Here is a 144,179-nt window from a genome sequence, read left to right as displayed (position 1 = left end):
GCTGCCCGTACAACCATCATGCCTCGGTTATGATTTCTTCGAAGTGCCTTCATATCAAGCAAGTGACGTTTGCTTCGAGACTCCAGCACGTGCCACTCTTTGCTTGATTAACCACCCCAGCGTGCCTATCACCACCGTTTCTGCGACTGCGCCATCACTGGGAACGTCACATCACGAGGGTATCGACGCCTATATAAGAAGCTCCTCATCGCCGCCGGCATCCAGTGGGCTCGGCAGCAGCACATCGAGCACAATGCTCAGGAACCCATTTTGCTTCATTGTGCAGGTTGGTAACTATTTATCTGCCAGTTGCTATCGTAGCGATAACCGCTTTCTGTTGCTGCTGCCCTGCCCACTGTGTATAAAAAATGCTTTGTCGTACGTTTATTCTTTCCAAGACGATCTGTTAAAATGTGGTGACATAGAATCAAATCCAGGCCCAGATATGACAGAAAAGGAAATGCTGCAGCAGCTACTCTTGGGCCAAAGCACCCTGGCGTCGTCTGTGAACGACATTCTGGCAAAACAGGGTTCTTTTGAAGAAAAGATAGATGGCTTGACAGATAGGATTAAAAATCTTGAAAATGAGGTAGCAACGATCAATACTTTAAAAACGGAATTGCAGGACCTGAAGTCGACTGTAACTAAAATGGAAGGCACCATTACATACCTGTTAAATAAAACAGACGACCTGGAAAACAGGAGCCGTAGGAACAACCTACTTATTTTCGGAATAAAAGAAGAGAATGAAGAAGCAGAAGCAGAGCTTAGGGAGAAAATAACAAGGGAAATTTTTGACGAGAAGTTAGGAGTGGCAATAAACAGTATAGAAAGGTGCCACAGAATAGGTATGAAATCAACAAAGAATCGCCCTGTCATCATAAAATTGAGTGACTACCGAGAAAAGGCTTCAATAATGAAGGCATGCCCGAAGTTGAAAGGCACAGATTTTTCGGTTAGTGAAGACTTCTCAAAAAGAATTCGTGACGTCAGAAAAAAGTTATGGGAAAGCGCATCTCGGGAAAAGAGCAATGGTGCCAAGGTTAAGCTGGTGTTTGACAAGCTTAGCATCGACGGTAACATGTTCGGATGGGATAATGCAAGAAACACTCGGTATAAAATCCCGAGGAACCAAAAGTGACACCAACAAGGGAACAGTCTGGTTTTCAAAATTCTTAACATAAACTGTCGCAGCGTCGTAAACAAAGCTGCAGAACTCGAAGGCATGCTGTTCTCACATGACGCGGACGTTGCCATGCTTACCGAGACCTGGCTAAGCAATGAAATATTTGACAGTGAATTTGTACCTAAAGATTATAAGGTTTTTCGTAGTGACCGTGACAGAAGAGGTGGAGGAGTGGCAATTTTAATGAAATCATCATTGCAACTTTTCAGGATGCCTGATGCTCAAGGCATTGAAGCCATATTTTGCAAAACATACATCAACAGGGTTCGCTTTGTTCTTGGTGTTTTTTACAGGCCTCCCAACTCTTCTGTTGCGGTCTTGGAAAACTTAAGAGCATATTTACAATGCCATGTAAAAAGAGATGATAGACTAATACTGGCTGGTGATTTCAACTTGCCTAATATTGACTGGCACACCTTTTCATCATTCTCTGCCCATAATGCTCATACTGTAATGCTCGACATTGTGTTCACATTTGACCTGCTGCAAGTAGTAAATAATTTTACGAGAATGCAAGGAGCCGCGGGATCAATTCTAGATCTATTTTTTGTCAGTGGTGCCATCCGCAATTTGGTAGCCTGTGAAGTCACAAACGGAATATCCGATCACAAAGCTGTGCTGCTGAGCTTGTCAAATGTGTACCCAGATCGTCAAACTAGCGTGCAATTTTTTCCCAATTTTTCGCGTGCGGAAGACGAATCTATTCTGGACATGCTTGATTCATGTTATGAGAATTTTAGGAATAGCACTGATAGTGTGAATGACCTATGGCTTACTTTTAAAATGATCGTCTCCCATTGTATTGCCCGTTTCGTTCCCAAAATTGCAAAAAAGTCTGTGTACCGCAATCCTTGGATTTCTCGGGAGACGTTACGCTTGCAGCGAAGGCTTAAAAGGTTAAAAAAGAAATCAAGCAGGAATTCATCATTAAAACCAATTGTGGAAGCAATTTCAGAAGAACTTAAGCAGAAAATAATTTGCGACAAAGAAAAGTATTACGGAACGCTCCTGCCCTCGTTCATTAAAACGTCTCCCGAGAGATTCTGGCGCCAAATCACGCCCAAATCTTCTTCCACGAACGAATTCATAGTAGACGGCAAATGTGTGCGTGATGAGGCTGTTGTTTGTTCTGCTTTCAACAAATTTTTTCAGTCAGTATTCACAGAGGATAATGGATGCCTGCCCAACTTTTCTGCAGCACTCCCTGCCATATCTGATGTTGTAATTTCAGAGACTGGTGTTTGTAACTTGCTTTTGAACCTTGATGTCAAAAAATCAGCAGGTCCCGATAACATACCAAACACTTTTTTGAAGCGCTATGCGGAGTGGTGCGCAAAGTACTTGACAGTAATATTCAACAGATCTTTACATGACGGATCTTTACCGGATGACTGGAGGACAGCCGCGATTAAACCTCTGCACAAAACCGGAAAAAAAGCACACATCGAGAATTACCGACCCATATCTCTAACTTCCACATCATGTAAAATTTTAGAACATATAATTCATAAACATATATTAGGTTTCTTGGAACAGCACAAAGTACTTACCGATTTTCAGCATGGTTTCAGGCGTGGGTTTTCCACAACTACACAGTTAGTTGAAACTGTGCATGACTTTGCTCAGTCGATTAACCAGGGAAAACAAACAGACGCAATATTCATGGATTTTCGTAAAGCATTCGATAAGGTGTCACATAACAAACTAATTCATAAATTAAGTTATTACATTAAAAATGACAGGATACTTGCATGGATTAAAGCTTATCTCTCGAACAGATGTCAGTTCGTCACTCTGAACAATATTTCTTCTAGCAGTGTCCGGGTTATGTCTGGCGTCCCCCAGGGATCTGTTTTGGGACCACTCTTATTTCTTTTGTTTATTAATGACATTGTGGCAGATCTTTCAGTTCGCGTGAGGCTGTACGCAGATGACTGTATCCTTTATCAAGTGGTGTCTTCAGTTGACGACCAGGTGCGTCTAAATAATGACCTAGCGAAAGTGGTTGCGTGGTGCAACAAATGGCAGATGTGCATTAATTTTGAGAAAACCGTGTTCATGAAAATTACAAACAAGAAAATGCCTCTTCATTATGTGTACGGTACTAACAGCATATCATTATTAGAAGTGACAGAGTATAAATATTTGGGCCTATGGATTACTAACAACCTTTCGTGGTCAAAACACATAGACGCTGTAGTAGCAAACTCAATGCGGAAGCTATTTTTCTTGAGGCGCTCCCTAAAGTCATCCCCATCTAGTGTTCGTCTATTGGCCTACAATTCTCTCATCCGTCCATTACTAGAATATGCCGTAATCATTTGGGACCCTTTCACGTTAACAAACATTCAGAAATTAGAGCGAATACAGCATAAAGTGGTTAGATTTGTTTTTAACTCATATGGCCGTGCATCTGTAAGTGAGCTCGTGAGGCGAAGTGGGTTACCCCCCGTCACTGAGCGCAATCGTGTTTGTCGACTAAAGTTTTTTTTTCCAGCTTATAAAAGGACATTATAAAGTTGATACCTCTAATTATTTTTCTTACTCCTCAGGTTATAACACGAGGCAAAGGCATGCACTAACAATCACCCCTTTGAACGCGCGAAATAACTGCTTTAAATATTCTTTTTTTCCGAGGACAATTACTGATTGGAATAAACTTAATAGCGAGACTGTTAATCAAAATTCTTTACTTCTGTTTGAAAAGTGCCTGTAAATGTTGTGAATTTGTGTGTGTTTATATGCTTGTATTTTGTTTTGTCCCACCCTGCTATGATCTGTACAAGATCGCAGTATCTATAAATAAATAAATAAAATAAATAAAAAAATACCGAGAACATAATTGAAAATGCTAATCGCATGCTTTGCTCTTTACGTCGCAACTTCTTTAACGTTCCTTCCAATTTGAAACTATTGCTTTATCAAGCACTAATACGATAAAAATTCGAGCATGCAACACGTGTATGGCACCTTGCTCATGACAACTTCATTAATGATCTTGAGCTGGTGCAAAATAACTCTGTGCGTTTAATCCTTGTTAACTACAACCGCACAGCGAGTATAACTACTATGAAGTATAATATCTGCCTCCCATAACTGACATCGCGTAGAAAATTGTTTCGTATCACCCTGTTCCACAAGCTGTACCATCATCCCGCTCTTCGTGATCACCTCATCCCCCATACAATTTCTGTATCCCGCTGCATTGATCATGATCACAAAGTCGGAAGTATGTCATGCAACAGAAAATGCTGCTCGCAGTCATGGCTGCCGCGAACCTCATGCGACTGGAACCACCTTCCCGCAGAAGTTGCCGGCACTGAAAATTATGAGCAGTTCCGCGTAGCACTAGCTAACATTGTATATTCAGGTGCTGTTTAATATTCATGTAATCAACTGTATTTTTCTCTCAGTTTTCGTATATTTACCATTCCCCCTGAGTAATGCCACTGGCCTTGAGGGGTAACATAAATAAATAAACAGAGTAATATGCAAGCCTCTTACACAACATTCACTAATATTTCTTTCTTTCTGTAATAACGATTTGTAGACAGCCTAAAGACTCATATTTCACTGACGTTAAGGTTCATTTTTCGCAGTCACAGTTCCATACTGTAGAGCGCAGGATAGCGCTTGTGCTGCATCGTTCTTCTTCTGTGTGTGTCATTGTAGGCGCTATTGTGTATTTTCTCAAGTACCATGCACCATGTACCCCAAACTTCTTTCATATTAGCAGTTGCAAATTCAAGCCTTCTGCAGGATTTGAAGGAGGCCCAAGGAGCCGAGGACTAATTTTATGCATTTGTAAATGTAAACAGCTAATCTATCTGTACTATTGTAACTTGCATTCTCTTTTTTGCTTTATGTGCTGTTTTTATATTTCGTGCCATAGTGCTGAATGTCGTAATTTTTATATGTATTATAGTGTAAATTGATACTGTATGTCTGCTGTCAAAGTGTTTTCTTTTTCTTTACTGTAATGCGCGATTGTAATGTTTATCTCTTATATTGTTTGGTGTACTTTCCATGTTCTTTTAAAGTACGAACTTGTTTTTCCTACGTTCAAAACTCATCTAATGGTCCCATGGGCCTTATCAAGCTGTGTGCACAGCTTTTAGCCCAGGGTGACCAGCCAGATTTTTCTGGTAAATAAAGTGCATTGACTGATTTATTAATTCATTGATATGCAACTTACAAATGATTGGAAATGAGGGGAACATGTGCACAGGGCGGAAAGCGCGTGGTCTCCCAGGAAACACTGAGCTGGCCCCGAGAAGGGCCTTTAGCAAGGACGACATCCGTTTTGTGCCTCTTCACTAAGCAGCGACGACACTGCGTGCGCAGTCCTCGTTTTGCCCGAGCTGTCGGAGCAATCCTTGTTAAAAAAAACACGAGGAAACAAAGTCGTGCTGTGTATGCAGATGCGATCGCCTCGTGGTTCCATTCACGGCGAACAATCATCCGGCAAGCCCGGCTTTTTCGAAGGATTCAGGAAACGACTGAAAAGAACAAAAGTAAAGAGCGAAGAAAGGTGCACTGCTTACAGGTTAGAACACAAAAAAAAAGCAAAGCTAGGCGCTGCACTCGGTTAACCCATTCAACGAGGCGTGGCGTGAGCTTTAAATCCGATTTCGACAAGGCATGAGAAGTCGCTAAAGAGGCAAAGGCACACTGCACTGGATGAATGATATAGCTAGACTAAGCGCAGGTCATAACTTCTCTAAAGCCACACTGCACTCGTTTAACCCTGCAGCGAGGCCTAGCGCGGGTTCTGATGTCTGGCGCCGATTTCGACAAAGAGAGGGAACACGGCCGCGAGATTGGATGCCCGCAATCTTCCAGGAAGCAATGAAGCGGCCCTGAAAAGGGCCGTTTGGAGCAGCTCTTCAACGTCAACCTACAGCGGCGTGGCGGCGAGCAGTAGGCCCTAAAGAAACTGTTCATTCTAGCTTTTTCTGACTTGTAATCTGGCAACCTATGTAACCTATACTGGCTCGACAAGGAGCAGCCTTACGGCAATAAACACCAGTCGTTGCTTATAACTCGAAACAATAGTGTCGTCATTTGTGCGTGTCTCTAAGTTTACACAAATTTATGGTGCCGAAACCCGGGACTAAAGAGCTGCAACGATCCGTAAACAGCAAGGCCATCAAGTCTTGGCGGGACAACGAATTCTGGGCCATCACCGCAACGATCCTTGGAGGTGAAACCACCTCCGACTGAAGATTCCAGGAACGAGGCCAATAGGAAAGCCACGCCCGACGCTCTAAAACGAGGCCTGGAGACGCCACACCTGAAGCCAAGCTTGGCGCTAAGACGACGACCGACACTACACCGAGGCTGAAATGGAACGGCTGAAGAAACGAGGAGCTTTGAGATCCCAGGTGACAAAACTGATTTCCGAGGGGGATTCATCGCTAGAGGCGCACGCTGACGAAAAGGCTCTGAACATACTGTCAGCGAGGCTTAGCGCCCTTCAAATACAGCTCAACGAGGTGGACGCTGCTATCGAGCCACTTGTGCCTGACGAAGAAGCCGAGGAAAACTTCACGCGTACAATCGCGTACAAAGACAGAATCGTCACCTACGCTGCAAAACTCAGCCAACATGCCGAAGCTAAGCGAGCGAACGCCAGTCCAGGACCGGATGCTACACGGGCGCCTCGCGACGGTAACCGGAGCGCTGCCGGCTCAAAGGTCAGGTTGCCGAAACTCGAGCTGCAACGATTCAGCGGCGCCGCCACGGAGTGGCAGCCCTTCTGGGAGCAGTACCAGCAAGCGATTCACAGCAACGATGCCCTTTCCAACGGCGAGAAGTTCTTATATTTGCAGTCAGCGCTCACTGGGAGGGCTGCATCAGCGGTGGCCGGGATTCAAGCTACCGGAGCCAATTACAACACTGCCATCGAGCTCCTAACGGAGCGCTTCGGACGCACAGATGTGCTAATCCAGGAGCACCTCACCCAACTGCTGGACCTCCCGACGGTACGAAGCGAGCAGGAGGTAAGGGACCTACGTCGACTCTATGACCACATGCAGCGCAACATAGCCGCTCTCACGGCGCTTGGCGTCAAAACAGACAGCTACGGCGCAATACTTGCCTCCGCGTTGCTAAGAGTGCTGCAGTAAAGTTTCACAGGTTCGCTATCTTCCTTCTTTGCACCAGCGGTGCCCCGCCAGAGACGGTTTATCTAACTCGAAGACTGAAACGTTATCTTCGCACCAGGGGTGCCCCGTCAGAGACGGTCTTGTGATCAGTTCAGATGCAGGGATAAAGGGAATACTTATGTACAGTTTATGTACAACAATTTACAATAGATACAAGTTTAGGCACTCGAGACATTAAGCAGCAAAAGGACAAACAACAAAAAGGGAGGAACTGGCTAATACTAGGGGAGGCCCCTACTCGGCATGGCCGAAGATGCATAGCATCTCACATTAGCGCAGAACCCCGCTTCCCACTCCGGTGCCCGGTTTTAAAACCCTAAAGGCCCGGCCCACATTTCGTAGCACCCAATCATTCTACATTCTTCATATCCTTGGCTAATGGAGAGCATGGTCAGCCCTCCAACTACCGTAGGGTAACACCCTTTCCAGAAAAACAAACGCACGGTCGTGCCAGCATGTGCGGAGTAGAACGTTCTCTCTGTTATGTATACCCACAAACACAACTAGGCTTCCCATCTTGTGGCGCCATCTCTACGTGGCCACCTCGTCCAAACAAGGCTCCACAGCCAGCGCCACCTACGTAACAGCAACCCAAGCAAATCCTGAATAAACCTCAGTTCCTTTTCTGTTCACAACTGGGCTGGTCCGTGTCGTCAGTCTCTCCGACAATAACCAAACATAACATGGTGTCAGAATAACCTAGAACCCCGTAAATATGGCCAGTGTGTTTCTGCAACCACCTCCTCACTTCGAGCCCGGCGACAACCCGCACCAAGCATGGGAGGACTGGAAAGACGCCTACAACATCTACGAACTCGCATGTGAGTACGCCAGCAAGCCTCCCGCTACTCGCAAGGCCCTACTCCTCCATGTGCTCGGGCCCCGCGGCCGCCGCGTCGCCCCGACATTCCCCCCTCAACCTCCGAGCGCCGACGGCGCCCAGACGCCGGATCAAGTTACGTACCTCCTCGAGCAGTTCGACGCTATGTACAAGCCATACAAAAACGTAATACAGGCGTCGGCTGTCTTCAACAGCATGCAACAAAAAGAAAACCAGCCGTTCGACGACTTCGTAACTGACCTCCGGAGGCAAGCAGAAAAATGCGCGACTTTGGAGAAAAGGCAGAGAGGCTCATAGGGGACCGCATCGTTGTCGGAATTAGAGACACAGCATTGAGGGAGCGACTTTTCCGTGAACGGGACCTCACGCTTGACAAGATAATTACGACATGCAAAGCAGCAGAGATTTCTAAGAAGCACGTAAAAGACTTGCAAGAGCCCAAGCTTGAAGTGCAAGCCATAAACAATCAGAAAAGATGGAACTCGTCAAAAGAACCAGCTTTGAGGATCCCGCATTCGATCCCGAAGCAGAAGCAGCAACGCGAATGCTCGCGCTGTGGAAAAGCGCACAAGCCGCGAGCCTGCCCCGCTTACGGTCACAACTGTTACACCTGCGGCAAATTCGGGCATTTTTCGAGCATGTGTAAACAACGCCAACGAGGCAGCAACTCCTCAAGTCAGCGAATCGGGCTCCTTGAAGGTCCTCAGCAGCAGGGTCAGCAACAAGAATTCTTCCTGGAGACCCTCGACCTCCTCAACGTAAACACTGCCTCAGAATGGTTCGAAACAGTCTGCGTGAATGGTCACAGCATCGGGTTCAAGTTAGACACCGGCTCCGACGTGAACATCATGCCCATGCATCAAATCAGAAACTGGCGTATGCAACCAGACATGAAGCCGACGCATGCACGAGTGACGACGTACAGCGGGCAGGAACTTCCTATAGATGCTGAATGCCAACTGCAATGCTCAGCGGGCGAAAACTCCTGCATCTTGAATTTCCTCGTCGTCAACCAGCCGTTAAAGCCAATCTTAGGCGCCGACGCATGCAAGGCATTGCAGCTCATCAAAAGAGTACAGCCGCAGCGAACAACTGTAGCTGCATGCACAGCAACCCAGACCACAAGGAACGTGCTCGACGACTTTTCTGATGTATTTGAAGGCATTGGGAAATTGCCTGGGGTGTACTCCATACAACTGAAAGAAGGAGTGATTCCTACGGTGTCAGCTCCACGCCGAGTACCCTGCGCAATAGAGCACAAAGTGAAGGCCGAGCTGCAACGCATGGAAGAAAACGGCATCATAATGAAGGTGACAGAGCCATCCGAGTGGGTTCACCCAGTTGTCATTATTCACAAAAAAGATGGCAACGTAAGGCTGTGTTTGGACCCTCGCAACCTGAACGCAGCTGTGAAAAGACAGCACTATCAGGTGCCAGTCCCTGAAGAGTTGTTTTTTCTGTTCTCGATGCTAAAAGTGCATTCTACCAGCTGGTCCTAGACGAGCCAAGCTCGCGCTTGTGCACTTTCACGACGCCCTGGGGACGCTATCGTTTCCTTCGGGTTCCATTCGGCCTTGCAACAGCTCCTGAACTTTTCCAACAAGCCATAGACAGGGTGTTTGAGCAGCAACTAACTGTCAAGCCCTATTTTGGCGACATCCTTGTGGCATCAAGAAACCTTGAAGAACATGCGGCCGACCTGAGACAGGTGCTGACCATCGCCAGAGCCAACAATCTAAAACTTAATAAGGAAAAGCTCCAGCTGGCTTTGACGTCCATTACATACCTTGGACACCAACTATCATCCCATGGGATTGCTCCAGATCCAGCGAAAGTGACAGCCGTCGAATCTATGCCACTGCCAACAAACAAGCAAGAACTACAGAGATTTCTTGGAATGGTTACCTACTTGACGAAATTTATTGCCAACTTTTCGGAACTCACAAGCCCTCTTCGTGAACTACTGAAGACGGATGTTCACTGGCACTGGACGCAACAACATACCGACATCGTCAAGCTCGTGAAGTCAAGGTTGATTACGGCACTCGTGCTGCGCTATTTTGATCCATCAAAGCCCGTGACAATTTCTACGGACGCCAGCTCCTACGGAATGGGATCAGTCTTACTGCAAGAAGGCAGACCCGTGGCCTACGCTTCAGCAGCTCTCACAGCCACCCAGCAGCAGTATGCGCAAATCGAGAAAGAACTGCTAGCCGTCGTGTTTGCGTGTGAAAGATTTCATTACTACACGTTCGCACGAGAAGTGACCATACAGTCGGATCACAAACCTCTGATTGGCCTGCAGAATAAGGACCTGAACAAAATGTCACCCCGACTTCAAAGGTTACTACTGCGCCTCCAGCGGTACACCGTGACTCTGACTTACGTTCCGGGAAAACAACTAGCAGTTGCAGATGCCTTGTCAAGAGCTCCCGATGGGTCAACAAAATGGAAACAGCAGATCACGACCCCGGACTTGACGTTTCAAGTTTGGTTCAAGCAACTCCTGGCAGACTTCGCGAGATCGCTGAGGAGACATCACGAGATTCGACTCTTCAAACAGTAACCAAATACATCAAAGAAGGGTGGCCTCAAAAACTCGCACAGGTAGACAACAACGTCAAACCATTCTACCATGTGAGAAGCGAGCTCTACACAACGGAAGGCTTCGTGTGCTACGGCCAACGCTTGGTTATACCAGCCGCATGCCAGGCAAATGTACTTCGCACGCTCCACCAAGCACACCGCGGAATCGTTGCGTGCAAGGGTTTGGCAAGCCAGAGTGTGTATTGGCCAACTATAAACCAAGACATCGAGACTTTGGTCAAGAGCTGCTACATATGTCAATCACATCAAATTGGCAATCCACACCAGCCTCTATTGGACCGAGCCCTTCCAGATCAACCTTGGCAACAACTCGCCATGGACTTCTTCCATCTGCAGGGAAATACATACCTGCTTATTGTCGATTATTTTTCCAAGTATGCAGAGGTCCGGCAGATGAGGACAACCACAGCAAGTTCGCTGATACAGATACTGAAGGAAACATTTGCCAGGTTTGGCATTCCAACGACAATCGTATCTGATCAGGGACCTCCCTTCGACAGCGACGAGCTCAGGAAGTTCTTCCGTGATTGGGACGTGACACACCAGCCGTCTTCTCCCTTGTACCCTCGTAGCAATGGCCAAGCGGAAAGAACAATACAGACCATCAAGGCAATGATGACTAAAGCAGCCGAGGAAGGCAAAGACCTAGCAGTAGTGCTCCTCAACTACCGCTCCACACCAATACCAGGAGCAAAATCACCGGCTGAACTCCTGATGGGTAGAAAGCTTCGCACATTCCTACCAACACTACCAAGTGCCTTGAAACCAAGCTTTCCAACTGAGGCTCACCAGAATCTTCTGCAGGGAAGGCAGAAACAACAACACAAGCATGCTGACCTGCACACAAGAAACCTTCCCCCGCTTGTTCCTGGCCAACCCGTATGGCTCCGAAATACCCGCAACTGGCAAAAAGCCACCGTGGTAAACGTGGGCCCAGAGCCTAGAAGGTACACTGTGAAAACAGACACCGGAGGCATCCTTGTAAGAAATCGAATCCACCTGCGACCTCGAATGGCGGAACGTCCTACTGCCCAAACTTCGCCAGAAGACTACGAGGTAATCGATTCAAGCACTGCTCAACAAAACCCAGAATATCCGGTCCTTCCTCCCCAACCACTTCAAGTACCTCCTCGCCCACCTCATACTACTCGAGCAGGAAGAAGGATCAAGCCTCCTGCACGTTATCCAAGCACAATCAGTGACTTCAGATAACCAGGATATTCCGTGTGCAACCTTCTCAATTTTCGTTAAAAAAGGGCGTGTTATGTATACCCACAAACACAACTAGGCTTCCCATCCTATGGCGCCATCTCTACGTGGCCACCTCGTCCTAACAAGGCTCCACAGCCAGCGCCACCTACGTAACAGCAACCCAAGCAAATCCTGAATAAACCTCAGTTCCTTTTCTGTTCGAAACTGGGCTGGTCCGTGTCGTCAGTCTCTCCGACAATAACAAAACATAACACTCTCCACCACAAAATAAAAATAAAAACAAACACAAATACACATTCGTGCCAGAACGTGCGCGAATCGGTTCCGCGGGGCGGGCGGACACCCGTACTTCCCGGCGCGTTCGCGAGCGGCCGCGTTCCAAGAAAGGAGACGCTCCGCTTTGAGTGCCCCCAGCCGCGTTCCAATGACCCCCGCGAACGCTACCGATCCCTTACACGCCCTTCCCAAGATTCTACAAAGGGCTCAAATGGCACTTTTAGAATTACAAACAAAAGGGATCGGTGTCTGACATGAAACTACCCTTCGGGTGACATAACAAACAAAACGTACACATTCAAATGCGCGTTTCACACCTGTAAAACCAGCGCATTCACCGAAGTCCAAGCTGTCGCGCTGCGACCAGTTGCACCAACAAAACCAAAAACAACAAAATGCACACGGGCACCAACACAACATCACGCAAAATGCACACTTCAATACACACAGTGGCATGCCTGCCGTGCGCCGTAACACAGCGTCCAAGTTGGTGCGTTGCACCCAGTTCACCAGCATGCACACCCGCGTCCTGCTCGACACACACACCGACACTCGCAACTAGAGCGTTCAGTAGCACTCGCACGACGTCCGTAAGTGGCCACATGAGCCTCCTTAGTCGCACCGAGCGTCCTTGTGTGCGTTCGAGCCACTACGCGTCTCAACACAATTAACACCTAACTGCCACTCGGCTCATTAGGCTGGTGCCACAGCGGGGCAAGAATTCAAAAATGCTGCCCTCCAGGATCGAAAACAACGTCCTGATCCTCGATAAGTCCAAATCTTTGACCATGCGACGCCCCTAAGGGAACGCTCTCTCCGGCGCACCAGTACGAACAGCGTACTGCGTAAGGAACATTAGCCTTGTCCAGTCTAACTATAACAGTGCGGCCGGCTTTGCTACATCTAATTTGACATACCGCAGCCCGGAGCGTACTGTTCCTCGAACCGACTTTCAATTTGAAAGCCACGCCCCTGCCTCCTGTTGCTTCGCCTCGCTTGGAGCCATTTGCCCCGTTCCTGCACGGGCACGCAATGAAATTTACGCTCCCTGTATTATAGGCGCTTGCCGATTTCGTGGCATTATATAACTCTGAGGCTACCTGCGCTCTTTCGCAGCCACTTAATCCTAATTTGCCTTGTGGCAAGTCGCCACGAATTTCCCTGTCCTCAAATGAAAGGACTTTGCCATCAATACTGCTACGTGGCGCTTCATGCCACATGCCTGGCACAGTGTGCCGCTGCGGCAACGTTTGACCTCCTCCTATCTCTAGCTCGCCAGTCTGACGTCTGTCGTCGCTGGTCGTTTCACGCTGAACCGACTGCTCTTTTTCGCAGCCCGCTTGAGACCGCGTTTTTGGAATTAAAGTGATTTCCAACAATCCTGAACTCGCGTCCGCGTCCCTGGTGTCATTTGGGGTAGAGCTAACTTGCGCAGCTGGATCGTCGGAGTGCGCGTTCACCGCCTCTAACACCGCGACGCTGCGTTCCGTCAGGATACTTTCTTCACGAGAGATTCCAGTTTCGCGGAAAGCTGGCTCTCTTTTTACTTCTCTCTGGCTGTTTTCTTTTCCTGTGCTTGACAGGCATACGCCTTTGCCTTCCAGCACTGGCGACCTCTCTGCTCGGGACTCGGAGCAGTTCTCCCTGGCTAGTTGGCTAGCTCTCCTAGACTCCTTGATCTTAGAAATCTCGAGCTCTACCTGCTGGCGTCTGGCTTCGATTACCTTCAAGACATACTTAACCTCCTGAGGTTCTTCCTCACGAAGCAGCGCCTTTCCGCCATTCACTTTCGCGAGTTGAGCCTGAAGGTCCGCTAAGCGCGCCTTCGCTAACTCAACCTGGTACCTCACATCGAGTGAGGGCCGGCATGGATAGCCCTCCATACCGCCGTCTGTACTCCTCAACTGTCCTACCGGCTCGAACACATGCACAGGGACGCTAACAATGCGACGAAGGAAACTCACAGTTTCGATGCATCGATCCGCATTGCCAGCTCCTTGGCGTCGGACTCCACCGCCACTTTCACCGCATGCTGCGATGAGCTGTCGGACGCCGCTGGTCCTGTGCCCGCTGCTGTCGCCTTGCTTCGCGACGCCGGTGACTGTCGAGTTATCGACGCGCTGCTTTTCTGGACCGTATGCAGTCCCGCGTCGCTGTACTACTGCCGTGGTCCTTGCATCCTTGCCGCCGTGTCTCCGCAGGTCCGTTCTCGAACGCTGACCTGCTACCTTGTCGTCGCCTTTCTCCCTGCCTTCAAGTCTTCTTCCTGCGCCGTCTTCCGATGGCCGCAGGATCCTGTCTACTGCGCCAGTAAAGTTTCACAGGTTCCCTATCTTCCTTCTTTGCACCAGCGGTGCCCCGCCAGAGACGGTTTATCTAACTCGAAGACTGAAACGTTATCTTCGCACCAGGGGTGCCCCGTCAGAGACGGTCTTGTGATCAGTTCAGATGCAGGGATAAAGGGAATACTTATGTACAGTTTATGTACAACAATTTACAATAGATACAAGTTTAGGCACTCGAGACATTAAGCAGCAAAAGGACAAACAACAAAAAGGGTGGAACTGGCTAATACTAAGGGAGGCCCCTACTCGGCATGGCCGAAGATGCATAGCATCTCACATTAGCGCAGAACCCCGCTTCCCACTCCGGGGCCCGGTTTTAAAACCCTAAAGGCCCGGCCCACATTTCGTAGCACCCAATCATTCTACATTCTTCATATCCTTGGCTAATCGAGAGCATGGTCAGCCCTCCAACTACCGTAGGGTAACACCCTTTCCAGAAAAACAAACGCACGGTCGTGCCAGCATGTGCGGAGTAGAACGTTCTCTCCACCACAAAATAAAAATAAAAACAAACACAAATACACATTCGTGCCAGAACGTGCGCGAATCGGTTCCGCGGGGCGGGTGGACACCCGTACTTCCCGGCGCGTTCGCGAGCGGCCGCGTTCCAAGAAAGGAGACGCTCCGCGTTGATTGCCCCCAGCCGCGTTCCAATGACACCCGCGAGCGCTACCGATCCCTTACAGCTGCCAAGCGACCTTGTAATGAATTATCACAAGCGTTGTTCAGCAGAAAAGCGGAAGGATATCCTTTGCATTGCAAGTCTGCAAGAATTTCTAAAAGAGGAAGTTGAGAGCAGGGAGAAGGCGGTGCAAGTTGGTCATCGGGAAAGCAAGAACATTTTAATGCAAAACCACGATTCGATAATGAAAAGCCCAGAGCTTCAAAGATTTCGGCGGCATCGCTCTTTTCTGCCAGTGATCTGAAGCGGAATGAGCCCTGTGCATTTTGTGCCGGCAAAGATCACGTGACCAAAGAGTGCAAGACCTCGCTTTCTCTCGAAGAAAAGAGACGGGCATTGCGTCAGGCAGGCCGATGCTTTCACTGTTCTCTCAAAGGGCACACGTCGAAACAATGTCGCAACAAAGGAGTGAAGTGCAAGATATGTGGCAAAAGGCATTTAACTCAAATGTGTGATCCTGCGTGGAAACCAGTTAATAGCTCAGCAACCGAACTGCATTCATCTACAGGGAAGAAGAGCGACAAGGCTCCCACTGTGCTGCTCCAGACTGCTGTAAGCATTCGAGTCTCCCCCTATCTCCGGACGCCTAGCGCCAGCTAAGCGATATCACGAGAGCTAGAAGGTGAGAACCACGGCCACCTGGATCGGCGCGCGCGCGTGACCTGAGTGACCCGAGCGGCCGCGTGAAAACGGAGACGGGACTGGAGAGAGGGGGGCAGAGAGAAAGAGGGGAGCAGCAGGGAGAGCGACTCCGAGCGTCATGTGATGGAGATCATGTATCCGAGAATTGCCTTGAATAAACGTGTTCAGTTGGAACGGGTGTGGTCGATCAAGGCGACCAGCGACTGACATGGCGACGAGGATTATTTAGCGAACCTTCAAGCGAACCTTCAAGCGGACCTTCAAGCGGACCAACGGCAGCCGAAAACGTTATACTGAACTCCGAGCAAGTGAATGAGAAGCTGCAAGTGCACCAGCAATGGCGACCGGCGGGGAGAACGCTTCAAACCCGAGAATCTCAACGCCGATACCGAACGAAGCTGGAAACGGCACACGGGAGTTGCAGACAAAAAAACCTCGGACCCCGGGTATTTTCGGAATGCAAACGCCGCTTAGAAATCCATCGGAAATCGGACTGTCGACAACGCCAGACGCACCTCGTACAGAAACAACGATGCAATCCGGAACTATAAGTGCAACGACGGAGCTCGCTGTGCTCAACACTACGTTACAGATGATGGCTCGACTCCTGGAACGGCAAATGACATCATCTAACCTGCTGAACGACAGAACGGCGCTGCAAATAACAACAACGCCTGATTTGACAGGAACGCTACCGACTTACTCCGGTACTGAAAGAGAAAACTTTCAAGATTGGAAGACATCAGTGGAGTCGATGCGAGATCGTTGTTGGTGGACCGATGCAGCAACTTTGAATGCAGGAATATCACGACTCCGAGGGCGCGCATCATCATGGCATCAAACCACAGGCAACCAGTACAACGACTGGACAACCTGGGTATCAGCGCTAAAAGATGAGTTTGACAAACCACTAGTCTTCTGCCAGTGGGTTGCCTCAGTTGACGCAAGAGCGCAACGAGAAAACGAAAGCATGACCGACTACATGTACGCCCGGCTCCAACGCATCAAACGTGGCACATATGGCCTTTCCGACGACGATGTGGTTGACTGGCTCATTCAGGGAGTGCAACAAGACAGTGCGAAGCCCATGCTCGCTGCCTTCCACGATCTCCGCCGCGGAACAATTAGTGAGTTCTTGCACTACGTTCAACAGCTTGATCGACGAGATGCTGGACTATCGCAGGATAACACCAAACACCAAACCTCCCCCAAGACTTCAAAATTCCCTGAAAAAAATTCGGTGGAAGCCCCGAGTGCAACGTACCCGAAGACCCAACGTCTACCGCCAGACACCTGCGCAAGATGCAGAACGAAGGGACATCGAGCCAAAGATTGCCCCCAACCAGACACGAGGACCGAAGAGCAAAAGAAGTCTGCAGCGCGCCGCAGAGAGGCAAGAGCAAGCGAAGAGCACACCAACTGCATTGTCAAAGGAGAATCACCAGGAAAACTAATTCTCCTACCGGCAAAAATCAACGAGATCGAAACGTCAGCGCTCTGGGACACTGGTTCAACAGTCTCCTTAGTGTCTCACGCATTCGCCACACAGCACAACCTCGAAGTGGCACCAGAAAAAGGCATTCTCCTCAAAGGACCTTTCGGAACATCCGACATACCAGTAGGCGTCACGCAAGCACGCATCACGATCGGGAAAACCTCAGCAACAATCGAGGTCAAAGTCGTAAAGGACCTACCCTACAACGCAATTGTGGGAACCGATTGGCGCCAGTGCGTACCATATGACTACATTGAACGATGCGCAAACGGCATTCACAGCTTGGAATGGATTCCAAAGGAGATCGTGAGGGGAGCAGAAGAAAACGTCGTTCCGCAGAAGCTACCGCCCAATCGGACGAAAGGGACAAATACGACACCGACCGATGACAAAACTGTCGAACACTCCGAAGCGACTAATGACACCTGCATATGCCCGACATCAACGACATGCGGAGCACTCACGGACGTCACAACTGTAAGCAGCAGCAAAGAACTTCCATCCCGTGAAGAAATCGTTCAGCTCATCACGCAAGTGAAACCTGAAGACTTCACCACAGATGAAACAGGCAGGTTTCAATCCATTCTACTTGACAACATTGGAGTGTTCACAAACCCGGAGAATGACCTCGGACTGTGCACTCACGTGGAACACACAATCGAGCTCTCCGACGACAAACCCATTCGCATGCAGCCGTACACCGCCAGTGAAATCAACAAAAAGTTCATACGGCAACAAACGCAAGACTGGCTGAACAAAGGGATCATACGTCCATCGAAATCGCCTTATGCATCACCCGTCATCGTGGTTGAGCAACCTCATCACGAATCAACTCCTAAACGACTGTGTGTAGACTATCGCTTCCTGAATGCAAAAACTGTCAAACACGCATATCCGATGCCGAAAGTGGACGCAGCAGTCCGCAAAATTTCTGGATCGCGGTACTTCACAAAAATTGACGTGAAAAAGGCCTTTCTGAACATTCCGCTTCGTGAGGAAGACCGAAAAAAAGCCGCATTTGTGACAGAAGATGGTCACTATGAACCGACTCGTATGCTCTTTGGACTATGCACGGCACCCTCAACAATGCAGAGCGTAATGAACGAAGGTCTAAAGGCGCTGATGGACAAAAACCAAGTCATCGTCTACATGGACGACATCTGTATCTTTACGGACACGTCGGAACAGCACATCAAGACGGTGAGTCAAGTGCTGAAAACTCTACAGAACTTAGGACTCAGAGCAGACTTCAAAAAATGCCTATTCGCAGTGCAGTCCATCCCTTTCCTTGGTGCGATAATATCCCGCGAAGGAGTAACAATCGATCCGGGAAGAACCGCAGCTATATCGGGATATGGCAAACCGAACACAAAAACCGAAGTACGATCTTTCCTCGGGCTGACATCGCATCACCGAAAGTATATAAAGGACTATGCGAAGATCGCCAAACCCCTGACAGAACTAACGAAAAAGGACTCCTTGATAACGTGGACTACTCAATGTCAAGAAGCCATGGACAAACTTAAGGAATGTTTGATCAAAGCACCCATACTAGCTACCTTCGACCCATCACTTCCAACCGAAGTGCATGTCGACGCTTCATACACGGCATTTGGTGCAGTCTTGTCCCAAAAACATGGAAACGAAACACGCATAATCGAATATGCAAGCAAGAAAGTGCCGGAATCGGATAAGCACAAGCACTCAACAGAGCTTGAAGCAATTGCAGTGCATTGGGCCGTCACCGACAAGTTTCACCATTACTTACAAGGACTCGAGCACTTTGACATCTACACGGACAACTGGGCTGTCTCGCACATTATGTCAAAGAAAAATCCGAACAGACGTTTTGCACGCATTGTGCTTGACCTGATGTCTTACAACTTCAGCATCCGCCATACATCAGGAAAGACAAACGTAGTGGCCGACGCCTTATCAAGAACGCCTGAAGACGCGCACGGAGTTTTCATTCTCATAGCCGAGGATGATCGACTGAACAAAGCGCAACGAACCGATCCGAAACTTGCATCAGTCATTCAGCAAACGCAGCAGCCGCAGGCAAGCAAGTCACAGTACAAGCTTGTCAACGACAGACTCGTACACGTGACGAATAACGGAGAAAAGGAGATTCATCGCATTATAATACCCGAATCGCTGAAACAAGATGCACTCCAATCGTACCACGACAACGACGGTCATGGCGATGTTACTCGGACACTGTCTAAAATACAGCGACGCTACTTCTGGGAAAACAAGTTGAAAACTACGTGAGAGGATGCGAAACCTGCCAAAGATTCAACTCGCAGACGGGAGTGCAAGCTGGTTCACTAAACCCCCGTATGCCATCCTCCAACCCATTCGAAACCATCGCAATGGACCACGTTGGACCCATCAATTCCCAGGACTCCAACAAATATTTTATAACCGCTGTTGACGTGACAACGCGATTCATTGTAACACGCGCCGTACCCGATAAATCAACGGAACATGTACTACGTTTTGTCGAAGAAGACATCGTTCTCACGTTTGGAACACCGAAGACCGTGATAACGGACAACGACAAAAAAGTTTTCACGTCAAGAGCTGCAAAGAGATACTTCGCCGAGAAGAGCATCACGCACGGCCTCACAGTACCTTACGCTCCGGAAACAAACGGTCTTGTCGAAAGAGCAAACGGCAAAATCTTGTCCGCACTGCGAAAAAACGTGAACGGCGACATCGACCACTGGAGCGAATACATGAGAGAAACAACATTTCAGGTGAATAACCAGCCTCACTTTGGAATAAAATTCTCTCCATTCGAATTGCTTTTCAACTACGTCCCACGCAAGCAACTGGTCAACGAAATGAACATCCCGCAAGACCCAACTGACGACATCGAAGCAAAACGTGCGCAAGCCAATGCCACATTAACGGCCTATCTACGCAAAATGAAACGGACGCACGACGCTAAACACCGCCTATCCAATTTCGAAATAGGTGACGAAGTATGGTACCAAAAAGGAGCAAGAGATGCCAAGCTGGGACCTCTCTACGACGGGCCATACAGAATTCTTCATGTAAACAAAGACACGTTTACCATCGCTAAGGAAGAAAACGGCTACGAAGGTACCCGACTTGCCACAGCTAGACAACTGAAGCACTACCATGTGCAAGACAGCGCGGTGACACCATCGCCTGAACTACAGAAAGCACAAGAATCGTTCACGCAAGACTCGCCGCGCTCAAGATAACTCGAAGAGGCACCGGAAGACTGTTCAGATCGCCGAACGCGCCTAAGGAAACCGCCTAAGTGGCTCGAAGATTATATTACCGAATAATACGCAGCAGCGACAGGGTCTGCGCCATTGCGAGGACGCAATGTTTGGGAGCCCGGTCGTGTAAGCATTCGAGTCTCCCCCTATCTCCGGACGCCTAGCGCCAGCTAAGCGATATCACGAGAGCTAGAAGGTGAGAACCACGGCCACCTGGATCGGCGCGCGCGCGTGACCTGAGTGACCCGAGCGGCCGCGTGAAAACGGAGACGGGACTGGAGAGAGGGCGGCAGAGAGAAAGAGGGGAGCAGCAGGGAGAGCGACTCCGAGCGTCATGTGATGGAGATCATGTATCCGAGAATTGCCTTGAATAAACGTGTTCAGTTGGAACGGGTGTGGTCGATCAAGGCGACCAGTGACTGACACTGCTCAAGTATGGGCAGAGGGACCGCAACGAAGCACTTTAACTCGTCTCCTGTTTGACGGGTGTAGCCAGAGGAGTTTTGTGACCGAAGAGCTCTCGCACCAACTCCAGTTAGAGGTTGTGGGAGAAGAAGACATCACCATTTACCCCTTTGGAGGAGCCGGAAACGTTATTAAGCAGAACCGGAAGCGTGTCCGCGTTTGGCTTAGAAGTCAGTGAAACCGAAAGCAACACTCTATCGAAGCTTTAGAGATACCCGAGATCTGCTCTGACCAGCTGACTCTTCCCGAAAAGGTCATCGAAGGAGTTCAAGCAGAGATAAATGAGCTTGCAGATGTAACCGTACCACCAGGTCATCTGACGAGAAAAGGCATCGGCATTCTTATTGGTTCTGATTATTATTGGACTCTCGCATCTGGCCACGTGCGAAAACTGCAAGGTTCATTAATGACACTGAAGACGGAATTCGGCTGGACATTGCAAGGTCCTATTCCTTTTAGTAGTTCGACCGCTAGCTGTTCATCTGTGGCTGTGCTGCGTGCCGGCATGAGTGACGAGGCCCAGTGTCTTTCAGCTGACCATAAGTCGTTTTAGGAGCTTGAGAGCATCGGCATTGTTGAGCCTGTTGCCCAACAAAACGAAGACAACGACATCATCAAAGAATTTGCCTCATCTGTCAAGCTTGTTGACAGGCGCTACGAAGTCGCCCAAGCACAGACTTGTCTCATAAGTCAGGTGCAGCGGGAGGCCTTCGGTGAAGAGCTGCAGTGCGTACGTCGCGCATCACGCTTGCCCTGCAGCTCTCCGTTGCAGGATCTGAGACCTTACTGCGATGAGGACGGAGTGCTAAGAGTTGGGGGACGTTTGAGTAATGCTGGCCTCTCCTACAACATTACGCATCCAATAATCCTGCCTGCCGGTTATCATTTCACCGAACTTTTAATAACCGCCAACCATCGCCGCCTTCTACATGCAGGCGCACTTGAGACTCTAACAGAGCTGAGGGAGCAGTTTTGGATAGTTCGGGGAAGACAGATGGTGAAAAGGATCTTGAAGAAATGCTTGATTTGCAACCGTTTCAACAGCCGCCCTGCCACGGAGCCAGTTGCCCCTTTACCTCGTGACAGGGTAACCCAAGCTCCACCATTCGAGGTGACAGGCATTGATTTCGCCGGGCCGTTGAACACAAGGGATCAAGGCAACAAGAAATCATACATCGTCATCTTCACATGTGCAGTTACCCGCGCAGTGCACCTAGAACGCGTGACTGCAATGTCTACGCCCAATTTTCTGATGGCATTCAAGAGGTTCATTTCCAGAAGAGGAGTCTGCCGAGTGATATTTTCGGACAATGCTAAGACGTTTCAGCGCGCTTCGAGAGACCTGAAACGGCTGTGGGCAACGCTGCGTGGCACAGAGATACGAAGTTATTTCTCAGACCACCAGATAAAATGGAAGTTTATCGTTGAGAGAGCCGCCTGGTGGGGCGGATTCTGGGAGCGAGTGGTTCGTTCAGTGAAGACTTCTCTGAAGAAGGTTTTAGGCAGCAGCTTCTGCACTTTCGAGGAGCTCGCTACAGTCTTGTCCGAAATCGAGGCCGTGATCAATTCAAGACCCCTAACCTACGTATCCGCAGAAGCTCACGAGCCGGAGCCACTCACTCCATCCCATTTTCTCGTGGGAAAACGTTTAACGTCCTTGCCCCCGGGCTGTAGCACCGAGTCAACGACATCAACACCGGGTCAACTAACTCGTCGCTGGCGATATCATCAAAGTTTAGCTGATCACTTCTGGCGCAGGTGGCAGAAAGAGTACCTCACAGGACTTCGCTCCGCTCATTTTGCTGTGCCAAGCTCATCTAGTGCCTTGAATCTGCCAAGACAGCTGTGGAAAACCGGAGAAGTGGTGGATGTGCTCGTCGGACGGGATGGGTACACTAGAGCCTGCATGGTGCGCCTACCTGGTGGGACCATCCTAAGAAGACCGATCCAGTTGCTGTACCCCATGGAGACTACCCACGAATGATCTGAAGCTCATTCCGGGGGGAGTATAAAGAAACTGTTCATTCTAGCTTTTTCTGACTTGTAATCTGGCAACCTATGTAACCTATACTCGCTCGACAAGGAGCAGCCTTACGGCAATAAACACCAGTCGTTGCTTATAACTCGAAACAATGGTGTCGTCATTTGTGCGCGTCTCTAAGTTTACACAGGCCCAGCGTCCGGCGAACAATGACATCGGCTTCCGAGAAGCATATCCAGGGAACGATGCTGCAAAAAAAAAGTTTCGTTACAAGCACCGCAATTTGGTGAGTCCTCAATGCACGAGAAAACTTGCGACAATGTAGTTCAGTCCTTACCTCGGGGTTGAGAATGCGCACGCCCGACAAGCGCGTCAGCGTGGCTGTCAAACGGCGGTCCTCAAAGCGCGCTTGATGCGGATCCTTGTAGTGCCGCGGCAAAAACTTTAAATACGAGCACGACACTAGCCACGTGCTCCTGGCGAAACGGCGAAAGCCGCAAGCAAAAACTGCACAGAAATTTCAGCTGGCTGTCGCCGACGAGCGCACCACGCACGAACGCCATATCTGCACACGCCACGAAACGAGCGCGCCGAGGATCACGAAACGAATGCCCGCTCACCACGCACGCGCGGCGCGGCGGGTGCACCTAGCGATTCCCCAGGCGCTCTAGGGAGAGGTCGAGAAAGGCGCGCTGACGCCACGTCCGGTTGAGAACGAGGGCGAAGTCAAAAAACGTCACGGAGAAGCGCATCCCATCGACCAATCAGCGTTTCCAGCCTGCCTACCCGCAAACGCTTCTGCAGGGCGTCCGCTCACAAGCGTTTGCGGGTAGGCAGGCTGGAAGCGCTGATTGGTCAAAGAAATATGACGTCATACGCGTGACGTCATAGGTCACGTGATATTTAATGACGTCATGTCCGGTTGGGGACAGGCATGTTTTCCCTAGATTTTTCCCCGCCACCGCTCGTCAGCGGACGGGGCTGCTCGTGTTGGCTGCTCGCGAGGAGCCGAGAGGCGAGGAGGCAGCGTGCACTGCAGCGTTGCCTCCTCGGCGTGTCCCCGTCATGTCTTTCGACCCGCCGCGGTGGCTCAGTGGCTATGCCGCTCGGCCGCTGATCCGAAAGACGCGGGTTCGATCCCGGTCGGGGTGGTCAAATTTCGATGGAGGCTAAATTCTAGAGGCCCGTGTACTGTGCGATGTCAGTGCACGTTAAAGAACCCCAGGTGGTCGAAATTTCCGAACCCCTTTCACTACGGCGTCCCTCATAGCCTGAGTCGTTTTGCGACGTTAAAACCCCAATAAACCATAAACCCATGTTCTTCAGTGCGCGCGCGAGATTAAAAAGCGCACCTGTCGCGCTGCGCTGTCACACTGCATGCCTGCTTCCGTGCATTTCTTGCGGACTCCTTTCAGTCATACTTAGCTATACTATTGACCAAAAGGCTTCTTAAACAGTTATTTCAAGTTTTATTGCTATGTATAAAGAATATGTTTGTAGCAGGTGCGTGAGCCCGAACAAAAGAAAACTGTTTTTATTGCCCTTCAGTATTCCTGCTTATCGAGACTTGAGCATTTATATGTTGCAGTACAACTTTTTTCAGGCATCACAACTGATGTTTTGATGTGTTTGGTAAATATTCATCTTCAGACATTTCATGTCTGTTGGGTAAAAAAAAAATATACGAAATAATACTTGACTGCATCAATTTTGACTGAGGCAACTAGCATCACGTATAGCATGCTCTTGAAATTCCTCTAGCTGTTGCACAGAAGTCTGTAATTGACTTCATTGTAGCTTCATACTTGCACCATTTAAACTCTGCACGTAGCTCTTTTTTCACAAAAGGAAATGTGATTAGGTTTCTGAATAGAGCTGTGCACGGGCCGCAATTTCGAACCCGCGCCTGGCCCGGGACCCAACCTACCGACAGGAAGCCCGGCCCGACACTGAAGGACCCTGAACACGCTCGTGCTCGGCCCGACCTGCAAAGCGGCGACGACACAAAAAGAGAATTTCAGGAAAATGAGTTTATTTCAATGACATTCAAATTTTGACCTCGCATTGCAGATCACAGTTTGGGATTATACACAAGACACCACGCATAAAGGTATAGATTTATCACTCTAAATATGCAAGTTGTTCATTGATGATGGCTTGATCGAAACAAGAGCGGCGCTCTTTCATTACGAATCCTGCGGCGCTGAAATTTTTCTCGTGCTTGAATTGGTGGCCGCAACGGCTAATACTTTCATAGCAAGAAGAGAAACGCTTGAAGTACGAAGGGGAATGACAGACGTGGTGTCGTAAGCCATGGATGGCGTGCCACGACACGGATACTTTTTGACTTCTCAGAGGATAAGTGAGCAAATAGCGACAGGGCAGCGCTATCCTGCGAATGCCGATGTGGCCGCGACGTCCCTGCTTCTACTATTCACGGGAAGGCACGGTGCTGTGTTCACTTCGCTGACAAGCGATTACGGCGAAACGCAGCACTGCGCCAGAATAGTACGAGCTGAGCCGTAGTGGAGGCGCCAGTGACATTCTTCTAATGCCATTCATGTGGTGCCCCCCCCCCCCCCCCCCCTTCGCTCTCGCCCGCGACTATTGTCCGTCTCCCCGGCCGGAACCTGCCGGGTAGGCGGACAAGAGAGAAGGCTGCCGGTTCTGCGGTGCGCTGCGAGTGGCGAGTGGAAGAATTTAACCTTTTCCCGATGTGCTGGTGCAGCGCGACTCCGTGACCCCGCGACCTCGCGTGCGCCGTACGCAGCCCTGCCTCCGCTTCCCAGAACCATCCTTTCTTCTTACAAGGCGCCCAAAACTGGTTGTTTTGCCCCAACCTTGGTATTTGCTAGAACGAAAAATGCGTTTCCAGCCCCAGCTAGCTTTTTATTTTAGCGTTTGTACTATCCTCCCGTCCTTGTACATTCCCTCCTGGATGGTCTAGACACAAATCTATTCCTGCTGTGCATGCAAGACGCCCAGCGCACCACAGCCATATTCGCACTTCCACATATATGATACATGCTTTGCCTAAATTAGAGCCCTGGGCGTTTGGTTGTGAGTAACACCGTATGGCGCGTAATGCATTCCCATCAGGCAGAATTAAAATATGAGGAAATTCATCGCAAGATATATTTCCTTGTATTGTCCAAGTAAATTACTTCTATACTAACTCCTCCGTTCTGAAGTGACCAAAAGATAAAACAACTCAGCGTGTAAAAAAGGTGAATGCAAAAATACACTACTTTTGTGCAAAATTCACAGGAAGTGCACTTAAATTGCCACAAGTGCATGGCCAATTAAGGAAAAAAAAACAAGGGCAAAGGACGGAGGCGCACAACAGGAACACAGGACGACGCTGTGTTCTCTGTGTTCCCAGTTCTGTGTCCCCGTCTTTTGCGCTGGTTTTCTTTCTACAATCGTGAACCAATTAACTCGCCCAGCTCTCCACTCTACTGTACCAATAAGGCATCAAGCTTCACAGTGCATTAGTGTTATATCTTACGCTACATATTTTCGAATTGCTTTTGCTCGGCATACACGTCTTTCATTTGCTTAGGAAGAAAGCAGCGCAGTCAAGAAAGTTACTCCTTCCTGCAAGCGAAAATTTAAAAAATGCGGTTTTTTTCAGCGCCAGTATAAAATCTTTGTATGCTGACGGCATGTTGAAATTTTCGTTAATGCACCGTAATAATTATCTCATGAAGCCCCAGCTCTTGTGGCTCAGGACGAAGAGTACGATGATTTATGGCAATATTTGAAGTGCATTTATGAACCAATTTCTTATTGCTCTAACGTTCTCCTAAGCAAATAAAACTGAAAATTGTGATAATTTTGATAATGCTTTATGGAGCTAACACTACCAGGACGTGGTAAATAAACAAAAAATAAATTCTTTGATAAAGGCCTGTACGCTGCACTTGTGCTGCTCATTTATTTCATGCTGTCCATTTTCTCAGTGCAGTGTCTTCTTTGATATGCATATTTCTGGCTCATTACATACTTTACTTCGGTTCACAATTCTTCTTTTAGCTATATTTCATCCACTTTCCTGCCATGATCTCTATTCAGACGTAATTTGTGTAATATTGCTTTGTCCGGGCTCCTACAATGTTCTAGTATATATGAATGATGTGAAGACCTGTTTCAAGCTGTTGCACTATAATTCAGTCTAACCTCCTCGATCACGATCACCTAAGCCTTTCCTTATCTGTTGCCATACTTTTTTATGGAAACACTTAAAAACAAAGCACCATGATCTATTTCAGTATTGTTTTATTTGCCGATCTAATTTTTTCGAAGATAACATGGAATACCAACTCCCCTTTAATGTCCCCGTTCTCGTCTCGAAGTCGCGAATTTTTAGATGTGCGCTCAGTATTCTCGTTAGTGCATTTGTGCTCACAAGGGACTAAAACAGCCAACGCGGCTAATACGCTAGATTTAATCCTGACAAATCGATCTGACATAGTCTCACCTATTACATACCTGCCAGGCATCAGCGATCAGTTGCTAATGCACTCTGACATTAATCTAGCCACTCCGAACAATAACAAAAAGAAAAAAAATAATAATACGAGACTACAACGGAGCAAATTTTCAGGCGATAAATAATGAACTATTTTTTTTTATCGATGTTTTCCCATAGCTTTGGTGTCCGCAGCATTCAAACCAACTGGAGCATGTTCACAGCTATAGTCACCCATCTCACAGAACAATACACTCCTGAACGCACTGCCACCACCCACTCAATAGCTCCCTGGTGTATTAATCACATTAAACGTTTATCTAACAAAAAGAAAGCCTCTACCGCATCGTAAAGTTCTCGCCAACTAGTGAGTGTTCGGACTTCGTATTCAGCGGCTTCCAACATGTATGGTCAGGCGCTCAAAAGCGCTAAAAGCAGTTCCACTCACATGTAACCACCAATGGCAAAAATTCTGGCGGGTCATTAATCCTTCCACTGACGACAGTTTTGCGTTATCTGACCCGTTAGGCGACCCCATCCCTTCCGACGTTTGCGTCACGATTCTTAACCGCGCAATCACTGACACCCATATCTGATGTATACATATACCTACAACTCACCACTTCAACTATGTTTTCATGCCACCTATAACTGTTGCTCCTGCTGGTGTGAATAAGCTTATTGATGGACTCAGTGTTCATTCCGCTCCGGGTTATGACTGCGTTACTTAAAAAGCACTGCAGCTTATTGGCACATTATACTAACCAAACTTTTCCAGCATTGACCAGTCAACGCTGCTACTGAGTGGAAGATCAGAAAGGTGGTTACAGTCTACAAATCCGGCAGCAAAGCATCCCCTATTAATTATCGTCCCATATCCCTTACCATTACTTGACCCAAAATGTTCAAAAATATAATATTTACCAACCTTGTTAACTTCCTTTCATTGAACAACTTTTTTATGTCAGCGCAATATGGTTTTCGAAAATCTTACTCATGCGAAACGCATTTAATATAGTTTACACATGCATTGCACTGTATTCTAGACCTACCATCACTAACTGACTGTATATTTCTGGATTTTTCGAAGGCTTTCGACGATGTATGTCACAACCTTTTGGCTCACAAACTGAAACATCTGAATATTGACTGTAACTTATTGAAATGAATTGAACGTCTACTTAATCGCTCACAATAAGTTTTTGCTAACGGTTATAACACCTGTTTTACAGAGGTGTCTTCCGGAGTTCCACAAGGTTCAGTTCTTGGACCCTAGCTACTGTTCCTGATTTAACATTAATGATCCCCGCTCTCTTATGGATTCTCCTATTCACCTATTCGCTGATGTTTGCGTCATTTTTAGAGAAATAACCAACACTAACAACCTTACATTACTTCAGTCGGTGGCGGTCACAGAGAGTGGTTTTAGGGGGAGCGGACAGACTGCTGTATATAAAAAAAGAAATAGAAACAACAATTTTTTATTTTATTTGCACAAAAATTTGTTTGCGCTTTGTTATTAAAAAATAAATGGAGAAAGGTATAGACATTATACCATTACTCAATCTTTGAATGTTAACGTTTACGCGAGCAATATTCATTTCGATACCAGGGGAAACGAGTCGACGTCTGAGATATCCCGCCACGATATGTCCACTAAGGTCAAAGCACCTGCCCGGACATTTCACCAGTGGGGTTAGCGGCCTTCATTTCTCAATTCTGGGAAGTGGCTTAATTTGTTCCGCCCTCAGTCCTCAAGGCGGCTGGTCGGCGCTCCTTGTCAAGCCAGAAAGGGATGGTCCCCTCGCTGGCGTCGCTGTGTCCCATGGTGGGATAAAGACATGAATGGGTGGCTCCCTTCCCCCCCTCCCCCGCCGACGAGGTTGTTGGCCACCGCAACCGCAGGTGAATGGCACCGCCGTCGCCGCCGCGCCGGCGGCATGGCCAGACAACGGTGGCGGCAAGGTAGGAACACGATTCCTCGACAATCACAACGAATTGTGCTCGTATAACTATCTACGTGTAGAACGTGGAATTGTGTGAAATAAGACAGCCGCTAACAAGGTGAACGTACAAAGCAGGGGACTACTTGACGAGACCGCCACTGACTTCAGTGCGAAGAATGGTGAATGCAGCTATATATGAACAAATGCAAAGTCATGCGTGTATCTAGAAAAACTTCCGTCCCACCTCACTACTACATCGATAACATTTCGTTGGAATCAGCCTCATCATATAAGTGCATCGGCATCCACATTACTTATATCTTAACTGGTCTCTTCATACCGAGAACATAATTGAAAATGCTAATCGCATGCTTTGCTACTTACGTCGCAACTTCTTTAACATTCCTTCCAATTTGAAACTATTGCTTTATCAAACAGTAATACGATAAAAACTCGAGCATGCAACACGTGTATGGCACCTTGCTCATGACAACTTCATTAATGATCTTGAGCTGGTGCAAAATAACTCTGTGCTTTTAATCCTTGTTAACTACAACCGCACAGCGAGTATAACTACTATGAAGTCTAATATCTGCCTCCCATAACTGACATCGCGTAGAAAATTGTTTCGTATCACCCTGTTCCACAAGCTGTACCACTCTTCGTGATCACCTCATCCCCCATACAATTTCTGTATCCCGCTGCATTGATCATGATCACAAAGTCGGAAGTATGTCATGCAACAGAAAATGCTGCTCGCAGTCATTCCTGCCGCGAACCTCATGCGACTGGAACCACCTTCCCGCAGAAGTTACCGGCACTGAAAATTATGAGCAGTTCCGCGTAGCACTAGCTAACATTGTATATTCAGGCGCTGTTTAATATTCATGTAATCAACTGTATTTTTCTCTCAGTTTTCGTATATTTACCATTCCCCCTGTGTAATGCCACTGGCCTTGAGGGGTAACATAAATAAATAAACAGAGTAATATGCAAGCCTCTTACACAACATTCACTAATATTTCTTTCTTTCTGTAATAACGATTTGTAGACAGCCTAAAGACTCATATTTCACTGACGTGAAGGTTCATTTTTCGCAGTCACAGTTCCATACTGTAGAGCGCAGGATAGCGCTTGTGCTGCATCGTTCTTCTTCTGTGTGTGTCATTGTAGGCGCTATTGTTTATTTTCTCAAGTACTATGCACCATGTACCCCAAACTGAAGTTATTCTAAATCTTCTTTGATATTAGCAGTTGCAAATTCAAGCCTTCTGCAGGATTTGAAGGAGGCCCAAGGAGCCGAGGACTAATTTTATGCATTTGTAAATGTAAACAGCTAATCTATCTGTACTATTGTAACTTGCATTCTCTTTATTGCTTTATGTGCTGTTTTTATATTTCGTGCCATAGTGCTTAATGTCGTAATTTTTGTATGTATTATAGTGTAAATTGATACTGTATGTCTGCTGTCAAAGTGTTTTCTTTTCTGTAATGTGCGATTGTAATGTTTATCTCTTATATTGTTTGGTGTACTTTCCATGTTCTTTTAAAGTACCAACTTGTTTTTCCTACGTTCAAAACTCATCTAATGGTCCCCTGGGCCTTGTCAAGCTGTGTGCACAGCTTTTAGCCCAGGGTGACCAGCCAGATTTTTGTGGTAAATAAAGTGCATTGACTGATTTATTAAATCATTGATATGCAACTTACAAATGATTGGAAATGAGGGGAACATGTGCACAGGGCGGAAAGCGCGTGGTCTCCCAGGAAACACTGAGGTGGCCCCGAGAAGGGCCTTTAGTAAGGACGACATCCGTTTTGTGCCTCTTCACTAAGCAGCAACGACACTGCGTGCGCAGACCTCGTTTTGCCCGAGCTGTCGAAGCAATCCTTGTTAAAAAAAAACACGAGGAAACAAAGTCGTGCTGTGTATGCAGATGCGATCGCCTCGTGGTTCCATTCACGGCGAACAATCGTCCGGCAAGCCCGGCTTTTTCGACGGATTCAGGAAACGACTGAAAAGAACAAAAGTATAGAGCGAAGAAAGGTGCACTGCTTACAGGTTAGAACACAAAAAAAAAAAAACAAAGCTAGGCGCTGCACTCGGTTAACCCATTCAACGAGGCGTGGCGTGAGCTTTAAATCCGATTTCGACAAGGCGTTAGAAGTCGCTAAAGAGGCAAAGGCACACTGCACTGGGTGAATGATATAGCTAGACTAAGCGCAAGTCATAACTTCTCTAAAGCCACACTGCGCTCGTTTAACCCTTCAACGAGGCCTAGCGCGGGTTCTGATGTCTGGCGCCGATTTCGACAAAGAGAGGGAACACGGCCGCGATATTGGATGCCCGCAATCTTCCAGGAAGCAATGAAGCGGCCCTGAAAAGGGCCGTTTGGAGCAGCTCTTCAACGTCAACCTACAGCGGCGTGGCGGCGAGCAGTCGGCCCAGCGTCCGCGGCGAACAATGACATCGGCTCCCGAGAAGCATATCCAGGGAACGATGCTGCAAAAAAAAAATTTCGTTACAAGCACCGAAATTTGGTGAGCCCTCAATGCACGAGAAAACTTGCGACAATTTAGTTTAGTCCTTACCTCGGGGTTGAGAATGCGCACGCCCGACAAGCGCGTCAGCGTAGCTGTCAAACGGCGGTCCTCAAAGCGCGCCTGATGCGGATCCTTGTAGTGCCGCGGCAAAAACTTTAAATACGAGCACGACACTAGCCACGTGCTCCTGGCGAAACAGCGAAAGCCGCAAGCAAAAACTGCACAGAAATTTCAGCTGGCTGTCGCCGACGAGGGCACCACGCACGAACGCCATAGCTGCACACGCCTCGAAACGAGCGCGCCGAGCAGGCGCCGAGGATCACGAAACGAATGCCCGCTCACCACGCACGCGCGGCGCGGCGGGTGCACCTAGCGATTCCCCAGGCGCTCTAGGGAGAGGTCGAGAAAGGCGCGCCGACGCCACGTCCGGTTGAGAACGAGGGCGAAGTCAAAAAACGTCACGGAGAAGCGCATCCCATCGACCAATCAGCGTTTCCAGCCAGCCTACCCGCAAACGCTTCTATGACTGGAGGTTTGAGGCGTGTATTAGCCAGTTTTCCGTTTTTTGGACCAAAATTTCAGGTAATTATTGAGGCTCCTACTGCATGTTGGTTGCGTAACGAAAGTATTTTTTTTAGGTATTCAGCAAGGTTCCAGCAGCGGCAAACACGGATGGCACATGCGGCAAGTGAAAGTAAGTGGCAGTCGGTAGTCCTCGCCTGGTGTGTGAGCCGTGTAGCGTGATTTCTAGCTTTTGAAGTAATTTTAGCGGCGGTATTAAAGTTCAGTGACTGATGCTGGCTCAACATGAGCAGAAGCTTACTGGGGGCCAGTATATTAATCTGGTGACAGCATAATGGCGACGGTGCCGAGGAGTACTGCTTTCAGGCGTGCACGCCGAGAGGCACGTCGTGATATTGAGCTAATAGCATCGGCTGCTGGCGATGGTGTTGCATACGACCCTTCCTGATCCGTGTACTGCTGCAAAGTCGCAAGAGCAACTAGATCCTAGCTCGTCGCATGTTCCGTGCCTTCAACATTCGATTGAATATGCGCCTAAATTTCCTGTTCTAATTTTGATTTGGTTTATTGGTTTGTTTAGGTTGAACGTCCCAAAGCAACTCAGGCTCAGAGGGACACACCGTAGTGAAGGGCTTCGGAAATATCGACCACCTGGGGTTCTTTAATGGGCACTGACATTGCACAGTACACGAGCCACTAGAATTTCACCTCCAACGAAATTCGGCCGCCGCGTCGTGGATCGAACCCGCACCTTTCGGGACAGCAGCCGAGCGCAGTAACCACTGAGCCGGGGCGGGGCTGTTTTAATTTTGTATTCTGTTTATAACTGTTGCATGCGCACAGATTTTCTTTTATTGGTTTGTAACCTAGATATATATAGTATTGAAGAGAACTATTGCAATTTCATTTGAACTATATATGTTGTTAGGGGCATCCAAAAAATGAGGTCATGCATGTTTTTACATATGAATTTTTTGCTGGCGAGGGCCAAATCTGCCCCTGTGTCATATGGACGTCTCATAATGGAGGGCATATGCATGTTTAGTTGTACCACCTAGGGACACCCCACAACAGCATGCCAGCTGCCTTCAATATGATAAAAACTGACTATAGCAATAGAGTTCCCCACTGTTAACTTGAGAAATCCTGATTTTATTTTCTTGGTCTCATTTCAAACCTAATTCTGTTTTGATCTAGAGAAATCACATGACTGTGCAAGATGGAGACACTGCAAGAGAAAAGACATCTCGCATTCTGCGAAGTATTCGAACATCTGAACTGGCTCCTAGCTACAGCTGGTATGGTGCCAAGGGAAGAACAGGCTCTGTGAGCTGAATACATGCAAAATCATGTGCAGTAAGTATTATTTGGAGGAAGCTATTTCAAATCTTAAAGGAGCACAGATATAAAATTTTAAACTCAAATAAGTGATCCGATCTGTGTCCTGGGCACAAAGGGTTTTACTATTCCAAATTCTCTGATTTCACTGATTCCACATGCCAAAAATCATTGACAGAGGAGCTGTTAGCCAATGCTGACATCTGTCATCTATATATGGACTGGTTGGCAGAGTCGCTAGCAAAACATGGGGTAAGTCCTAACCATGCCATCACATGATGCCATAATGGACTCCAGCACTGGCATTGACCTGACAGACACCAAAAGTACGCATATAAAACATTTTAACTGTTCACACTGTGGACTAGATATTTAAGCTTATTTCCACGATTAATAGGCTTTTACGTCTCATTAAAAGCAGAAAAATGAACACCTCAAAACACTGTGTCTGTATCCCTTTAAGACTTTGAATATAAATCAGATCACAGAATCAATATCTACATTAAGTGTTTATAATTGAATTTGTAGGCCTTGCTAGGATTGCGTCAAGACCAGTGATATTTGCTTCGAGAAAAAAAGCCAAATTTTCATTGTTTATTTTCAATCCTACTGCTTCAAGTTTGAAAACGTGATAATTTTGGCTCATACTAACCAGACAAGCTAAACAAAATTAATGAAGCCTATTACACACATTGCGAAGGAAGGTCTATGTGCACACCATCCATGACCTTGCTCTAAATAATGAGAAATGCCTGAGAGGAGCTGTTAAAGCTGTGTTAGTGCTTCCTTTATGTGAGTTGTTCTGTTTCATGTGCTGTTATTAAAAAATAAAATTCAGCTGTGAATCAGCATGCCCCATATATTTGAATAAAACTATTTTAGCCAAAGCTTTGTGTTTTAAATCACTGTGCAGCATAATCCAGGCCTGTGTTCTAACTTTGTGTTGTTTTTACTATAGCATCGCTCTCGGCCGTATGCAATTGGCCGAAATGCCAGAAGCGGAGGCTGGTTCTGTTGCGGCTATGAGGCACTGCTTCTGCTTCTGGTATTTTGGTCAGTCATGCGTGACCAGTAGCGACACTTTTGAAAAGGACACGAGGTTATATTGGGTCCTGGCCAAGGAAAAAATAAAAATAGTGACGTCCTATTGCAGGCCTGCGAAGGTCATAAAAATGTACTCGTCAGACATCCGAAGGACTTCTTTCGGCGTTTCACTTCGGATGTTTTCAGGATTTTTTCGGGACATCCGCGGGATGTGCGTAAAGTCCTGCCGCGGACTTCCCAAGGACGTCCTTAGGATGTAGGTGTGTTGTCTGGGAAGTTAAGCTACAGCTAAGCCAGCAGACCCTTTGAATTGCTCACCTCTCCCAAAACGGCACTTCGGCCGTCGGCACCAAGCACGGCTCTTGGACTCACCCGCTTGTCAAGTAATTGCACCCTCTAATAGGTTTGTATGCTTTAATTCCTTGGCCTGCCAGCAAACATAAGCCGTGCACAAGGTGGGCCTCGATACCGGTGAATTCAACGCGCGGCAGCAGTCCTGTACGTCGCACACCGCGCCGGCGCCTCCACTTTCCTACGGATCAGCCTTTTCACAAACTGGAACCTTTTAAGCGTGCCCGCTCTTTTCTGCTTCGCGCAGTTCACGGAATATTCACTCAGTCACACAGTGTTTCGGGTCGGACAGAAGTTATCTCCGGTGAGACGCGAAATACACTCACATTTCACATATCACCATGCAGCTATTTAAACGCTGCGGCTGGCTGCGACAGCCGCGCGCGCGACCACCAACATGGCGAATGCCGCGCCGGCCGATAGCGCCCCTTGCGGATGACGTCATGTGAATACCTCCTATAACACATTTGACGTCATATAAAAAAAAAACAGAAGAGGGAGGAACGCGCGCGCTGACAAGAATAAAGGAAAAAAAAGAATGAAGGAAAAAAGGAAAAACAGGTAAAAACTACGCGCGCTTACAACAGCCGAAGTTGAGCAGTTCCCCCTAACATCACCGAAGGGGAGCTGACGCATTGCTCCCCCTCGGTGCGACGAAAACGTCATTTACAGCATTCCGATCAGCTGCCAACGAACTTACGTAGGGCAAACGTGAAGATGCCTTAACAAGAGGATGCGGGAACACGAAAGATCATGTGAACAACTTGCAAAATCCAGGAATCTGGCACCTCATTGCGCACACTGTAAATGCACACCCTTACCCCCTTACACACCCTTGCACACCCTTACAGGACCGCGTCTGTAAGCTTGATGCTGGATCACGATTACATTTGCCATCTATGGTGGTGCGACGTCATGGGACTTTACTTCACCGGCTACGGCTTGGCGTTGCCTACACCAAACACTATCTTCACAAGATCGGCATCGAAAGTAACCCAAATTGCACACAGTGCCACACTCCAGAGACTATTGAACACCTTCTTTGCGAGTGCCCGAACTATACTGCTGCAAGAAGAACATTGGAGGTGATCGTGAAACAACTGGACTCTCGCCCTCTCTCTGAGGAAACTCTTCTGGGCGCCAGGACGAGACGTTCTGATTGGTGGCGTGTGATAAAGGCCCTGCTCAACTTTTTGTGCGAAACAAGCCTGGATACTCGTCTGTGACTGTCTGTGCGCAACCTACATGGTTAATGACGTGTCGGTGTTTGTGTTGCAGACACCAGTTTTATGAGTTTTATGTGCGTGTACTAACAGCGATGCGAGTGCCAGCCAGTGTGGTGTGTGTGTGTGTGTATAGACATCACCCGGCCGTGAAACTCATTGTATTATGCCATCAGCCTTCATTCGCACTTTCCTTTTCCTCCTCTTCCCTCTCCCCTGTGTGGAGTAGCAGGCCAGGGCCATGTTACCACCGGGCGACCTCTCCACCTTTCCCTCATTAAAGTTCCTTTCTCTCTCGCACACCCTTGCTAAAAAACACCAAGGTATATTTAGAAGTACAGAAAGGTGGGCAAGTTGGTTATGGTAAAACAGCGCGGAAAAAACACGAGGACGGAACAAACACGACAACACGAGCGCTGACTTTCAACTGACGATTTATTACGCACATGTGTACATATTAGCATTCCCGCCAAACACTAAAGAGAACAAAAAAACACTGCATCATCACTGAAAATACTAAATCTACATATCTACAAATGCATGCTCCAAAAAGGTGATTTCGCGGTTAGCCAGTGATAATGAGGGCTTACTAATGCATGCTGTACCCCCTTTGTCAATGTGATATGCCTCTACTATTTCCCTTACTATCTGATCCTTATGTTTGAAGATGACGGATGTCTGATGTTGCAATGGGGCGCACGTGTGCTCGGGTTGCCTGCAGTGAAGCGCCAAATTCGAACCGGCTGCCTTGTCCAAATAATTATGGTGCTCCCTCAGGCGTTCGTTTAGACATCTCCCAGTCTGGCCAACATACCACCCACCGCAAGAAAGGGGAATCTTATAAACAACACCCTCTCTAAGTGTGCTGTGGTACAACCACCACCGATCCTCCTTCCTAGTAGGGCCTCTCGCTTCCGCTGCACAGCTCGGCAAATGTTGCACCATAATTCTTTGGACAAGGCAGCCGGTTCGAATTTGGCGCTTCACTGCAGGCAACCTGAGCACACGTGCGCCCATGCGTGCGCCCCATTGCTTCATCAGACATCCGTCATCTTCAAACATAAGGATGAGATAGAAATAGTAGTGGCATATCACATTGACAAAGGGGGTACAGCATGCATTAGTAAGTTTAACAGAGTACACTGTAGGGCCAGTTGGTCATACATAATCTGAACGAACAAACGTAGCGTTTGTTCCTGTCCTCATCTTTCTGTGTCCTGTTTTAAATGCTACGTTTGTTCGTTCAGATTATGCATTAGTAAGCCCTCATTATCACTGGCTAACCGCTAAATCACCTTTTTGGAGCATGCATTTGTAGATATGTAGATTTAATATTTTCAGTGATGATGCAGTGTTTTTTTGTTCTGTTTAGTGCTTGGCGGGAATGCTATATATGTACACATGTGCATAATAAATCGTCAGTTGAAAGTCAGCGCTCGTGTTGTCGTGTTTGTGCCGTCCTCGTGTTTTTTCCGCGCTGTTTTACCATGGATACCACGGTAATAGGTAGGGCTAGAAATAGACGGCAACGAGAAATTATCGAAGCTTTTGCAATGCACGTTGCTCCAGATAAGCAATGCATCAGCTCCCCGTCGGTGATGTTAGGGGGAACTGAATTAACCTACCTCATGAACAGTAATCTTCGGCTGTTGTAAGCGGGCGTAGTTTTTACCTGTTTTTCCTTCATTCTTGTCAGCGCGTGCGTTCCTCCCTCTTCTGATTTTTTTATATATGACGTCCAATGTGTATAGTCATGTTTCTATTGAGATTAAACAGTTGTTAGAAAGCGCTTCGTCCTGTGTGTTAGTCCCTTTTCCGTGTTCTTATAGCGCTCACCAATTCCTTCAAGTTTGTTCTATAAACCAGTTCGCCACGGCGCGCGCAGCCGAGCTCCACAGCCACTGAGACATTTTTGTTTTCTTTATTGCACCATTCAGCCATCGTAAGGGGTTTTATTTAGTACCTGTTGTCTGAGACGACAAACGCTTACAAAAGAAAGTGTTGCACTGCCCACTGTGGTGACTCAGTGTTTAGGTTTATTCGGCGTACCTGGGATCGAACTCGACCGCGTTTCTTTGCAGGTGAAACGCAAAAGGCACCCGTGTGGTGTGTGATGCCATATGCACATTAAAGAACTCTAGTTGACCAAAATTATTCCCGAGCCCTCCACTATGGCATAGGTGTATCTCTTTCTACTTTCATTTCCTTCCTTCCCTTACGGCGCTGTTGAGGTGTCCATCAAGAAGTGAGACTCGCCATTTCCTTTCCTCAAAAACAACCACCACAATGCTGTTAGGTCGTTTATTTCATATATTTGTGGTAAATGACACAAAGAAAGGCAAGGCATTCTTAATCGGTGCCTAAAGGACTATGCACAACTAATTTTATTGCATTTGCTCCTTTCAAATGATGCCCTAGATATTAGAATACATGGATCATCGTGTGGTATATTCAATTACGGCCGCTGAATAATTTAGAAGGGAATTTATTCTCTCATGCTGTTTCAGTTTCATCAGCCGACAGAAACGCTGATACGTTGTTTTGGCTCGATCATTACTGCATATAAACCAGCCTGCTTCAAAAGCTAGAGTTACAAGAAACGACACAAATAACAGTTATATTGATTTTTTCCTGCCTCACGTAACCTATATATGTCACAGCCATCGTTCTGTTCTGTTAATGAAACCGAACTAGTGTCAAGAAGAAAGTCGAAAGGCAGAACAGCGCAATTGCTACACATGGACAAGGCAGACGAGACACACACACAGCGCTGTGTGTGCCTCGTCTACTTTCTTGACCGTGTGTAGCTTGCACTGTTCTGCCTTGTGATGAACCAACTAGACCGCGATGTGTTATTCAAGAAATTCAAACAAATTATTTATTGGCCACAGGCGAATTATTACAACAGGGTGCTCCATGTATACCAATGTCGAAAGCATCGTTTGGAGGAAGAAAACACGCAAGCAAAAATTTGGTACCTATCGTCCTTTATCGCCATGATTTGATTAAAACCATACGCAAACATGCAAGAGGGGAGTAGTGATAACTCAAGATTTCTCATAAACCTGGCGTACAGTGTTTTAGAACTGGCGCTAGTACATTGACTTCATTCAATTTTTTTGTTGTCGCACATACTGGGTGCCATTTTCGCACTTTCCACGCAGACAGCTTCGGATGGGTAAACCTATGCGCTAGACCATCTCATTTTGTTTGAAAAAACAAAACAAAGTATGCGGGGTTGCCAAAGAAGTGGGACTGAACGAAGTCCTGAACCGGTTCAGAACGGCTCCTTTGAATAGTTCCAGTTCGGGTTCTGTTCAAAGTTGGTGAAAAAAAAAAAAACATGGGTTCGGTTCGGCTCCGGGTGAAAATCGGGTTCGGCTCCGGTTTCGAGATAAGGTTCGGTTCCGGTTCGACACTCTCTCAAGAGCAAAAAACGATGGTGTTCCAGAATTATGGGGTCTACTACAGCAGAAAATGTACAAAGTGAGGCATAATTTTGTTCCCTCAAGAATATTAACCGGTGGATAAAGCAGAAGTAATCCATGGTTTACAAAACAGTTCCATTGTCTCACTCGAAAAAGACAGATGTTATGGTATTTTTAAAAAGAAGCCGGTCACTGAAAACTTGAATAAACTGCAGGAAATAACACGGCAAGTAAAACCGGCTATACGGGCAGCTAAGGATTTGTTTTCCGAATCATTTCATACAAGGCTACAAGAAAACCTGAAAGTGTTTTGGAAGCACTTCAAAAGAAATGGAAAAGATAATCTTTCGATACCGCCTTTGTGGCTGGATGATAACTGTGTGCACGAAGACGTCGTTCAAGCTGAATCTTTCAGTCAGTACTTCAGTTCCATTTTTATGCCAGTGATGGAGCAGGATGACTCAAGTGGGCAGGTTGCCAACATAGAGATAACTGATATGGTGGTGGTGGTGAAAATCATTTATTTAGTATTTTACAGAGGTGCTCGGGGAGAGGCCCCTAGTGGGTCTCACCGCCTACAATACTAGGCGGAGTCCCTCATTCCGGGACCCCGTTGGTCATGACCGCTACACAAGTCCGCCGAACGAGGGCCTGTAGGGCCGATAGTTCCTGGCAGCTGAGCAGGGCCTCCTCCCAGTCCTCTCGGGTAGGGGAAGGGGTGATGGGGGAAGAGAAGGATTTTTTCTGCATGCCCAACCCGTGTGGAAGGTGTCGGCCACCTCCCCGCAGAATGAGCAGTGGCCATCAAAAGAAGGATTAAAGAAGGATTAAAGGTCGCCAGCTTTAGCCAGTCCTTTCATAGGAACTGCAGGGTATCGCCGGTGTTCGTCACGATAGTGCTCAGTAATGTCTTTAAAAGAAAGAAGAGGGCTGTGATCTGGTTGATATGGAAGACATTGTGGTCGGAACATATGTGGGACTGAGGCGTTCCAGCGGCAATTGAGTACTTCAAAAGGGCCGGACAGATTGACAAATAAGTTTGTACAAGCTGTGCGTGCATTCGCTTGCATGTTCTTCAAGATAATTTTCGCTGTGGGAGGCATCCCTGCCAAGTGAAGTGCGAGCGTTGTGCATAAAGCAGGTGTTCTAAACTACTGCCCTATATCGATGACACGTGTAAAATATTAGATCGCATTTTGTACACAAGTGTTGTCGCGTATCTCAATGTGGACTCATTACCTAACACTCGTCAACACGGTTTTCGGAAAGGGTTGTCCTGTGTCACACAACTCACTCAATTTGCACACGAATTAGCAGATATGCCTTGGACAAGTGGCTCTCAGTGGACTGTATGTATCTTGACTCAGAAAGCATTCGATACTGTACCCCATAATTTGCTTAATCAAAAAATGTATGCTGACAATATTAATCCTCAAGTAATATACGTTGGGTCGAGAATGCTTGTGATTAACAACCCAGTTTATTGTTGTGATCTCAAGCGGCATATTTGTGTTCCGATTGACCCTCTTGGTAACACAAGCAAAATGAACGGGTTTCATTTCATGCAGGATGACGCGATGGGTAGATGCTCGAGTGCTGCCTGCGGCAGTTGATGACACAGCACGGCAGGATAACTCGCATCACCCGTCTTGGGCCCACCACTATTCTTAATTAAAACTCTAATTTGGGCGAGTTGGTTCATAGCTTGAAAGGAATATGAACTTGCGTGAAAGATGGGACGTAAACAAGGAAACACAAACGACATGTGTTTCTCCTACATTGGGCACTGTTCTGTTCACTCGGAAGACTGGAACCAGCCATCACGTGCGTTAATTTTATTGCCAGCACGGTCTGCCCAGCAAGATTTCTTACATATTGCATCCAAAGGAAGCAAACACCACTGGAAGTTGTGCCTTGTACATGTCGTTTGTGTTTCCTTGTTTTCGTCCCGTCTTTCGCGCAAGTATGTACTCCTTTCAATACTATTCTTGCCTTACGTTAATGACTACAATGATGGAATTGAATCCCATATGAGGCTGTTTGCAGGTGCTTTACAGGATAATCATTTCCGAAATGGACAGAATTCAACAGGATCTAGACAAAATATTGTCATGGTGCGCAAAATGTTGTATGAAACTTAACCTGCGTAATACTTGTTGGGGGGCTAGTTGGTGCATGTTTCCAGAAAAGGGTTGTAGAGCCGAAAGGGTTGTAGCGCCTGTCCCGTCTAGCTTGCTGTGTGTCGTCTGTTTCGGCGCCACAACCCTTTTCTAGAAACTTAACCTGAACAAAACAGTATATATATATATATATATATATATATATGGTATATACACAAAGAAGAAACCCTCAAATTCGAACCTACACCCCAAGTAATTCTTTGTTAAGCCATGTATTTGAGTGCAAGTATCTAGGTGTGTATTTTACCCCAGAGTTAAACTGATGATGATGAATTTTTATGGCACAAGGGCATCGGCGGCCAAAGAGCAGCACCAGGGCACAAGGTGTTTTCAGTAACACCATCTGCCTGGCTAGTTGGTTGCGACCCATGTGTATACCAGCAGCGCAAACACAACACAGGAAGAAGAAGGAGAAGATAGCTCAGAGCGCTGAACTTCCAACTTTTATTTGAACAAAACTGAACCCGCACTTATATACACACACCAGGTAAAATCCCACCAGGGGGGATAATCAAGGCGCGCGATCGAATTGGGACCACCACGATGTCCAGGGCATCAAAATCAAAAAGATAACTAGAATCGCACTATACAATGAGTTCCAAGGTATTTTCGTTTACTCAAGGTAGTGTCAAAGACCCATTTCCCAAACATCTCACCCTGAATAAGCCGAGCAAAGCTTGCACCCATTGGTGGGTGGGGACTGAACCCTCCCCCATGCAAGGCGGATGCTCAAACCACCACTGCGGTGGAGTTAAATTGGCACGGTCATGTCGACTATACTGTAGCCAAGGTGGGTCGTGCATTGGGCTTTCTTCACACGAAATTTCCCATTAGCCTGTCGGGATCTGCTTTATACGACCAGTATGTAAGATCGGTCCTTGAATATGCCTGCACTGTTCGGGATCCACCAGCTCTACAAGATAAACAAAAATAAGAGCGTATACAGAACATGGCTGCACGCTTTGTCACTGGAAACTACAAACGGCAGTGCAGCAGTACAAGAATAAAACAAGAATCAGATTGGAAGATGCTGGACGTTAGACGATGAAAATTACAACTAAAGTTATTTCATAGTGTATATCATTCATTGGCAAAGATAGATAAGAGATAAATGTATTAAAGGACTCTCTTAAACATGAATGCTTTTAAAATAGCGTTTGGAAATGTAAAACCAGCAGCTAGCCAAAGACCCCTGTAGTCTACTGTAGTCTCGAGCCCTTGCTAAGTGATTCTTCACATGCCGCTGATTTGTAGTATAAAAAATTGGCGGGGGCTTAGGTTTGGTTAAGCCTGGTAGGTTGCGAAAGCAAAAGCGCAGCGCCTCCAACTGAACGAACGCAGTGCGCCGCGTCTACAGGTCATGCGTGGCTACCGGCCGCTGCTGCGCGACGCTTCAAAGCATCTTCGGTAATTGTTTTTATATTTTGTTTTTGACGTTGTTATGACTGAGAGAAAGAAAACATAATTTACAGCTGGTATGACGTCACCGCGGCAGTAGCGTCACAGGTGCGCAACACGGCGTACCTGCCGCCGGGCTATCTGAAGGAGCGAGTTGGTTGCCCATATTCACTCTGCTAAAGGTCAAACGAAACGACGGCCGGGTCACACGAAGGCTTGAAAGTGCGAGTAGTATTGCTTTCGCAATAAAATTGCAGAGAGATATTTCGGACGTGATTAATTTTTGTGGAAAACCTGTTCCCTCCTTCTTTCGACGCGGCCGACCCTCTTCATCGCCGTGTGTCAGGACAGCACCAGCTGTGCGAGCAGGAAATCTCCTTCACGGGACGGGAGCGCCACCTCCAAGGAGCTCCGCAGAGCTGGTGAGAGTCTCTTCGGGCCAGTGACGCGAGTGGTTGCAGCCGCATGCTCTCGTCACCTCCCCCAGCTCAGGGATGGCTCTGCCCCAAGAATGCGGTGTGCACGAGAAGCCGCCATTGTCGGCACATTTGCCGCCGATATCTCTAAAGTTGCGCCCCTGCCCAGCCGGTAAGACAGAAGCCGTTCTTACGTAGCCTTCTACCTCCGAGGAATGCCTCGTCGATGTTTTGTAGCTAGCTGGCTCACTCTATGTATTCATCATCATCATCAGCCTGACTACGCCCACTGCAGGGCAAAGGCCTTTCCCATGTCTTTCTAACTAACCCTGTCCTTCGCCAGTTGCAGCCACTGTATCCCCGCAAACTTCTTAATCTCATCCGCCCAGCTAACTTTCTGCCGTCCCCTGCTACGTTTGCTTTCTCTTGGAATCCACTCCGTTACCCCTAAGGACCAGCGGTTATCTTGCCTTCGCATTACATGCCCTGCCCAAGCCCACTTCTTCCTCTTGATTTCAACTAGGATGTCATTAACCCGCGTTTGTTCCCTCACCCACTCCGCCCTCTTCCGATCTCTTAACGTTACACCTATCATTTTCCTTTCCATAGCTCGCTGCGTTGTTCTTAACTTAAACTGAACCCTCTTTGTTAGCCTCCATGTTTCTGCCCCATAGGTGAGTACCGGTAGGATACAGCTGTTATATACTTTTCTCTTCATGGATATTGGTAAGCTACCATTCATGACCTGAGAGAACCTCCACCCCATTCTTATTCTTCTAGTTATTTCCCTCTCATGATCCGGATCTGCGGTCACTACCTGCCCTAAGTATACATATTTATTTATTTATTTATTTATTTATTTACCCTCAAGGCCTAGGAGGCGTTACAGCTTACTTTGGTTTTCTTACTTTGGTTTTCTGCATGTTAATTCTTAGCCCCACCGTTCTACTCTGCTTGTCTAGCTGATTGATCATGCTTTCCAGTTCTTGTCCTGAGTGGCTTAGCAAGGCAATGTCATCAGTGAATCTCAAATTACTCAGGTATTCTCCATTAACTCTTATCCCCAACTGTTCCCATTCCAGTCCCCGGAATACCTCCTGTAAGCAGGCAGTGAAGAGCATTGGAGAGATCGTGTCTCCCTGCCTGACACCTTTCCGTATTGGAATTTTATTGCTGTATTTATGGAGAACTATAGTAGCTGTGCAATCGTTATAAATATCTTCCAATATTTTCACATAACACTCTTCTACACCCTGATTCCGCAATGCCTGCATGACAGCCAAGGTTTCCACTGAGTCGAATGCTTTCTCGTAATCAATGAAGGCTATATATAGGGGCTGGTTATATTCTGCGCATTTCTCTACCACCTGATTGATAGTGTGAATGTGGTCTATTGTCGAGTATCCTTGACGAAAGCCTGCCTGATCATTTGGTTGACTAAAGTCCAAGGTTGTCCTAATTCTATTAGCGATTACCTTAGTAAATACCTTTATTCAGCAATACTTATTCAGTGAAAGCGTAATAAATAGCATATGAGTGTTCACACAGCCCCTCCGCGGTTAGTGAGCGGAAATGCTGCATCCGCGGAGTGGAAATGCACGGCTGACCCCCCTATTTCCTCATTTTACAGACCTCCCACAGAGTCAGTGCATAACCGTGGATGAAATGGTGGACGTGTAGCTCTTAGCAATCGCAAGTACGAAAGCCAAAGCCAACAGAGCGCTTGCTTTGGACACACTGATAGTTATCTCTTATCTTGTCACTTTAGTCTCTATTTCAGGCCCTCCATATGGGAAGCACAGCGCTGTTCCTGTGACACAGGATCCCTAATTATAGGTTGCCTAATGTAGTTGACTTGTTCTATTGTACCCATCAACAGCATACGTTAATTCTTGAACTTGTAAGAATTTCCAACATATTCTAGGTTTCCAAATAGTGCCACCCTGCTTTGGAGCTCCAATCAAATACTAGTGCATTATTTGCTTTGATGCACTACAATGCGCTCGTACATCCCGACCAGATAGTGAGGCACTGACTTTGCTCAAAAGAGAAAACCTCGAAGCGCTGTTCTGACTGCTGCCCTGTGGAGACCTCTGGAAACAAGCTGACCAGGTGCAGATGAACACAAAGGGCAGAGTGGAGTCATGGAGGATGGGCCCTGGGAAAACACGCCCACACTGGCAGTGGCCCTGCCTGGTGGTGCTGGTCTCAGTAGTGACGCCATGCTTCCCTCAGGCAGACAGAGGCCCACGGGTGCGGGGTAGTAGTGCCCACCACGCACGGCACCCAGAAGACACAGCTAACTGTGGCACATTCCAAACTGCCACACAATACATGGTACACATAGTGCAGCAAACACGTTGCCCCATATTTTAAATAAGTTCCAAACTGCAAAAGTTGTACTTTCACATGCATGCTGCCAAGTTATATGTATTTATTTATTTATTTCAAATACCTTACAGGCCCATTGGGCACTGTGTAAGGGGGCGAAAAAAAATAAAATACAGTGCATTAATAACCAAAGGAAACAAAAGGAAACATACGATCATGATAAAAAAGAAATAAATCTATACAGTGCATTAATAACCAAAGGAAACAAAAGGAAACATACGATCATGATAAAAAAGAAATAAATCTATACAGTGCATTAATAACCAAAGGAAACAAAAGGAAACATACGATCATGATAAAAAAGAAATAAATCTATACAGTGCATTAATAACGAAAGGAAACAAAAGGAAACATACGATCATGATAAAAAAGAAATAAATCTATACAGTGCATTAATAACCAAAGGAAACAAAAGGAAACATACGATCATGATAAAAAAGAAATAAATCTATACAGTGCATTAATAACCAAAGGAAACAAAAGGAAACATACGATCATGATAAAAAAGAAATAAATCTATACAGTGCATTAATAACCAAAGGAAACAAAAGGAAACATACGATCATGATAAAAAAGAAATAAATTTATACAGTGCATTAATAACCAAAGGAAACAAAAGGGGAACATACATCATGATAAACAATATATCAACAAATTAGTAGAGAAGAAGAAACGACGTGGAAATAACAACAGGAAAAGAGAAAAAAAAGAATATGTGGCACAAAATAAAGCACTACAATAAAGGATAATGAGCTCACCGAACATATACACGATGTATGTGCTACTTTATAGATTCATTGCTTCTTTATCTCTTTCATTTCCGTATAGTGTTGACCTCATTTGAGTAACCAAATTCCTGTTGTTCGATGACGTGTACTTTTCTGTTTCCTTTTTTGTTACCATTTTTTGTTGTACACTTCATTCCTTGTCATTTTTCTAATAATACGCAGAACCATTTTTGATAACTGTTGTTTGCATTTTGAGATGCTACTTGTGTAGAACATTCATAGGCTACCTGCTGCCCTGCAATGTAGGGGCCGAGGGGCACGTCAAGCCACAATTTCTGGCTTTTTTCCCCTCGGCCCTCACCATGTGTACGTGGGAACAAATTGAAACTGAAGGGAGCTCCCCCCCCGGGAGGAGTGGAGGTCTCGCACTGAGACTCTGCCCAGAGGTGGGCAGCGTCCTAATTCACTGGGTATGCCTGGACGAGCTCCTTGGCCCCCTTGGCCACCTCGTAGGCCCCCTGGATGAGCTGGCCCCCTTCGAGGCCCCCGGAGGCCCAGCGCTGCAGCTGCCGGGCACTCGCCACCAGCCGCGAGAGGGCCACTCCCAGGGCGGCCGATGCTGCCGGCTGGACACCGCCAAACAGCGAGCTCATGCACAGCACCGCCTGCACAGTAGTAGTCATTGGTTTCATCAACACCATCTGGAGAGACAGACCGTGCGCAAATTACGCCCTAAAAAAAAACTCTACCGAGTTCATAACGTGCAATATGTACCTAGGGCCCCTCGTTTTAGGGTTTTATTTTTGCCAGAACTCAAGGGGGGGGGGGGGGGGGGGGTTAAAAAAATCAGGCCATATTTTTCGAGCTTAAATAAAGGTAAACATCAGGTTATTCAATAAAAGAATCCGTAGTTCGGGTTTTTTCCAAATAATTTTTTGCACGACAAGACAGTTTGTTTTTTTGCTAGATATAAGATGCACTATTTTTTGCTCATTCTTCCATAAACAACATGGAAATTGCAGGCACCTATAAAAATTATTGACCAAGTGTTATTCTTTTCAAGTCTATTAGAAATATTTTTTTGCATACATTACAAATCTCTTGAGGAGCACTCCCAAGTGTCAGCAAGACTGGCCTGTCTTTATTTGTACAGAGCAGACATTCAACATCTCAGCAACCATTTTAAACGAGCCCGGTCCTTGGAACAGGGTGTCCTGAATCATGGATAGCACTTAATACAGTGATTCCGATAAGATTTGTGTTCGGTAGCTATGTTCTGGCCTCTTGCTTTACACCCTTTCTGAACTCATCCTCAAATGCAATCTCCAGTTGACCGTAGGCACATCTCTGCAACAAGCACGAGACATCCACAAATTTTTTTTGCAGTGTCTTCAGCTTCGTGACCTAGAAAACCAACATTATTAGAAGGCTGATTTTTGGCGTCTAACCTGATTTTCAAGAAACACGTTCGGGGCGCAAAAGTATTGTGTGAAATTGGGTTTTACTCGAAAACGAACGAATCTACAGCAAAGTCCACTTAAACGGCATTGAGAAAAATCGACTTTTGGGCGAGCTGGTGCATGACTCAATGATACAAGGTACAAGAGTGAGACATGGAACAAAGCCAGACAATCCAATCGTTACAACCGATCATTGTTGTACCTGGACCGGCAGAACAAACACACATACATATTCCCACAAGTAAAACTCTAGTTTGGGCGAGTTGGTTCATGATGAAATAAAAACTGGTATGGCGCAAGAAACGGGGACACAGAAGGCACACAAAACACAGGACTGACGCCAACTTTCAACTGGGGTTTATTGCACCAAGCCTGCCTTTTATACCACAACCGAGCCATATCAACGAAAGCGTAAACGTTGTACATATAAAACGGCAATTCATGCGACCACTGGCAATAAAGTAACGCTGATCATAACAATCTAATCTAAACAGAGCTTGGGAGGCCAACTTATTTTCTGGCCAGCAGAAACACATCAACCAAGGCAAAAAAAAAAAAAAACAAACAAGGCACTGGGGCATGACAAATCCACACTAACGAATTATGAAACGCGTGATGAAGGCGAAACAGAGCAAAAAATCGAACGACTATGAGATAAAACCACGTGAAAAAAGATAACCAACAATAACCCGGCAAAAAAAAAAAAAAAAAACATGACCAACAATAACGCGGAAAAACATGACCAACAATAACAATAAGGAGGGATGAAGTCTGAAGATACAGCACCTAGCGTCAAGTGATAAAAACTGAAGATCATTCCTGAAGAACAGTCGTCTTAGCGTCTAAGAATCTAGAAATTGTAAAACACCGAAAGAAAGGACGAAATAAGAGCACAAAACCAAGGGAAATCTGCGAACTACAAAAAACCTTCTATAAAAGACGTCTCGGCGCTGCTAAGCATAATGGAAGGCCTGCTAACGCATTTGTTGCCAGCTTTTTCGATGAAATATGCCTCAACAATTTCCCTCTCAGTTTTATCTTTCCCACTCTTTAAAAATCTAGCTTTCTCGAATTCGGGACGGCAATTAGAACAGCTCTTGCAGTGGTCCACCAGGAAGCTTCTTTCGTTGTTGCGCAAGTTTCGGGAATGCTCACTTGCACGCTCATTAAAACAACGACCTGTTTGCCCGATGTAAACGAGGCCACAGCTAAGCGGTATCTCATAAACCACTTGTGTCCTGCATTGCGTGAACTTTTTTTGGTGTTTTATGGTGCAAGCCGGCCGCTTTTCTCTGTTGGTCATGGCACAAAGTCTTGAAAGCTTACAAGGCGCGGAGAATACAACTTGAACATTATGTCTGCTCGCTATTTTCTTAATGTTATGCGAGACCTTGTGAATATACGGTATTACTGTTACTGACGAATGCGATACCGGCTCCCTGATGCAAGTGAGTTGCTTGAGTTTCTGCAAAAGCATTTCGCACACCGCCGAAATTAGACAAGGCGGATAACCTGCCTGTTTTAGCCTTTCAACTTGAGTGCGAAAGCTTGTGGACAACATGTGGGGGCAAGATTTGTTTAAGGCAGATTGCAGGGAGTTAGAAACAATCGCGCGTTTTACAAGCTTTGAATGAGCGCTGTCAAATGGTAGCAAGCCTTTCTTAGAACGCGGGTTGTACAGCCAGCAAAGACCTTTGTCCGGAAACATTAACTTGATATCTAAAAACTGGAGTTGGCTGTCCGTAGGGACCTCCTTGGTAAACGTGAGACCCTGGCCGTGGCTTGAAAAAACGGACACAGTCCTCGTGACGGCAGCGTCTAGATCCTGTTCCGGAATGTCCTTCAGAATGACCAAGAAATCGTCGACATACCTGTATATGGAAACTACATGAGGGTCACTGATATTTCTGCTGATGTCCGCTCCTACCACTGAAAGGAAGATGTCGCAAAGGACGGGTGCAACAGAAGAGCCGATGCAGATTCCTTTCTTCTGGACGTAGAACTTTCCCTCGTAGGAAATTGCGGTGGATTTCAAGTAGAATTCCAATAGCGTAATGAAATTATCAGTGCTTATTCCAGCGGCATTTTGGAAGCGAACTTCTCCTGTAGACAGGGTTTTATCCTTGACCGCTCTTAGGAGTCCTTGGTGAGGAACCGAATAGTACAGTTCCTCTATGTCAATGGAGAACGCGGTGTACTTGTGGGCGGGCAAAGCTTCTAAATGCTTAATAACGTCCGATGAGCTGCGCACAACGAAAGGGTCGTCAGTTACCAGGGTGCCAAGGTTTGTCTGGAGGTAGCGGCTAACGAGACGTTGCCAAGTTCCTTGTTCTGACACGATGGTGCGCAGCGGGAATCCAGGCTTGTGGGTCTTTACAGTGAAGAACACTTCAAGAAATCCTCTCTTTTCACCCTTTGCCAATTTCTTAATGCCTTCTAGATGCAAATCTTCTAGGATTTGAAGAGCTTCTCCTTTTTGTTTTCGAACTTTAAACGGGACCTGTTTGAAGTTTTTGTGAATTGCAGCAAATGCCTTTTCACGGAATACATCAGCGGACAGGAGAGCAAAGCCACCCTCCTTATCAGCCTGTAGCGGTACGAGGTCATTGTCCTTTAGCGCAGTTGAAAGCTTCTGCAATGGCAGCTTTTTTGAACGACCGCCATGTACTGTGGCCTTCAGGCAAGCAACGCCGTCGCTTATGACTCTTCCTTTTTCCTGGTCTGGGGCACTGTTAGCCACCCTTCTTACCATGGCAAGTAGCTCTTCACGCTGAGCACAAGGAGCCAAGCTGAACTTCGGACCTTTTTCCAAAATCCGTTGGACTTCTTCAGGCACAACTGCATTTCCTAGTATGGTAAGCTGCCTGGGGCTTTCAGCGGGCTGCCTCTTTTCACGGGGAATAAGGCTCAAAAGAGCACGCTGCCAGAGAAACTCTGTAGAACTTGCCGCCAGACGCTTCATCTCTTGAAAACGCCGGTTTTCCTTGGCAGGTTCCCTTCCTACCACGACGAGGACACGAAGCCAGTCTTGGTACATTCGTACTTGCCTCCAGTACTCAGACTTGAGTATCTTGCAGACGCGCCTGACGTGCCCCCAAGATGGCTGCAGAACACCGAATAATGACTGAACCTCCAAGGGAACTATTTTCCGTTTCAAGCAGTAGGAGACCACTCGAGACTGGCACGTTGAGACAGCAATCAGGTTGAGACACGTAATGGCAGGTTCGGTGCGGAAGCTTCGAAAGAGGAAAGGGCCCATTGTAGGAGAAATATGGTCAAGTAAAACTCTAGTTTGGGCGAGTTGGTTCATGATGAAATAAAAACTGGTATGGCGCAAGAAACGGGGACACAGAAGGCACACAAAACACAGGACTGACGCCAACTTTCAACTGGGGTTTATTGCACCAAGCCTGCCTTTTATACCACAACCGAGCCATATCAACGAAAGCGTAAACGTTGTACATATAAAACGGCAATTCATGCGACCACTGGCAATAAAGTAACGCTGATCATAACAATCTAATCTAAACAGAGCTTGGGAGGCCAACTTATTTTCTGGCCAGCAGAAACACATCAACCAAGGCAAAAAAGAAAAAAAAAAAACAAACAAGGCACTGGGGCATGACAAATCCACACTAACGAATTATGAAACGCGTGATGAAGGCGAAACAGAGCAAAAAATCGAACGACTATGAGATAAAACCACGTGAAAAAAGATAACCAACAATAACCCGGCAAAAAAAAAAAAAAAAAACATGACCAACAATAACGCGGAAAAAACATGACCAACAATAACAATAAGGAGGGATGAAGTCGGAAGATACAGCACCTAGCGTCAAGTGATAAAAACTGAAGATCATTCCTGAAGAACAGTCGTCTTAGCGTCTAAGAATCTAGAAATTGTAAAACACCGAAAGAAAGGACGAAATAAGAGCACAAAACCAAGGGAAATCTGCGAACTACAAAAAACCTTCTATAAAAGACGTCTCGGCGCTGCTAAGCATAATGGAAGGCCTGCTAACGCATTTGTTGCCAGCTTTTTCGATGAAATATGCCTCAACAATTTCCCTCTCAGTTTTATCTTTCCCACTCTTTAAAAATCTAGCTTTCTCGAATTCGGGACGGCAATTAGAACAGCTCTTGCAGTGGTCCACCAGGAAGCTTCTTTCGTTGTTGCGCAAGTTTCGGGAATGCTCACTTGCACGCTCATTAAAACAACGACCTGTTTGCCCGATGTAAACGAGGCCACAGCTAAGCGGTATCTCATAAACCACTTGTGTCCTGCATTGCGTGAACTTTTTTTGGTGTTTTATGGTGCAAGCCGGCCGCTTTTCTCTGTTGGTCATGGCACAAAGTCTTGAAAGCTTACAAGGCGCGGAGAATACAACTTGAACATTATGTCTGCTCGCTATTTTCTTAATGTTATGCGAGACCTTGTGAATATACGGTATTACTGTTACTGACGAATGCGATACCGGCTCCCTGATGCAAGTGAGTTGCTTGAGTTTCTGCAAAAGCATTTCGCACACCGCCGAAATTAGACAAGGCGGATAACCTGCCTGTTTTAGCCTTTCAACTTGAGTGCGAAAGCTTGTGGACAACATGTGGGGGCAAAATTTGTTTAAGGCAGATTGCAGGGAGTTAGAAACAATCGCGCGTTTTACAAGCTTTGAATGAGCGCTGTCAAATGGTAGCAAGCCTTTCTTAGAACGCGGGTTGTACAGCCAGCAAAGACCTTTGTCCGGAAACATTAACTTGATATCTAAAAACTGGAGTTGGCTGTCCGTAGGGACCTCCTTGGTAAACGTGAGACCCTGATTTCTTTAAAACAGCGCGAAAGACAGGGACACAGATAGAAAAGACACACACAGCGCTGATCTGTGTCCCTGTGATCTGTGATCTGTGTCTTTTCTATCTGTGTCCCTGTCTTTCGCGCTGTTTTAAAGAAATCATGGTTCACCAACTAGCCTGCACGTCTACACTTGTGAGACCCTGGCCGTGGCTTGAAAAAACGGACACAGTCCTCGTGACGGCAGCGTCTAGATCCTGTTCCGGAATGTCCTTCAGAATGACCAAGAAATCGTCGACATACCTGTATATGGAAACTACATGAGGGTCACTGATATTTCTGCTGATGTCCGCTCCTACCACTGAAAGGAAGATGTCGCAAAGGACGGGTGCAACAGAAGAGCCGATGCAGATTCCTTTCTTCTGGACGTAGAACTTTCCCTCGTAGGAAATTGCGGTGGATTTCAAGTAGAATTCCAATAGCGTAATGAAATTATCAGTGCTTATTCCAGCGGCATTTTGGAAGCGAACTTCTCCTGTAGACAGGGTTTTATCCTTGACCGCTCTTAGGAGTCCTTGGTGAGGAACCGAATAGTACAGTTCCTCTATGTCAATGGAGAACGCGGTGTACTTGTGGGCGGGCAAAGCTTCTAAATGCTTAATAACGTCCGATGAGCTGCGCACAACGAAAGGGTCGTCAGTTACCAGGGTGCCAAGGTTTGTCTGGAGGTAGCGGCTAACGAGACGTTGCCAAGTTCCTTGTTCTGACACGATGGTGCGCAGCGGGAATCCAGGCTTGTGGGTCTTTACAGTGAAGAACACTTCAAGAAATCCTCTCTTTTCACCCTTTGCCAATTTCTTAATGCCTTCTAGATGCAAATCTTCTAGGATTTGAAGAGCTTCTCCTTTTTGTTTTCGAACTTTAAACGGGACCTGTTTGAAGTTTTTGTGAATTGCAGCAAATGCCTTTTCACGGAATACATCAGCGGACAGGAGAGCAAAGCCACCCTCCTTATCAGCCTGTAGCGGTACGAGGTCATTGTCCTTTAGCGCAGTTGAAAGCTTCTGCAATGGCAGCTTTTTTGAACGACCGCCATGTACTGTGGCCTTCAGGCAAGCAACGCCGTCGCTTATGACTCTTCCTTTTTCCTGGTCTGGGGCACTGTTAGCCACCCTTCTTACCATGGCAAGTAGCTCTTCACGCTGAGCACAAGGAGCCAAGCTGAACTTCGGACCTTTTTCCAAAATCCGTTGGACTTCTTCAGGCACAACTGCATTTCCTAGTATGGTAAGCTGCCTGGGGCTTTCAGCGGGCTGCCTCTTTTCACGGGGAATAAGGCTCAAAAGAGCACGCTGCCAGAGAAACTCTGTAGAACTTGCCGCCAGACGCTTCATCTCTTGAAAACGCCGGTTTTCCTTGGCAGGTTCCCTTCCTACCACGACGAGGACACGAAATTGGCAAAGGGTGAAAAGAGAGGATTTCTTGAAGTGTTCTTCACTGTAAAGACCCACAAGCCTGGATTCCCGCTGCGCACCATCGTGTCAGAACAAGGAACTTGGCAACGTCTCGTTAGCCGCTACCTCCAGACAAACCTTGGCACCCTGGTAACTGACGACCCTTTCGTTGTGCGCAGCTCATCGGACGTTATTAAGCATTTAGAAGCTTTGCCCGCCCACAAGTACACCGCGTTCTCCATTGACATAGAGGAACTGTACTATTCGGTTCCTCACCAAGGACTCCTAAGAGCGGTCAAGGATAAAACCCTGTCTACAGGAGAAGTTCGCTTCCAAAATGCCGCTGGAATAAGCACTGATAATTTCATTACGCTATTGGAATTCTACTTGAAATCCACCGCAATTTCCTACGAGGGAAAGTTCTACGTCCAGAAGAAAGGAATCTGCATCGGCTCTTCTGTTGCACCCGTCCTTTGCGACATCTTCCTTTCAGTGGTAGGAGCGGACATCAGCAGAAATATCAGTGACCCTCATGTAGTTTCCATATACAGGTATGTCGACGATTTCTTGGTCATTCTGAAGGACATTCCGGAACAGGATCTAGACGCTGCCGTCACGAGGACTGTGTCCGTTTTTTCAAGCCACGGCCAGGGTCTCACGTTTACCAAGGAGGTCCCTACGGACAGCCAACTCCAGTTTTTAGATATCAAGTTAATGTTTCCGGACAAAGGTCTTTGCTGGCTGTACAACCCGCGTTCTAAGAAAGGCTTGCTACCATTTGACAGCGCTCATTCAAAGCTTGTAAAACGCGCGATTGTTTCTAACTCCCTGCAATCTGCCTTAAACAAATCTTGCCCCCACATGTTGTCCACAAGCTTTCGCACTCAAGTTGAAAGGCTAAAACAGGCAGGTTATCCGCCTTGTCTAATTTCGGCGGTGTGCGAAATGCTTTTGCAGAAACTCAAGCAACTCACTTGCATCAGGGAGCCGGTATCGCATTCGTCAGTAACAGTAATACCGTATATTCACAAGGTCTCGCATAACATTAAGAAAATAGCGAGCAGACATAATGTTCAAGTTGTATTCTCCGCGCCTTGTAAGCTTTCAAGACTTTGTGCCATGACCAACAGAGAAAAGCGGCCGGCTTGCACCATAAAACACCAAAAAAAAGTTCACGCAATGCAGGACACAAGTGGTTTATGAGATACCGCTTAGCTGTGGCCTCGTTTACATCGGGCAAACAGGTCGTTGTTTTAATGAGCGTGCAAGTGAGCATTCCCGAAACTTGCGCAACAACGAAAGAAGCTTCCTGGTGGACCACTGCAAGAGCTGTTCTAATTGCCGTCCCGAATTCGAGAAAGCTAGATTTTTAAAGAGTGGGAAAGATAAAACTGAGAGGGAAATTGTTGAGGCATATTTCATCGAAAAAGCTGGCAACAAATGCGTTAGCAGGCCTTCCATTATGCTTAGCAGCGCCGAGACGTCTTTTATAGAAGGTTTTTTGTAGTTCGCAGATTTCCCTTGGTTTTGTGCTCTTATTTCGTCCTTTCTTTCGGTGTTTTACAATTTCTAGATTCTTAGACGCTAAGACGACTGTTCTTCAGGAATGATCTTCAGTTTTTATCACTTGACGCTAGGTGCTGTATCTTCAGACTTCATCCCTCCTTATTGTTATTGTTGGTCATGTTTTTCCGCGTTATTGTTGGTCATGTTTTTTTTTTTTTTTGCCGGGTTATTGTTGGTTATCTTTTTTCACGTGGTTTTATCTCATAGTCGTTCGATTTTTTGCTCTGTTTCGCCTTCATCACGCGTTTCATAATTCGTTAGTGTGGATTTGTCATGCCCCAGTGCCTTGTTTGTTTTTTTTTTTCTTTTTTGCCTTGGTTGATGTGTTTCTGCTGGCCAGAAAATAAGTTGGCCTCCCAAGCTCTGTTTAGATTAGATTGTTATGATCAGCGTTACTTTATTGCCAGTGGTCGCATGAATTGCCGTTTTATATGTACAACGTTTACGCTTTCGTTGATATGGCTCGGTTGTGGTATAAAAGGCAGGCTTGGTGCAATAAACCCCAGTTGAAAGTTGGCGTCAGTCCTGTGTTTTGTGTGCCTTCTGTGTCCCCGTTTCTTGCGCCATACCAGTTTTTATTTCATATTCCCACAAGCCTGTAGGTATTGCCCCATGCATTTAGCCAGCGCGACCCGTGCTCCTGTCAAGGACGCATGGCGCCTTGAACGGTAAGGTACTTGCGCGAAGATGACGGGACAGGAACACACACGGAGCGCATGTCACACTGCTCGATTCGCTGAGCGAGCCCCTACCGCAGGAGCTCCCATCAAAAGATAAACACGCAGCCAGCGATGTTACAGGCCCACAGCATCTTGGCGTGTTGCCAAAGCAGACAGCACAAGACACCCCAAGAAAAGCCAGCACTTGAAAAAAAAAAAGTAAATTCTCAACGACAAAAATGGATATCACCTCATGCTTAGTCGATGTCATTTTTAGCCATTTCACCAACACACAAACGGGCAGAAACAACGGAAACTATACTTCTTCCCATGACTACAACCAAAGGCAGAGCTGAATCGTTTTCGTTAGCCTCCATGTTTCTGCCCCATAGATGAGTGCCAGTAAGATACAGCTGTTGTATACTTTTCTCTTCAGGGATATCGGTAAGCTACCATTCATGATCTGAGAGAACCTGCCGTATGCGCTCCACCCCATTCTTATTCTTCTAGTTATTTCCCTCTCATGATCCTGATCTGCGGTCACTACCTGCCCTAAGTAGACATATTCCCTTACTACTTCCAGCACCTCGCTACCAACTGTGAACTGCTGTTCCCTTGTGAAACTGTTGAACGTTACTTTGGTTTTCTGCATGTTAATTTTTAGCCCCACCGTTCTGTTCTGCCTGTGTAAGTCATTGATCATGCTTTGCAGTTCATCTCCCGAGTGACTTGGTAAGGCAATGTCATCAGCGAATCGCAAATTACTTAATAACTTTTCAGGAGGACACAGGGGCGCAATAAAGAAGCAGACAGGGACGAGCGCTTACTATCAGCAGGCTTTATTCGACGTAGACCGTTCATATACCTTCTCTTTACCCAAGCGCCACTGTGCGAATCACAAGCACGTGGGTACCAGAGAACACAAAAGAAATCCAAAGGCAGGCGATTACAGAAATCTATCTAAGAAAACCATTTCAGATCGGCGAAGTATCACAGATGAATCACTGATGCAGTTATCTCCTTTTTTTCTAATGTAATAGGCTTCCACCAGTTCCCATTCAATCTGATCGCAGCTTCTCAACAATACTCCACAGTCCGATAAGCGTTTGGGAAAACAGGCGACCTTATTCTGCTTAGTGCATTTTTGGCAATGGTCCGGGAGATAGGAGCCAGTCTTCTTTAAAGCAGAATAAGGTCGCCATTTCCATCCCACACTTCTTCATTCTCCGCGTCCTCTCTATTCATCACTTTCAGATACGCCTGACACGCCTTCCATGCTGGTTGACATTACCCTGCTTGGCCGGCATGTCAGGGCATGTCAGGAGCGGCTGTCAACGTGTTGGACAAATCGCTGGTTGCCAACGCCCCCCCCCCCCCCCCCCCCATCTGCTTTTTCCAAAACCTGGCTCTTGGCCTTTAACGGCACCCCGGTGGAGCAGGTCGGCCGTGCCACCTCAACGCTGCCTCATCTCGACGACATGCTGGACCAACTGAAAGGGGCCCACTATTTTTCCACCTCGGATCTACTCTCGGGCAGCTGGCAGGTGTCCATTCACCCTGACAACGCTCAAAATACTGCGTTTGTGACGCCCGACAGCCTTTACCAGTTTAACTGCATGCCCTTTGGTCTGCAGTTTGCCAATAATTTGAATGCAAAGATTGCACGCTGGTCCCTCCAACTTCAAGAGTACGATTTCATGACAGTGCATCAGCGTGGCTCAGCCCATCAAGATGCTGATTTCCTGTCTCACTAACTACCCTTGTTCTGTGACCGCCTTGACTGCGCAAATGCAAGATCCTGACATTGACACCATAATTCACTCCCTCAGCAACACTGCCAGCCCACGCCACCGCAAACTGCATCGGATCTATAGGGAGGAGAATGCCCTTTTGAAATCCAAGGTTTGACGAAATCTCGCCTGGTCGGGTGAATACATGTTAAAATTAAAGAGGCCTATTGTCATCTGTTATTGACTACACCTTTTTGGTCGGTGCCTCTTTATTTTTAGAATGCCCTTTTATATCATGTGAAGCGGCTCCATGGTCGAGCTCCCGTGTGGTTGCCAGTGGTGCTGGAACCACTGCGATCGCTCCCACGGTGGGTCACCTTGGCTGCGGCAAGACCTATGAGCGAGTGCCAGGGCGATTTTGGTGGCCTAACATGTTCAGGGACGTTAAGCAACACACGGCATCCTGCCAGTCATGCCAGTATAGGCAGCCATCCACACGAGTTCCCAAGCCACCTCTGCAGGCTTTTTCGCCTCATCACGGACCATGGCAGCTGCTTCATGTCACATGAGTTATAGCGAGCCCTCCACTCTTTCGGCATTGTGCATTCCACTACGTCCGTCAACCATCCGCACCGCAATGGCCTCATGAAGCTGCGTCAACCGTACCCTAACAGATATAGTTGCGTCCTACGCCACTCCGCCCCACACAAACTGGGACCGTTTTGTTCCTGCTGAGACTTTCGCTGTCAACACTGCGGCGCAGGAAACTACACAGGTGGCGCCATTCTCCGTCGTCTGCAGCAGAACGCCCTCCATCCTCCTCGACACAAAGCTGGGACTGTCCCACCCTACTGCATCCCACCTGACTCCACCCAATGGCTTCGCTGCGCCAGCCTCGATGCCCAGCGCAACATTCTCACGGCTCATGCGCATGCACAAGCGGTCAATGAGGCCGCTCCACCACTCCCCTCCTTCCGACCCGGCGACTTTCTCCTCGTTCGCCGCACCATCCGCGCTACTGGCCACGCCGGAAAGCTTTTGCCCCAGTACCACGGCCCTTATCGTGTTGTGGCCCAGCTCGGTCCCATGACATACCGTCTCGAAGATCTGCCCAAGCATGACCCACGCGACAGTGCATCTCGTTTTTCCGCAGCATGTGTCACACATGAATCGCTATGTCTCCGGAGCCCGCAATAAGCCCGACTTGGCTACCAGGCCCCGCTCGTCGGTTGCAATGACTCCTGTCTCCAAGCCTTCCTCACAGCAGCGTACCACCCCATAACGGGGACTGTGTCGCAGGCTCTTCCTGCACTCCCGACATTCCTGATGTGTGCCTGCGCGAGGTCCAGAGCTCGGAGGCCGGTGGCCAGCAGAATTGAGACAGAGACAACAGACAGTGCGTGGTGCAGCAGACACTAGCTGCTTGCAGGGCACACCCCTCACGTGCGGCGACATCGTATCACTGGAGCACTTGCCACTGAAGAGAAACCTTCCCGTCGCTTTTGGCTAACGCCTTGAAGAGCGCCCACAGCAGCACCGGTCCCACTGGATTGAGATCCGCCTCCCGTGGGACTGCATCGCTTCGGGACCTCATGGTAGTCGGACGGCCTCCCCGGACTAGGATTTTTGTTCTGCCATTCCCTGGGTAGTCTGTGCTTTTGTGTCCGAGTGTGTCCGGGCACATGTGGCCCTCCTCCACCCCCTGGCCAGTGGACAGATGTAACGGACAAAGAGGAAGAGGCCGTGCCGCAGCAGGAGGACAAAGCGCGGGGGCCACCGTGTGTTCGAGGTAACGAGCGGCAGTTTTGCTGTCTTTTTGTGCCGACCCCCACTGCAACAGTATGAAGGGTGGCTAGTTTTCCCAGCAGAATCTCCCCTCTGCCCTTCAACAGATCTGCTGTTACCTGATCCTCAGCCGCGGCCAGGATCGAACCTGTGTCCTTTGGGTCAGCAGCCCGAAGGACGCGAGTTCGCAGCAGGCGACATGCTGGACGCCGGTGTACTGTGCAATATCAGTGCACGTTAAAAGAACCCCAGGTGGTCGGAAACTTCCGGAGCCCTCCACTACGGCGTTCCCATAGCCTGAGTCACTTTGGGATGTAAAACCCATAAGTCAACCAACCAACCAATCAGCTGCTTTACCCCTTTGCATTTCCTCTTTCATTACTGGCGGGATGTCCCATAGCTGTGCGCTACTGCTTCTCTCATCAATGTTCTGATTACATTGTCTACTATATAGGTTTGTATAGAATCCTTCGGCTACTTTAACTATCTTATTCATATTGCTAATGACACTGCCCTCTTTGTCTCTTTTCGCATACATCTGGTTTCTACCTGTGCCTAGTTTCCTCTTCAGTGTCTTTAGGCTACCTCTGATCTTTAGAGCATGCAGGATTTTTCTCCATGTTAAACTTTCTTATGTTGGCTATCTCACACTGATTTATTAACTTTGACAGCTCTGCAGTTCTATTCTGTCTGGAGGGTTGGGTGCTTTCATGCTTCGGCGTTTCTTAATCAGATCATCAATGGTACATATTCCTCCAAGAATGCGCCCATGACGACAACTACATCTCGGCGCTATTTTTGTTTACATATATCTGCATCTGTATACAGGAAGCAATTGCACATTAGTTCAGCACGAAATGCAAGCTGTGTTCTACTTTGTTTAAACAGACTCTTCTCTTTTGTGCTGGTTGTGCATTTATGCTACGCTTGGGTGGAGTGTTTGCCTGATTTGGTCAGAACTGATCGGAATTCTTCATTGTCTGTGGTGAGAGCAAGCCAAAACTGCGAGCTTTGCAGCAATCATGCCAGTGGTGCCATCTTGCACTCTGCCATGCAGGGAGGCTGCAAAGAAAAGGTGTGGGGAGAGGGCCATGTGGGTGCAACAGCGTTTTTTGCGTTTTGATAAAATAGCCGAGAAAGCACTTTTAAACCAAACGCAAAGCCACCCCCACCCACCTCCTTGCGTTTTGACACAGCCTCAATGGGAGAGTGCTCATTCCTCTGGCGAGCACAGATGGCGCTACCAAATGCCACCTTTGTGCAAATTTTGAGCTATTTTGTGCAAGTTTTGGGCCGAGGAAGGTTTTTTTTTTCCAATTTTCTCTGACTGACACAACAGTCAGTAGTCGCTTATTCACAGTACAGAGAAGGTGTAGACAAGAGTCTGACCGATGTGAAAGTTTCGCTTGGCCGTCGATGCTGCATGGCTGGTGCATCAGCCAGAGCACACTGGCCGATCAGCACAGCGAGTCGCCCACCTGGTCAATGCCGTGATGCCACTACTATTCCCTGATGTCATTCCCACAGCCCTATGTCTCAAACTGTCGTGCTAGTGATGGGTCTCGATCGTGAGAAGGAGCATTTAAGGACTCCTTGGAGCTGAATTACAATATATTTTAAGTGTCGGCTGCATCCAACACTTCATGGTCATGGATGACTGTACATACAGAGGAAGCCTATAGCAGACTGAAGTTTTGGCTGGGGCTATCCAGCGGTCTGACGAGTGTGGCTGACGACACCAGCTGAGGAGGAGGAGTGCCCCACCCCTGACCTACCTGCAGGATGGCGTGGGTGCACGGCAGAAAGGCGTCCTGCTTGCCCTCCTGGGCACACACCAGCAGCTCCTGGATGCAGCGGGTGATCCGCTCCGTCTGGGCCAGCACCTCCTGGTAGGTGGGCAGCTGCTGCTGCTGCTGCTGGGAGCTGCACAGGAGACAGACCCATCTACTACTACTCCCTCCCGTGGGGGAGGAAGGGTGCAAGTACACCATCAACGGGAGCCCCCTGCGTGATGTCATTTTAGTGCTCTGGTCATTGGAACAGTGAAAACTGCCGTAAATCCAAAGAAAGTGCTCAGACTTAAATCGAAGTTGAAAGAGTAAAAGATTTCTGTCTCTGCCTTGCCACTTTACATGCCAGAGAAAAAAAAACCCATAGAATTCGCTAAGCCAACCACACCAGAACAATCATTTAAACTATGCTATAACAAGCTTCACTTAAAGAGCATATGTTACATGTACTGTCCAGCAACCGACAGCATCCATGATTAAGACATATATGTCGAGTGTGCATGTCACAATTTTTTTTCATAGCCAAACGATTCGCAGAACAACATCACCGTCCTCTCCACAAACATACGCAGCGCCATTTGAAATCGCAATGAACTGTCCTCCACTACTGGCGCTACCTGCACTGATATCGTTATCTTAACAGAAACGTGGCTAAATCAATCTGTTTGAAACGAAGAAATTTTCGTACTAAAAATGCTTCTTGGCATTTCGCTGTGATCATTCCTTCCGGCAGGGAGGTGGGCTTTTGATTGCCCTTTCTGATAACTTGGAATGTTTGCAGTTTCATCAATGTTGACACTTGGCTCAAATTCATCTGTGTTCAAATCGGTGTTTATCAACAATCTAATCAAGGGTTCGACAGAATCCTGTCTGGCGAGGGAGAGGCATAGTGGTAAAATAAAACATACACTCGCCAAAAGATGGTTTTTTAAAAAACTTGACGTTTCGGGACCCCTACGGGTCCCTTGTTCACAATGAAAGATGGGCGGAATGGGCCGCTGCTTATATGCGCACTTTACAGCGCAGTCAGTGGGCGTAGTTATCCGGGAGATTACCCTTCGTCCTGTTAATGACATGATCCGTGGTCTGTATATAAAAAGATTCTAAAAGCAGTCGTGACGATGTGGGTTTCATGGTATCTAATATTGTGGCGTTCTCCCAGTCAATGGCCAGCGGGTTCGATGAGGTGCGACATTTGTTGACGTCGTTCTTGTGTTCTCTTAATCTTCTTCTGAAATCGCCTGATTCACCAATTTATGATGCATCGCAGTTTTTGCAGGGGATTTTGTACACCACTCCGGGGAAACGTGGGCGCTCCAGACGGTCTTTTACATGACAGAGCTGTTGTTTCAGCTTGCTGGACGGCACGTGCGCAATGCGCACGCTGTATTTTGAAAATATCCGTGCCAGAGCCTCACTTGTCCCCCGGGCGTAACGAACGCTCGCGCGCGCTTCTGTTGTCCGATGAGTCGGGGCTCGGCAGGTTGCAGAGAGCGACTCTGTTCGTTGTGCAGCAGTTGTCGAGGAGAGCCATTCTTCTCGAGGTCGACGCGGACTTTTTCCTGCTCGGAACAGCGCAGACCGGGACTGGAGCAAAGACGAGTTGCACGGTTGTATAGAGCTGACGCGACGGAACGTTTGTGGCCAATGGGGTGGGCGGATTGAAAATCCCAATGTGTGTGGGTTTCCGGAAAACAGTAGTGGCAAGACCATCGGGAGTGCAGAGAACAAGGACATCAAGAAAAGCAATCCTTTCGGAAACTTCTTCCATTGTGAATTGAATTTTCGGTTGAAAAGAATTTAGGTGGTCCAGAAACGGTTTGGCATCCTTGCGGGGAATTACACAGAAACAATCGTCCACATACCGCAAGAAGAGCTTCGGACGAGTACGGAACGATTGCAGGGCCGAATTTTCAATAGATTCCAGAGCGAGGTTGGCACAGGTTACGGATACCGACGCACCCATAGCCGTGCCAAAGATTTGCCTGTAGAACTCGTTGTTGAAAGTGAAATATGTGTTCTACAAACAGAATTTCAGGAGACGGCACAGATCAGCTGTTTCAAAAGCCGTTCGGGATGGCAGTGATGCGTCTTCTTCCAGTACCCGCTCGCAGCATTCGACAGTGAACTGAACAGGAACGCATGTGAACATGGATTTCACATCAAAAGAAACCATGATGTCATCGTTGTCAACCGCCACAACCTTAAGCTTGGTAACAAAATCAGCCGAATCTTTCACATATGTCAGTGTTCGTGCAATGAAGGGCCTAAGGACTTGATGCAGATACTTGGACAGGTTATGCAATGGCGAACGCGTGAAATCAACAATAGGCCTGAGAGGCACGTCCGGTTTATGAATCTTCGGTAAGCCGGTAACGGCGCTGAGCCGTTGTGGCATACCAATTTGTAGTAAATGTACTTCTTTGAAGGAGGGACAAACTTGAACACATCGGTTAGCAGTTTTTGAAGCTCTGCTTCTACTTTTTTCGTGGGATCCCGGTTCAGCTTGGCGTGTGTTAGTGCATCCTGCAGCAGGTCGGACATCTTTGAAATACATTGCGTATGGTCTAATATCATGGTTGCGTTTCCTTTGTTGGCCGGAAGGATTGCTATCTTTCGATTGTTCTTCAGCCTCTTGAGCGAAATGCACAGGAACGCATGTGAACATGGATTTCACATCAAAAGAAACCATGATGTCATCGTCGTCAACCGCCGCAACCTTAAGCTTGGTAACAAAATCAGCCGAATCTTTCACATATGTCACTGACATATGTGCATGCATGCTTCTCAGAAGTGGGTAAAGTGCTGGGCATGCGCTCCCCCCAGGTTTTGCAAAAATCTTGGTGACACCTTAAATACCGTTAGCAATAGATTTCCTAATCTTCTGTTTGGCGACTTCAATCTTCCTGATATTAAACTGGTCATGCACCAGTATTACCGCAAGTGACAGCCAATCACTGTCTGCTCCGACTTTTCCTTGGCACAGGCAGTTATTATCCAGCCAGCAAGTTTCCGCATCTAATACATTAAGACCTATTGCTAACAAATGCACCACACTTCATTTCGAACACCAGATACCTGCCGGGAATACGTGACCATTCGCTACTTGCAGTCATATGTTGAATTCACCATCACCCAAGAAAAAGAAAATTATATACCATTATGAGCGTACGTTGTTGGGCTAGTCGGTCAATCATGGTGAATACAAGGGGGGTAGTGCGCACAAAAAGACAAGGACAAGAAGATAACACAACAAGCGCAGACTCGCGACTAACTTTATTTGAAAACACGACACTCCTTTTATAGTTTCAAAACTGTCACATCACAGACATGTGGAAACCAAAAACCTGTTTTCATTCTGATACAGTTTGATTGAAAGGTCACTTACGCAGTCTTTGCCCTTCTGTTTGATGCAAAACGCCTCCGCTAACTCACGCGCCACCTGGTCACAGCTCCTCCTCAAAACTTTTGTATCTGTCAGCAAAGGCAGGCAAGGGTTATTGCACGTAGCATCCGGGCATGCGCCACAATGCAGGGGTAAATTCGACCCTGTCCCTGATTTCATGGAAAGCTGGTGTTCCCTTAAGCGCTCATTCAGACATCGGCCTGTCTGACCGATGTATACCCTGCCACAGGTGAGGGGAAACTGGTAAACGACACCCGTCTGGCACCTGACAAAACGAGTGGCATGACGCTTCTCGCAGTCTGCTTTCCTCTTCCCTCCGGACATGACCTGAGGGCACAATGAGGCCAACTTGCATGGGGCGGTAAAAACTACCGGCACGCCGTACCGTTTCGCCACGTTCTTCAAGTTGTGGGAAATTCTGTGAATATACGGTAGAACCGCTGGCCTCATTTCCTTAGAACGGTCACTATCCCGGCACGTCCTATTTTTCAGTTTGCGCAGAAGCTTCTCTGCCACTGCAACAATGATTGAAGCAGGAAAACCAGCCTTCGTCATCCTAATTACCTGATTATTGAGGCTCTCGTGCACCAGGTGAGCGCAAGACTTAGACAAGGCGCCCTGCAGGCAATAGGTTCCGATAGCTCGTTTAACATTCTTGGAATGTGCTGACCTGAACGGTAACAGGTCTTTCCGTGCACGTGGTAAGTACATCCAGCAAACGTGATCTGGTGTTAAAGTCAGGTTAATATCTAAAAACTGTAGCTACCGGAACATGACAAGCTACAGTTTTTAGATATTAACCTGACTTGGGCTAGTTGGTAGTTCCGAAATGAGGCTCCGAAATGAGGCTCACTTCGGAGGCTTGCCATATCAAGAAGCTAGGTAACACCTGCATCAGCAGCCCATCGATAAATCTACTATCAAAGGAACTTGCGTATCTTAATCAGTGACGTGCCTTTCTTTAGTCAAGTTGTGTGGTTGTGCGGTATCTTTCTCTCATGCCTATTTTGTGTTTTTACTCGTGCCATTTCATATATATGCTGCCTCACCTGTAGCAACAAACCATTTGGTTGTTAGTCATCGCTGGTGTTTTGTCCTTCTCTTGTGTCTCGTCTTTGATTGCGCTGTTTTTCCAATTCGGAAAACAACACTGTCCTCCCCCATTAGACTGTTGGAGGAGGAGAGCATGTGTGGTGAGTGAGGGGGCTTCTTCTAGCGCTTCTTGGCAACTCAAGCGTGCTGACTTGGGAGAGGTCTCTGCCACTAGTCTCGCCCCGAGTCGGGGCAGAAACAGCCAGGTCCCGCACAGTTGCTGGATAGCTGCAAGCGTCCACAGGAGGCCCAGCGGGGACTCCTTGGAATCGAGGGCAAAGGTGGTCACCGTCACTGAGAGAGGCTGATTGACCTCTCTGATTGCGGTGGCACCGAACGCAGCGGCCTCCGCTAACAGCAGTATTCATACTTCGCAGGTTAGTTGGGTTTTTCTGTAGTTTTCCTTGCAAACTACCTGCCCCGCCACCGCCGCTGTTGCTGAAGTACATTCTGTGTGTCTTGCATCTTTTGCTTTGTTACACATGGCTGCAAACGACTCCTGCTTGGTTTGCAATGAGCTGCTACCGGAAAACGGCACGTATCCGATGTGCTGTGAATGTGCTTACGGTTATCACTTAGGATCCTGCTCCGGAGTTTCTAAAACTGCCTTTAAATCTAAAAGTCTCGCAGATAGGAAGGAATGGACGTGTCAAACATGCGTCATTCTATCGGCTCGAGGCACTGCATCACCTAGGAAAGAAAAGCCGGAAAAGGAACCGGCCTTTCAGGACGTTTTACTACAGATAAATAAGAAGCTGGCAGAAATAACGGAGATAAAAGCCAAGGTCGAGACACTGCTGCAAATTAAAGAAACTGTAGACAGAATGGAACATTCTGTTCAACATATGTCTGAGAAGTACGATGAGGTACTTGTAGAAATGAAACAGCAGTCAGCTGAAATCGCAGTTCTTCAAAAGAGGGTGGAAAAGGTTGAGGCTACTAACACCGGACAGGAAGTTCAGGAGCTCAGGCAAGAATTGAACAGCTTAGAACAATACACTAGGCGACAGAACTTGGAAATTCATGGCTTGAAGCACGATAGTAATGAAGACCTGCTTGGTAAAATAAATGCACTGGCAAATGAACTAGAACTTCCTCTGCTGTCCGAACATGAGCTCGATGGCCTGCACAGGCTGCCCGAGAAAAAAGGAAAATCGCCGGCGGTACTTGTTCGCTTTGTGTCACGTACAACACGGGACCAGTGGATGGCGAAGAGGCGTGCTCTCAGTGACACGAATACAGGTGTGCATATGCTCGACAATCTGACAGCATATAACAAAAAGCTGCTATGGGCAATGAAGAGGAAGGCTGCTGAAATGGCTTATCAGTACGCTTGGCAAAGCAATGGAAAGTTGTTTGTGCGCAAGGCACAAGGCGTTGCAGCTATTCGTATTGAAGGTCATGCAGATCTAGATAAGATTCGCTGAATCTTTTCTATTTCCTGCTGTGTTGTTCATTCTAAATTCTGATGTCACAGCCCCGAGTAAATACTTATCATGACTGCTCGTCTTTTACACGCATTGCACAGACTGAAAGTGGAAAGATGTCATTGTTTCATGTTAATATCAGAAGTTTAAAAAACAAATGGAACGATACTGAGTTATCTTTGAGTTCTCTGAACCACGAGTTTGATATTTTGGCCTTCACTGAAACGTGGTTTTTAGACGAAACTGAGGTTGTCGGGGTCCCAGGCTATAAAGAAGTAGGCGTGCACAGAAGAACTCGAAAAGGGGGTGGAACTTCACTCTACATTAAAGATAAACATTTGTATGAAGTCTTGCCGGAGTTTTCTGTTGTATGCGACCACTATGAGTCTGTCGCCGTAATAGTTCATGGGACCCTAATTGCTTCAGTTTATCGTCCACCTTCTGGTGATATCAATCACTTCTTGAATTTTGTTTCTAGTATTTTCGAACATGCCTTACTTCTCAATGTACCTATTGTTTGCGTTGGTGATTTCAACATTGATCTGTCATCTGAAAGCCCTCTTTGCCTACGTTTCCGGGATACATTCGAGTCGTTTGGCTGTTGTAACGTTATAAATGCACCAACCAGGATAACACCTAACACAGAAACACTGCTTGACCTGTGCATAACTAGCCATAGTAACAAGGAAACTATTTCAGGAATTTTAACACTGCCACTTAGCGATCATCTACCCATATTCTGTTTTTTTTCCATGGGCAAAAAGAAGGGGAGGTCGTAACCGGTTCGCTCCAATCTTTCATCGTAATTATAGTGCTGAGGCGCTAGCTACGTTCCGTACTGGGTTAGAAGCGACAAACTGGGATGATGTTTACTCGGAGGAAAACCCAAGTTTATCCTATGATATTTTCCTACTTAAGGTAAAGGAAAGTTATAACAGAGCATTTCCTTTGCAGCCGGTCAAAGTTTGCAAGAAATCCAGAAAACCCTGGGTAACCGAACAGTTATATAAAAGAATAAAGGCACTCGATAAACTGTACGACAAGTTTGTTCGGTCAAAGAACCTTGATCTCTTAGCTGAATATAAACGAACCAGGAACAAGCTCAGTTCAGATCTCAAGAAGGCCCGGTTAAAATACTACACGCAAAAGTTTGAAGCCATCTCCAGTAATACTAAAAAGGTATGGAACTGCCTCAAAGGCATTATTGGAAAAACTAGCAACAAGATACCTAACGTTCTTAAAATTGATGGTGTTGAGTATAAGGACACTTGTTTGGCCAATAAATTTAACACTCATTTTGTAAACTCTGGGGCTACGACACAACAGGTGGTAGATATTGATGGACTTGACAAATACATATCTCCTAGTGTGGTTGATTCATTGTTCCTTACTCCATGCAGTGAGCTTGAAATTATTTGCTGTCTTAGCTCTTTAAGCAAAAATGCTGCCCCAGGGAACGATGATATCAAGGCTCTGCCTATAGCATCTGTTGTTGACCTCATATCTCGTCCTCTGCAGCATATATGCAATAGCTCGTTAGCTACAGGAATCTTTCCAAACAGCATGAAAATAGCAAAGGTGGTAGTTTTGCATAAAGGTGGTGCGCATGATGACATTAACAATTACAGACCTATTTCAGTTCTGCCATTATTTTCTAAAGTGCTTGAGAAAGTGAGCAAATCACGCCTAAGTTCTGTATTGAAAGAGAGCTTCTTGTGAGGCAGCAATATGGTTTCCGTCCAAATAGCTCAACTGAAATAGCCCTTCTGAATATTAAAAACAAGGTTATCAATAATTTTGAAAATAACCGATTCACGCTAGGTCTGTTCCTTGATTTCAGAAAAGCGTTTGACTCTATTAAACATCAAATATTATTTTATAAACTTCCTTTTTTTGGAATCCGTGGCGTTGCTCTCAATCTGATTCGCAGCTACCTGACGGACAGATACCAATTTACAAGCCTTAATGGACATTCTTCTATTCTAGAACCGATTGCATATGGTGTTCCACAAGGTTCAATCCTGGGACCCTTGCTGTTTATAATTTATATTAATGATATTGTCCTCATACCAAACACACCCGATATTATACTTTATGCAGATGACACCAGTGTGTTTTTTTCAGGAAAACAGTTATCTGCACTAGAAACCTTCGCGAACACCTGGCTACATGAGCTTTCATGCTGGCTCCGGATAAACCAAATGCAATTGAACGTTCGGAAAACAAAGTACGTAATGTTTAAGCCGCGAAATAAACCTGAAGATTTTAATATCCAGGTCAAGTACCAAGACTCAGCCCTTGAACGCGTTTCCATTTATAAGTTCCTAGGTGTCTTATTTGAGGAAAACTTAAGCTGGACTTCTCATATAAATAAGGTTCACACAAATATCTCTAGATCTCTAGGCATTTTGTATAAAGTGAGATATTTGGTTCCCAGCTCTATTAAACGTCAGTTGTATTTTGCTTTAGTACAGTCTCATTTACATTACTGTCTGTTAATCTGGGGCACCACTACCAAGACAAACTTGCACAGGCTTGAGATATTGCAAAAACGAGCTCTGCGTTGCATAGAAGATGTAGGTCCGCTAGAACATACATACCCATTATTCTTAAAACATAATTTACTCAAGATAAACGAACTATTTCAACTAAAGCTTGCATATCATGTTTATCATGAAGTCACCCGTGACCCAGTTTCCTTTTATGCTTTATACTTCCCTAACAATAAACCTTATGATTTCAGGTATAGTCATTTTCAAATGCCTCTGATGAGAACGAATTATGGTATGCAGCACATTGATTACTTAATTCCTGATTTACTTAATAAACACCCACGTATTATGGAACTTCTGCAGCAGCCTCGTTCCCCCCGTAACTTCAAGAACAATGTTAAAATGTACCTTCTGTCCCTATCTCCTCCATAAAATGTCCAGTTTCTAGTTTTTTTTGTTTTTTTTTTACTCGCTGGGTGTATGTCCAGGTTCGCTATTTTTGGTTTTGTTGTCCTAAAGACGTAGGAGGCATGCAATGCGGTTTTCATTGTTTTTGGTTTGCGTGCTATTTTTCCCCTTGCCTGTAGTTAATTCTATGCATCTCATTGTTTGCTATTTCAATTTTTTTGTTTTGTCCTAGCTACATTTTAGCTATGCGTTGTTTTTTCCTTTATTTTTCATTGCATCTGTGTTAATTATGTGTAAGTCATTGATCGTTACATATAATTCATGTAGTACGTATGCGATGTTGTTACTTTTCTTGTTTTTGCTTTGTGTACTTTACTGTGTAATTTGCCACCCCCCTGAGCAATGTAACGGGTGACGGGGCCACATCAGGCAAAAAATGAATTGCCTTTTGTCCCGTCACCTCTGACAAATCGATGTCAAAATAAACTTCACTTCACTTCACTTCACCTGTGGTACACCCACGGTGGCCCCTTCTTGGCGTCTGGCAATGGAGAAGAACAGCACCCTCTGTTGGCCTGCAGCCTCTGTCTAAGCTGTCTCAGCAGCACTGCAGACTTGGGCAAAGAACATCCAGAGGCGTCCTTCCCATGAGCATCTCACACGGTGCTCTGCCTTTGACTTCGGTGTGGTGTGATTCTGTAATGAAATAACAACTGTGAAATCAGGGTTTCAAATGATCCAGGTCCACTCTTCTTGATCTTGCTCTTGACAGTCTGTATGGCGCGCTTTGCCGCATCATTCGAAGCTGGATGGTAGGGAGGCACAAGCATGCGACATATTCCATTACGTGTCAGGAATTCCAAATAATGCTCACTTGCAAAGGCAGGTCCATTACCGGACACGATAAGGTCTGGCAGTCCATGCAGTGCAAATGCTGTCCAGAATGAATTGATAACAACACCCGTTGACGTCACTGGGAAAGCTTCGACCCATTTTGGGTAGGAAAGTATGACCTATGAACGGACCCCAATAGCCTATGTGAAGCCTTGACCAGGGCCTCTGTGGAAATGGCCATGGCGTATGCTCAATGTGCACACAAGTAAGCTTGGCAGGTTGCACAGCTCTTAGTGATGTCGCCATCGATTCCTGGCCACCAGACGTGGCTTGGGGCAGTTGTCTTGCTTCTCTCAATGCCAGGATGCCCAGCATGAAGTAGCACTTTGGCTTGCAAGGATTTTGGGACAGCAACTCGGGACAGCAAGCAACCTTCGTGGAGTTCCCTGCTGTGAATGGATTTCCTGCTGGCAGTCCTTCCTGTCGCAGGACACCACAGGAGTGAACCATTTTCTGTAGCTTGGGTGGCAGCAATCCTGGGTTCAAGCATGCACATTTCAGCAGGTGCAGGCTGTCGTTTCCTGGCAATCGCAACCTACTCAGAGCATGACCCATGTCCAGACCAGGTAATTGCTGACGCTTGCACTGGTACGGGTTTGTCATCACTCAGTAGTAACGGCTTATGATCCGTATACGCAGTGAAAGAAATGCCCCACAAGTACTGGTGGAATTTTGCAACACCAAATACGCAGGCTAGTGCCTCTTTGTCGAGTTGGCTGTAGTTTTGCTCTGCACGAGACAAACGTCTGGAGGCAGAAGCAATGGGCAGTTCTCGACCATCCGATTCTCGGTGTGCCAAAACTGCGCCGATCCCCCATGGACAGGCATCGGAGCTGAGACACGGTGGCTTCCCTGGGTCGAAATGCACTGGGGCGGACACTGCTTCACTGCACTGAATGTGTTTTCTTGCACTTTTTTTCCATGTCTTCTCGTACATAAGAAGGAAATGCAGAGGAAGCAGGCGACCAGGAAGGTTTGGTAGAAAACGCCTAACATCACAGGGTGCAGGTGGGCGACAAAACAGACAGCCCCTGTTTGCTCATGATGTGCTCGAGGTATTCAACCTGTTCGGCAAAAAAATGGCACTTGTAGAACTTCAACTTAAGCCCAACATCATGGAGTCGAGACAGGACATCGCTGAGGTTGGGGAGGTGCTCTGCACCATTCGAGCCAGTGACGAGGATGTCATCGAAATACACTGCAACCTGTGGCAGCCCCCGGAAAAGGTTCTCCACCCCCTTTGGAACAAAGCTGGTGCTGATGGCACACCTAAAGTGTGTACTTGAATAATCCCATGTGTGCGGAGATTGTGACATACTTTCTGGAGTCTTCATCAACAACCATTTGCTGGTAGGTGTGCTTCAAATCCAGCGTGGTGAACTTCTCACCTCCTGACAGCATGGCCCATAAGTCCTCAGTTCTTGGAATTGGATACTTTTCCACCACAGTGACTGGACTGATGGTAACCTTGAAATCTCAACAAATCCTGACGCGTCCATCAATCTTGGCCACTGGAACCACAGGTGCAGCCCAGCCCGCAGAAGCAGCTGGCTCCTGGACGCCTTCCCTCTGTAGGCGCTGAAGCTCTTGTGACACCCCATCCTTCAGTGCAAAGCGCAGTGGCCGTGGCTTGAAAATCTGGGTACCGCATCTTGTAGGACGTGGAGTTTGATCTTTGGACCCCCGAAAGTTCCAAGGCTCTGTTCAAACACCTCAGGAAATGCTTGAACATGACCCTCAACATCAAAAACAGCATGAACGTCAGCTTGGACGAGAGCAATGTCAATGCCCAGTCCTCGAATCCAGTTTCACCGCATAATTGCAGGTGAACGTTCCCCAGTCAGGAATAAAGGTAGCACTGCTTTTTTGTCGCGGAACTGCACTGTGGCATCACCAGAGTAGCTTCGCAGGGGTACGTCAGATGGCATGACTGGTACTGACGGTAGCAGCTCTTGAAGACGTTTTTTTGCCCATGACTGAAACGCTTGCACCGGTGTCCAGCTCCATATGGAGTGGCTTACCGCAGACGCTGATGGACATCGTGAAGGATGGCAAAGGTGTGATGGTGTTGACTGGCCACATGTCAAACACGTCGGCAGAAGCGCTGCTGTCAACAGTGTTGACTTGATGCGTTACACATGAGTCGGAGGCGCGGACGCATGCTGCTTTGTGAACTTTCCTTTCCGTGATGAACCCTGCTTTTTCTTTGATTTGCACACACGAGCAATGTGTCCCTGCTCCCTGCAGTAATTGCAAGTACTGCTAATATGCTTGCACATGGTTGCGAGTTGTTGGTCCCCGCAGCGGTAGCATGTGACACGCCCCTTTGTGATGCCACAACTTGATATGTGGGAAGTGAATTGCTGCTTGAGCCCGCTATGTCGCCAGCATCTTTCTCGGCACCTTCCATTGCAAGTGCAGCTTTCTGCTTTCTCGAGCAGCCTCGTCTGCACGGCTGAGTCGTTGATGCCGCACACGACGCGGTCCCTCATCCTGTTGTTAAGCTCAGAAGGGCTTTTGAGCGATGCCACAAAGTCGCTGACAGACTCGCCCTGTACGCGAACAAGCTGCACAACAGCAGATGGCTTGGGGCAGTAATGGTCACCCAGAACAGAAAGAACATCGTGTAAGGTTTTGCCTTGCGGTTTGGCAAGCTTAACGAGATCCCGCAACAGAGCAGACATTTTCTGTCCACAGTGACTAATGAAGACTGACTTCTTTTTCTGTTCTGCGATGCCATTTGCGTCGAAAAAAGCTTTAAGACAATCAATGTAGCAAGGCCACGCATCTCCACCTCCTCCGTCGCACACTTCGAGGTTGCCAAACATTGGCACGATGAATTTCTAGTGCATTGACACCCGAAGCAGAAGAATGAACTCACGTGTGCGGAATGGGGGGCGCGGTGCTCGGGCCATGAGTAAGTCGCCACTAAGATGTCGTCGATATAATGGTCTACATTCTTAAGGCCTTGCACCACCTTCCTCATTAAAACAGCTGCTGCAGTTTTCGGACCAAAAAGCATGAACTTGAAATGGTACAGTCCACGCTCGCAAGAGAACGCAGTCTTTTTCTTTGAGGTCTCCTCCATGGGTAGCCCTTCACTAGATCCAGCTTCGAATATAACTTCTTGGTTGCAACTTCAGCGAAGACAACATCAAGTCTCGGAATAGGTTCAGCATCCGCTACCAAAACATAGTTCAAGCACTAAAAGTCAACACACAGTCGGTTTGAACCGTCCGGTTTCTTCACAACCACTAGAGGAGCTTTATACAGTGAATTTGACCTCTCAACCACGCCAAGCTCCAACATTTCTTTTGCTTCCTTCTCTATTCTGTCTTGTACAGCAAGTGTTAATAACGGCTTGATCCGTAGAGAGTTGCACTCTACCGCTGATAACATTAGTCTGCCCAGGACCGTCTGCAGCAATGTCTGAATACCGCTGCAACAGTTGCTTTATCTCCGAGATCTTTTCCCCATCCAAGTCTGAACCTTCTTCCAGCCCATTGTCTTTCTGGTGTCAAAGACTGCCTACATCTTTCTCTTCGTGAACCACACTGCACGCCATTCCTGCCCCACACCTTTGTTCTTCATGAGCACGTTTACGTGAAATAATTTCTTCTGGTTGTTAACCAGGAGTCAACATCATTCCTTCGTTGTGTCACTACAAACAGCCCTTTCCACTGCATCAACAGCTTGTTGTGTTCAGTAGAAAGCAGCATTAACACCTTGTGGCCAAGCTTCAGTGACCGCACTTTTGCGTTTGTCAAATATCTTCTTATATCTCTCCTTAGCTTGCACTAAGTTCTGATGCGCAATTTTGCAAGTCTCTTGGAGTGTTTCCCTCAACTCAAGCACGTAGCTGTACGTAGTCTTTGAATCCTCTACAACTGTCTGTTGCTCCAAATCTCTTTGAGGATTGCCAAGGGACCACGCACTCTTCGTCCATACAACATTTCAAAAGGGGAAAAACCAAGGCTCCCCTGCGGAACTTCTCGACAGGCAAACATGAGTGCGGGAAAATACCCATCCCAGTCCTTTGGCTTTTCTTGGCACATCTGCCTCAGCATGGACTTGATGGCACCACTGGACCTTTCTGCCACACCATTTGCCATGGGCTGATACGGTGAAGTGAATGAGTGCTTAACAGCCAGCCGGCGATCAATCTCTTTCATAACTTCAGACCTAAAGCTGAATCCACGATCACTAAGGATCTCATTTGGCACCCCGTAACGCGAGAACATCTCGAGGAAAGCTTCTGCCACCTGCACCGTGTCAAAGGCACTGCTTCCGGAAACCTCGTGGCCATATCCACTAGAGTAAGTATGCAACGATTGCCTCCACTGGATGCCGCTGTTATGGGTCCAATATTGTCCCCAGCTACTCTCGAAAATGGATGGCCAATGATGGGCATGGTTCCCAAAGGTACTCGACCCAGCCTTCCCTTCTGCATTGCATGTTGGCAGATGTCGCATGACTTCACATATCTTCCAACTTCACTTTGAATCCCTGGCCAATCTTCCATTATCTTGCATACGGTGTTCTTCACCCCCTGGTGCCCAGCTAAAATCGAGTCATGGCCCAAGCGTAAACCTCCGGATTCAAATTTTCTGAAGGCACTAACTGCGTGATTTCTCTTCCTGCCTTGAAGCAGGAACTGATGTGTCGTGTGGCTCCCCTTTCTTTGCAGTGCATCACCAACTCTGCTGAAGCAGTCACTCAGCGATTTGTCCTCTCTTTGCTGTTTGGCAGGGACCTCCAAAGTGGCATTTAGGTGTAGCCCTATTGGTACATTCAACAGCTTCAGCTAATAAGGGAGTATTTACTCATTGCATCCACCCGAGCGCAGCCGTATGGATGTCAGTGAGTAAATACTCCCTTGTTACAAATCTACTCCACCTTGGGGGATTCCCCTCAACATTTGTCCAACTGCTTCAGCTCCATTCTTGGTCTGGGTGTGGTGGTCGATCCCAGCCAAAGAGAGCTCCGCCCTCCTCCCCTCTTTTCCTCCTGATGACCCTTGTCCATCAAACGAATGCTCTTCACTGACATCCCTGTACGTACTGGCATCTTACAATTCACTTCGGGATCATCAGCACTTCGAGCCCCAGCAATATTTCCAATAATCAACTCATACAGCGGGTTCTCTACACACTTCACTGTTAGCCATCCTTCATACCCCGCTGTGGTGGCTCAGTGGTTACGGCACTCGGCTGCTGACCCAAAAGACGTGGGTTCAATCCCGACCGCGGGGGTCAGATTTCGATGGAGGCGAAATTCTAGAGGCCCATGTGCTGTGTGATACGTTAAAGAACCCCAGGTGGTCGAAATTTCCGGAGCCCTCCACTACGGCGTCTCTCATAGCCTGAGTCGCTTTGGGACGTTAAACCCCAATAAACCAAACCAAACCATCCTTCATGATGTGGGGTCGACACCATGATCCTGGCCTCTGGAAACTGGCACACTGTGTTGTCAACAAGGACCGTACCCGCTTCATGTCCCGTGAATTCTGGATCGCGCACAAGACCCCACTAAAACCCAATCAGCCCCGCTGTCTCTCAGCATAGAGACGCGTTTAGGGTGGATCTCTCCATCAACAACATGTTTTTAGCGTTGGTACGCATGCACATACAATTTTGTTTATTTTCTGTAACCATATATTCTTCCCGTAATAAAAGCCAGCGCTTGCTTTGTCCAGTTTCCCTGGAGTGAATCACGAAGCCCTTGTGCTCGACCCCAGCAGGGACAAACACTAGCCGACCGTGCAAAGCCAGCTGCTGCTGCACGGGGTGAGAGCGGCCTCTGTGACATCACGAGAGCAGCAACGATCAGCAGCAATCCGAGAGGAGGAGGGGAGTCAGTGATTCTGCCAGAGCTTTCATCACAGTGTCCTTACAGCATGAAATGTTTTGGCCCACAAAAGAGAGAAGGATCAGGTGCCACACTGCCCCCTCTTGGCATGAGCTGCCCACTGAATGGCTGCAGAAAAGAAAGGGAGCGCTCGTCCCTGTCTACTTCTATGTCCGTGTCTTTTGTTGCGCCCCTGTGTCCTCCTGAAAAGTTATGAACCAACACGCCCAAATACAAGTACTTCTGAAAGGGAGGTGTGACAAAAAAAGTCTGCAAGCATCTGACCACTATGGCGTTTTTCCTCAGCTCAGCAGTGAAAAGCCAGCTGGTAAAAGCTCTGGGGATTAACCGCCAGAGAGACCCAAGCTAGACCGTAAACTGGACAGCACTAAGCTGAGTCTGCCACTGTGCAACCGTAGGGTTGAAAGCACTTGAGCATGCCCTGTGCTTGTCGTGTAAAACCTGTGCCCAGTCTCCCGTATGGTACATGGCCAGGCTCCCTTCAGCAACCAGACTCACCTCAAGATGTCCTCTCCATCCTGGTCCCTATGTGGATGATGGCCAGTTGTCACCTGACGGCTCTGCAAGAAATTGGAACAATGGCATCTCTCAGGTGGCTTCCACACCCAAAATGGCTCACTCAAATCCTTCCTGCCATGAGAGATGTTTCAAGACCTCTTTCTTGGAGAGTTATAATGTTTTTTTAAGCCTACGGTAAATGCCAAATGAAATTGGACAACATCTTGCACCAAAGCACCTCTGCTTTGCTTAGAGTGCAACAAGTCACCACTTACACAACAACTATGGCCCATATTGATGAAAACAAAACAAACAAGTGCTTCACACACACCACAGTGGCAGCAAAAAAGAACCATCAGCTGCTCAAAACATATCCATGTCTCGCTCAAAGATGAAATAAATGAAATTAAATAAAATGCACTTATCCCCTACAAAAATGGCGCCAATGTTGTGGCGTTGACGGTGAGCAAGAAATCCATCCCCAGAGAAGCAACCTAAGTGGGTGACCTGCCCACCACCAGCAGACTGCCCACCAGCAGACCATTGATGCAATCATCGGTCCACAAGGGCAACCTGGGTCACACAAGCAAGGACCACTGGGCCACGAGGGGTTAAAGGTGCACTCTCGCCCGTGGGAACTTATCTACATGCTCCAAGCGTTCTTTATTGAAACTTGCAATTATTGTCGTGTGTGGCCGACTTCCCCATTAAATTGGAATGAATGTCCCGGCTCCCGTCTTCCTTTTTTTTTTTTAATTGACCTTCGATAGTAGGAGAAGTGGACCAACGCGTGAAGTGCCTTTCAGCCAGTCACATGGTGGCTTGCCATCCTGTCATCGGCAGAGCCACACGTAGTGTGATGTGGGGGGGTTCAATCCCAGGGCTTCCTTGCTGAGCCAGAAGAAGCTCTGTGTGATCCTCGGAGACGCTGCCACCGCTTCTCCTTGTCTTCTCAGCTGTCTCTCTGATGCCAGTCTCATCCATTACAATACCCACCCGCTGGAGAAGAAGAAGGCATCTTGGAGGCTTACGACAGGGCGTAAAAAATGAGCGGGTCAATAATAAAGTTTAAGGCACTCAATGTGTACAGTTTCGCAGTTGCAGTGACGACGATCAACAATATAGTTCACTGGGGAGGTTTGTGTAATGACCCGATAAAGGCCGCAGTAGCTGGAAAGCAGTTTAGTCAATAAACCAGGAGTGGTGGAAGGGACCCAGAGGCAGCCAGGTAGATACATTAGGGCAGGGTCGGTGTGCTGAGTGGCGAACAAGCTGGCAGCGCTCTTCGGCGCACATGCGGGCTAGGGGAGCAGTTTCAGAGGAGTCAGGGCTGCAGTGGAGAATAGCAGACGTGGACGCACGCCGGCCCCAACAGGCCGGCATGCGTGACAAAGGGACGAACCTGGCCCCAGTTGGAGTGTCAACACAGATGGCGAGCATGTCATTCAGAGTGCGGCTGAAGCGCTCAGTTAGTTTGAGGGTGGTATGCTGCAGTGGATCAACGAATGATATTGCACCTCTGGGCTTCAGCAGCATTGGAAAGAAGCGCACATCACTCAGCAGTTCTGGTGGGGTGCAGAGTGAGACAGTGAAGGACCCAACGTCGTCGACTGAGGCAGAGGCGACATTTCCACATAATGCATCCGATCATCTATGGCAATGATCACCCAGCGACTGTTAGCGGCAGTGGTCAGAAGCAGACCATAGAGATAACTTCCTCAGCCAGGGCAAGGCAATGGCTGCAATGTGTGGTCACTGACATGGGCGGACGAAGTGACAAACAAAGTGGTACATACTGCGCCAATAGTACAGCAGACGAGCATATGTCTTCGACACGCTTACGTGTGGGGGGTCAGAGTGAAATGAGGCACAGAGATGTCAGGGAATGACCAGTAGCCCTTTCCGCCCGTCGAAGAGGTATAGAAGTTGGTCGTGGATGGCAAAGTGGTGTTTGATGGAGGAGAGAAGACAGGCAGGCGAAGATAGGGGGGGCCAGGATCCTTCCGCTTCTCGGCTGGCGTATCAGCAATGTCAAGTGAAGAGAACAGATGACGACCAAGCGGGATAACATGGGAGTGGTGAATGGCAGAGGGTACCCACGCTGGAATGCTTGCGTCCAGTGCACATAGATGATGTACTCCTCGAGAGGCATAGCCCAACGGGCGAGATGGCCAGAGAGAGAACAACCAGCACAGGGCGTGATGGTCTGTGACGACGTCAAACGCGCGGCCGTACACGTAAGGGTGAAATTTGCTTAGCACCCAAATGATGGCTAGACATTCCTTTTCAGTCACAGAATTGTTAAATTCCACTTTAGTTAGTCTGCGGCTGGTGTAAGCAACAACATATTCTGTAAATCCCGATTTTCGTTGGGCGAGAACGGTGCCCAGGCCCCCGCCGCTAGTGTCAGTATACACTTTGGTCAGTGCATTGGAGTCAAACTGGTGAAGGATTGGAGGAGAAACCAGGAGACAATGTAAGGCATCACCAGGATGAGAGGTTCTGGCTGCCGGAGAGAAGCTAAGGGTCCCATCACATTTGGTGGAGGTCGCACCTTGTCCTCATCCTAAAACTTGGGAGCTGCACACTACCCTCAACTTGCATCCTACGCCACTCCGCCCCACACAAACTGGGACCGTTTTGTTCCTGCTGAGACTTTCGCTGTCAACACTGCGGCGCAGGAAACTACACAGGTGGCGCCATTCTCCGTCGTCTGCAGCAGAACGCCCTCCATCCTCCTCGACACAAAGCTGGGACTGTCCCACCCTACTGCATCCCACCTGACTCCACCCAATGGCTTCGCTGCGCCAGCCTCGATGCCCAGCGCAACATTCTCACGGCTCATGCGCATGCACAAGCGGTCAATGAGGCCGCTCCACCACTCCCCTCCTTCCGACCCGGCGACTTTCTCCTCGTTCGCCGCACCATCCGCGCTACTGGCCACGCCGGAAAGCTTTTGCCCCAGTACCACGGCCCTTATCGTGTTGTGGCCCAGCTCGGTCCCATGACATACCGTCTCGAAGATCTGCCCAAGCATGACCCACGCGACAGTGCATCTCGTTTTTCCGCAGCATGTGTCACACATGAATCGCTATGTCTCCGGAGCCCGCAATAAGCCCGACTTGGCTACCAGGCCCCGCTCGTCGGTTGCAATGACTCCTGTCTCCAAGCCTTCCTCACAGCAGCGTACCACCCCATAACGGGACCGTGTCGCAGGCTCTTCCTGCACTCCCGACATTCCTGATGTGTGCCTGCGCGAGGTCCAGAGCTCGGAGGCCGGTGGCCAGCAGAATTGAGACAGAGACAACAGAGAGTGCGTGGTGCAGCAGACACTAGCTGCTTGCAGGGCACACCCCTCACGTGCGGCGACATCGTATCACTGGAGCCCTTGCCACTGAAGAGAAACCTTCCCGTCGCTTTTGGCTAACGCCTTGAAGAGCGCCCACAGCAACACCGGTCCCACTGAATTGAGATCCGCCTCCCGTGGGACTGCATCGCTTCGGGACCTCATGGTAGTCGGACGGCCTCCCCGGACTAGGATTTCTGTTCTGCCATTCCCTGGGTAGTCTGTGCTTTTGTTTCCGAGTGTGTCCGGGCACATTTGGCCCTCCTCCACCCCCCGGCCGGTGGACAGATGTAACGGACAAAGAGGAAGAGGCCGTGCCGCAGCAGGAGGACAAAGCGCGGGGGCCAGCGCGTGTTCGAGGTAAAGAGTGGCAGGAGGACGGTGGTCAGCGGTTGGCCGGAGAAACGGGTTTCGGTGTCTTCTTGTTCTGACCCAAACTGTAACAGTATACAGGAATACCATAGTTAGCAAAGACAATAAATTCTGGTAGATGCAGTGTGCCATATACGCGGAAATGGCCATATCTGTCTGTGTGGATTATACCACCGAATTATCATTCCGTTCGATTCAGCTGCACTACATGAACTGGTTCTCACTCAGCCATTTGTTTCACCAGTGCCCTCTGCACGATGCCATTCATTTGAAAAAATGCAGAGAGGGAAACTCAGTGCAGTCGCCATGGGAGCCTAGAATAGCCACACCTCAGGTTTGCTCGAGAAGAGTGCTCCTCCCGATTCATAAGGAGTGGGGCTTATCAGGGCTGTAACTACCTGAGGTAATACAGCACAGTGAGCTGTGCCATCCCGTGTGCGCATACACCATGTGTGTACACACTTCTGCGCTGCAAACATTACCATGCCCCGCCTGCTGGCCATCACAGTCACACTGGTGGGCGCACACCTCAGGGGCGTTGAGTCAAAGGGCCCCACACGTATTGCACCAGCCGCTGTGAGGTGCCCATGCATCGAGGCTGGTAGCCCACAATGTTGTGTTCGGAAATTCTTCACGCGGTCTGGAATGCTGGTGGCCGTTGCAGTGGGTGGCACTTTGCTGGCGATGCCAAGACTAGCGGACGGCCAGGCCTGCACTCAGCTTTGGAGGCAGCCAGTGCCCGGCTGCACTTGAACTGGAGCAGCACACTCGCAAAGCGGCACCGCTTCAGAGAACTGGTGCAGGTGAATCGAACGCGCCTTATATCTGCACCACAACTGCAACGCTACAGCCTTCGATCGTTTCACTCATACTAGGCCTAATCGGTATCCCAGTCAGAGTCCCGACGATGAAAGAGAGATTCTAAAGACATGCAAGTCTGAGGACAACAATTGGCCCACATCTCGATGCAAGTGCTGCTCGGGTTTTGTTAGCAAGAAAGAAATGCACAGTGGCTCAAAAACATGCATCAAAACTTCGCAGGTCTAAAGAAAGCTTGCGCATGCATATAACAAAAAAAATCACCATAGCAGTCCGCATTGCAACATTTGTTTTTGTCCACTTACTGCAAACTTTGTTCGTTATAAGTGGACTTCAATAGACCTCACCGACCTTAAGTCCGATTTATCACAAGTCACTGGTTGTCTTTACAGATTCCAGCACTTGATTCCATCTTGGATGAAGCAGACACTATATTATTCGCTATTCTATTCTAGAATAAGTTATGGTATTTTAGTCTGGGGTACCACAACTGATTCTAAATACAAAAAATTAATTACTTTACAGAAGAAAGTGTTACGCATATGCGAAAATTATCATGGCGAGAAAAGGGAACTAAGAACACATCCACTTTTTTAAAAATACAATATGCTGAGCGCAGATAAGGTATACTACTCTAAGTTGCTACAATGGATACATAAAAATCGTTTGTATGTCACATCCACAGAAAGATCACTTAGTAAAACACGTTGCGGGGCTAGTTGGTTATGCAATTTGAACGAAAGAAAATCCACAGAAAGAGTAAACTTGTACGCTATCAGGGACCCGAAAATAGAGATGCCGAGGATAAGGACAAATTGTGGTCATCAAGCACTGTCTTTTCAAGTTATCAGAATTCTCAATACAAGAGATATAGATATTAATTACAGCAAACCCTTCTCCACTTTCAAAAATGAATGTAAGGGAGCTCTTCTCTGTAGCGATGTCACCTATAGCAATCGCTAAAATTTCTTATGCAAGCAAGTTGTAGTCCTTTTTTTTTTCTTCACAGTTACTGATTCTGTGTTCGCATCTCTGTACTCTTGTTTGTGCTTATATGTCAATAATGCCTTGTGTTTCATTTGGCTAATATAAGCCTTAAGTAGAACTTTGTTATTTGATGTAGTGTTTCATGTATGTCTTGGTCTTTGTTTCCTATTCATGTACTCATCGTACATTTATGATGCGAATTTTTGTCAAGCGCTTCTGTCTTTTTTTGCTGAGTGTGTATATATTTTCCTCTGTATGTATTTTCTTCCGTATGTATTTTCCTCTGTATAGCGCTTACTTTTGTGCCTACTTTTCTTTGATTTTGTTTTTTTTTCTTCCTTATCAACGATACTATTCTGTACTGGCCCACCGGACTTTTATAATTTGTAATTTGTACGTTTGTTTATCATGTAGTAGGGGGCTGAGGCCCTGTCAGGCAACATCGTGCCTTTAGCTTCAGCCCCTTCTTAGGCAAATGTCTAAGCAACAAATAAAAAGAAAAAAAAAATTCTCCGTGAAGGCAATGAAAAAAAAAACGGCACAACACCAAAGGCTATGCCAGCCTGCATAGTTGGCGCACGGTGCCGCCCAATTTGAAAGCATCAAGTCTGGAGCAATTTGGCACAATTTTCGAGATGCTTATCAGGACGGTGCAGCTTATCTGGTTTGGCGCAAGGTGGGGTCAGTGCCAATTAATTATCCCTGTCCTTCTTAATCTCATCTGCCCAGCTAACTTTCTGCCGCCCCCTCCTCTGGCAATCCCCTCCTTGAGGGAATCCCCTTGCCTTCACATTGCACGCCCTGCCCACGTCGTCCGCTCGACTTCACCCGCACTGGTTCCCCGAGAGTGAGCGCTGTGCAGTGCAAGTGCATAGATAGGCGGTAAGCAAGCGATGAGCACTGACCGGAAAGTCGCAGGTGCTGCCGCCGGTCCTGGCCCTGGCCAGGTGGCGCCACTCGCACATGGACTGGGGCCTGGAGCTGCGCTGCGCCTGGGGGGACGATGACCCTGCACCAGCAGCAGCCGACAGCACAGACTAAAAAAAGGACAACAGCCAAGCTGCTCCCACTGCACCAGGAAGTGGGCAAGTAACCTGGACATCTTGGCTTCAAAATGAGACTAGTCCCAGTGGCCACTTTGTGGGGATGGATGGAATGCGTAATAAAAAAAAATGAAAATTGACTTTTGAGGAAAGGAAATGGACAGATAAAGGAGGAAGTGAAAGAAGAAAGAAGAAGAAGGACGCTTAAGCTTCAGCTTTCAGAGTGGACCCCATCACCTGTTCAGTGTGCCTTGCCCTTGGATAAATTAAATTTTTTTTTTTAGGAAACAAAATGCCACAGTAACAGAGTTTAGCACATGGTAGTTTTTGTTGTCACCGGTTCAAATCTCTGCTATGAGCTAGGCTCTAACTTAACTAGTAAGTTTATTCTGCAGGAAACGCTGACTCATGTGACATCATCCAGAATATTATGCGGCAAACGGTTGGCATGATATGAATGTTTTTACGCAGCCCCCGATTATTTCCGACACGTTGTGCCAACTACTACAACTAGGACGTTGACGGCTTTCTGAGCAAACGAGCTTTATCTGCTCGCATGTGGGACAAAGGGGAAGACAGGAGCTTCCCCTTTGAATTGGTGGGGTGGTTGTGCCCTGCTCCGATGCGTAAACCCCTTGTGATGCATGTGGGTTTGTGCAAAGTGAAATAAATAAATATAAGTAAAAAGAAATCAAATAAACACTGTCGTGACTGGGATTCGAGCACGTGGTGATGCAAACAGTTCAGCACTGCTGGCCACTGCACGAGAGGCTATCGCCGCAGCCAATCACCCCTTGTGTTAAGACACTCGCGCAATACACCTGCTAATACCAAACTAATATGCGCACTTTGAGCTAAGTGGCGGTAGTGAGAGAGAGAGAGAGATGCCAGAAGCATAGAGCATTGACATCAGCTGCACAAACATGGCAGTATGATCTAGCAACAACGCATGGCTGCATCTGCTCATCTTATCAATGAGCGCATGTCCACTGCTAAATAGTAAATCACACTCCATGGCTGCCGCTCCTTTGAAGCAGCATGTGCACAGCAATGTCTCTCTCTGTGTGAGCTTCCTTTACTTCCCAAGGAGAAAGCCTCGATCGGGGCAAATGTAGGAAGCTGACTGAAACTGCAGCTGCCCACGCTGATTTTGCAGCATGCATTCTGTGTCCACCATCCCCTGTGCCTCTCTATTGCTCGCATCCAGTGCTTTGACAGTGCCTCTTCTGAGTGGTGTGACCATCCATCTTCTTATTTTCCATGGTACCACAAGGAAAAGGTAAGACATTTGTCGGCATTTCTGCCAACATGCACAGAGTGAACAATACGAAAGAGTGGCTGCTTTCCAGCTATGTAGTTGAATGGTTGCCTGTGATGAGTGCTCAATCTCTGGAAGGATGTGTGAATGATGACAGGAGAGACTGCTATGCTGCCAGCCTCTCTCTGCACAAAAGCACTATTCCGTTGGGTCTGCTTGTGGTCTGGGATGCCAACTTCATCACCTAGCCTCGTGTTAAACTGCAACACGCTGTGCACTGCACATCTTCATCCCCTAATACCAAACTAATACTGGCGCTTCGAGCTATGTGGTGGCAGTGACAGAGTTAGGTGGACAAGCAGAAATGCAGCACTGGAGCATAGGCGTAAATGGGGAAACGGACGATGAAAATGTTAGAGGCGTGGCTTCCTGGGTCAGTGGACACCTCAACCACACTTTCAGGTACAGTGTCCACCTGCAAAAAACCGTGCTTTCACACAACATTTCATGCTCAGCAACTCAAGCTGAGCCCTCTCTGGTTTTGATCTGTTGCCCTGGCATGTGCCTGTCCATCCCTCCAGGGGTACACTATAAGTCGACTGATTTTTTTCCCAATAAAATCAGTTGCAAGTAGGGCTCTGTCCCGACTTCACGTGTCGTCTTTTTTGTGCACTAAAAGATCTCTGAGAATGCAGTGCGCCTTCAGTGGTCACGGCACTCAGCTGCTGGCCCGAAAGACACGAGTTCGATCCCGGCAGCGGCGGCTGAATTTCCTTGGAGGAGAAATTCTACAGGCCTGCCCGTGCACGTCAGTGCCCGTCAAGGAACCCCAAGTGGTTGAAATATCCGCTAATTGAAATATATCCGCTGACTGAAATATATCCGCTGATTGAAAATACATCCGCTGATTGAAATGTCCGCCATGAAAGTTTATTCCTAAAGGTTAATTACGGTTGGTTGGTTGGTTGGTTGGTTTATGGGGTTTAACGTCCCAAAGCGACTAAGGCTATGAGAGACGCCGTAGTGGAGGGCTCCAGAAATTCATTACGCTGATCACAATTTCATTCTGGGCGCACTGTATAGGCCTCCAGATTCTGGTACTGACTATATGCACAAGCATTCTGGGTTTTTTGCGCAAAAGAAACGAGGTAGACAGGACAAGCGCTTACTAACAGCTCGGGTGTTTATTGACGGAACATTTGCTTAAATACAGCAGCTGCTCTTACCAAACAAGAAGAGGGAAAGAAGCGCAGCTGCTGTATTTAAGCAAATGTTCCGTCAATAAACACCCGAGTTGTTAGTAAGCGCTTGTCCTGTCTACCTCGTTTCTTTTGTGTCATGTCTTTTGCGCAAAAAAACACAGAATGCTTAGGCACCAACTAGCCTGCAAAAACATACTCGCAAGTTATATGCACAAATTGCAGGATCACATGCATGGATTTAGGGACAGTAAAATCATTATTTGTGGAGACTTTAATATTCCAAACATGAATTGGTCTACTGGATCTTTTAAAACTTCTGAAAATGCAGACTTAATTTCAGACCTAATGATTGTTCATGACTTTTTATTTATTTATTGTACCCTCAGGGCCCGAAGGCATTACAGAGGGGAGTGGGAATACATAAATTCAACCTAAACAGCAACAACAAGGAGAGAAAACAAATATAAACCAGGAATACATAAATAGTGAAAACACAGGAAGGCAATGAGATTAGAATGCAGTGGGGATATATTAAAACAGTGTGTAGACAGTGAAAGGCAATTTTTATACAGTAATAAACGACACATACTCAGAAAGAAACATTAAGGACTTTACGAAATGCATTGTTATCAGAAATACCTGCGATGTCGTGGGGAAGGTGATTCCAGCTGACACAAGTTCGGGGTATGAATGAGTCATGAAAACATTTGGTGTGACAAGATGGGATTCCAACTTTATGACGGTGATCAATGCGTGCTGATATGTAACATGGTCTTGACAATAACTTAGGGTTGAGAAGGCTGTTGTGGCAAATTTTATGAAAAAGACACAATGAGGCTATTGATCTGCGGTGGGAAAGAAGTGGTAGGGACAAACTTGATTTCATGGCGGTAACACTGCTTGTTCGGTGATAATTAGAAAGAATGAAACGGCATGCGCGGTTCTGCACAGCTTCCAAATCTGAAACGAGTGAATCGATGCCAGGGCTCCAGACAGATGCAGCATATTCTAACTTGGACCGTACCAATGTTTTATAAAGTAATAATTTTATTGAAGTAGATGAACGTGAGAAATTTCTGCGAAGGTACCTAAGCATGCGATCAGCGTTATTTATTATGTATTCAACGTGAGTTTTCCAAGACAGGTTACAAGAAACGTAAACACCCAGATATTTATAACATGACACGGTTTCGAGAGACACGTTGTTAATGTGATAAGAAGAAGGGGCATTAGAGAGATGAGAAATGCGTACATGTTTACACTTATTAATGTTTAGTTGCATGTTCCAAGTAAAACACCAGTCAAGAACCTTGTTAATATGGGATTGAAGACAAGAGACATCATTACCATCTTTAATTTTGCGGTAAATAACACAATCATCGGCAAAAAGATTAATTGAAGAAGAAATGTTAGCCGGTAAGCCATTTATATAGATGAGAAAAAGGAGGGGCCCAAGAACTGACCCCTGAGGCACGCCGGAACGGACAGGCAAAGAATGAGAGTTTATATTGTTCACTGTTACGAATGGTGAACGGTTAGAAAGAAAGCACTGTAGCCATGCAAGGACATTAGGGTCTATGTTAAGATTGCTTAATTTAAGAAAGAGAAGCTCATGTGAAACAGTGTCAAACGCTTTCGAGAAGTCCAAAAATATGCAATCTGCCTGAGACCCGTGGTCAAGGATGCAAAGAAGGTCATGTGTGAAACATACTAGCTGAGTTTCGCATGAAAAAGACTTACGAAAACCATGCTGGGCAATGCTGAAAAAGGAGTTAGATTCTAAAAAAGAGATGAGATGAGAATATATGACGTGTTCCATGATCTTGCACGGAATACTAGTGAGCGATATAGGTCTAAAGTTATCAGGAGAATGTTTACTTCCGGACTTATGCAGTGGAATCACCTTCCCAATTTTCCAATCATTGGGAATACAACCTGTTGCAAGGGACTGTTCAAACAATTTAGTAAGAATTATGGAACAATAGTACTTTGTATTAATTAAAAACTTCGAATTAATGTTGTCAACACCGCAGGAAGAGGAAGCCTTAAGATTTTCTATGATGCACTGGATGCCTGACGCGTCGAATGTAACTGGATCCATAGGAAGAGCATCAAAAACAGGGCACACGCGATGAACAAGAGAAACATTGGTAGAAAATGCCGCAGCAAATATATTGTTTAGAACAGAAGCACATTCGTATGGAGGAAAGGCAACACCATCAGAAGAAGTAAGTAGTATTGTGGAAGGGTCTTTCTTGTTAACTACATTCCAAAATTGTTTAGGATTATTGACCAGCATAGCAGGCAGTGTGTGGTTAAAAAATGTGTCCTTTGCGTTTTTTAGCGCACCTTTGTACTCTGCAGCTGCCGAAAAGTAGGCCTCCCATCGTTGTTTAGAATTCAACAACTTCGCAGAGCGGAACAAGCGCTTCTTTTTATTGGAGAGTCTTTTTAAAACATTATTAAACCAAGGTGATTCCCGATCGCACTTCAAAGATCTTAATGGTACAAAAGTGTTAATGAGATGTTCAACGATATCCTTGAACAAATCCCAGTTAGCGCAAAGAGAACGCTGTGAAAAGCCTAGTAAGTAATCATCCAAAAAACCAGCTAGTTCGCAGTTAGTAGCGTTAAAGTCAGCCCGTTTATAATCTCTAATGTGTTTAGTCTGACTAACTCGGATACACGCAGGAATTTGTACATCAAAATGCAGCAAAGAATGATCACTGAGACCAGGTAGGTAAAAAAATTGAAGGGATAAGATCAGGCACGTTAGTTAGAACAATATCTAAAACATTCGATGAGGATAAAGTAATTCTAGTAGGTTTAGAGACTATCTTTAAGGAACGAAACAGCGCAACTAAAACGAAGGACCAAGAAAAAGAGACACGAACACGCGCTGACTTACAACTGACTGTTTTAATCGGAAAACCACATATAAATATAAACCACATATCTCTAATCGCGGCGTCACAGGCTCACGTCGTCATCGCAAACCACTAACATAAAAAGAAAGGAAAACCATTGGCGAAAGGTAAGCACCTACAGGCTCCCACGCTTTTCCAACAGATATATCTCGCGCTTAGACAAGGCTATCGAAGTGCTGCTCACACAAGAGTCACCTTCTGTGCAGATATGATACGCCTCTACCACTTCCCGTACCAGTTGTTCTTTATGGCGATACAGCACAACAGTGTTGTCAAAGTACGGAGTGCATAGGCAAGATTTGCAATGTGCAGCCAGTTTTGACGAACCGGAGCCACGCAAAGAATTAGCGTGTTCCAAAAGGCGTTCGTTCAGGCACCTGCCTGTTTGACCCACGTAGAAATGGCCACACGAGAATGGAATCCTGTAAACGACTCCAACTCTGCACTGCACAAACTGAGTGGCATGACGGACTCCGCACCCTTCTGTGGCGTTGCCGTTTTCTTTTTTGCGTTTCACTGACGCCGGAACCTTGCTCAGCCTATTAGGCGCTGAAAACAAGACCTTGCCCCCAAACTTCGCCGCTATCTTCTTCCATCTGTGAGACAGCCGATGCACATATGGGACAACCACCCCTTTGTTCTTGCTTCCAGTGTCATTTTCAGCTACTTTTTCTTTCTTTGTTTTCATTTTCAAGAGTAGCCGTAAGTCAGCGCGTGTTCGTGTCTCTCTTTTTCTTGGTTCTTCGTTTTAGTTGCGCTGTTTCGTTCCTTAAAGATGCAATACCAACTCGCCCACTATGCTATGCTGCTTTAGAGACTAACTGCGAAAGATTGAAATCCATACAAGTTGACAAAAACTTTTTACACTCAGTAGAAAAAGAGCTGAGATAAGGTGATGTACTAGTCCACACGATACTAGGGTAGTTAAAGTCGCCAGCTAAGACAATAGGTGTACTCGGAAATCGTACAGTGATCATGTTAAGGGAATCATGCAAATAATCAACGAATGTTGGGCTCGAGGACGGGGGACGGTAACATATACCCAAAATTATTCTCTTAAAACGTACACTAAGTTCCACCCAAACCAGTTCCAGGCTAGTTGGAATATTAATAGGCGATGCTACAAAGTTATCCGCGACAGGTATTAAAACACCTCCTCCACATCTCTCACTTCCGTCAGATCTAAACACGTTATAGCGTTTTTTGCAGTCAAATAGTTCAATGTCCGCTATCTTCGAAGAAAGCCATGTTTCGGTTAGTAAGACGACATCAGCATCACACGAATCAATGATAGGATTAAGTTCATCGCGCTTGGGTAGTAAGCTTCGTATGTTGGAAAAAAGAAAAGAAAGCGAGTTGCCAGTATTGGACACCGGCCCACTGCCCCTCGCGCAGCCCTACGGCGTGTAGGTCGAGTCAGAGGTACCGTGATTTGACTGCTGATTGTGGACTGGCGAAGGAGACAATCGATCAGTCTGCTCAGCATGTGACGAAGCAGCGACACCGTGACTTGAGTTACTATCAGGAGAGGTTGGTGATGCCCGAAGATTAGCTTCCATGAAAACGCAGTCGCGAGCAGGGTTATAGCTGTAGCATTTGTTCTTAATGTACAGTTTGTTGTACCTAAGCTTGTAAAATGAGTCCTGACCCTTAGCGAATTGAAGCAGCTTTTTCCTGGCCTGACGCGTTTCCAATGAGTAATCTTCACTTACGGTGATACCTTCATCTTTAAGTTTGGCTGACCGGGATAGAATTTGTTGCTTTGCTTTAAAGGAGCAGAACTTCACGATGACCGGGCGACATTTATCATCCGTAAATGTACCAATCCTATGGGTACGTTCAAACGCATCCTTCGTAAGCGCCGGACTGAAGCAGTTAGAGAACGCTCAAAAGCTCGTCTTCCGTTCCTTCCCATGTTTCCGTTGGACTGTCACGTAAGCCAAAAAACAATAGATTGTCTCTTCGCTGCCTGTCTTCAAGCTGTGACTGACTAAGCCGGAATTTGGCATTCTCGCTAATCAGGTTATCAGCGAGTTCGCGCAGGGTCAGCAGCTCTTGTCGAGCTTCGTCAGAAGCAGAAGCTTGAAGTTCAACTGCCGACAGCCTCGCATCGATATCGGAGATATTCTTTTTCATAGATTGCTGATTTTCTTTTATTTCAGATATGGAAGCAATTAAGCGTAACTGTTCGGTTTCCATTCTAGCAGTGCGTGAGTTAACGTCCTGTAGTAAAGTTAACACGTCATTAAGCTTTTCCTGTACAGAGTCATCCGTTTCACTGTTCTTAGAACGCATACCAGGGCCAGGGTTAAGTTCGACATCACCCGACTGCAGAACCAGCTGAGCACACACATCAAATGACTGTACAAACAAACCTAATAGCACTTGTGGGCGTGGGAACAGCACAAGACAAACATTGCTAGATTTCTTTGCAAACATAGGAACGTCATTACTAACCTGCATGAACAAACGCATGCTGTCAAGCAACCGTGCCACGATGCTGTTCACACGCCCACTGGAAGGCGCGGGCCGCTGGCGTTCGTTTATATCCAGAGGAAATGGTGATGTCGTAGGCGATGAGCTGAACTTCTGCGAAGGAGCCACGGTCCAAGAGGGTTGCCAGGACGGGTCATATGAAGCCAGGTCAGCATAACAGCAATAAGGTGCAGGAGCAATCCATGCGGTGTCTGTTGGAGCGGTTGATGCCATGTAGATCTGAAGATATCCCGCTATCTGCATGAACAAACGCATGCTGTCAAGCAACCGTGCCACGATGCTGTTCACACGCCCACTGGAAGGCGCGGGCCGCTGGCGTTTGTTTATATCCAGAGGAAATGGTGATGTCGTAGGCGATGAGCTCAACTTCTGCGAAGGAGCCACGGTCCAAGAGGGTTGCCAGGACGGGTCATATGAAGCCAGGTCAGCATAACAGCAATAAGGTGCAGGAGCAATCCATGCGGTGTCTGTTGGAGCGGTCGATGCCATGTAGATCTGAAGATATCCCGCTATCTGCATGAACAAACGCATGCTGTCAAGCAACCGTGCCACGATGCTGTTCACACGCCCACTGGAAGGCGCGGGCCGCTGGCGTTTGTTTATATCCAGAGGAAATGGTGATGTCGTAGGCGATGAGCTGAACTTCTGCGAAGGAGCCACGGTCCAAGAGGGTTGCCAGGACGGGTCATATGAAGCCAGGTCAGCATAACAGCAATAAGGTGCAGGAGCAATCCATGCGGTGTCTGTTGGAGCGGTCGATGCCATGTAGATCTGAAGATATCCCGCTATCTGCATGAACAAACGCATGCTGTCAAGCAACCGTGCCACGATGCTGTTCACACGCCCACTGGAAGGCGCGGGCCGCTGGCGTTTGTTTATATCCAGAGGAAATGGTGATGTCGTAGGCGATGAGCTGAACTTCTGCGAAGGAGCCACGGTCCAAGAGGGTTGCCAGGACGGGTCATATGAAGCCAGGTCAGCATAACAGCAATAAGGTGCAGGAGCAATCCATGCGGTGTCTGTTGGAGCGGTCGATGCCATGTAGATCTGAAGATATCCCGCTATCTGCATGAACAAACGCATGCTGTCAAGCAACCGGGCCACGATGCTGTTCACACGCCCACTGGAAGGCGCGGGCCGCTGGCGTTTGTTTATATCCAGAGGAAATGGTGATGTCGTAGGCGATGAGCTGAACTTCTGCGAAGGAGCCACGGTCCAAGAGGGTTGCCAGGACGGGTCATATGAAGCCAGGTCAGCATAACAGCAATAAGGTGCAGGAGCAATCCATGCGGTGTCTGTTGGAGCGGTCGATGCCATGTAGATCTGAAGATATCCCGCTATCTGCATGAACAAACGCATGCTGTCAAGCAACCGTGCCACGATGCTGTTCACACGCCCACTGGAAGGCGCGGGCCGCTGGCGTTTGTTTATATCCAAAGGAAATGGTGATGTCGTAGGCGATGAGCTGAACTGCGAAGGAGCCACGGTCCAAGAGGGTTGCCAGGACGGGTCATATGAAGCCAGGTCAGCATAACAGCAATAAGGTGCAGGAGCAATCCATGCGGTGTCTGTTGGAGCGGTCGATGCCATGTAGATCTGAAGATATCCCGCTATCTGCATGAACAAACGCATGCTGTCAAGCAACCGGGCCACGATGCTGTTCACACGCCCACTGGAAGGCGCGGGCCGCTGGCGTTCCTTTATATCCAGAGGAAATGGTGATGTCGTAGGCGATGAGCTGAACTTCTGCGAAGAAGCCACGGTCCAAGAGGGTTGCCAGGACGGGTCATGTGAAGCCAGGTCAGCATAACAGCAATAAGGTGCAGGAGCAATCCATGCGGTGTCTGTTGGAGCGGTCGATGCCATGTAGATCTGAAGATATCCCGCTATCTGCATGAACAAACGCATGCTGTCAAGCAACCGGGCCACGATGCTGTTCACACGCCCACTGGAAGGCGCGGGCCGCTGGCGTTCGTTTATATCCAGAGGAAATGGTGATGTCGTAGGCGATGAGCTGAACTTCTGCGAAGAAGCCACGGTCCAAGAGGGTTGCCAGGACGGGTCATGTGAAGCCAGGTCAGCATAACAGCAATAAGGTGCAGGAGCAATCCATGCGGTGTCTGTTGGAGCGGTCGATGCCATGTAGATCTGAAGATATCCCGCTATCTGCATGAACAAACGCATGCTGTCAAGCAACCGTGCCACGATGCTGTTCACACGCCCACTCTAACAAGTTGTAACTGAGCCAACAAGGGTACGAGGGATGAGCAGTTCCGTTTTAGACTTGGTATTTGTCAGCCGCTTGTTTTCTGTGCACATGTCGTCTGTATTGGAGGGAATATCAGATCACAGACTGGTACTTGTTTCTCTAATATTTTATTCTTGTGATAAACCATGCAAAAATTTGCTTAAAGTTGTAAAAGACTTTTCACGTGCAAATGATGAATGAGTACTTGATTATTTAGACATTGCTTTCGACAGACTTTTGGGTGAAGGTGTCTCGGTTTTGAGGGCTACCTTCAACGAGCACTGTGAATTTTGTCAGCTCAATTTCATTCCAGACAAGAAGAAACGCGTCAAGAAAAAGAATCCGTGGATGAATTGCCACATTATTCATCTCAAACGTAAAGTCATGTGCCTAAAGCGTTCGAAACAGCCAAACACAGATCTTTTAGTAGAACCTGTGGCTGAACTTTCTTCAAATATGAGAAACGATACTTCACAGAATGTCTCCCGCAAAGCGGAAAGTTGGGCAAGTTGGATAACGTTCATGATGTAAAAAATAGCGCACAGGGAACACACGGGACGGAAAGTAAACGACGCAGACAAGCGCTAACTCGCAACTGAGGTTTATTGCTGACGCGCGCAATATAAGGTAGTCACTTTAAAAACATAAAACAAAAACAACCACAAACAGTCCCTCCTGGAAAGACCAAGTCAGAGGAAAAAATTGAAATTGAAGCATCAGGCGCCACTCATCGCTGTGGAAGATCAGTTAAAAAACCATTATCAAAAAAGGAATTCAATGCAACGCTGAGGCTAAAAAATCGATTTCACAGTCTGCCAAGTTAACAGAGGGCTCGCTGATACACGGATTCCGACATTTCCTAATATGGTATGCCTCCATTATCTCGCGTACACGCTGATCTCGATGTCTGAAAAGTATGACAGTACTAGAAAAAATCGGTTTACAAGTTTTCCCCTTCTGCTCTTCTTTTTTGCTACATTCCCGGCAATGCTCAGGAAGATTGCCATAATGATTTTTTAGGGAGTTACGGTGTTCACCAAGCCTAACGTTGAGGCATCGCCCCGTTTGTCCTACATAGACAGCTCCGCAGGACAACGGTAGTTTGTACACTACACCCAAGCTGCAGGGAACAAACGGGGCGCGGTGCCTGACGGTGCATCCGCGCTTTTTTCGCTTATCTCCAACACCTTCTTGCCTGTTCCGTATCTGAGAGCATAAACTGCTCAGCTTGCTTGGCCCGGAAAAAACCACCTGGACGCCGTAGCGGCTCCCTACCTTCTTTAACCCATGTGCCATTCTATGCACGTAGGGCACCACGCCGACTTTTTGCCGCTCCCTTCCAACGTCTTGGGATTTTTGTGCACTTTTAATCCAGCGCACTAGTTTGCCGCACGTCATCGAGATGACATGCATGGGATACCCTGATTCCTTGAGCCTGTTCACCTGTGTAGAGACGCTCTTTTGGAAGGAGTGAATGCACGATTTGGTGATGGCTGCCTTAATGCAGGACGTCGCGATACCATTCTTCACGATTTTTGAGTGTCCCGAAGCAAAATTAAGAAGGGCCTTGGCAGAACGGGGGCTGTAAGTCCAGCAAATGTGATCCTTGCACATGGACAACGACAAGTCTAAGAACTGTAGCACCCCTTCTTTGGGTGACTCAACGGTGAAATTCAAACCTGAGCTGCATTCTTTAAAAACGTTCAAAATGACAGGTATGCTATGAGTTAGATCACACTGATATGAAAACACTAGGTAGTCGTCAACATATCTGCAAATTTTTTTAACCAAACCTGGTGAATTAAGTTCAATGTTTCGGTCCACCTGTGCGAGGAAAATGTTATGTTTATAACATAAATGGAAAATGTTTATGGGCAGATGCGGTGTTTCAGTTGAGTCCTTCATGGAAATTCTTTCTTTCTATCTTTCCTCAACCGTCATCGGATGGGAAGGAGGCTTGTTCATTCAACGTACAGGGGTTTGCATCGGTTCGTGCGTAGCCCCCATTCTTAGTAACATTTTCCTCGCACAGGTGGACCGAAACATTGAACTTAATTCACCAGGTTTGGTTAAAAAAATTTGCAGATATGTTGACGACTACCTAGTGTTTTCATATCAGTGTGATCTAACTCATAGCATACCTGTCATTTTGAACGTTTTTAAAGAATGCAGCTCAGGTTTGAATTTCACCGTTGAGTCACCCAAAGAAGGGGTGCTACAGTTCTTAGACTTGTCGTTGTCCATGTGCAAGGATCACATTTGCTGGACTTACAGCCCCCGTTCTGCCAAGGCCCTTCTTAATTTTGCTTCGGGACACTCAAAAATCGTGAAGAATGGTATCGCGACGTCCTGCATTAAGGCAGCCATCACCAAATCGTGCATTCACTCCTTCCAAAAGAGCGTCTCTACACAGGTGAACAGGCTCAAGGAATCAGGGTATCCCATGCATGTCATCTCGATGACGTGCGGCAAACTAGTGCGCTGGATTAAAAGTGCACAAAAATCCCAAGACGTTGGAAGGGAGCGGCAAAAAGTCGGCGTGGTGCCCTACGTGCATAGAATGGCACATGGGTTAAAGAAGGTAGGGAGCCGCTACGGCGTCCAGGTGGTTTTTTCCGGGCCAAGCAAGCTGAGCAGTTTATGCTCTCAGATACGGAACAGGCAAGAAGGTGTTGGAGATAAGCGAAAAAAGCGCGGATGCACCGTCAGGCACCGCGCCCCGTTTGTTCCCTGCAGCTTGGGTGTAGTGTACAAACTACCGTTGTCCTGCGGAGCTGTCTATGTAGGACAAACGGGGCGATGCCTCAACGTTAGGCTTGGTGAACACCGTAACTCCCTAAAAAATCATTATGGCAATCTTCCTGAGCATTGCCGGGAATGTAGCAAAAAAGAAGAGCAGAAGGGGAAAACTTGTAAACCGATTTTTTCTAGTACTGTCATACTTTTCAGACATCGAGATCAGCGTGTACGCGAGATAATGGAGGCATACCATATTAGGAAATGTCGGAATCCGTGTATCAGTGAGCCCTCTGTTAACTTGGCAGACTGTGAAATCGATTTTTAGCCTCAGCGTTGCATTGAATTCCTTTTTTGATAATGGTTTTTTAACTGATCTTCCACAGCGATGAGTGGCGCCTGATGCTTCAATTTCAATTTTTTCCTCTGACTTGGTCTTTCCAGGAGGGACTGTTTGTGGTTGTTTTTGTTTTATGTTTTTAAAGTGACTACCTTATATTGCGCGCGTCAGCAATAAACCTCAGTTGCGAGTTAGCGCTTGTCTGCGTCGTTTACTTTCCGTCCCGTGTGTTCCCTGTGCGCTATTTTTTACATCATGTCTCCCGCAATTCATAAAAAGTAATCCTGCTAAGTTTTGAATTCATATCAGAGATTTTTTGGAATCATATCAGAGTTTTGGAATCATATCAGAGGTCGTTATTGTGCAAAACTGAAATGCGAACTTGTTCATTTTTGTTCACTTTTTGCTGCTCCCCCCCAAAGAATTACAAGAGAGTAACTTATCACTTGATGTTAATGAAATGAAAATGTTGAACACATGCCGACCTGCTTGGTCTCCTTGAGAACGCAGTACTTGTAAATAAATGAATAAAATAAATCGTTTGGGACCCACATGCAAAAAAAGACATAAGAGAATTAGAAAAAATACAGAGGCACGCAGTACGTTTTTTTAATAAGTACAACAGAACTGATTCCCCATCTTCGTTAATGGCAGCAAATGATACTAAACCTCTCCACATCAGACGCAAGACAGCCCGCCTATCCTTCTTTCACCAACTCATCCATGGAAAACTAGGCATCTCTCCAGCCCCCTATGTGCAGTTCTCAGAAACGCGCAGAACTCGTCGTCATCATAATCACACTTTAGCACCATACTTCGCGCATACTTTTAAATTTTCTTTTTTCCCAAGAACTACTGACGAATGGAACGCCCTGCCTCTACAAGTGATATCGGCTGTTGATTTTGACAACGCCCTTTGTGAGCTATTTTAGATTGTATATGTGCTACACTGTTGTGTGAATGTGTTTTTCTGCCCTCTCTGCCTGGACCCAAATGAGGGTCTGCAGTATTGTGGAAATAAATAAATAAAATAAAAACCCTTCACTACGGCGTCCCTCATGGCCTGGCTTGCTTCGGGACGTTATTTATTTCAATGTGATACCTACAGTGCCCGTTGGGGGCATTATTGTAGGGGGGATACAAGGGAAAAAATACAGTTCCATAGAGATGACACACTATGTAGAAAAGAGTAAAGAACACAAGTAAATATAACAATACAACACATCCTAATCTGGCAACAAGTACTAAGGGAGGGTAAAAAAAAAAGAAGGCAAGGTAAAGTTAGGTTGTCATACGCGAGCAATTAAAACTCAAATGCAGTACCGGCTTATCCGAAAACAGTCAGCTAAAATGAGACGGTACCATGTCGCTCGTAGATAAAAACTGTGTTTAGAAATTCCACACTAAGGCAAAATGCATAGCAGTGAGAGAAATACTATTTTAAGAAAAGACAGGCCAAAGTATTGCCAAACGTAGATATGGTGACAGGGCCTCCTCTGGCAATCTATTCCAATCACGGACTGTTTTGGGAGAGAATGAGTGAGCTTCCTTAGTGTGGTCTCATGGCTGGGATCTTTAATGCATGCATCTTTCATCAAACCTGTGGCACCTATAAAGGTAACAGCTTCAGCCGTCTGTCTTGCACGAGGCGCCACCCCAGAGAGAGGAGCTGTGGGTAATATCGTAGTTTGCGGACACAAATCGTGCCGCATGTTTCTGAATTCACTCAAGTTCGCCGGTAAGCATTTTTGTTTCAGGGTCCCAAGTCGCATAGCCATATTCTAAGATGGGACAAGCATTTGTCAAAAAGAGTGTGCCTCTTTCAACTTAGAGGGCAGCTGCCTGAAACTGCGCTTTAAAAAATTTAATACACAACTAGATTTAGCAGCGATGTGGTAAACAACTGAGGTGCTTCTCTTGGGAAGAAAATGTTGGGTAGCTATAGGTTGCTTTTGTTTGTGAATTGAACAACACGGCATTTTGAAAAGTTTAGCATTGCCCCATGCTAAGACAAGAGCTGAGGTCAGACTGCAATGGATGGGAGTGACGTCGCGGCAGATGCACTAGACACCTGACCAGCTATCTCATTTATAAATATCAAAAATAGAAGAGGGGCTAAAACTGATCCTTGGGGGACTGCAATGTCCAATGCCTCAGCCCCCTTGACAGTGATGTGTTGCTTGGTCCCCACAAGATATGCTTCCAGCCGTTTCAGCCATTGTTAATTACCATTGTTAATTGACAGGAAGCGCGTTGTCCTGTCTACCTTTCTTGTGTGTGTCGTGTTTTGCGCTAGCTTTTGTACGAAGACAACTTCAGTAACAGGAAATTGTGTGTGGCCAAATAAAACGCTCTTTGAAAATCCAAAAAAAACAAAGTCAACCTGATTACCATTGTTAATTGACACGGCAACTTCATGTGTGAATTCTATCAATTGCATATTGCAGGAAAAGCCCTTCCTAAAAATGCTGCACGGGGAAAAAAAAAGTTGTCTTGAAGATGGCTAATTAAACTGGTGTGAGAAATGAGTTCTAACAATTTACATATTACACTTGTAAGAGGTAGGTAGTTTACAGTTGCCAGTTTTGTTGCCACTTTTATAAACGGGGACCACACTGGCACTTTTCCAATCATCAGGTGAGGCGCCAGTATAAAGCGATATATACTAAAAACGGTGCAACAGAAGCAGCACAGTTTTTTAGAACGTAATCCGGTATGTGGTCTGGGCCAGGTGCCGAGCTCACTTAGAGTTTCTGCAGTAGCAACACTATTCCATGTTCTGATAAATTGATGTCACCCAATAAACCATAAACCAAGCAATGGATCAACTAGCCCCACAACGCAATTTACTCTGATTTACGTCTAATCTCGACTGGACTTCTCCCCTCAAGCCCAGAACCACATTTCCAAAAGTAAGCCCCGGCACCATGATTCCTTTCCCAATGCCTCTTTGTACTTCATATTTGTTGTACCCCCATAATGCCCCATGTTTCATTATCCCAGCATGCCCTTCGTTTAGCCATATCCCGAGATATTTGTATTCGGCTACTCTGGGTATTTCATGGCCTTGTATTAAGCACTTGATCAGTTGTATCGTTACGACAGATTATAACCTAGATTACTTTCTTCTACCCTTCTTTCCATATTTATCCCACCAAGCATGAACAGCAGCGGTGATAGAGGACAGCCTTGCGTTAATCCTTTGTGCACCCCCACAGTTGTGGTACTTTTTACCCCTTCCCATGGCATTTCAACTTTATTATCTTGTTAGATTTCCCGTATAAAATCGATTAACTCATGACCACTTCATCTTTTAAAATGTTCCACAAGAGTTCCCAGTTCACAGTGTCGTATGCACCTCTGACGTCCAGGAAGACTAAAGACAGAGGTCTGTTTTCTGACTTCTAGGCATTGGGTAAGCATGAATAGGCTATCATCTAAGTGGGACGGCAGATTGGGCGAGTTGGTGTTTCATGATGGCAAGAAAATCCAAACAGCGCCAGACAAGAGAACCAGAAAGAGGAGGAGACTAAACACGGCACTGAACTTACAACTGAATTTATTTGAAGAAAGATGCCAATATGTATATACCTACCAAAATGGGCACACGTGTGCACAGTTATACACTGAAGTTCACATAAAAACTACAAAATGCCACGATAATTGCACGTGTTGTACCTGCCGTGTTGTATAATTGCACGTGTTGTACCTGCCTGCCAAGCTACCCTTTGTGCAGCAATCTCATTTCTTTCGCTGACAAAACTAAAGAAGTTTTGCTGACGCAACCGTTTCTGATTTTCTGATGATGTGGAATGCTTCGGCGACTTTTCTGGTAGACTTGTCACTATGAAAAAATAAAATAAATTCTATGTCGTCAAAGAATGGTACGCATTTACACACACTGCAGTGACTGGCCAGGTTCGTGTCTTTTTTCTGCAATGAACTGGCATGCTACATAAGTCTAATACAACAGCCGGTCTGGCCTATGTAGGTACGACCACATGATAATGGAATTTGGTACACAACGCCCATCTTGCAATTATTGAACTTGTTCACCTTGCAGACAGTCTTCCGTTCGACGCCTTCCTGATTTCTCTCAACTGCTGCCCCTAACGCACCCAGCTTATGAGGAGCAGAAAAAACAACCTTAAAACAATGTGTGCACATAAGGCATGACAACAATTTTTCCTTCCCGGTCAGCACTTTCTTTGGGCTGTCCCGAACACCTCAGTGCTCTAAGAATCTTATCTGCACCAGCCACAAGTACGGAATCAGGATACCCAGCCTCCCTACATCGACTGCAAGACTACTAAACATCTGATGCATACAAGATTTTTTTGATGGCCATACCAATACATCCTGTTACAATTCCGAATGTCACAAGCCAAGACGCGAAGTTTACAAGAGGCTTTTCACTCCTGGAACCAGCACACATGGTTTGACAAGAAGGACAAACTCAGGTCTAAGAACAGGGATCTCGCGTGTAAACCTCAATCCAGACCCATGGCGTGAAAAAACATCAAGTACCTCAGGCACACATTCAGCACCCAGAGACCTAACTAGAACCAGGAAGCCGTCCACATACCGAAAATTTCGAATGTACCTTCCATTTCAGTCACTCTCTCCTTTCCTGTCAACATAACTTAGAAAAATGCTGCTATGAACTGGGGCAATTTTGGCACCAATACACACGCCCGACTTTTGCTTAAAAACTTTACCTTCCCACATTACATAGGTGTTCTCTAAATAAAAGGATAAAAGTTCCAGGAAGGACCCAATGGAAATGCCACAATCATTTTGGAATAAGCACTCATCATTTTGCTCTGAGATGCACACAATACAGGAGTTGATTATGGGGAAGAGAATAAAATAAATCGACCACGTCTATGCCAAACCCAGAGCACTAAGCCGGGTTCTCTTTCAAGAGAAAATTTACAACTGCCTCCGAGAGTGACGACAAATGCTTATTAAGGTATGACGATACCACTACTTGCCAAGTTTGACACACTGAGACTATCGCTCTAAATGGAACGCCAGGCTTATGCATTTTAGCCGAAAAGAAGATTTCAAGCACAGAATGCTCTGCATCCTTAACCTTATTTGCAAACTTAGAAGCCCAAAGCCTTTCAATAATGAAACGACATTTTTCTTATTCTGTGCCGGATCCTTTCTAGTCGCTCTAAAATGTTTCCTTATGGCCTCACATGATTTATCTGAAAATTGCTTCTCGGAAAGTACAACAAAGACGCCTTCATTGTCGCATTGCCTGATGCACAAACGACTCTCACACTAGAAATCCACCAACAAGCGAAACCTATGGTTAAGGCACCTGCTACTGGCTACCGCGTCAGCACACTCCGATGCACACCTTGGTCTGTCGTCAGGCTGAGCCTTCGATGACAACTTACGGGCGAAGGCCAATGTCAATATATAGCTACGTGCGATTATTGTGGCATTTTGTAGTTTTCATCGGAACTTCGATGCACTACTGTGCACACGTGTGCCCATTTTTGTAGGTATATATTGAGATCTTTCTTCAAATAGATCAGTTTTAAGTTCAGCGCCATGTTTGTATCCTCCTCTTTCGGGTCCAGCTCTCTAGCGCTGTTTCAATTTTCTTGTCACTATCATCTAAGCGCCTCACCCCTCTGAACCTGTTCTGAAGTTCTACGAGTATCCGATTACCTTCCACCCACGACTGCATTCTTAATTTCACCGCCTGCATTGCCAGCCTGTATATAACAGATGTGATCGTAAGCGGTCGGAAGGATTTCATGTTCATCTCAAATTCTTTTTACTCTGTCTACTTTGTCTCCAGTTGTGCTCTTTGTTACGACTCTCTCCAATGCTTTTATCTTGGGCCTAGTTCATTAATCAGCTTGATTGGAATTTCGCCTATCCCTGCGGATGTCGATTTAGGCATATTTGCTTCAGCCTAGTCAGTCAAAGCACGGAGAGGGGAGCTAGTTGGTGCATGGCAGGACTGAACAGCGCACACAGGACGAGGACACAGAGAAGAAGCGACCAGACACGAGTGCTGACCACCAACTCAACGGTTAATTGGAGTAACATGTATATGCACAAAATAACATTCCGACAACCAGGTGCGCATGGTTCGCTGATAGGATCCCTGTCATCAGGCAGCTTTGTTTAAAAAATATGCAATTTCGCGGGGTTGAATGATGACCGAAGGGGTGCTTATGCAATGAGGCAGGCTTCTCTCAATTCCCTGGTCAATTTTTCTCTGTGCTTGTACAAAGCTCACTGAACGAAGGCATGCCAGGAAGGTGCAAAGGGGGCTTGTGGCTGCATTCCTGATGGTGTAGTGCTAGGTTCGAGGAGGACGCTGTTCCCAAGGAGTTTTCACGTTCACCTTCCTATTTGACCGATACAGTTCTTGCCACGTGTGAATGGAACTCTGTACGCAACCCCTTTTGCACGCGGAAGAAAGGATACTTCGTGTTCCACCTGGCATTTGCCATTCTCTGCACAGCTTTTCTAGACATCTATTTTCCCGTTTACTTTAGGACAAATGCTGCCTAGCTTAATGGGTGCAGAAAGTGTAACTTCTGCTCCGTACCTATGTCAAACTTGTAGGCGATGCGACATACTATGGACATACGGTATGACTGCGACATTTTGCTTCTTCTTTTTGACAGGTTGTTTCAGATGCCTGTCGTCTAGTAGAACTGCCTTAACTTTCTGCAGGACCTTACTGCACGCGAGCAAGATCACATCGTCAGGGAAGCCTGCTGACCTCAATTTGTGCACCTGCTCATTAAAGCTACTCTTAATGGCATGCTCGCAGGATTTGAAGACTGCCGAACCTATGCATGAAACGGCTATGCCGCACTTAACTAACTTGGAATGGCCGCATTTGAAACTGAGCACAGGCTTCTTCGATTTTGGTGCATACAACCAACAAACATGGTTTTTCACTAAATTCAACCTTAAATAAAGAAACAGAAGCATATCCCCAGACGGGGTTTCGAAAGCGAAATTTAAGCCTTTTCCACATTCGTGAAATATCTCCAGAATGCCTTCGACGCATTTCGAGAGGTCAAGCGTTCTTACGAAAAGAAGGTAATCTTCGATGTACCTGATTACTTTTTTTTACAATGGCGGGTATGTTGTTATTGACGCCCTTGTCAACAGATAAATTTCACTCAAAGCTGGTGCCAAACTTGACGCAATGCACACGCCAGTTTTCTGTAAATACAATTTTCCTTCAAACTGAAAAAATGTGGACTGCAAGTATATGGACAACAGTTCCAGGAAAGATTCCACAGATATGCCAACAATGTGGATGAAGTTTTGCCCATCATTGTCATCTGTTATACATTTGCGAACACATGCCAAGAGATGGTCATGCGGAAGCGAATACTACAGGAACATCTACACTGAAGGCCCTACAGGGTTGTGGCATGCCAAATATTCCACAAGAGCAGACGAGTGTGACACAACGAAAGGGTCCTCGACTGTCAGTGCCCCAAGGCCCTTCTGCAAAAACTGATAATGCATCGACAAGACACAGCGCTCGTGTCTTGTCGCTTCTTTTCTGTGTCCTCGTCCTGTGTGCGCTGTTCAGTCCTGCCTAGTCACTTCTAAGCTGTTCTCTATTGTGCTGTCCTGTGCTGCTCCCTCATTAGGGGAGGTTACCCTATCATAGCTCCTAAATGACTCAGCTATAACTGATGTAATGTAGTTCACAGCGTTGTCTTCCTCTAAACATCTTCCCTCAGCATCTTGAATCCGTTCCTCCTTTCTTGGATTCTTTTTACCCAGCCAGCTTATACGGTTCCACAATTTTCTTGGACCTCCTTTAGTTGCACTGTGAACTTCAGCCATCCAGTGACCACTGGAATGCTTTATTTTAGCCTAGACTAGGACCTGAACTTGCTGTTTCTTTTGTCAACAAGATTCCATTTTTTCGCCCATTTCCTCTTCAGATAACTGCGCCCTCTTTGCTTCTCTGTGTTCCCTTGAAGCCACCCGTCGTTGTTCGATGGCCTCCTTAAGTTCCATATTCCACCAGCTTCGTGGCTTCCTCTTTCCTCTCCAGCGGTTTACTCCTTTCACTTGTTTCATTTTTGTAGCGATAGGTAAAAACCAGATGTATGCGCTAAAAGACAAACAGGGCAATGTCATCAGCAATATTTTATAAGATAGTTGAATTAGCCGAAGAGTTCTACACACATCTATACAGTAGCGAATGTAATCATCAAGTTACTGAGGGAGGCAGTCGAGCACAGCAATGGGACATCCCGCCAGTAACGAAGGAGGAAGTAAAGAAAGCCTTAGGAGCAATGCAAAGAGGGAAAGCAGCTGGTGGGGATCAGGTAACAGCAGATTTGTTGAAGGACAGAGGAGGGATTGTGCTACAAAAACTAGCCGCCGTGCATACGCAATGCCTTGTGAAATGAACGGCGGCGCAACAAGGACACAACAAGAGAGGGGACACCACATGCGCACACTACCAACTGTTTTATTGCATGGAAAGGAGGCATATTTAAACATACAGCTCAGGCATGACACTAATCGCATTATCGCTCAGAACCCAACACGTGGAAAAGAAACAGCAACATCAGGATAAAAGACAAAAACCCTTAACCTGTGCACAAAAAACTAAAAGATTTTGATAACAGAACTTTGAGCAGGCCATCTCGTAGCAAAAGCAGAGTCAAACAATCGTAGCAAAGGCAGAGTCAAACAAGAGAAGCAAAAGCAGTAAAAAAAAAATACAATCGTAGCAAAGGCAGAGTCAAACGTATTAAGCAAAAGCAGTCAGAACCCGAGAAACAACAAAACGGAAAGCAAAAAACAGTAACAAAGTTAACAACGCGCCTAAAACAAACAACAGACGGCCGCTAGAAATGCAGGGCTGAAAAGATGCACAGCACATGGCGTTACAAAAAACTGTCAAGAAAGGACACTTCATTTCTACGGAGGGATACTGAGGAGTCGCTAACACAAGTGCTTCCCTTCTTATTGATCATAAAGGCCTCAAAAATTTCGCGTGCCACCTGATCGCGACTCCTGCCGAGAATCCTTATTCCATTAAGCACTGGCTCTGCCTTTGCTTCTCTTGTTTGACTCTGCCTTTGCTACGATTGTTTGACTCTGCTTTTGCTACGAGATGGCCTGCTCAAAGTTCTGTTATCAAAATCTTTTAGTTATTTCTGCACAGGTTAAGGGTTTTTGTCTTTTATCCTGATGTTGCTGTTTCTTTTCCACGTGTTGGGTTCTGAGCGATAATGCGATTAGTGTCATGCCTGAGCTGTATGTTTAAATATGCCTCTTTTCCATGCAATAAAACAGTTGGTAGTGTGCGCATGTGGTGTCCCCTCTCTTGTTGTGTCCTTGTTGCGCCGCCGTTCATTTCATCATGCACCAACTCGCCCCTCAGGCCATTCTTCTGCAATGCCTTGTGACCTCGAGAGTACCAGAAGCTTGGAAGAACGCTAACATTATCTTAATTCATAAGAAAGGAGACGTCAAGGACTTGAAGAATTACAGACCGATCAGCTTATTGTCCGTTGCCTACAAGGTATTTACTAAGGTAATTGCTAATAGAGTCAGGACAACCTTGGACTTTAGTCAACCAAATGATCAGGCAGGCTTTCGTAAAGGATACTCGACAATAGATCACATTCACACTATCAGTCAGGTGATAGAGAAATGCGCAGAATATAACCAACCCCTATATATAGCCTTCATTGATTACGAGAAAGCATTTGACTAAGTGGAAACCTCAGCTGTCATGCAGGCATTGCGGAATCAGGGTGTGGAAAGAGTGCTATGTGAAAATATTGGAAGATATTTATAACGATTGCACAGCTACTATAGTTCTCCATAAAGCCAGCAATAAAATTCAAATACGGAAAGGTGTCAGGCAGGGAGACACGATCTCGCCAATGCTCTTCACTGCCTGTTTACAGGAGGTATTCCGGGGACTGGAATGGGAACAGCTGGCGATAAGAGTTATTGACGAATACCTGAGTAATTTGCGATTCGCTGATGACATTGCCTTGCTAAGCCACTCAGGACAAGAACTGCAAAGCATGATCAATCAGCTAGACAGGCAGAGTAGAACGGTGGGGCTAAGAATTAACATGCAGAAAACCAAAGTAATGTTCAACAGCCTAGCAAGGGAACAGCAGTTCGCAATTGGTAGCGAGGTGCTGGAAGTAGTAAGAGAATATGTCTACTTAGGGCAGGTAGTGACCGCAGATCCGGATCATGAGAGGGAAATAACTAGAAGAATAAGAATAGGGTGGAGCTCATATGGCGGGTTCTCTCAGGTCATGAATGGTAGCTTACCAGTATCCCTGAAAAGAAAAGTATATAACAGCTGTATCTTACCGGCACTCACCTATGAGGCAGAAACGTGGAGGCTAACAAAGAGGGTTCAGCTGAAGTTAAGAACAACGCAGCGAGGTATGGAAAGGAAAATGATAGGTGTAACGTTAAGAGATCGGAAGAGGGCGGAGTGGGTGAGGGAACAAACGCAGGTTATTGACATCCTAGTTGAAATGAAGAGGAAGAAGTGGGCTTGGGCAGGGCATGTAATGCGAAGGCAAGATTTCGGTATTTCGGTATTTCGGGGGGAAAAAATAAAAATAAGTCAGCCAAAAGGATTGCTCTTCATGTGTGCATAATTTTGGCCACCTGGTACGCTACGCTGGCAGCTAGTGGACCACAACTGCCTGCGACAATATGTCGCCTCACTCCGCCTGGAATCATGAGCAGGCCGTGCTGCAGAGCTGCTAACGCGTCCTGTATGCATGGCGTTCGCCCCAGAAAAGACTATGCGCTAGCAGCACATTTCTTTGCATCGTCATCAGAGAAGGGATCAAAACTGCACTGGGTCTTCCTCCAAACACATCGACACTAAAGCTTCTTCAGTATCTCCGACACTCTGAATGAAGCCGCCACGGTGTCACAGCATCACACACTTTCAAGAAGCACAACTGGAAGAGAGCGCCTGGGGTCAAAAACCCTCGGAGTGTTCAATACGGACAGATAACGCACCTAGAGCAACTAGAGATAGACTCAGAATTCCATCGCTGCCAAAGAATGTGCATCGGTATTTCACGAAAGCAGACGCAACGATAGGCCCTACAGGTCAAATTTGAAGGTAGATCCGATGTGCTCCACACAGACGCTGCTGAATATGATAGCAAGGCAGCACACACAGCGGTAGTGGTTCGTGAGAGTGGAGACCCGGTCTCATTCATGCTGCACAGTTAAGAAGAACACAACTGCAACTGATGCAGAAGTTACCATTGCTCTATTCATAACACAAAATGATACAAGGCAGCAATTAAGAATTATGATATGGACAGAATCTCTGCTGGAGCCGCCAAAATTCTGAGAGAAGGGCAAATACCAGCAGAGTAAATCTCACAGACCTGGTCCCCAGCTCATCAGTGCCTGCGGGGTAACGAGAAGGCGCATGCAATCACTCAAATTAGGACATTCCACAAGATCATTTCTTGTTATAAGCCTGGTCATAAGACAAAAGAGGAAATCATGAGGAGGGTGTTTCGAAACCCTCCTCTGTACAGTAAATGGCATCCCTGTAATCCTAGATGTACGCATTGCACTTGTATTGACGATCTAGTCCACATGGTCTGGTCCTGCCCTTCCTATAACGACCCGGATAGAAATCTTGGGAAACCTCAACCACAGAGCAGGACAGCAACGCAAATCATCGGTCTCACTCTGACCACCCCGAGGGATTCCGGCCAATGGTTAGAGGAACGAACGGGTGTTTAGGCTGAAGCCTTCTCCCCCATCATATTTAACGGGTGCGCACAAAGGTTATTTCTCTCTCTCTCTCTTTGTGGTGTTGTGCCACCCGCCAGGCTCAGGCACCACAGTAGTGCGCCGTTTACCCAGTATCATTAGGCCTAGCGTGCTTCACATCGAAGCTGCATCAGAAGTGCTATGAATCTAATCACGGTTTATTATAAAAGGCCTAACGTTACGAGCTCACTATCACACAATAACCTGAGGTTAATATGAACGTGTAATTGACTTCTTCACGGCCTTCGATGGTGAAGCGTGCCAGAAAACAGTCCAGGCAAGCGCCACCTCACGCTGACGGCCGCAGGTCACACGCCCGGTGTGCCGCACGGCTCCAAACCATCGGTCAGTCGAGCGCTAGATCTTTGGAGGATCCGGATGCTAACTTAAAGGAGCTATGCAATAAATCAATTGAGGGTACGCAAGGCCGACGAGAGATAGGCATTCCACCACACGTCACAAGAATTTTTGAGCTAGCATCAACAACAACACAGTCATAGACTTCGATTAAAAATTACACTCCTTTTCTCCCCCCTCAACTTGTACACGCGGGGCACCAGAAAAAAAAAAACAGCTCTGGGACTGGGCCCCGCCCATGAATACGTCATTCACTCGGCTTGCGACCGCCGGTTATCGCACCCAGCAGCAGCGTGGGCAGTGTTTCCCCGGTCTCTTCCTGGATTGCGGCGGGATTTCTTCGCTTGTCACTGCGACAAAGGCACTGCGAGTGGCTCCCGACAGAAAGAGGCGGCAGGGGTAAATTGAAACCATATGCGCGAAGGCAATGCCTAGCTGGCTCATGCTTGCCCAAGGGGACGAGCTGACGATTTACCGGAAGCGTGCCCGTGGCTGCCGTGGCCCCAGCGAATGACAGCGTATGGTGGCCTGCCGACGTCACGGCACTAGTGACGTCAGTTTTGCCGATTTTAGTTTCAAAGTCGGTCACTACGAAGACATCAATCCGCCCAATGAATTTTAAAAAACACGGTTTTTAAAAATTCATAGTAAATTGCCGGCTCCGTTCTGAAGACTCATACTTGGTGTGAATCCTTCTTAGCATCATTTCTAAGCACTGAAAACATATACAAGTGACTTTTAATTTGTTCCACAGCCCCTTTAATCACATGACGTCTGCCAGTAAATTGACCTAGCAACCTGTTTTAATGTGCGCGATTAATTCCTGCCGGCCGTCGGGCACGCATCCTGTCATTTATATTTTTGATGCATTATGGTTTTGGTTTTGCATTTCACGATTGAGGCTCCTTTGTAGGAGAAAAAATTTTACGGAAAAATGCTGGTACGGAAAAATATCGTCCTTGAAACACTTAACTTGATCCTTGTTTTCTTGCCTGCATTTGTCCCCTGTCCCTAAATAAACTACCCCTAGCCATATGGTTCAATAAAACTTAATGCTGGGCTAGTTGGTGACACATACTGGAATAAAAAAAGTAGCACAAAAAAGACTAAAGGAGGAAGACAGCGCAAACACGAACGCTACTAACAACTGGTAAGTTTAAAAGAGTGGGTTGTTGGGCGAGTGGGACAGACATATCTTCACAGTATACTGCACACACAAGAAGTGCAGACTCACCACTGAACTCATATTAAAGGAAACACATCTTATATGTCTTCGATTCCTCATATCTAGGACCATGGGCAGTTCAGATATCTGCCTTCTTTTTGATACAGGTTGATAAAGGTCACTTGCACAATCATCCCCACGCTTACTGATGAAAAACACCTGCGACATAAACACAAACACGCAGCCCCTCCTCAGAAGCCCAAGTTAGAGGGAAAAAAAATGGAACGGTAAGCATCAAGCGCCACTCATCACTGTGGAAGAATCAGTTAAAAAATACGTTATCAGAAAAGGATGTCAATGCAATGCTGAGGCTAAGAAGCCGATTTCACGGTCTGCCATGGTAACAGAGGGCTCGCTGATACACGGATTCCGACATTTCCTAATATGATATGCCTCCCTTACCTCGTGTACGCGCTGATTGTGAGGTCTGAAAAGTATGAGGGTACTAGAAAAAAACCGGTGCACAATTTTTCTTCTTTTGCTCTTCTTTTTTGCTGCATTCTCGGCAATGCTCAGGAAGATTCCCGTAATGATCTTTCAGGGAATTACGGTGTTCACTCAGCCTAACGTTGAGGCATCGCCCCGTTTGCCCTACATAGACAGCTCTGCAAGACAACGGTAGTTTGTACACTACACCCAAGCTGCAGGGTACAAATCCTTACCATTCCTTTTTTTTCCCTCTGATTTGGGCTTCTGAGGAGTCAATGGAGTGCATATTCAGGGGTGGAAGCAGGCTCCAGTTTTTTGGAGCAGGCACGGGAGCAGCAAAAGTCTTACTTTGGAGCAGCTTTGGAGCAGCAAAATTCTTATTTTGGAGCAGGTTTGGAGCAATTTTTAGGCTATTTCGGAGCACTTTTGGAGCAGACTGGCGACATTTAAATGCAACTGAGAGCAATTTTCTTTGCAACTAGTCCAAAAACTGCATAGACATTTATCACGGATCCCACAGGCCAGAATTAATTAAAAGGACAGCAATTCGTCTGAAGATATTTGCTAGGGTTCATAAAAAAAAGACATGTGGCAGCTATTACGAACAGTAGTTGCAGTACATTAGCTATTATTAACTTCAGTTCAGAAAAAAACAACATAATGGGGATAGTTTTATTTGTATTAAACAAACCCAGAGCACTTCACTCCAAAAACACCACATATGTGACTATGACGCTAGTGGTAAAGCATTAGCCGAGACAATTACGGTAAACTGTTTCAGACTGGTTTACTACTAGATGTATCAGAGAAAACAAGTGAAAAATGGATCACAGATGGCAATTGGCTTGCAGTAGATATAATGACTAGACGCAAAGTGGACTAGAACTAGCTACTGCCATATAGAATACAAAGATATTGCCGTTAAACCTTAAAAACAAAACCAGCAACAAGTGTCAGCTAGCTCACCACAGAAACAAGTGTAGAAATAGGTTTGATACCAAAATTTGTGCCACTCAATCCACTTAATTGTATCATGCCAGTGAGAGCTATAAGGAAAAAAGACCTGCGCTGTTCGCCTGATTCTGTCACAGAACAATGCGCCGAGAATTCGAGCCACAGGACTTGCTTAGTAAACTTTAAAGCCTTTCAGTTCTGCATAACTTTTTAATAGCCACAACCAAACCGTCAAAACAGTGCAGCAGAATCTCGAATATACTATGTCAGAACCAAAAACAAAATGAATCAATACACGCCAACCGATGGATTTTAAAATTAGGAAAATTGCGCAGCTAAACCAACGAGGGGGCTAACTTACCCTATTTACTGGCATAACCTACGCCCTCGCTTAATTGCGCACCCACAATTTATTGCCCAAACATATATGAAAAAAAAATGCACCAGCGTACACACGGGTGCACGCAAGGCAGGCTGTGGAAGAACGGCGCGAACGCGTTGCCGTGTATGGCTGTGAACGGTGCGAGCAGCGAGGCGACGCCGGCCGCACCACTGTGAAGACGTAACCACGTAACTGGCCAGGCCAAGTCAAAGCAATTTCATAAATGCTGCGTGCGAGGTGCGAGCACGACGGGTAGAAAGCCGCTGCCCATTCCCTCGCAGCTCCACGTGTAAGGAGTTCGTAATTCGTTTGTTAAATTAGCTCCGGTAAACGAAATTATGTTCGCGTGCCGTTTACCCGGCCCACTCGCGCCGGCGGTTGCTTTCCAGGACAAGGTGTCCAAAATTCTAAACAACCGAACCACTGGCGGTTCGGTTTGCCGCTAGCGGTTCGGTTTGCAGCTAGTCAGCCGGGCCTATCGCGAAGACGCCGTTTTAGCGCCGTTTATCTTCACTGGCTCTGCGGTTGTATCGCTGCGCGTTTATTGCTTAGAGCTGAGCACGCGGCGTCATACCATCGCGTGGTGACGGGGGTTGCGTCGACCTGTATATGGAATTTTTTTTTTTTGACCAGCGAGAGGTGCGAATGGGAGTCGACGTATGCGCAACAATGTAGGACATATATGCGCATTGTAACGGACACGTGTCGTGTTCGTATCAGTGCCGCGCATCAGTGATTGCATCGCGCCGATGCGCAACAGTAATGCGCAGTAGGTACAGCGCTCTTGCTCGTGCCTATAAAAGCTGTGCCTTCAATAAACAGTGGTTCATTCTTGCACTGACCATGCTGCTGTAAGCGTCGTCCCTCCGGCTGATTACAGCGTCCCGCTCGGCTCGCCCAGAACGCCGGCACGCGTCCCGCTCGGCTCGCCCAGAACGCCGGCGCGCGTCCCGCTCGGCTTGCCCAGAACGCCGGCACGCGTCCCGCTCGGCTCGCCCAGAACGCCGGCACGCGTCCCGCTCGGCTCGCCCAGAACGCCGGCGCGCGTCCCACTCGGCTGGCCCAGAACGCCGGCACGCGTCCCGCTCGGCTGGCCCAGAACGCCGGCAAGCGTCGTCCCTCCGGCTGGTTACATGGTGTCAGAAGTGTGTAACCAGCCGGAGGGACGACGCTTGCCGGCGTTCTAGTGCCTTATCATCGATTCTTGCAGCGTGCCAAAGTTGCACTGTGCCGCTTGCTTTTTCAAGTCACGAACAAATTTTTCAAAAGGTTCTCCCTCCGCTTGCTTCCTTGAACGGAATACGTATCTTTCATGTACTTCATTGCTAACTTCGGCACAATAAGCATCAAACTTGCTCACCAAGGTGCTGTAGTTCGTCTTGTCTTCATTGTCGCCAAACTGGAAGTTGTTGAAGACGTCCAAAGCGTCGTCGCCAGCGATGCTCAACAGGAGTGCCGCCTTGGATGCATCCGATCTGGGCTGGTCCTTAGTCTCCGTCGCCTGCAGAAATAACTCGAATTTCTGCTTAAAACGCTTCCAGTTTTCTGTTACGTTACCAGTCAGCCGCAATGGCTCTGGCACGCTGCAAGAATCGATAAGGGACCAGATTGTATTTGGCACGTGTAATCCTCGACTACGTGAGAAGATGCTGCGGGACAACCAGCTGACGTTGAAAAAAGCAGAGGAAATGTGCAGAGCAGCAGAGACGCTAGCACAGCGGAATGAAGTTTGGCACAGAGGGGACGACAGTGTCGACGCGATTTCGAGGCGCGCGGCTCCCTCGAAAGAGGGGAAAGAAGCAAAAAAACAGTTTCGTTGTCGTAAGTGCAACCGCTGGCACAAACCTAAGCAATGCCCAGCTTTTGGAAAGAAGTGTCGTTTGTGTCACAAGCTGAACCATTTCGCAAGTTGCTGCGCGTCAGCCGGGGTCAGTGAAGTGCGAGAACAGCAAGACGCGGACTTTGACATCCTAGAAGTCACCACGGCGAAGCGCGAGAGGGATTGGATGGTCAAGGCTCAAGTTCGTAACTGTGCGATCCGTTTTAAAGTGGACACCGGATCGCAAGCAAGCTTGTTTCCTATGTCGATTTACCAAAAACTGCGGGGAGCAGAACTGAAGCCGACTAATTCGATCCTGCGGGCGTATAACGGAGGCATCATAACGTGTTTTGGAACGTGTACGCTTGAAGTCCGTCTTGGGAACACTTCTGCCACAGTGAAGTTCTTTGTGGTGAAAAATGGGCGTCAAGCCATACTTGGGCTAGAAGCGAGTGAAACTCTGGGGCTAGTCCAGCGTAGGGTATGTGCCGTAGACAAGACCGCAACTGATGACCTTCTGAAAAATTTCGGGCACATATTCCAGGGCCTCGGGTGTTTGCAGCAGGCGTACAGTATGGTCTTGTCACCTGAAGCGATACCAGTAGTGCAACCAGCGCGACGAGTTCCGGTGGCGCTAGAAGAACCCCTTAAAAAAGAACTTGACCGAATGGTACGTGCTGGCATCATTGTGAGGGTGAACGAACCTACCGACTGGGTCAGCCCCCTAGTTTTGGCAAAGAAGAAAGATGGCACGCTAAGGGTGTGTATGGATCCCAGGGCTATAAACAAGTACATAAAGAGGCAGCATTTCCCGCTTCCTAGGCGAGAAGATTTGGAAGCCCGTTTAACAAATGCCCAGTACTTCAGCTGCCTTGATGCAAATTCGGGCTATCATCAGATACCGCTTGATGAGCGGACTTCGAGGATCTGCACTTTTTCTTCGCCGTTCGGGAGATACCGTTTTCTCCGGCTGCCCTTTGGCATTTCTTCCGCACCAGAGGTATTTCAACAGAGTATGAGCCAAGTCTTTGATGGCCTACCCGGCGTACTGGTATATATTGACGATATTTTAGTATGGGGTTCCAGTAGACAAGAACACGATGAGCGGTTGATAGCAGCGCTAAAAGCCGCCGAGAAAGCCGGCTTGACTTTCAACATCCAGAAGTGCAAGTTTAGGGTGAAAGAAGTCAGATTCCTTGGCGATATCATAGGCCGAACGGGCATATCGCCTGACCCCAAGCTGATCAAAAACTTGGTGAATATACCAACACCAACGTCCAAGAGTGACGTTCAGCGAATGCTGGGTGTACTTAATTACTTTGGTAAATTTGTCCCACGACTGTCCGAGCGAACAACGCTTCTACGTGAGCTTATCAAGACGCGCTCAGAATTCCAATGGACAGATAACCATGCGCAGGAGTGGAAAAAACTAACACAAATCCTGACCACCGCCCCCCTTCTTGCAATCTTTGATCCGCAACGAAAATCCAAGATTACCTGTGACGCATCAAAAGACGGCGTTGGTGCAGCATTACTGCAAGACTACAGTGCTGAGTGGAGGCCCGTAGCATACGCATCTCGTGTTTTAACGCAAGCCGAGAAGAATTATGCCCAAATTGAGAAGGAAGCACTTGGGATATGTTTTGGCTGCGAAAGGTTTCACGAGTTCGTGTACGGTAGAAACGTGCTTATCGAAACGGACCACAAACCGCTGGTAGCGATAGCACGGAAAGAAATTGCTGACATGCCACCACGAGTGCAACGATTCTTTTTGCGTTTGCTAAAGTACGACTTTGTCTTGCAGTACATTCCAGGAAAACATCTCGTTCTCGCTGACATGTTGTCACGGTCAACAAAGGATCAGGTCGAAGAAAAAGGTGGCACAACACACGACGTTGAGGTTCACGCCGTCCAGTCCTTGGGCTACATGGTCACCTCCGAAACGCTGCGGTCGCTACAGCTGGAAACTGCACGGGACTGCTACCTCCAGACTGTGATAGCATGCTTGGTGGACGGGCAGCCAGTGACAGGTGAACTCAAGCCATTTTCGCACGAACTCTCTGTCGTTAATGGAGTAGTGCTGAAAGGCACTAAAGTCGTCATACCGAAAAGTATGCGACGAATCATGTTGGAAAGAATTCATGCGGGCCACCTTGGGATGCAAAAATGTAAGGAGAGGGCTCGGAAACTTATTTTTTGGCCTGGTCTGAATGGCGACATCACTGCCCGTGTGGAAAGCTGTGCAACGTGCAGAAAATACGCGTACAGGCAGCCAGAAGAACCCTTGCTAATGCGACCCGTTCCAAAATGTGCTTGGTACAGGGTTGGAGTAGATATCTTTTCCTATGCGGGCAAGTCGTACGTGGTTGCGTATGATGCATTTTCAAATTTTCCCGAGGTCGCCACGCTCGACAACACAACTGCGGAAACCACGATCGCAGCCCTTAGCGCCATGTTCGCCCGGTATGGTATACCAGTGGAAGTATGCACGGATAACGGACCCCAGTTCTCGAGCCATGAATTTGCCACGTTTGCCAGAGCATATGACTTTCATCATATAACATCGAGCCCCCGTTATCCGCAGTCGAACGGCTTGGCGGAAAAAGGAGTGCAGATCGTGAAGAGGATCCTGAAAAAGACCCTCGACGCCCGGGAGGACTTCTGGCTTGGTCTTCTTGCATATCGCTCTACACCGCTGGAAGATGGGCATTCTCCGGGTGAGCTTCTTCAGCGAAGGCGACTTCGTTCTAACCTTCCCGACTTCGGCAGGGTGACTCGTACTACAGTAAGGAAACGCCACCAAGCCAGGGCTGGACAGCCTTTGGCAGCACTACACAGAGGCTCAACGGTGCGACTTCAGGATGCTGCTGGTTGGTCGCGTAAAGCGAAGGTCGTTGCTGAAAGCGCTCCAAGATCCTACTTGGTACAAACCAAACATCAACGTATGCTGCGGCGGAACTGCCGGCATCTGCTTAGGACGGCGGAGCAGTACACCAGTGAAAGCGACGACGACACTTGTTCGGGTTCTCAGCCCCGTACACAGCAACCTACGACACCAGCTGAATCAGGTGCACAATCCTCTAGAGTGGCCTCTGCTACAAACGGTGAGGAATCTTCTCGACCAGCAAGTGGATACAATTCTCCGTCGAGCATCCCATCGTCGCCCACCGTGAGAAGATCAACTCGGACCTCCCGGCCCCCACAGAGGCTACGCTATGACGAACACTTTAATCAAGTGCCCTAACTGTGACTGTTATATTGAAGTGTCTCATTTTGTTCTTTCCCGAGGGAGGATGTAACGGACACGTGTCGTGTTCGTATCAGTGCCGCGCATCAGTGATTGCATCGCGCCGATGCGCAACAGTAATGCGCAGTAGGTACAGCGCTCTTGCTCGTGCCTATAAAAGCTGTGCCTTCAATAAACAGTGGTTCATTCTTGCACTGACCATGCAGCTGTAAGCGTCGTCCCTCCGGCTGATTACAGCGTCCCGCTCGGCTCGCCCAGAACGCCGGCACGCGTCCCGCTCGGCTCGCCCAGAACGCCGGCGCGCGTCCCGCTCGGCTTGCCCAGAACGCCGGCACGCGTCCCGCTCGGCTCGCCCAGAACGCCGGCGCGCGTCCCACTCGGCTGGCCCAGAACGCCGGCAAGCGTCGTCCCTCCGGCTGGTTACACGCATTATGACGTTCATGAAGTTTTTTAAAGGACGTGTTCGCGAAATCTCCGCATCTCTTTTTCGAGCCCTTAATTACTGAAAAAGTGCACAAAATATGCGAGTGAACCTGGTATCTCGTTTTTTGCACAATAAATACAGCTTGCTATTGAGGTAAGTTCACAATACCGGCCGCGATGAAGTTATACTACCAGATAATAGTTACAAGTACTTATTTTTGCTCATACTTGCACAAGCCATTTGTGACAGCCGCGCCGACAAGCACAAGCTAACGAAACTGTCGATGTGAATGCGGTTGCGTCCGTTTCATAGCGAGCGCCCAGTGTTGCCCAGCCGACAATAACACTCCGCTAAATTTGGCTCTGTATACTTGCAATGGGCATAAATTGCCGTTTAGGCGCAGCTTGGCGCAGGAGATTAAATTGGCACAGCATGGCGCAATTGGCGCAGCACTTCCACCCCTGATATTGCAACCGCGCAAAACGACGCAGCAAGGGAACTCAAGGGAACGCAGCAAGAGAACGCTCGCAACAGAAACAAAAACTTCATGTAAAAAAGACTGTCAAGTACCTTAAGCAGAATGATCTCTGATAAAGATCTCTGATAAATGATCTTAATGATCTCTGATAAAGAGGGCAGTTTTGTCAACCACCAAATAACCTGCCTTCACTTGTTACTTCTGAGGAGGGGCTGCTTGTTTATGTTTTTGTGTTTTCAAAGTGACTTGTATAAATTGCGCGTGTCAGCAATAAATCCCAGTTGCGAGTTAGCGCTTGTCTGCGTCGTTTCCTATCCGTCCCTCGTGTTCCTTTTGCGCTATTGTTACATCATGAACGTTATCCAACTTGCCCAACTTTCGGCATTGCTTAATGTTATTTCTAGTTCACTGGGCCCTTTTTCTTTTAATAACCTTAACTTCACTGACCCTGCTGCGATCTGGCACTCATTGCTTTGTGTGCCTGCAAGGCTAGGATGGCATGACATGTTTACGCAAAAGGCGTACTGGCGCTAAAAAACGAAGACAACACACACAACAGGACAGGACTGGCGCCAACTTCCAACTAGTTTATTCTCAGAAAAAAACCACTTAAGAACCACACTGCATGCAAAAAAATACAGACAACCAGAAACAAGGGGTGACTTAACAAAGATGCACGTGCCAAACGGACCAAAGGAATGATTATAACGCTGCAAGAGACCCACTCAGAAACCTAATCTCTTCTTCTGACAATGACACAGATGGCTTGCTTATGCAGATATCGCCCCTCTGTTTGATGTAATAGGCTTCTATTATTTCACGCTCTAATCTGTCTTTTGATCTTGCAATGAATTTGGTGTTCTCAAAACCAGGACGGCATTTGCAGCTTTTGCAGTGAGTGGCCATGTGGCTGCCATAGCCATTTTTTACAGCAATCTTGTGCTGCCTCACTCTTTCATTGTAGCACTGACCTGTCTGGCCGATATATTCCTTGCCGCAGCTTAGAGGAACAACATACACAACATCAGCCGTGCATTCAGTGGCGCGAATTTGGTGTTTCTTTTTGCACTGCTTAACCTTTCTTACTCTGTTGAAAGTGCAAACGCGCGACAGCTTGCAGGGAGCAGAAAGCACCACGTTGATCTTATATCTGCTGGCCACTTTCTTCAGGTTGTGCGAAAGCCGGTGAATATAGGGAATCACCACCGTCGGTTGTTTTTCTTTATCCTTGTTTTTTTGACCCTGTTCTCCCATCAACATCCGCTTGCGCTTCTTAACCAGGTCCTCACTAATGCTAGTTATGAGGTGTTCTGGGTACCCGGCTTGATGAAAGCGTTCAATTTGCGCTTCGAAGCTCTGTGCCATCTCATGCTCACACGATTTATCCAAGGCTGCATTCAAGCATGTCGCAACGATTCCGCGCTTAATTAGCTTGGAATGTGCACTACTAAAAGGCAGTAGCTCTTTGCACGATCTCGGGTTGTAGGACCAACAAACATGGCGGTCCTGCTTAAATTGAAGTTTCAAATCAAGAAACTGCAGGCTATTGTTGTGGGGAACTTCATGCGTGAAACGGAGCCCTTTTGATTCACTGGTGAAAATGGTGACTATGTCTTCAAGGATGGCGCTTGGTTTTGAACCTACATGATCGGTTAGCACAATTAGGTAGTCATCCACGTATCTAAATACCCTAACAACGTTAGAGGTCAATAAAAGCCGGTCACTAACACGTTTGTCAACACACGATAAATAAATGTCACTTAAAATAGGGGCAAGGGACGACCCAACACAAACACCATCACGCTGAATGTAAAACTGATCACTGAAAAAAACTGCAGTAGATGAAAGGTAAAATTCTAAAAGTGTTAAGAAATCATCACAGCTAATACCTGTCTCGTCCTGAAATGACAGTTCGCCTATGCATGCAATCTTCTCTTTGATACAAATCAACATTTCGGTATGCGGTTTGGAATAGTACAGGTCGGTAACATCAATTGAAAAAGCAGACAGTGCTCCAGGCAACCCATTGCTTAGTTCTTGAACAACCTCATTGGAGCTGCGGATAAGAAAGGGGTCGTCTAGCGGAAGGGACTTTAAGTGTCGCTGAAGAAAACGGCCAACGCACAACTGCCAGGATCCTTTCTCTGAAACAATCGTGCGTAGGGGGAGAAGATTGCATGCATAGGCGAACTGTCATTTCAGGACGAGACAGGTATTAGCTGTGATGATTTCTTAACACTTTTAGAATTTTACCTTTCATCTACTGCAGTTTTTTTCAGTGATCAGTTTTACATTCAGCGTGATGGTGTTTGTATTGGGTCGTCCCTTGCCCCTATTTTAAGTGACATTTATTTATCGTGTGTTGACAAACGTGTTAGTGACCGGCTTTTATTGACCTCTAACGTTGTTAGGGTATTTAGATACGTGGATGACTACCTAATTGTGCTAACCGATCATGTAGGTTCAAAACCAAGCGCCATCCTTGAAGACATAGTCACCATTTTCACCAGTGAATCAAAAGGGCTCCGTTTCACGCATGAAGTTCCCCACAACAATAGCCTGCAGTTTCTTGATTTGAAACTTCAATTTAAGCAGGACCGCCATGTTTGTTGGTCCTACAACCCGAGATCGTGCAAAGAGCTACTGCCTTTTAGTAGTGCACATTCCAAGCTAATTAAGCGCGGAATCGTTGCGACATGCTTGAATGCAGCCTTGGATAAATCGTGTGAGCATGAGATGGCACAGAGCTTCGAAGCGCAAATTGAACGCTTTCATCAAGCCGGGTACCCAGAACACCTCATAACTAGCATTAGTGAGGACCTGGTTAAGAAGCGCAAGCGGATGTTGATGGGAGAACAGGGTCAAAAAAACAAGGATAAAGAAAAACAACCGACGGTGGTGATTCCCTATATTCACCGGCTTTCGCACAACCTGAAGAAAGTGGCCAGCAGATATAAGATCAACGTGGTGCTTTCTGCTCCCTGCAAGCTGTCGCGCGTTTGCACTTTCAACAGAGTAAGAAAGGTTAAGCAGTGCAAAAAGAAACACCAAATTCGCGCCACTGAATGCACGGCTGATGTTGTGTATGTTGTTCCTCTAAGCTGCGGCAAGGAATATATCGGCCAGACAGGTCAGTGCTACAATGAAAGAGTGAGGCAGCACAAGATTGCTGTAAAAAATGGCTATGGCAGCCACATGGCCACTCACTGCAAAAGCTGCAAATGCCGTCCTGGTTTTGAGAACACCAAATTCATTGCAAGATCAAAAGACAGATTAGAGCGTGAAATAATAGAAGCCTATTACATCAAACAGAGGGGCGATATCTGCATAAGCAAGCCATCTGTGTCATTGTCAGAAGAAGAGATTAGGTTTCTGAGTGGGTCTCTTGCAGCGTTATAATCATTCCTTTGGTCCGTTTGGCACGTGCATCTTTGTTAAGTCACCCCTTGTTTCTGGTTGTCTGTATTTTTTTGCATGCAGTGTGGTTCTTAAGTGGTTTTTTTCTGTGAATAAACTAGTTGGAAGTTGGCGCCAGTCCTGTCCTGTTGTGTGTGTTGTCTTCGTTTTTTAGCGCCAGTACGCCTTTTGCGTAAACATGTCAAGCTACAACCAACTAGCTCAAATCAAAGTATTGCTAGGATGGCACCTTCGATACGGACTGTGTCCACCCGACGTTCAGGCTGTTTCTGGAGCCATCAGCGGGTCCCCGCAGAAGGTTATGCCGACTCTTGAGGTGTGAGTGGTTGTTTGCCGGCCTGTTTCTTCAAGGATACGCTTCGAGTCGCATGCGGCCAAACTAAGAAGGACAGGATCTTCAGGAGCTGGTGCGCAACTTCACCCGACATCACGGAGTTGCTGTGGAATTCCAACACTACGACGATGAAATAAGGACAGCAATGCAAGAGGGAACGTCATCATCCTAGGTGATAGGGACATCCCAGACGAGCACAGAGATCTACTCAGACTTGGGCTGAAATTCGGCTTTGAGACTGTCCTTACGCCTGCTGAAAAATTGGCAGCAGCCAAGTGGGTATCCGGTCTTGCCCGTGTCGACATTCGGCCCAGGTGTGTTGCCTCGGGGCACTCAAAAAAGAATGGTATTGCGACGCCCTGCGTTAAGGCAGCCATCACAAAATATTGCATTCACTCCTTGCAAAAGAGCGTCTCTGCACAGGCGAACAGGCTCAAGGAATCACGGTTTCCCATCTTGATGACTTGTGGCAAACTGGCGCGATGGACTAAAGGGGGACACAAATCCCAAGATGCTAGACGGGAGCGCCAAAAGGTCGGCGTGGTGTCCTACGTGCATAGAATGGCACATGGGCTGAAGAAGGTAGGGAGTCACTGTGGCGTCCAAGTGGTTTTTTCCGGGCCAAATAAGTTGAGCAGTTTGTGCTCTCTGATTCGGAACAGGCAAGAAGGTGGTGACGACAAGCGAAAGAGGCATGGGTGCACCGTTAGGCACCGCATCCCGTTTGTACCCTGCAGCTTGGGTGTAGTGTACAAACTACCGTTGTCTTGCAGAGCTGTCTATGTAGGGCAAACGGGGCGATGCCTCAACGTTAGGCTGAGTGAACACCGTAATTCCCTGAAAGATCATTACGGGAATCTTTCTGACCATTGCCGAGAATGCAGCAAAAAAGAAGAGCAAAAGAAGAAAAATTGTGCACCGGTTTTTTTCTAGTACCCTCATACTTTTCAGACCTCACAATCAGCGCGTACGAGAGATAAGGGAGGCATATCATATTAAGAAATGTCGGAATCTGTGTATCAGCAAGCCCTCTGTTACCATGGCAGACTGTGAAATCGGCTTCTAAGCCTCAGCATTGCATTGACATCCTTTTCTGATAACATATTTTTTAACTGATTCTTCCACAGCGATGAGTGGCGCTTGATGCTTACCGTTCCATTTTTTTTCCCCTGACTTGGGCTTGTGAGGAGGGACTGCGTGTTTATGTTGTTGTGTTTTTCAAAGTGACTTATATAAATTGCGTGTTTCAGCAAGTTTCAGCAAACGCCAGTTGCAAGTTAGCGCTTGTCTGCGTCGTTTCCTTTCCGTCCCTCGTGTTCCTTTTGCGCTATTGTAGCATCATGTATCGCTAATGCACTGCACAGGCTCGGGCCGGCCCGAAAGCCGGGACATGATTTGTTTTGTCGGGCCTGGGCCGGGCCCGGGCCTGAAGTTGCGGGCCCGAGCCGGGCTCAGGCTTAAAGCTGCTGACTCGAGTCGGACTTGGGTCCGTACAGAAACGGCTGGTGTCCGACTATTCGTTCACTATTACAGAGAACTGCACAGTTGCGGCATTGGAGCAGCGACGCGGATGAGTCATGGGTTATGGTACGCGCGGGGAAAAAGCTACGCTTTATTCATTATTGTTATCATTATTTATTATTGACTTATTTATTTCCTTATTTCCACACCACGGTGGCTTAGTGGTCAAGGTGCTTGATTACTGAGCCGAGGAAGCAGGGTTTCCTCCCAGCCTCGGCGGCCGCATCTGTTTCGGCGGCACGCATGACAGCCATGTACTTTGTGGTATCGCTGCTTATTGAAGAAACCCAGGTGGTCGAAATGACCCGGAGCCCTCTGCTTCGATGTCTCTCACAGCCTGACTCCCCTTGGGCCCTGAAGCCCCCAAAATATAGCTTTATTTTATAGCTATATTTTTCTCCTGTGAGAAAATTCACAAACTCAAGCGCGTTTGGTTTTCTTTTTGATCAGCTGAGCGGAACGTCTCGTAAATGAAATAGCCATAAAAGCTCGCGAGAGTTTGTAAATACCGTCTCATAACCGCATCTATCCCTCCTCGCTTCATCAGCCTGGTTGACATCACAAGTGTAAGTTATCACGTGGTTCGCGCGTTATCTTTTGCTCCACGAGCAAGAGTATAATTCAACCGGTCTTAATTGTCCATTCATCGTTCGTCCTCCCAAAACATACCTATACACTATTAGAAATGCATTCGGGAAGGACACATCAGTTTAGGACGCTTATAGTCTTCAAAACACACACCGTGAAATACTCAAGCCGTTTAGATTTTCGTTTCTGCTGAAAGGCGACCAGTTCGGCTACGAGTTCTACCTGTGAGATCGCGTTCACTAAAAAAATATCATCCCACTGCTTGCTAAGCAGCTTTAATGTTTATACTTTGGGGGCGGCAAAATATAACTGATTGAAATCATGGGGGAATGCAAAGTAGTGTATTACGCGCGTATGCAGCCCTTTTTATTTGGCTCTCGGAACTTCCGAGTTTATCTTTGCGCGCCTACACGAGATCACTGTCCAAAAGACGGGCCTGGCGAGCACTACTCTTAATCACTTCCTTCTGGGTTAAAAAGAACCAACTTTCTGCAAGCCAAACTGTGGTTTCAGAACCTTTGCCGGCCAGTTCCTTATCGGCCTACTTGCTCAGAGTGCGCAGTATATCTCAAGCGTTGCTGTGAGATGGGCTGGGCTTCACTCCGGGATTCACGGGCCGGGCCGGGCTCGCTAGAGGGATTATTTAGCAGGCCTGGGCCGGGCCCGGGCTTGAAGTCACGGGCCCAGGCCTCAGTGCAGTGCTCTAGTGTAATTATGAACATGCTTCTTTCGCGTAATTGTCATTTGTGCACACTTGGATGTGTTTAAAGACATTTGCCAGGACAGGCACCACCTCGAAACCCCCGACAGGTTTAGTATATACTATGATCCTGAGCACTGGGGAATTGAAATTCAAGTCATTTAAATAAACAGGGAACAGAGATGGACCAAGCACGGAGAACTAGGGGACTCCCGAGAGAACTGAAGCTGGTGGAGAACCGGAACCAGAGATCTGGACGTAAAAGGTAGGAGTCAAGTTACTGAACAAGACGCTGATTCTGCAGTGGAGGTCGGAGCCATCAGCTTATGGTGCGAAACACGATCAAAGGCTTTCGCGAAATCTAGAAATATTGCATCTATTTGCCAACCCTCATCAAGGCATGCCAAGAAGTCATTGGTTGTGTGAATCAGTTGTGTTACAGTGGACAGGCCACACCAAATCCCATGCTGACTACTAGAAAAGTTGCTACTTCCTGAAAAAGAACTCAAGTGCTTGAAAATGAAATGCTCCATAATCTTACCCGAAGAACATACTAGTGAAACTGGCCTGTAGTTATTTACCCAAAGTTTGTCGCTGGATTTGTGAATGGGGATGATTTTTGCAACCTCCCAATCAGCTGGAACTTCCGAATTTAAAAGGCTTACATTGTAAACGGCCACAAGGTATTGAGCACGCCATTCTGCGTAGCGGGAGAGAAACGCATTTGGAATGGCACCTGGACTTTCTTGCGTTTAAATTAAGCAGGGCGGCAACAACTCCTTCGGCAGAAATGAGAAAGTCTGGCAAGATAAGGCATGGAGACTGAAATTCAGGGGTGTACCTACTATCCGTTGCAAACACTGAAGAAAAGTAATCATTGAAAGCTGATGCAATGCAATAAGGATCATTAATTTCCCTGTGATTCGAACCAATTTCACTAAACTGGATCCTTCTTCTGTGTTAAGTGTGTCCAAAATTTTGCGGGGCCTGTAGTGAGAAACTCGTGCATTTTACCATTAAAAAGGTTATACTTAGATTGTTTTATTTTCACGCCCAGCTCAGTGTGAAGGGGCTGTTCTAAATCGTGTGGATCCTGGGCGCTTGATGAGACGTTTAGGCTGGATCACTTCACGCGTAATCCACGGACTCGTGCGATTCATTTTTCTATATTTCTTCGGCATGTATCTTGCGATACGTTCATGTATAGTAGTGTTGAAGTGCACTCATAGGTCATTGATATTCATGAGACCAGCCGCATGCCTTCCGACGGATTGATCGCAGCCTTGCTCCAATAAATCTAAAATACTTTCGTCCAGGGTATTGTTAAAGTCAAGGAACGGCTTCCTTCACTCAAGGGCAGGCGGCCACACCATGTTGAAGAGCACTGCTTGGTGGTCGGAGATGCCTGCGATGATACTCTGAGGAGTCTCTCAATGGCATCGCTAATAAGCACCAGCTTGCACCTGATGCCATCCCTGTCGTCCCCTGCGCAACCTGCTTTTGCACTGAATGCAAAGGCAATGCCAGGCACAAGACCGGAATGGGAACCATACCTTCTAGTGACGACGCATCTTGACAAAAGCAAGCTAGCGCTCCACTATAAATTGTGCGGAAATTGCGTTCCACTTTTTGAGCAGTGCCCAGTCCTCAAATGCAGCAATGAGGGAAATCTGTGAAGCCCTTGTCACTGCGCGCTCAGGGGCTTCATGTACAATCACTGTCTCGCCACGAGTTGGCACATGTTAATTCATGATGCTTTTGCTGTTGGCTTCCCCTTCTTCCCTCGTTTCGTGTATTTACACGCACTAAATACAATCAGTTGCTAGTCAGCGCTCGTCATCATCATCATCATCATCATCATTTATCATCATCATCATCATTTATTTTCCCTTAAGGACCCCTAGGTGGGGCATTACATAAGGGGGGAGCAAAAATACGAAATCACAAACAATAGGAACATTTGAAATATGACAGTAAAGAAGGAAAAACAATTGTTAAAAGAGCATTGAAAAATGAAAAAGGGAACAATCACAGGTACACTGTGGCCGTCACGCTATATATACAGGAAGAAAACGGGAACACTGATTAGCAGACAAGGGTTCAAAAATGTAACATGTGCAGAGGTGGTACTGAAAATTGTCGGGCATTACACTGTAAGTGCGCTAACGAAATGGATGAGATAAAAGCAGGGTTTTGAATTTATTTGCATCGCGCTCAGTTACAACTGCCTCAGGCAGCTCATTCCACAGTTCAATGGCGGATATGGCAGGAAGGATTTTTGAAAGGCATTGGTGGAACCATGTAAACGCTGTAGGCTCAGGCTGTTAAAAAGACGACGAGATGTTCTATTGGGAGGGAGTAGAAGTGTGCAGTGCAATTGAGGAAAACTGTAGTATAACTTGTGGAAAAGGCAGAGTTGGGAAATTTTACGGCGAAAAGACAGTGGCGGTATGTCAAGCGATGATTTTATGCCAGAAACACTGGCCCTGCGATCATAACATGAAGTAATAAATCGGGCTGCACGACTTTGTACTGACTCTAATGCTTCAATTAGGTATGACTGGTGCGGGCCTCTTTCCAAATTTTCTGCCAACAACAGCGGCCCTTACCGCATCTTGGAGCGTACGTCACCTGCAAACTACACTACTGAAGTGGTGACACTGACGTTGTCCACACGAGTTGCCTCAAACCACATCACGGCCCCCTCCTCGCCAGGATGGCTCCCTCTTTCCGCCGGGGCAGTGAAGGGAAGCCCCCATGACCCTGTGTGGCCCCTGTCCCCATCTCTGCTCAGGAGCAGGCCAGACACAAAGAAAGCAGCAGTGCCATGCCCCTTGGGAAGCCCTTCTGCTTCCTGCCATGAGTGCCCCCCCCCCCCCCCCCCCCTCATTTCATCCTTCTGGTCCCTGGCCCTCTTCTGGGCCCCAGCACATGTGGCGGTGTGGGTGGCGGACACGACACCTCACCACTTGGCCACTGCTCCCGTGGCACCCATTGGAATATCTGCTGCCCACCTTTCTTCTGCTGCCTGTTTCGTGCACATCGCGCTAAATGAGTACACGCTATTCACCATGGCATGAAATACATCTCCTGACCTTACTTCATCACCTCTCTTGCACAGCGCCCAAAGATGAGAACAACACACAGCCGGCTCTTGGCATGCCCACCAACTTCCCCAACGAGGCCCCTCCCATACTTCTCCCATTAACCCTGTCCTCTGCCCATCCAACTTTCTGCTGCTATGCTTGTCTTCCCTCGCAATCCATTCCGTTACTCTTACGGGCCTGTGGAGATGAATATATTTGTGGAGACCAGACGACGACTGGTGTCTGCGATTCGTCTCCACAAATTTGGTGACTCCGGACTCCGTGTCTTTGTTCTCTGCTCCTGCCCTGCACTTGCATCAGCCGCTTCGCTAGGCCTATCACTGCCCGGAGCTCGTGACCCCGCCTACCTTCCATCGCGTAAGCCCTGGCCATGGATCCCTCCACTCCTGTACCGTCTCCGTCGCCTCTCACGCTGCCACCTCATGAGTCCGTGGTCTCTGCCCTGGAGCTCCCCGAATTCTGGTCACTGGACTCTGAACATTGGTTCCTCACCATCGAGGTCTTGCTCTGCCAGCACCGCATCACATCCGGGTCACCAAATTTGTGGAGATGAATCGCAGACACACGTCAACGTCTGGTCTCTACAAATATATTTGGCAGGATGCCAGGCAGGAACGGGACAGCATGCTGCTGGCATCCAGTTAAGCAAGCCATGCAATCCAGTCTGTGCGTGCATGGACTGTCGTCGTCTTCTGTGGCTGGACCACGATGGCGCGCTACAGGCCATTGGCTGATTTTAAATCCTGATTTTACTCTAAGTTGTTATATCCAGAAGTGCATTCAGGGACCGTTTGAAATAATTAAAATGATGTCGGCGCCCCTGCTGGCCAGATATCAGCATTGCTCGGCAAATCAGGTCAGACCAGCACTTCCCACTAATCGTTTGTGCAATTTCAGTTGATTTCAGGACACTGTGGCCGGAGCTACACTGGATCGTCATTTGCAATCATTAAAACTTGTGAACTCACTCTTCACAATTGCCAAAATTGCCCTCACCAATCCTCGCTAGTCTGCTTGTCGCAAAAGGGGGCTGGTGTCAATGAAAACAGGAAACATTTATTGTCATGCCACCCTGGGGTAGAGGAGGACAAACGAGACTTTTTCTGTTGTGCCTCCTCGACCAACGAAAAACAAGTGCACACAAATCAAACAACCTCAACGCAGAAAAGGACTTGATCCACGGCTCCCTTCTCAGTGATGCCCCTCAGTGAAGCCACGAGCAGCCCATGAAGCTCTCCCATAGCATCACAGAGAAAATGCGTGACTAGAAAATATGCCAGGACAGCAGCATGTGCAATGTTTGATTCCTACTACACCTCGCTCTGCACAGAGGTCAAAAGAAAGGCCTAAGGCATTTAAAAATGCAGTGTGCTAGCGATGCGTACCTCGCTGTGGCTGGTGGCCGGCCGGCTGGCTGCCCAGGGCGGCCCGCAGGGAGTCCACCTCCAGACGCAGGGCCACCTGCTCCTGCTGCAGGTCACTCAGCCGCTGCCACAGCTGCTGCCGGCCACCCTGCATGGGGGGACATGCTCTGTGCCACCACACACCCTCCTCCTGGGGGCACTCAACAGCCACAAACGAATTCCCAGACACACACAATTCATTCGTGCTTTCATTGGTTTTCGACAATACAAACATCTTTTGCAACCACTGAGACTGTGCTCCAATGCATTTACAGAACAATGAAACACGTTGCTGAGCATGCACTTCCGCATACTACAAAAATAAATACAACAGAGACAGACAGCGAAAAACACTCACAGGCACTACTTTCAACTTTTATTCAAGGTGAAAAGTATAGTATACACACATGTACATAACAGGGTTTTGGTTTCAAGAAGCTTAACGTACCAAAGGAGCTGTCCTTTCCATTGCAACTCACTTGGCAGCAGCAGCAGCATAAACAGCGCTCATCGTACTCAGCACATTGCTAATAAGCGAGTACTTACTCCCTTATTACTTCTTGACCAACTCTGTTCCCACTTAGAGTTATTCACCAATTCACTCTCGCTCTACCAAAAGCTTGCCGTCCCAGTTAGCTCAATTCGTACAGCGACTACTCCGGTGAATCGCTGGTCAAGGGTTCGAACCCCAGACCAGAACGAATATTACTCTAGGTGGCGCGGAAACGACAGTGAAAGTCAGGGATCGTTTTTTTCCGTACCCTTTTATCACTATAGTTGACAGCAGTACAATCTGTCAGAGCACGACCCTAACGCGGCGGAGGTGATTCAGCTTTCACCCCATTTGAAGTCAGCCATTTGAAGTAGCTGTTTTTTTTTATGTATGAAATCGTAGAGGGAAGAGCTACGTTGTTTTATGCTCAAAATTAGGGGTTTCATCGGATGTTTGTTTTTTCCTTATCTTAGACCAAGGCTATGGTGTCACTGAGTTAGAAATGACAGGTATCGATTTCCGATGCTACCAAGAGATAAGGGCACTCACAGGAGTGCAGCACGAGTAGAACTACGCTTAGAGTCGCGTAGACGGAGCGGTGATCTCTTGTTTGACACCTTACCAAAGGGGACACCACTGACGTACACTGGGATGACCTAAAAGATAAGTATTTCAGGAGCCTGAAGGGTGTGCTCGTGTCCCGACCCTTTTTTTGTGAAAAAACAGAGCTTGCAAACAAAGGCTCTTTGTCTGCAAGCGCTGTTTTTCACAAGATGTACCTCAACCAACTTGCCCAGCAACACACCTTGCTCTCCACCCTTGCTTCGGACCCCTGACTATGGTAGAGAGTTTTTAGCCCAGTGCGACGCCAGTGATGCAGAACTGGGTGCTGTTTCAGGCCAAGCAGGCGACGACCACAGAGAACACCCGGTTCTGTACGTCAACCACAAATTGACCTGTAGAGAACACGCGTAAAGCGCTTCAAAAAAATAAATAAATATAGTGCGCGTGTCTGGTTTGGGCGGCACAGAAGTTTTCGGGTTACCAGGGTTGCCTGCATGGCGCGAAGTTCGTTTTTGAGACAGACCATCATCTCAAACATGCTTATGACATTTTTCTCCCCCCCCAAAATTGTCGCTTGCTTACACGGAGTCTACCTTTACAACACTACCATTTCACGGTGTATTACAAAAAGAGAAAATTGCACGGAAATGCTGAGGGATTGAGGATATTGTTGTAAACGGGAGAACTTAGTCGGATCATCTTCCGTGTTTCTTTTTTTTTTTTACTTTGGTTCGAGCAGTCAGTCTTTGGTGAATTCAAAGGGGATATTTCTCCCTTTGTACGCCCAAAATGGCGCCATAATCAAATCACATTCTAGTAAACTGTTATGTGGCCGTTGTGGGAAGCCTGGAGGATCTTTGCATATTCCGAGAGCTTTCGTGTGGGTCAGTGTCCTGCCGCGGGGAGCAATTCACTGAAGCCTTCCTTTTTTTAATGTTCGACCTTGGATGAAGTTTCCTGAGACCAACCTTTCAAGCTCGTTCCAGCCTCATCTCTTCCTGCCCAGCGGTCGTGAACGCTAGCGATTCGAGATTTTTCGGGCCGCGGAGGAGCTCTGGAGTTCGGCCAGCACGGGCCGGGCCGGAATTACAAGAGGACTTGAGTCCTGCAACAAAGGTGCGGCTAGACTAGGGAAAGCAGAAACATCAGCAACGGCGGCGGCGTCAGTTGGCCGAGTCTGCCCTCGGGTCGCCGGACGGAGTGCTGCGGTGAATGGTAAAGCTTTTGTTCTTACTTGAAAGGCCGCTGCGACATTGACAGAGGTCCCGCATTTCGGACCTCTTACGGGGAAGTGCAAGGCCCTTCATTACCCTGCTGAGAAACCGAGTGCAATTCCTTTCCCACGGAGGCACCTATCTTAACAAAGTGTTGAAGTCGACACGACAGCCTTCGACTGGGAAACGGTGTGTCATTCCTTTCCCATGGAGACACCGTCCTCAGTAACACAGTGCTAAAGTCGACACGACAGGTTTCCATGACGTGTCTTACCGGCTGGGAAACGGCATGGCATTCCTTCCCTCGGAGGCGCGGAAACTGCCAATTCGACACGACAGTGTTAGCGGACTGCCGGCTTTTCCCCCTTCCATCGGCCGATCCGCAAGAGAGCGAGATAGACCAGCCCCACCCCCTGACGTGGGTGGGACCGCCAATGCCCACAACTGTCCACTTGATTGGAGAACGTTTTCCGAACTTTATTTATAAGTCAGAAATCTGGGGAATGTGAAGGGTATTTAACGAGATTCATGATATTGTTCACAGCGCAACAAGAACGGGAAAAAACGAAAGACGGAAGAGTAACACAAACAAGCGCTGACTATCAACTAGTTTTTATTAAAGAACAAAAGGGGTATATATAGAAACACTTATCAAGCACACGAACGTTTTCTGGAAGGCACGTGGGAGTTCAGATACCTCAACTCCCTCTCGGATAAGGCAATCGAAGGGCTGCTGATACATAGACTGCCTATGTGATGAATATAAAATGCCTCCATTATCTCTCGTGTGACCTTATCGCCGTGTCGGAACAGCATGCGCGTGTTCTTATAATCCGGTACGCATTTGCATTCTTTGCACAGAAACGTAGACTGTGCAAGGGGGCCACCTCTTGCCCTCCTTTATTTTATTTATTTTATTTTATTTTCGTCAAGTAGGTAAAGTAGGCAATGAAATCAGGTTTTCTACCTGGTCCTTAGATAGATGTAATATTTTTTGAATTGTTGTGCCTGAAATTATTCAAATCAGTGCCAACTCAGATTCTATGGGCAACGCCAAGCAGAATAAAAACAATTAATGGTTAAGAAAAAGGCAAAAGGAAAAACAACGGTCTCACTCTCGGTGCTCAGCTGAACCTCGCGTGATGAAAAAGCAGGAATAATGTAGCGGCAGTTCTGAGAGGACTACTGTGCTAGTCGACCATGGTTCAATCCTGGCCGCTGCACAGTGACCATAAGTCTTCATTGGGAAAGTGATAAAATGCCAGTAAGAAAGGGCATTGGCCAAGAAGACACAGTGGTACAGAGTAGGAATTTTGTGTCAAGTGCATGAAAGAAACTTTGGAAACCGAAGAAATGCTCGGTGCGCGGACAGTAGTGTGCACTCGCCTTTTTTGCCGTAAGATATCATGATTCTCGCCGCATTTAATCTTCTGAATTCAAATCAAACCAAACACAAAGCTACGTCAAACACGCCTAACATTTAGGTCCTAGTAAAGCACCTTGGGAGAAGCACAAGAAACGTGCCTATTGCCGCCAGAATTATATGTTCAAAATACGGGGTCTGTTCTGAAAGTAGTAGGACTAGTTTTTTCCTGGGAGAACCGGCGGACGAGAGGCGGACTGCGCGTGCAGGATCGTTGAAGCCGGACATAGGGAATGCTGGGGAAATTCAGCAGTCGGCTCTCGGCCGTTGAAGAGAGCAGGTCACTTCTACTGTGAACCCCTGTCGAAACGTCTCGTCACGCAGAATCATAGAGCGTTTCTGCATCAGCGATACGCGATCAAATTTGGTGTAAATGTTGGTAAAACGGGCAAAGAGACTCAGACATGATTAAGAAGACCTACAGTCACGCTGCCATGGGTAGATCAGGTGTTTCTTTGAGTGGCACAAGCTGTTCTCAGAAGGTCAGGAAAGAGTGGCAGACGACGACCGCTCCGGATGCCCTTCGACCAGGAAGACCAACGAAATTGGGTAGCGAGTGAAACATTTATTGAACAGTGATCGTAGGCTGAGTATCAGAATGATTGCTGATGACTTGAGCATTCCTCAATCCCAAGTTTTTGAGATCGTGACAGAAAACGTAGCCATGAGGAAAGTGTGCGCGAAGTTGGTGTCTGGAGTGTTTTCACAGGAGCAAAAGGCCAAGCGGAAAGCGATCTGCCAGGATCTTCATCATGTGAATGAGGACCCCGATTTTTTCCCAGCACAAGGCGTCAACGCTGCTTCAGGCCCCCTACAGCTCCGACTTGGCCCCGCCATACTATTTTCTATTCCCTTGAATATAATCGATGCTCAAGGGGAAACATCACGGATCGGTAGAGGCGGTTCAACAGGCTGTGACGAGGGACCTATACAACATTTCGGTCCAGGCGTTCCTGGAGGCGTACGAAAACTGGAAAACTCATTGTAAGCAACCTGTTGGTGTAAAAGGGTGCTACTTAGAAAAACATTTAATCGTTTGTCTATTCGCTAGAATAAATATTATTAAAAATTTAGTCCTACTACTTTCAGAAGAGAACCTGTATACTACGAAGAACTCGTCGACAGGAAAGATGCAAAGAAAATAATCTCGACCTGCTTTCTTCTAACCCCTGATATTCTTTCGAGAAACCTCAGCTCCTGTAGTAAGCGAAGTCACGTAGCTTCATCTGTGGCCTGAGAATGACGCTGCCCCTTTGGCAGTCGCGATCAAGTTCTCAATTAATAATGTATCCGTCCTGAAAGCACGAGACCTGTTCCTATATGCATTGCGCTTGCCGACATGCTAAACAAGAGTGCTCGATAAGATAAATTTTATATGTCGGGAAAAAATGTAACCTCCGAACAGCGCAGGTGCATGACTGAACGAAGAATTTTTGATAATAACGCACATGGAACTAGGTATAGGATCCCTACGTAGCTCTGGTGTTTTAGCAATAAATGCGTGAGGCATTTTCATCAGCCTTGATAACGATACTCTGTGGATTTTTCTTTCTCTGCGCATTTGAAAGTGCTCCAATTCAGATAAGTGCGTTCGGTTCTGTCAAAAGATAACTTCCGAACCATATAAAAAAGGAAAGGGGCGTTTGCATCATTTTATTAGGACAGGGTTCTCTGCAAAGGCATTCCAGCACACCATAAAATCGTACCGTTTCCAAATGCGGCAAAAGTTCAAGAAGGCCTTTCGGCAGCCGCACTCGGAAGCTCTGCTCGCATAGAAACCTGCGAAGCCTCAGGGCCAGGAGCCCGAGACGAAAACAACGGTGGCAGTGAACGGCTCACTTCTTTGACCTCATCGGCACAGTGTTCATTTTCCAGACATCGACGAACAGCGGCTGAAAATCACCAGCATAGAAACTCTGCTTCGCCATGACATCTACGGCAGCGGCTAGACAGACTCTCTGTCTTCGTTTTCTGCTTCGCAGAATCCCGCTGGCATGGCTCCTATGCCTGGACGAAGTGAATATTTCGTGGCTGCGGCGGCTTCAGGGAGTGCCACCTGATGATATCCGCAATGAGATCTGCCTATCCGTGGAAGCGGCTGAGGATGGCGATGAGACCCTCCGGCGCATAGCGCAGCTACGTTGCTGCCTGTTGCCAATGCAGCGCCTAGAGGGGCTGCGGATCTACGCCCTCACGGTTTCCCTGGACTGGGAAGAGTGTCTCGAGCTGCTGCAGCTAATGGCACGTGTGTTTCGATTTGACGACTATGAAGCAACGTTCGCTTGGAGAATGTACCGAATAACACTTACTGCTTGCTTGCTGACCGAACCGCCGGATCTCCTGTCCCTTGATGAAAGCGCAGTCTACGTTGTCCTGTGGCCGGGGTGGCATTTCTTGGCAGTCCACTACATGGGGTTCAGCAATCAGCAGAGAGTGCAAGCCGCTCTGAGTGCAGCGCTGGGCTATGATCCTCAGCAGCTCGACGGCCTAGATGTCAAGAACATCGACACGGCCTTGCGCGTCATTGACAACCTGGAGCGCCAGCGCGACCGCTTGACGGAACAATAAGAAGTGCATTTGTAACAGCCCAGACATTTTGCGACGGATTCTCGCGGTGGAAGTGCTGCGGCTTCTTTGGCGGAAGACGACGATGATGTCATCAGGCGCAAGAAGGCAAGTACATCTTGGTTGCTTAGACTTCATACTCCTCGGGAATCATTACGTTCTGAAAATATTTCAGGAGAATAAGACATTTGAACATTATCGCGCCTCTTGTGAGCCGTGGGACGAAACTCTTAATCTGAGAACAATTCTATCCATAATAGGCAGTTCATCTACGGCTACGAATTGTATATGGAGTGTATAAGTTTGTTTTATGCATGTTCGAAAGATGAATCGCAATTCACGTTCGCGCATACGCCCACAGGTTTTCGCCAGTTTGCTCAAAAATATGTTAGATTTCGTGACTGAGTGCACTAAAACATTTTTTGAGGCACTGTCAGTTTTTGAGTGCGTTCTCGTTAGCTATTAAATCAATGTAATACATGGGATTCATTTAAGCAATAGCATTAACTCTAAGCTATATTTAGCTACCTCATAGGTGCTCGTCTACCGCGAATGCCAGAATTCTAAAGAAAGTTTTGAATACAGGTCGCATCTCATTTGGTGACTCTTTGAGGTGAACACTCTCTTTGAGCATTCTATGCCAGCATGACACCTGCAAGAGAATCAACAAAGAATTTGTCGCCACTACGCTTTGTGACCAGATATTTTGGCAAAAAAGGGGGAAAAGAAACGTTTCTGGACCTTTTCAGACTGTCATATCTGTCGATGCGATTCGGTAAACTAAGCTCTCGAGGTGGTGCTAAATGCTACACCGCAAGAAAAGCCATTTGTACAAACAATACGCAGGAGGAGCGGCGAAACATTTGTGATGTGGGCCACTAACTTTGATACAAGCAAAACAAAAATTAGCCGCTGATTTAGCCCAGGTAAGCGCGGAATATCGTGCAGTTACACCAGTTGCGGTGAGCTCGTAAGGTCATTACGTGCTATACGCATTTCACCAAACTGCCTTTACGATAAAAGTTTGTGCCTTGAAGGCCTTTACCGGGAAGACAGTTACCATGACGGCCTTCACAGTAAAAGCCTTTAAAATAAGGTCATCACCATAAAGACCTTTGTCCTAAAGGTTTTTACTCCAAAAGGGCTTTGAAATGAAGGCTTTTACCACCAAGTAAATTAAGGAATTTCACCCCGGTGAAGATCTGCAGGTGTGTACAGGTGCACACATGTATAGACCTGGCAGGAGGCCGCACCGTCTGCCATTTCAAGCGCGCACGTATGCTCGATATCAAAAACTGCTCCGACTAGAGCCACTGCGCTAAATCTTCGAGATTGCAGCTGGCTTCTGTCTGGGTGAACTTTCCAACTCTTGGTGTGTCTTGCTGGTGTATTGGCGACCAAAATTGCGAAATACTCATTTTGAACAGGCTGTAGAAGACACTGCCGCACATGCCTATTGTTCACTCGGCGTCCTTGCTATTTTGGCATGCACGTCAGGAGTCGGAGAGCAGGCATCAGTTCTATACCAGGCTAAGTGTAGAACTAAGAGTAATGCGACCTCTTTAAGACATTCTGCAATGAAGATAACTTTGATTCGTTCTCCTTTCATTCACAGAGGCTGGCGCTCACACCTGCAACAAGTGCGGCTATAATTTCTTACTGCGTCAAAACGGGACACGCATCAGTGGCACGAACACCCCAAGATGCAAGTGCGGCACCAGCAGCGCTGCCCCGCTAGGAACGACTTCTTTTAGTCATCGACCAAATAGACCAGCTCCTGGAGCTCGGGGCAAGGATTAGAGCTGAATCTGGTCTACCAAAAGGTTTTATTTTTCCAGTTATGACGATGATAATTATCAAATAAAGATATTTCACTAAGCCTATCTGTCCATACGGAAGTCTGGTTGTCGCTAAACTACGTGAGTGCACCGGGCAGCAGTATTTTCACGCAACTCAGTTACGTTCGAAAACCGCGCCATATTCGAAAACCGAGTGTTCTGTTATATGTTTAGGACTGCAAAAAAAAAACTTTGACGAGACAGCGTACAGCGGTTGAGTGATGCGCCACTGCGCTGCGATGGCAGGCGGTCCCAGCGGCGGACATTGTGCGCCCCAGGTTGTTCTTCCTGACCAATCATTTACTAATGTAACTACCACCATCCACGTTGCGCAGTCTGCTTGCTATCCGTTGGCTAGGTTGTGATGACTCTACAAGTTTGCATGAATTAGAATGCGCTCTAAGGCGATTCTGGTCTGGGCTAGTTGGCTCACACTTTCTACAAAACAGATTAACACAGCACAACGGTACGAGGGGAAGAAGAAATATGAAGCACGGGACGGGCGCTGACTAGAAACTTTTTATTGCATCATAAAAACCAGCTCAATTTATACCATTTTCCTGGACCAGGTGGTACATTGTCAGCTAGTGGATATTACGAAGGAACACACCTCACAATCTTGGCGATCATTAAACAACGAAAATAAAACTCGTGACAAATGCACGGTCCAACTTGCAATAGCATTACTAAGATAATGAAAAACAGACCATAGATAAAAGGTGCATATGTACCCGCCAGCTACAGGCCTTAGACAACTACAGCTCTGAAAAAGATAGAAAGTAAGTTTTAGTGCATGCTCTTGTCATGAGTTTATTTTCGCTGTGTAATGATTGCCAAGCGTGTGAGCCATTCCCTCTCAATGTCCACTGGCTGACGATATACAACGTGGTCCAGGAAAATGATATAAATTGTGCTAGTTTTTATGACGCAATAAAGAGTTGGTAGTGAGCGCCCATCCTGTGGTTCTTGTTTCTCCTTGTCCTCGTTACGTTGCGCTCTGTTAGTCTGTTTTCTAGAAATTAGGCTGCCCACCTCCCTCCGAGAGTTGCTGTCTCGGTGCCACCTGGCAAGGTCAAGCATGTGATTTTTCGCCCAGAGCACTCACGCCGACACCGAATTTTCTGAAGAGGGGCTTTAACGCTCTCGCGTTAAAATCTTGCTTACATTGCGATCGCCCCGCGCATGAACGCTGTCCTGTAAAAGAGCAGGTCGGTGCGTGTCAAGAGTGCTCCTGACTTGCTGGAGAGAATAACGCTTAAAAGGGACAAAAAAAAATTAGGCAGTTTTCAGGTTAAAAAATTAGAGCCTGGGATTCATCAATTCAGCATAGTATGACATCAATTCATCGCCACTAGTTATCACAACAGAGCACTCTTACCCATTCTATGAAGTTCACCTGAAAGCAGAGAGGCATGCTGTACTGTAGTGGGGAGGCACTAACCTGCTGCTCGACTCGCGCGATAGCTCTGGTTGGGCGATTGACGAAATTCGTTTTCCCCGTGCACCGTGTGCGACATTCCTTCGATGCTTCGCCGTTTTTTCTGTGCAGCCTCCTACCCCCTGATGACTCTGAAGCGCATCTGTTTAAAGTACGTGTTCTGTCCAAGAAGTGATACTACTAGTTGCTATGTTTCAAAAGATCTAAATAACGCGACCGCGACGAAGGCTGGCACTACCAAGGATGTCTATAAAACTGACGGCTCTTTATCTGAGGGAGAGGTTACATGGCCTCGAATAGCAGAAAAAGAATGAAAGAAAATATGAAGAAGCTTTTGCGAGCCCTGCGCAGCAATACCAAACTGACGCACAAAGAGAAAAGACCAATAAGCTTCTACCTGCTTTCTGAAAATTGGCAAAACCACTGCCGCGAATCCCGCGTGGAATAAAGCTATGGGCTGCTCAAGCAAGATATAGACACAAGGTGAGTGTAAGGCACATCAGTAAAAGACAGAAAGAAACGACCAAAACTGCACACACCTCTGCGTAATTTTGATTGATTATAAAAGTAAGACTATGGCATAGGAGGAGGAATAGAAAAGAACCAAACAGGAAGAACGCTAAACATAAACTGAATTTTTAAGTTGACAGATGACACATATTTCTTTGCTTACTGCTTTTCACGGACAAGCTTGTCGGTGGCGGGGAATAAAACGTCCACTCTGTAATTTTCTGTCTTTCTTCAGCCGGCGTGAAAGCTGACGCACGTAAGGTATAGCTGTACGCCTCCACATTTTGCCGCCATTTTCGCCTGTCATGACTGAGTGCCCACCCGGCCTAATCTCTTTTACCAGGCATTCCACCACGGCAGTTAGTTTCGCAAGAAAAACCTGCTTTTCTCAAGCGCACCACTTGTCGATGCATGCTGTCCGCCATTTTGTGTTGGCACAACCTTTCAAGAGAACCGCGCGAGCATAATTTTGCATTCTCCGTTCAACCACCTTTGAATGGGCGGAGTCAAAAACTAAAGTATCCTTTTTTGAGCGCGGCTAGTATATCCGGCAAATGTACCCCTTGTCACACTTCGCTACTAACACAGACAGCAGTTGAAGCATCTTATGATTAAAAAATCAACAACGAAGTGTTAAAGGTCAAACACCAGTTATAAGCATAGCATAAGCTTTGTCGCTAAAAGTACCAACAGAAAAGATGTCTAAAAGTTTGAATATTATTTGACCTTTTTTTTTCGTGACAGTACTCGAGAACAATGTAACTAAAGTTAACACGTAACTGGGCTTCAAGTTAGGGAGAGTATACGAAGCTGAAAATTTCTGAACACTACGAAACTTGAGTAGCTGGAGTCCTGGTTAACAATTTTCTTTCCTTCAAATTTACTCAGCGCTAACATTTAGGACGAATACACAGACGACATGACAGGACGGATGCTGACTCCAACTATGTTTATTGAACACGTTATTCGTAGAGCATATAAGAAAATACGACCGTGAGCGCATGCGCATTTGCGACAGACCACAGAAGGAAAGGCCAAAGATGACAAAGTTGACAGCAAAGGAAGATTAAGGTGAGTGGAACGCATTTCGTCCCTTATTTTCAAGCAGCGTGAATTCGGTGGCATGCAAGGAGACAGAAGTGGTGCTGACACACATGTCGCCTCTTGCCTTGATGAAAAACGCTTCGGACAATTCCCGAGCTAATCTATCTTTGCTCCTGGTTAGAATTTTGATTTTGTCAAGCCGTGACAGTTCTGATCGTTTAGGTCCTTGCAAGAACGGAAATGGGTGGGTAGATTCAGGCATGAGTCTCATGCGTTACCCAAACTTCATTCATGTCCCCTGGCACGTTCGTTAACACAACGCTCTGTCTGGCCAACGTACACTTTGCCACAAGAAAAGGGGATCTCATAGACCACACTCGTGGCACACACGACAAAGGGCTTAGCGTGTTTTTTTCCACAGCCGGATGTTGCAGGGCCACTACTGTTGACCTTAGGGCACACCTTAGCCAGTTTACAAAGCGCAGAGAACACCATCGGAGTGCCGTACTTGTTGCCCACCCTTTTTAGATTATGGGACACCTTGTGGATGTGTGGCATGACCACTGGTTTGGCGTTCCCGGGTCTTTCTTTTCTGCGTGTCTTTTTCTGCCTTCCCTTGAATTTCTGTAGCAGTGCCTCGGTCACAGCTGTCAACACGTGATCAGGGAAACCTGCTTTTCGCAGTCTTTCTACCTCGCCCCGAAAGCTATCTTGCATCATGTGAGGGCACGACTTAGCAAGTCCGGATTCTAGAGAAAGGGTCGCAATAGCCCTCTGAACAGTTTTTGACTGGGCCGGATCAAAAGAAAAAAAATCTTTCTTGGCTCTAGGGCGGTAGCACCAGCATACACACTTTTCTCCGAGCATGATGTTCAGGTCCAAAAACTGGAGGCGGTTAAGCGCAGGTAACTCGTACGTAAAAGAGAGCCCTTTTCCATGTTGCACAAATTGTTCTAAAATATTCATCGCAATTTCCTCATACCGGCCTTGGTCACTTTTTTTTTTAATTATTGAAAAATCATATACTTATCTAAAAATCTTCAGCAGATTGCCTTCGTCAGGTATTGAAGCCAAAGCGTTGCCGAATGATGCAAGAAAAATGTTACACAAAACCGGAGCGACACATGATCCGATGCAAATGCCCTGGAGCTGTAGATAGCGCCGGTTGTCAAACTCGATAAAAGTAGCGTTGATATAGAATTCTAGAAGTGACATGAAGTTATCTACGCTTAAGCCGGCTGTATTCTGGAAGGCGATACTGCCGTTTGCTTCAATGCACTGTCTGACAGCTATAAACAGGTCGCTATGTGGTATAGAATAAAAACGACCTTCAACATCTATGGAAAAGGCATATCCAATATGCTCTCCTTTCAACACACTGGAAAGTTCCAATGAATTATTGGTGGCAAAGGGATCAGGAAGAACCAGATTATTTAAGTGCCTAAGCATGAAACCACTAATATGTTGCTGCCAGGTTCCATTCTCGCTAACAATCGTCCTGAAGGGTGCATCGGGTTTGTGAGTTTTCACCGCGAAGAACACGGACAAGGTGTTCACTCGAGAGTGCACAACGGCTCTTGCAAGGCTCTGGAGTTCCAAGAATTTACATAGGCCAACTGCGTTGGTCTCGACACGGGTTGCGGCCGGTTTAGCTGCCGCAGACTTCTTCTCTACTGCTTGCATTGCCTTCTCGCTGTTAACAAGAGAGAAGAAAGATGCGTAGGGTTGGCAGAATACGGAAAGCATAAGCGTTTCACCTCAGAATATAAATATTGTGAAAAAGAGCCTAAAATTACCAATGCATCAGAAAAAGTCGATCAAATCTGAACAGCTAAATGGTGACGGAATAAATATTAGACGCTTTTTCCATGCTAAGCATGTGTTCTCGCTACTGCTGCCAAACCGCAACTGAGCCATTATGGCAAATCACCCCGCGTGCTCAGAGTGAAAAAAAACCGCAATCAGCTTTCCATTTCTCCCAAAAAGAGTGAGGAGAGCCGAACTACAATAACCTTAATGAAGTAGTCTTCAGGCTGACACAGGAAACCTACAGGTTTTCTCTTCTGTTACAAGCCGCCGCGGTGGCTCAGTGGTTATTGCGCTTGGCTGCTGACCCGAAAGACGCGGGTTCGATCCCGGCCGCGGCGGCCGAATTTCGAAGGCCCGTGTACTGTGCGATGTCAGTGCACGTTGAAGAACACCAGGTGTTCAAACTTTCCGGAGCCCTTCACTACGGCGTCTGTCATAGCCTGAGTCGCATTAGGACGTTAAACGCCCACAAGCATCTTCTTTGACAGAAAAAGATAAGAAGCAACCACCACAAAAAGCGACGCCTCAGTCGAAGTGAGACAGCACAAGGAAAAGCCAGTCCTTTCTCTAGAAAGGCGGAAACTTGCTCCTAATCTTAATAAACTTAGAAATTGAGCCATAGACGACATTTTTAGCCTGTCATACCTCTTTTCTTTAGATAAGTACAAACGACAATAACACAAAAGGAAGACTGATTGCGCTACGCGGCAATAAAAATGCTCTTTAACATGCGCTCAAGGCGTTGTCTGCTATATTATCATCATCATCAGCCTGACCACCTCCACTGCAGGGCAAAAACCTCTCCGATGTCCCTCCAATTAACCCTGTCCCTTGCCAGCTGCGGCCACCGTATCCCCGCAAACTTC

At 47.1% G+C, this 144,179-nt stretch overlaps 1 protein-coding gene across 1 annotated transcript; it reads right to left on the bottom strand.

The window, feature by feature from the left end:
• Positions 1-46,797: 46,797 nt before the first annotated feature.
• Positions 46,798-130,530, bottom strand: LOC149326605 (uncharacterized). Its single transcript, XM_089564631.1, has 5 exons — positions 130,398-130,530; positions 84,878-84,981; positions 78,449-78,510; positions 62,349-62,496; positions 46,798-47,795 (listed from the first exon to the last, which is right to left on the bottom strand). Exons 1-5 carry the CDS (start codon positions 130,528-130,530, stop codon positions 47,589-47,591), a joined length of 654 nt encoding a protein of 217 aa, XP_089420757.1. The 3' UTR covers positions 46,798-47,588.
• Between the last annotated feature and the right edge of the window lie 13,649 nt (positions 130,531-144,179).

Source organism: Amblyomma mixtum, chromosome 10, assembly GCF_055824585.1.
Source record: "Amblyomma mixtum isolate Tamu chromosome 10, ASM5582458v1, whole genome shotgun sequence".
NCBI lineage: Eukaryota > Metazoa > Arthropoda > Arachnida > Ixodida > Ixodidae > Amblyomma > Amblyomma mixtum.
Note: the sequence above shows the minus strand (reverse complement) of the source record. Positions and strands in the feature narration are given on the sequence as shown.

Coding starts and splice junctions, on each gene's coding strand:
- LOC149326605 (XM_089564631.1), bottom strand. CDS start 130,530: ATGCAGGGTGGCCGGCAGCAGCTGTGGCAGCGGCTGAGTGACCTGCAG. Junction 84,982..130,397: donor CGGCCACCAGCCACAGCGAG/GTACGCATCGCT, acceptor CTGCTGGTGCAG/GGTCATCGTCCCCCCAGGCG. Junction 78,511..84,877: donor GCAGCACCTGCGACTTTCCG/GTCAGTGCTCAT, acceptor AATTTCTTGCAG/AGCCGTCAGGTGACAACTGG.